Source organism: Apium graveolens, chromosome 11 (genome assembly GCF_009905375.1).
Source record: "Apium graveolens cultivar Ventura chromosome 11, ASM990537v1, whole genome shotgun sequence".
NCBI classification, from domain to species: domain Eukaryota; kingdom Viridiplantae; phylum Streptophyta; class Magnoliopsida; order Apiales; family Apiaceae; genus Apium; species Apium graveolens.
In genome coordinates this window covers 204,552,152-204,696,330 of record NC_133657.1, presented here as the reverse complement: position 1 = coordinate 204,696,330, position 144,179 = coordinate 204,552,152, and the positions used below count along the sequence as shown (strand labels likewise).

General features: G+C 34.4%; 7 protein-coding genes and 1 long non-coding RNA gene across 19 annotated transcripts; 3 read left to right on the top strand and 5 right to left on the bottom strand.

Annotated features, from left to right (window-relative positions):
• Positions 1-18,581: 18,581 nt before the first annotated feature.
• Positions 18,582-21,764, top strand: LOC141697457 (oxoglutarate-dependent flavonoid 7-O-demethylase 1-like). 3 transcript variants are annotated; one of them, XR_012564726.1, is made up of 6 exons: positions 18,582-18,894; positions 18,986-19,233; positions 19,313-19,637; positions 19,739-20,303; positions 20,970-21,398; positions 21,526-21,764. XR_012564726.1 is itself a non-coding variant. In XM_074501844.1 (5 exons), the coding sequence occupies exons 1-4, from the start codon at positions 18,655-18,657 to the stop codon at positions 19,979-19,981; spliced, it is 1,056 nt and encodes a 351-aa protein (XP_074357945.1). In that variant the 5' UTR covers positions 18,582-18,654; the 3' UTR covers positions 19,982-20,007; positions 21,526-21,764. The 3 variants fall into 3 exon arrangements, 1 of the variants encoding a protein (XP_074357945.1); XR_012564725.1 differs by lacking the exon at positions 20,970-21,398; XM_074501844.1 differs by lacking the exon at positions 20,970-21,398 and having other exon boundaries at positions 19,739-20,007.
• Positions 21,765-29,370: 7,606 nt separating this feature from the next.
• Positions 29,371-33,068, top strand: LOC141697451 (G-type lectin S-receptor-like serine/threonine-protein kinase At4g27290). Its single transcript, XM_074501839.1, has 7 exons — positions 29,371-30,732; positions 30,809-30,937; positions 31,080-31,240; positions 31,514-31,724; positions 31,825-32,062; positions 32,147-32,297; positions 32,647-33,068. Exons 1-7 carry the CDS (start codon positions 29,436-29,438, stop codon positions 32,938-32,940), a joined length of 2,481 nt encoding a protein of 826 aa, XP_074357940.1. The 5' UTR covers positions 29,371-29,435; the 3' UTR covers positions 32,941-33,068.
• Positions 33,069-34,202: 1,134 nt separating this feature from the next.
• LOC141696562 (uncharacterized) lies at positions 34,203-47,383 on the top strand. Its single transcript, XM_074500688.1, has 17 exons — positions 34,203-35,481; positions 35,598-35,729; positions 35,918-36,027; positions 36,296-36,506; positions 36,609-36,846; positions 36,929-37,079; positions 37,162-37,451; positions 39,807-42,028; positions 42,314-42,370; positions 42,462-42,541; positions 44,062-45,343; positions 45,455-45,586; positions 45,712-45,866; positions 46,027-46,237; positions 46,381-46,618; positions 46,706-46,856; positions 46,947-47,383. Exons 1-17 carry the CDS (start codon positions 34,203-34,205, stop codon positions 47,238-47,240), a joined length of 7,233 nt encoding a protein of 2,410 aa, XP_074356789.1. The 3' UTR covers positions 47,241-47,383.
• A 1,341-nt stretch (positions 47,384-48,724) lies between these two features.
• LOC141697293 (BTB/POZ domain-containing protein At1g30440-like) lies at positions 48,725-53,685 on the bottom strand. 3 transcript variants are annotated; one of them, XM_074501587.1, is made up of 5 exons: positions 53,539-53,685; positions 52,510-52,696; positions 51,950-52,019; positions 49,722-50,951; positions 48,725-49,488 (listed from the first exon to the last, which is right to left on the bottom strand). In XM_074501587.1, the coding sequence occupies exons 2-5, from the start codon at positions 52,566-52,568 to the stop codon at positions 48,943-48,945; spliced, it is 1,905 nt and encodes a 634-aa protein (XP_074357688.1). In that variant the 5' UTR covers positions 52,569-52,696; positions 53,539-53,685; the 3' UTR covers positions 48,725-48,942. The 3 variants fall into 3 exon arrangements, with proteins under 3 accessions (XP_074357688.1, XP_074357689.1, XP_074357690.1); XM_074501588.1 differs by having other exon boundaries at positions 53,504-53,643; XM_074501589.1 differs by lacking the exon at positions 53,539-53,685 and adding an exon at positions 52,879-53,340.
• A 1,442-nt stretch (positions 53,686-55,127) lies between these two features.
• On the bottom strand, positions 55,128-76,766 carry LOC141697471 (ABC transporter C family member 12-like). Of its 5 annotated transcripts, none has more exons than XM_074501872.1 (28): positions 76,751-76,766; positions 75,784-76,276; positions 75,102-75,280; positions 74,681-74,720; positions 73,650-73,806; positions 73,023-73,137; positions 72,836-72,916; positions 72,717-72,741; positions 71,945-72,001; positions 71,787-71,852; positions 70,883-70,957; positions 69,548-69,655; positions 68,767-68,901; positions 67,479-67,585; positions 67,278-67,371; positions 66,516-66,683; positions 65,612-65,752; positions 65,215-65,415; positions 65,017-65,115; positions 64,524-64,676; positions 62,892-63,277; positions 62,301-62,481; positions 61,572-61,895; positions 59,423-60,179; positions 58,767-58,888; positions 57,609-57,854; positions 56,952-57,375; positions 55,128-55,592 (listed from the first exon to the last, which is right to left on the bottom strand). In XM_074501872.1, exons 2-28 carry the CDS (start codon positions 76,114-76,116, stop codon positions 55,495-55,497), a joined length of 4,872 nt encoding a protein of 1,623 aa, XP_074357973.1. In that variant the 5' UTR covers positions 76,117-76,276; positions 76,751-76,766; the 3' UTR covers positions 55,128-55,494. The 5 variants fall into 5 exon arrangements, with proteins under 5 accessions (XP_074357973.1, XP_074357971.1, XP_074357972.1 ...); XM_074501870.1 differs by lacking the exon at positions 76,751-76,766 and adding an exon at positions 76,411-76,736; XM_074501871.1 differs by lacking the exon at positions 76,751-76,766 and adding an exon at positions 76,512-76,736.
• Positions 76,767-83,034: 6,268 nt separating this feature from the next.
• Positions 83,035-105,929, bottom strand: LOC141698297 (ABC transporter C family member 12-like). Of its 4 annotated transcripts, XM_074502968.1 has the most exons (27): positions 105,752-105,926; positions 104,018-104,497; positions 102,676-102,854; positions 102,285-102,324; positions 100,561-100,717; positions 99,926-100,040; positions 99,740-99,820; positions 99,624-99,648; positions 99,375-99,431; positions 99,157-99,222; positions 98,592-98,666; positions 98,190-98,297; positions 97,022-97,156; positions 95,428-95,534; positions 95,237-95,330; positions 94,448-94,615; positions 93,352-93,492; positions 92,174-92,374; positions 91,992-92,090; positions 91,731-91,883; positions 90,823-91,202; positions 90,232-90,412; positions 89,534-89,857; positions 87,622-88,378; positions 86,310-86,431; positions 83,592-83,837; positions 83,035-83,427 (listed from the first exon to the last, which is right to left on the bottom strand). In XM_074502968.1, exons 2-27 carry the CDS (start codon positions 104,348-104,350, stop codon positions 83,248-83,250), a joined length of 4,524 nt encoding a protein of 1,507 aa, XP_074359069.1. In that variant the 5' UTR covers positions 104,351-104,497; positions 105,752-105,926; the 3' UTR covers positions 83,035-83,247. The 4 variants fall into 4 exon arrangements, with proteins under 4 accessions (XP_074359069.1, XP_074359071.1, XP_074359072.1 ...); XM_074502969.1 differs by lacking the exon at positions 83,035-83,427 and having other exon boundaries at positions 83,641-83,830; positions 105,752-105,929; XM_074502970.1 differs by lacking the exons at positions 102,676-102,854; positions 105,752-105,926 and having other exon boundaries at positions 104,018-104,195.
• A 3,720-nt stretch (positions 105,930-109,649) lies between these two features.
• LOC141698215 (uncharacterized) lies at positions 109,650-112,006 on the bottom strand. Its single transcript, XR_012564996.1, has 2 exons — positions 111,754-112,006; positions 109,650-110,683 (listed from the first exon to the last, which is right to left on the bottom strand). It is a non-coding gene; the product is annotated as an uncharacterized LOC141698215 (long non-coding RNA).
• A 17,598-nt stretch (positions 112,007-129,604) lies between these two features.
• Positions 129,605-131,395, bottom strand: LOC141696561 (uncharacterized). The gene has a single exon (XM_074500687.1). The coding sequence runs from the start codon at positions 131,393-131,395 to the stop codon at positions 129,605-129,607; it is 1,791 nt and encodes a 596-aa protein (XP_074356788.1).
• Positions 131,396-144,179: the final 12,784 nt, after the last annotated feature.

Sequence of the window (144,179 nt, the reverse complement as noted above, 5' to 3'; positions counted from 1 at the left end):
GAGGGCGCGCCCAGCCTTAAGTTATGGTACATGATGAACAGAGCCCAAGCTAGTTTGTATGAATTTGGTGATAGTTGGACTGGAGCTACGTCGTACCATTTTAAGATTTTCTTAATGTATGGATGCAAAGGCGCGCCCACACCCAAGGAAATTAACTTTGGAGTAAGCACCATTCTGGGGATCCTTTGGTTCCCGACATTGAAAATGTGTGGCCTCATGGTTCGAAGAGGGCGCGCCCAGATTCCCTCCATGTCATAGTACTTCATGTGCCATTGAATTTCCCAATCGGTTGTCGTCGAGTCAAGAGCTACGCATGCCAGCTTGCCCTCTCTTTTTCTTCTAGCATTCTTCTCTGCCTCAGTTAGAGTGTCAAGCCTGGTCCAGTCACAGTCCACTTCAACATCTGAAGGATTCCAATGTTCCAAAGGGGAGTCTGATTTCTGAGGGGATACTGGATATGTTTCGGGGTCAGGAATCCTCCTTTCAAATTCATTCACGCTGAGAGGTGACGCGTCCTGAGAGGGAGCCGAGCCTTGAGAATTTGACACGTCCTGGGAATAGGACGCGTCCTCGCCTGAAATGGCTATTTTTTGGGGTTTTTGGCTTGTGGTTAAAACAATTTTGTCGTCTGTCCAATCTTCAATGGCAGCCCTAGTATCGAGAACCGGAGTTCTTTGCCTTTTGACTCCCTTCTTCTCCATTCTTGAAAGTATGGGAACATGATCCATGGAGTCAGAACTGGAATTGGACATTATTGAGGTTTTTGATTTAAGGGAACAGAAGACGCGTCTTTCTGCTCTAAGGAAGGAATTCGTCCTGTGGATGTTGGGAAAGTCGGGTTTAAAAGAGATCAGGTGTGGGGAATAGGTTCCAATACGCTTGTTGAGTGCTTTAAACGGGTGAAATGGTGAAGAAGAAGACGCGTCCTCCAGCTGCAAAAGAATAAATAACAATTTGAGGACGCGTCCATTAAAAAAAGGGGAGAAAGAAGAAAAAGAAAAAGAAAGAAGAAAAAGGAAAAGAAAGAGGGAAGGAGGATATTGGGAGGGCGCGTCCTGAAAATCTACCGCAGGGGGGTGTGCTACAATGATGCGTCCTAATAAACCTTTGGTCCTATATTACCTTTGTTTGGGACAACTTGAATATGTCTTAAATTAGAAGATACAGGACGCGCCCTAACAGGAAGACGCGTCCTACATGATTATAACAGCGGAATGTTAATCGACTGTTAACAATTTGGGGGAAATATGATGAAATCCTAGAAACATGTAGTTGGGAGATCAGGGAAGCAAAATATGTTAAATTTACAGATATATTCACATATACATGCAAGGAGAATTAAGAGTGGTGTACGGCAACTCGAAGCATATGAACGGGTTTTTGCTTATTAAACTCAATTTACTTAATTAAATAGGAAAGTAAAGGAAGATTTGTATACCTTGTGAGTTGGCGGTTGGATTGAGCTACAGAAATAGGGAAATGGCTGGATAGATCACCGGAATTTGGACCTCGAAATTCCTTCTTGAAAAGGCGGCAATGGCAGTTGTGTGAGAGAGAAACAGGGATGGTGATGGTGGTGCGATGCAACTAGGGTATTTATAGAAGAAGGACGACCCTAAGGATGACAGCTGTATACCGCATGTAGAAGGTGAAGGTAGGACGCGTTTTCCCGTTATGACGCGTCCACATAGTTTGAGCCAAATTTCGCTTGGAAAGAAATTCCAATTTTGTTTTTAACTGCAAATGGAATTTGGGGGGTAGTTGTTATATCCAAAATTTGGCATTGGGTTGACTCGGGTCAAACGCGGGCTAATTGCAGTCAAACTCAGTGTTGCGTTGTGGAAGTAAGGACGCGTCCAAGCCTACAGAACGCGCCTACTAGGAAAGGGATATGTTACGAGGCAAGAAGAGTGCATGGTCAAGGAAGGACGCGCCCCAGACTCTATGGACGCGTCAATGTTTATGAAAGTGCTTGGCAGACGAGAGCTTATGGTGATGGACGCAGTAGGACGCGCCTACTTTAGCAATGACGCGTCATAGGAGGTGAAATGCTGTGCGTGATGGTTTAGAGGAGACGGTGCAAGTCTAATAAGGGTGAGGACGCGCCCTAATTTCTAGGACGCGTCCTATGTTTGTTTAATGTAATCTTAATGGTGAATTCAGGACAAAGTTTGCATGGAAAGGAGCAATGGAGGTTATTTTTACTAATGTATTTGTTGCAGGTACTCTTGGAAGAATTCCCTCCTTGAGACGGTCAAGGAGGGGGATGTCCGTGAAAAGCTTGAAGGCCTCCAGGGGTGTGCCTGATGATTGAAGGCCTCCTCCTGTATTCAACGGGTGTCCTCGTTGGGGATGCGGGGTTAACTTTGGTGTGTGCTTTGGGAACTCTGTTCTTGTATTCAATGGGTGTCCTCATTGGAGAACTTTGGAGTCATCCTGCACTTTGCACCCAAGAGCTTGGGATCACCTGTCCTGCTATCTGGTGGGTTATCCTCATTCGGGGGACAGGGACGCGTCTGGCATTTGGGGTGAACCGTGGCTATACCTGCGTTCGTAAATCAAGGGAGATAGCTGTAGCGGAGTGTTATCCTTGCGCAGGGAGATGCACTATCCGTGAAGTCCTACGATTGCGGACGAGCCTTGGGCCTTTGCGGTTGGGCCTCATAGTTGGACATTCCTAAAGCTAGCAGAAGATGGATATCGGATGGGCTTCTATTGGGCTTAAGAGTAAGAAGTCTCAACGCATTAGACTTCTTGTTCTACGAGAACTACGTCAGGCTTGATCCCTATATAAAGGGTACGTAGGCACATTGAGAGGGTAAGAAGTTGAGAGCTGATAAGAGAGCCACCACTTACTCTGATCAATCTCAGCCTAAAACAACTATAAACCACCACACACCGCTTAAGTTTACGGTAAAGAACCACCGTCACAGATCTTAGTTCCGGCGAAAAACCTCAATCTTTGTTGTTACCAGATTCCTCCGTCAACAAATTGGCGCTAGAAGGAGGGGTGCTAATTAAGGTCGCAATCTTAGGAGGAAAAGATGTCTTACAATCGTGATGGAAGTTCTTATGATGGAAGTGACAGCAGGTCAGAAGGGGAAGGCGGGGGGCGCTATACTCGCCACGAACCTTACGTTCCCAGAAACATGGCGGACCCACCAAGGGCTCCGGATGTGGGAGGGACACCTCCAGTTCTCATCAGCAACACTGATATATTGGAGCAATTATATCGCATGGGGGATACTCTTAACAGTTTTAACTCAAGACTGAACACGGTGGAGCGTCGAAGGACGAGGAGAGGTCGTCGTTTCCCCCGTCACGGTCATGCCTTGGGGAAAGCCCCTGTAGTTGAGGGAGATACCCAGGGGAGTGGGGATAACCCGCGAATCACTCCGCGGCGTTTGCAATATTCTGACGATGTAGAACCTATTGTAGAGCTTGCGGACGAGGACACTGAAGGCAGAGAAAGGCCTCACCTGGGCAACCAGGTAGTGCCACACCCGCATAGGTCTGGACGTACGATGGACGAGCGTCGCCGTGTGGAGAACGCTCAAAGCCAAGACGAGGAAGGAAGGGATCTTTCAACCTTGAAGAAGAGGCTTGGCATAAGGTTGGAGGACGACGATTTGAGGATGTTGCTGGTAGAATGGAAAAAGGAAGGAAACGCCGGAGAAGCGAGGCCCCGTGATACGACGCGTGTGCCCCCCGCATTCCAAAGGGATGACGGGATGCGGCACCGCGAGCACGAGCGTGCCCCTCCGCGAGGAAGGCCCGGGAATTTCTACCGGGGATATCAGAGAAATGGACGAGGAAGAATGGGATATCAATACGGAAGAGCCCCTTACAATGGTAGGAGAGGTGGCGCGCACTCCGCTGGAGAAGCCCCTGCCGTTATTCCCGTAGTTTCTCACAGCGTTACTGGTAATGGGTCTGGAGCGCGTCCTCATGACCAGGACGGCGGGCGGACTCAAGTAAGAATGCAGAACAATGATGAAATTCCGCGACACGGTCGGGATGAACCTCGTGTACGGGAAAACATTCAAAACCAAAATGGTAATATGCCACCGCCGCAGCCTCAAGGTGAGGGGCGGGAGATCCTCCGCCGCACCCGGGGGGTAATCAAGGGGAATTTCAGCAAGTCGCAGAGCAACCCCAGCAGCCTAATGTTCAAACCATTCCTGGGGTAGGGACGTTTAATGTGAACGACCTCAAGCGGTTACTCAACCATCTTGAGGGAGGAAGAGTAACGGCGACAGCGCAAGCTCCTTCTCCTTTTGCTGCTGTTGTGAGGGAGGCGCAATTGCCCGCGGGATACCGGAACACAACCAACGACTTGCGTTTCCACGGGAACTCTGATCCTGTGGAGTTCTTGGGGCGTTTTAACATTGAAATGGATGTATATCAAGTACCTGATTTGGCTCGATGCCGTCTCTTGGCAGCCACTTTCAGAGAAGGTGCTCAGCAGTGGTTCCAAAAGCTTGGTCCAGGTGTAATTACATCCTGGGAACAGATGAAAACTTTGTTTTTGACACAATTTCAAGCCGCGGTGAAGTACACACCACCTGTTACCACGCTGGCTAATGTGAAACAAAAGGAAGGGGAAAGTTTGACTTCATATTTCAAGAGGTTTAACGCAGAATCTACTTTGGTGAGGGGTGCAACTGACGAAACGTTGAAAATATTGCTTATAGCTGGGTTGCGTGTGGGGACGGATTTCTGGAAGCACCTACAAGGGAAAGACCCAGTGTCATTGGCCGATGTGCTCGCACAAGCGGAGTCGTTCAAAGCAATCGAGCAGTCGCTTGCAGAAACAAAAAAGAATGATGATACCTATAACTCCAAGGGGCGATCCAAGAGAAGGGACAGATCTGTAAGTCCGGGTTATCGGCGAAACGCCAGAAGCCCTAACAGGGTAAACGCTGTGAGCTCGCGAAGAGAATGGAGCCCACCATCGAACAACGAGAGAAAAGTCAGCAATTATACCCCGCTGGCGGCGTCCATTGATCATATCTTCGAGGTAAATAAGGACAGGGGAATCTTCAAGAAGCCCGACCGTCTAACTTCATGGCAAAGCAGAGATAAAAAGAAGTACTGTGACTACCATGAGTCTACTGGCCATGACACCCACGAGTGTCGTCACTTGCGGGATGAGATTGAGGAATTGATCAAGGCTGGACACCTAGGAGAATGGATTGACAAGGTGAAGCGACGCAGGGGACTTGATGACAAGGGTAAAGATGAAAGACAACCCCCGCGGGCGGAGGATGTTGAGAAAACAGCGGAGGTCAAGTTTCAGAGGGCCGGCAGCATCAGGGCAATTTTTGGAGGACACCCTTTTGTTGGTGACAGTAATCGAGCACTTGAAAGAAACGCGAGAGAAGCGCGATATCCACCGCTCACTAACATCCACAGCTTGGAAGATAGACCCCCGAAGGTCTTTAAGGGGGAGTCTGCTGATATTACATTCAGGGAAAAAGAATCTAGGTGGGTGCATCATCCTCACAACGATGCGCTGGTGATTACCATGCTTATTGGGGCAATGAACGTACATCGAGTGTTCCTGGATAATGGGAGTTCTACAAACATCTTGTACTATAGCACCTACAAAAAGCTGGGTTTCCCAGATAGTGACATGTATTTTGAAGATGCGCACGTCTATGGCTTTACGGGGGAAGCAGTGAGAGTTATGGGCTCAGTCAGACTTCCCGTCACGCTTGGGGAAGGGGCTTTGTCGGTTACTCAAATGATAGATTTTAAGGTGCTAGATCAGGATTCCGCGCACAACGTACTGGTCGGCAGACCTTGGTTGCGTGCGTTCAGGGTGATAACCTCGATACACCACTTGATGATAAAGTTCCCGACGCCAAACGGAGTTGGCAGCCTGAGAGGGTCACAGTATGAGTCACGTGACTGCTATCACAAGGCTGTCAAGGAATTTCGCAGAAGAAGGTATGAAGGGAAAGGTCTCCCATTTGAAGATATAGAAGATATTCATACAAAACCGGGTGGAGAGGTCCATGCCCACTATTTTGTTGAGAACCCCGGAAAGGAAGAAACCATACCTCTGGGAACTCTTTTGTGATGCAGGGACGTGTTTCGAAAATCCGTAGTGTAGAAGAAGTGGTGGTGAGTCACACAGGGGGAATCACGCAGAAAGAGATTAACGGGGAAAAGTTGGAAGGGAGAAGTGAGATTTTGCAAGGTCTCGGCGATAACTGCAAGGTTGATGCTCCTCAAAAGAAGGATGCGCCCTTGAATAAAGTTGAGGTTGATGCTCCTCCAAACGAGGACGCGCCCTCAGATGAAAAAGTGGAAATTGAAGACCCCCGAGACTTTGATTTCGATTTGGATCCCAGGATCCCTATGCTTATCGAAAAAACGGGACCGGCCGAAGACACAATATCTATTCCAGTTGATAAAAATGACCCAAGCAAGGTTTTGAAAGTGGGATCTCAGTTGGATGAGGAGATGAGAGGAGGTCTTACCCGCTTTCTAATTGCAAACCTCGATGTTTTCGCATGGAGTCATTCAGATATGATAGGGATGGATCCGGAAGTAATGTGTCACCGTTTGAATATCCACCCGATGTTTGATTTCATAGGATTAGCCAAGATAGCCAATGGGCTAGGTTGTAGCAATAGTGCTAGATAGCAAGTGTGCTAAGGCAAAGGGTTCTTTCGTGGCAATCTGTTTATAATCAAATAAAAGATTATAAGTTCTTTTCTTAAAGTTGATATATAATACATTCTCTATGCTAGTTGGCATGGGGACTTGGATGTAGGTCATAGACTAGGACTAAGGGCCGAACCAAGTGAAAACTCTTGGTGTTCTGCATTACTTTTATTTCTGTTTATTACAGATTGCATTTCAGTAAGGTTATTTTTGCAGAACTTATTGAGACTGTCTCATAGTCTGTCCCATTCGTGAAAGGGTGTGTCCCATTTACATATATAAGAGACTGTCCCATTTATCTTATCAGTTAGATTATCGAATATATAGATTGTGCCTTTGAACTTCATTGTCGAGATTGAACACGATGGAAGTACCTCGGACCTCAGAAAATAACATATCATCCTTCAACAAATGGAAATTGGCATAGAACTCGTGGACCAATTCAGGGTAAATTATATCCGACAGAGAAAGCAACGATTCACATCCTTGTGTCTTAAACAAATCAAACACAACACCTATAAAAATAAAAAAAAGGTGATTCAAATAGATTTACAACACTTGTCAAGAGAGAATTGCAGAATGCACCCGTTAACTTCGGCCAAAAATCAAAGTTCTATACCTGTTTTGAACAATTGCAGATTACATCCCATTACTTTAAAACCCGTTTCACGTTGATCCCCTTTTGTAATTTTCCGTCAAATATGACCGTTAACGGTAGTCAATGAGGGTAATTTGGTACTTTCATAACTAAAACATACTTACATCTTTGATAGAATGGCATTTTGCATCCCATAGTTTTGGTCCAGAATCAATATTATACACCTATTTTCAGAAATTGCAGTTTGCATCCCTTTTCTTTGAAACTCGGTACAAAAAACACCCATTTTACCTAGTTTCTTTTATTGGGCAGGGGCAAAATAGTAATTTTATCTTAAAAAATTAATTAACAAATATTTATCTGTTTAAAATTGTGTTAAAAATGAGTTTTACATATATTTTATATTTTTCAATTTTTGAGTCATAGTTTCAAATTTAGTTTTAATTACATGGTGTTAATTCCAAAAATTTATAATCCACTAAAATTAATTTAAATTACATGTATATTAAATTTTAATATTAAATCAGTTACGTCAATTTTTTTAAAATTATGTGTCGTTATTATTTTTTTTAGTGTAGAGGAAGAATTCATTAATATAAATATTTTTAGCTTTTTTCGAATTATAACTACAAAATTTATTTAAATTTTATATTAAAATTCCAATTTACCCTCATTATTTTAGTTGTAACTGTCAAAGGGGTGCATTTTTCATACGAACTAAAATGTAGGGGTTGCAAGCTGCAATTACCGTTCAAATACTAATATACCAACTTTACCCTTTCAAACATTTAACGTTAACGGTCATATTTGATGGAAAATTACAAAAGGGTGAAACATGAAACGGGTTTGAAAGTAATGGGATGCAATCTGCAATTGTTCAAAACAGGTATACAACTTTGAAGTTTGGCCAAAATTAAGGGGTATATTCTGCAATTCTAACCTAAAAAATTATAAACAAAATATTAATTTTCAGATTTAATAAAAATGTTTAAAAACTACACCTTGAAATATTTTTTTAACATCAAAATGAAAAGTTTTGAGACAAATGGGAAGGAGCCCCATAACGCGGTTCATCTGGGTGTGACCTGCAGGACCCCATAATGGTTATTGAACGTAAAAGTCTGTCATTTATGGGGCGAGGTCCTGAAATACCCCTCTAGATTAATTCAATGTAGCACTCAACTCACACACATTGACTATCTATATATTTCTTGAGGTTTATTATACATGTATATGCAATTTGAGTTGAGGTTACTCCATGGCTTGCAGGTTCAGTTTTGTATGGAGATTATTGGTATACTTGAAGCAGAAATGTTCCTTATAAGAAGCTCAATGAAACAAAGTTGATTAGGGAAAAATGTGCAGATCATACCATATGGTGTGGAAATATTGAATTGCTTTGGAGTCTACTTGCTTTGGGAAAGTTGATTAGGGGGAGTTTAAAGGATGGACAACAAAATCAAGGTGGCCTGCACAACCACAACTATGAACTCCTATACCTAATACTGCTTTTTCTCAATGTTCTAAAAAGCTGAAATTAGAATTGTTCGGTCGAGAGATCTTTCGGTGATTAATCGGATAATCAGTTATTAATCGGATTTATTAATCGGAGCATTAATCGGAAGCAATTTATTTAATAAATAATAATAAATAATTTTATTTAAATGTCACTAACCTTCCATGTGATTTACAAAAATAAAACCACATATCATTAATTTAATATTGATATTTAAATGGTAAGATTTAAAAAAGACCACGATCACTAGTCCATAATTGATATTTAAGTTGTTTATACTAAATCATTATTACTGACTACTTACTAGTCACCACTTGCTAGTTAGAATACCGGTTCAAACCTTAAGATTTAAAATATTATTATTAATATTAATTATTAAATGTTAAATGTTGATTATAATATTCAAAAAACTTAAACTTTTCTTAAAAAAATATTTTATAAAAAAAATTCAAAGTTTGACCAATTAGACCGATTTTTGACCCGAATCGACCAATTTTCCCCGAAATGCCCGGCTTTGACCGATTTTTTAAAAAACGTACTTTGACCCAATTAACGATTAATCGAGACCGGACCCGTCCGAACTCTGATTAATCGGACGATTAATATGTTAATCGGCTAATTTTTAGAACACTGTTTTTTCTAAATTTGTTTACAATTTTACTGTCTTTTGAAAATAATCAAAAAAATACGGTTTGCGATCAAAAGAAACCACATATGGAGCCTCTTTACGTTTTCTTGAAAAATTGATTGAAATTTGTTTTGGTTACATTCGAGTTTACATATGGTTGCATTCGAGGTTGTATCTTGTTATAAAATCGTATTTTTGCAAAAATAGTTGAAAAATGAAATTTTTTCTGATAAAAACTTAAAAAATTGTATTTCTACATAAAACTTCAAAAAACGTATTTTTTAAAATTCTTCTATATTTTTTATCTTTTGAAATAAGATAAACAATTGTTAGAGATTATATATTTTAAAAATGCTCCCTAAATACGTACAGTTATGGGCACAAAGTAGGCGTAATGTCTAGTTAACTATGATCAATGCTATCTATAATATAATAACGGAATATGGTAAATTTTTTTCAACGATTATCCCCTATTTTAATTAGTAAAAATAAATATATATAGTGTTATATACATGTTACTCTCTAGTCTCCTTATCCCACTAAACTACGACCAAAACATATTCTAGTGAACTACGACCACATATTTCCTAACTTTTTAATATTTTTATCATAAATCTATAATTGTTATATATTTATATAAATATATTAAAGTTATTATATGATTGGATAAATAAAATTTTTTTTTAATATTAACGAACATGTGCATCGCACAGGAATTATGTTATCTATACTATAATAATCGGAATGAGATATAATTTGGTTCAACGGTTATTCACTAATTTTGATTATTAAAGAAAATTAAATAAATATTGTTATACATCCGCTAAACCACTAAATTGTTAAACTACTAGATATAATTTATTTATCCTACTAAACTACGACCACAACGTATCCTATTATTAAAAAGTAAATAAAAAGTGTTATATATCCGCTAAACTACTAAATTGTTAAACCACTAGACAGAGTTTACTTATTCTACTAAAATTATTCTAATATTTTTATTATAATTTTATAATTATTATATATTTACAAAAAAATTAAAAATTAGAATATGACCAGATAAATAAAAATTTTAAATATTAAAGCAAACATGTGCATCGCACGGGATATTAGCTAGTAAAAGATAATAATAAAAATGAGGTATAATTTAGTTCAATAATTATTCCCATATTTGAATTATGAAATATAAATAATAAATAATGTAATATAACTAGTAAATTATTAAATTTTGAAACTACTAAACACATTCTCCTTATAATCCTAAACTACGACCACCACAACCATCCTCCTAAATTACAAACACAACTCTTTCCAAATTTTTTATTTATATTTATTATAAATCAAAATTATAATAAATTTATATAAACATATTAAAGTTAAAATTTAGAGTAAAGTGTATTTTGTGTACGTGTACTATGTGTGTCTGACCACTTCAGATACTAAATTTTAAAAACTTTACTTAAAATATTTTTGTAGTTTGTGTATTTATGTCAAATACTGCTAATGTTGTTAATTTGACAGGAGGTAAACCGGTCATTTACTAATAATATGCAGAACTCAGAAATAGCAGGTGACCTTCAACTAATCCTATTAAGTTCCGGCAAACCTTCAGAGCTTAAAAACGACATGAATTCGTTCATTTTTCAGTCTGCAGTCCATCAAAAACATGTTTCCATTTCACAATCAACAAATATGATTTCAAACATTTATTAAAACAAGCCAAAACAGCCCTCCAAAAAGCTCAAGAACATTTTGATCAAATATTTAGTTTCCAATGGTAAGAATCGATTGTAAATGAGTAGATATAAATACTTATAACATTAAAACCAATGAAAAACATCTAGAAACAAAAAATCCCAATTTTAGACATGAACCCTGAAATCATTTTTTGAGATTCACCAACTTTTGAAATGATTAGATGCAAGATTCAATTTGGGTTATTCAAGAGCTTCAATCAGAATAAAAATTTGAAGTGTTTTTCTTTTCAGATCAGCGCAAAATCATCAATTGATCCTATGAACGAAGTTTGTAACCCTAACCTAAATAGTTATGATAGATATTTTTGGAGGAAATAACGTTGAAGAAGAAGATAAATGTAAAAAGACTGAAATACCATCTAAAAAAATAACGGAGTTAGGCTGAATTGACGAAAATACACAAATTACAAAAATGTTTTAAGTACAAGTAAACAAAATTGAGTTTTTAAGTTTAATATCTTAAGTGGTCTAACACATATGATACACGTACACAAAGTGCACTTTACTCTAAAATTTATTATATGATTGGATAAATAAAAACTTAAAAATATTTAAATATTAACGAGAACTCTTGTATCGCACAGGATTTAATTTAGTAATAATTATAATAATATTTACAACGGATTTTCTAGTATATGTCCGAGGACTGACATTAATAAGTTTGGCGGAAAAATTCAATCCGGTCCTTCTTTTAATAATGATAGAATTCGCTCCTTCTGTTAGTAATGGTGATTCAAATCATCAAAACTTGATGAAATTCAATGGTTAGAGTGTGATTATGGGCACACTAGACAAACCTAATTTACGAATTTGTTTTTGTAAAAAAATCTCAGTGTATTCGTTTAAAAATTTCTTTGTTTCTGGCATAACTTAGTTGAGCGAGTTCGTATTCCAATGCAAGCTTCGTTAATAAGATTTAATTTAAATAAACACAATTTAGGAGTTTGGATAAAAAATCAGTTCTCCCGTAAAACTTTCCATCCTTTCAAAAAAAATTATGGGAGAGAAATCTCACCCTTTGCGGCATCTCTAATGGCAATTCCTAAATTCGATGTCTAAAGTATAATGAAATAATAATGACCTATAATATATGTAAGCAAAAAGTTGTTTTATCCCCGATCCTTGCCTATATTTAAAACTAATATCTATCTATATATCTATATATCTATATTGGGATTTGCTCAAATGAGAACTCCCTCTAATATGAGAACTGAAATCTAATCTCTACCATACATTATTTATCCCAATTAAATCATAGCCACACATTTAATATTTTAAAATATACTTTTTTTACTTCATCTCTCACCTCTACCCTATTTTCTCTCCACCCACCATAACCACCTGCCTACACCCACTACCTCCGTTGGCCAAACTCACGCCGCCGTCCACCGCCGCACTCCGCCAGTTGTAAGCGCAAATATGTTCATCGTCGTCATCATCTCTCTCTCTCTCCCCCTCCCTCTCCCCCCTCTTCCTCTCCTCCACTAACTCCGCCAAACACCACTCCAACTATTCTGTCACCACTTGCTCCGCTATTTCCGCTGCCAAAACACTCTCAGACACGCTCTCGAAACTTCGACCCGATGTTTTTCGATGAAACTCCGATTAATTGAACTCTCATCTAAATCTAGTAACACGATTTGATTTTTCTCATATTTTCATTCAGTGTTTATAATTTTATACAACCTGGTAATTACTTGGTGATTCTATATTGTTGATCGAGTTATTTCCATTAAGTTTTGTTGAGTTTTATGATGGTTGTGTTGATTTTGTTGAATTTGTAGGAGATGGTGTGATGGTTGTGGTGTTTATAGTTTATTTGTGGTAATTTTGTTATGATGTTGGTTGTCGGAGGTGATGAATGAAGCTGGTGGTTGGATGTGGTAGAGAGAAATAGTGGCTAAGTGTAGTGATTTTTGTTGGACGACGGTGATTTTTCATTTTTAGGGGGTGATTTTTGATTTTCCGGTGGTGATTTTTATTTGACGGTGGTGATTTTTTTATTTGACGCTGGTAATTTTCTGGTGGTCGTCGGAGGTGGTGGTGGTCGCCGGTGGTGGTGGTGGCAAAAAATGGTGGTTGCTGGTTGTTGGAGGTGGTGGTGGGTGGTAAGTAGAAAGAAGGAGATGGAATAGATGAAGGTTGGAGAAGATGATTAGATTTAAATGAATGGTCTAGATTAAAAATAGATTTAATTTTTTATGGTTGAGATTAGATCTCATATCTCACCAAAAAAAGGTTCTCAATGGTGTAAGACCCTATCTATATATTAAAATTACAGAAAATAGGACCCGTGAGGTGGTAGGCTTAGGATTAATATATTTCAAATTTTTTGTTTTGTACAAAAATATATAAAAAAATGTGTGCAAAAAAAGTGTCAACCTTTTTGGGAGGATTTAGTGTCAATCTTGGTTCCACTGACCCCCAATTTTATCAATTATAATCCCTGAATAATCCTTTATAAGAAACGTGGCCGGTCCGATTTTGAAATCCAATTATTTTTTATGTATTTTTCTTGATCATATTGTAAACAAATTAGTATATGTAATATAAAATTTCAATTAAATTTAAATAAATATAAATTATAAATTATGATAAATATATATTAACTTACTACTAAAATAAGAAAAATTAAATATAATATAATTTTAAATATAAAATACCTCCAATTTTTTCCTGATTAATCTTAAATCGATACTTTGATCGATCTTTTCCAATTACCGATATTTATCATATGGGTGTTGGGCCAAATTTGCACAATTTTATGTAAAAGTGTCCAAAATAGCACTTATTTTAAACTTAACCCTTCAGTACTAGCACAAGGATAACAGACATACAGCTTGCGTTAAGACTCAACACATACAATTATTGCGTCAGACATATATTTGACAGGCCATGTATGACAATTCTGTTGAAAACGCATATACAGCTGCCATTTGATTGGAAATGACGCAGTGGATATGTGCGTTTTATTGTAAACGCATCAGGTCTGCACATTTTGATGAACACGCATGCATTACTTACGTTTTCCAATATTAAAAATATACTCCCTCCGTCCCTCCCAATTGTTATCGTTTCTGGGAGAGTGTCCGGCACGCATTTTAAGATGAAGAAAAAGTATAGTTCTATAACTTTTTTTAAAAATTTTATTTTTCTGAATAAAAGTTTAAACATTCTATTTTTATTCAGAAAAAGAAAATTTTTAAAAAAAGTTATAGAACTATACTTTTTATTCATCTTAAAATGCGTGCCGGACACTCTCCCAGAAACGATAACAATTGGGAGGGACGGAGGGAGTAGCTTCCATCCTATTCTGGGAACGCTGGTGAATTAGATACGACCCACCTATGTGATTTAAGAAGTTGTTTTCACTTTCATCGTCTCTCTGTTCAGACTACAGTACAAGCTCCCCATTGAAAGAACTAACGCATGCCTTGTAACCGTTGGCAATGTGACAGGTGAGGGCCGGTAATTGACTGTGTGCTCTTTTGGAACAATATTCTAATTTTTTTGCCATTTTGGGCATTTTCTCATATTTATAACATGTCAATAACATGTCAGTAAGGTTTGTAATCTGATGCAGATAGATCAACAACAATGTGACGAGGAGGTGTTGACAAATATTTGTAATGAAACACCAGACAAGAAATTTTGGAAGAAGCTTTGGAGCCTAAAACTACCTGGTAAGGTTGCTCACTTCATTTGGCGAGTGTGCTCAATGTGTCTACCTACTGCAACTCGCCTAGCTAATAAGCGAGTGCAAATTGATACTTGGTGCCAGTTTTGTAAAGTGTGTCATGAAACAGATGTACATATTCTGTCTGAATGTAAAATGGCAGTGAAGGTTTGGTTAGAGGTGGGGTTTCGAAATAATGTAAGTATTATGGCAAATGATGGTGCATTTGATGTTATCCGTAGAATCTTTGATAACTGCAACAAGGAACATTAAAATACATTAAAATGTAGTCAAAATTGATATTAAAATCGACATAAAAATCAACATAAAAATGACAAACACACCCGCCTCGCAAAGAACAGAGTAGTGAAACTAAAAAATAAAGATTAGAAACACAGTAAGCAATCGCAAACCAATACTTAAAATGAAACAAAAAAATGTAGCAGCGAGGCACATAAACAATACTTCAACAAAATTGAAAATCTCGCAACAGAATTCATTTAAACAAGACATATAAAATCTCACAACAAAATTTAAAATAAAAATCAAAAATTAAAAAAATAAATAATAAAAATAAACAAATTACATGCATCCACTAAGAAACGAAACTGTGGAGAGAATCATAAATCGAAAATACTTTAAAACAAAGGCTCGAAAGAAAGAATGCCCAAAACACACCATTTTCCAGCTTCAAGTGCCCAAAATACCCACCGGCGGGAAAAGTGCCCAAAATACTGACGAAATACGTATTTTAGAGATGCGTATTCTAATTTTTAAAATTTTTACATATACAGTGAATACGCATGTTATTCTTTGTAAAAAATTTAAAAATCAGAATACGCAAGATGATAATGTGTATTTCGTCGATATTTTGGGAACTTTTTCCGCCGGTGGATATTTTGGGCAAATCTCCCCAAATAGTGGGTATTTTGGTCACTCACCCTACTGGAAATGATGAAGACCCGAAATGAAATGAAGAATTGATATGAAACTCACTTAACCCTAATTTGAGATGAAACCCTATTGAGCCCGATTGAGTACAAAATCATGGAGACTGCCGAAAAGAAGAGAGTGGGTGGTAGCGAGAAATTAGTAGTGAGAGAGAGAGCTTAGAGAAAGGGTGTTTAGAGAGATAAGAGAGAATAGTAGAGAGAGAGGTATTGAGAAAGAATGAGAGGGAGACTGTGTGCTTGTCAAAAATTTTGAACTCTGTGGAAAGTTTTGGGCGGCTTTTGCCCAAAAATTCCCCTCTCTGAAAATTACAAGCCCAAGCCCATCAGTTGTACTATCCAGGCCCAAAACTAAACTATTTTGTAATAAATAATATTTAAATGATTATACTTTTTTTACATTTTTATTATTTTATATAAATTCATCTGTCACATCTTTAATATTTTTTATTTCGAAAAATTGAGTATAGTCCTCATGTTAATATCTACACTAGTTATTATGATTTTATTTTTACGTTCAATTCCAATTACATATATATTTTTAAAATATATTACTTTTGAAATGATTAGTTTGATTTTTTTAAATTTTTCTGAATAAAATATTTGTGTATCATGTATCTCGTTATTTAAATTTTAATATCACCTTAAATTTTTTATAATTAATTAAAATTAATATATAATCTCTTAAGGGAATATTATATTTATATTTTAATACTCTAAGGTAACATTTTGACAAATATGTTGGAAGCTGTAACATTTTGTAGCTAATGCAACATTTTGCCTTTGGCCAAGTTAACATAAAAAACACAATTTTAAAAGAGTATACACTTTATTTTCATCATATCATACCGGGATAATTATTAAATTAATATTAAGCATATATATTATGAGAAGGGTGTCGGTTTTTTAGAATATTATTTATCTATATATTAAATTAATATTCTAATTAAATAAAATTTTAAAATATTATTGGGCGTATATATTACGAGAGGGTTGTCGGTTTTTAAGAATGTTGTTTAGTAACATATAAAACTTAATATTTTTGATCAATAATAAAAATTAGATAGACTTCAAGAATAAACTGTGTTGGTACCTAAACACTTTCCTATACGAGTGTAGGAAGAAAAACCAGATGGAATCTCAACAATTTTTTACTTATATATCTATTATTTAATTAACAGTTTTTTAATATTAATTACTTCTATTTTTAATTCAAAGTAATACATATGATTGATATTTTAAACCAATTATCTTGGAACATTTTTGTTCATATAACAAAAATTAATGCATGTTACATAAAAGAATATATAACAAAAACATTTTTCTTCATATAACAAAAATTATTGATTGTTACACGATTGACACGTATACAAAAATATATAATTTATATGATAATATTTGAAAACAAACATTCATAAATTCAACTATGGTTATTTTTTTCATAATTTAGTATAGTTTCATTGGGGTTGTTTATGAAATAAATAGTTGAAAGGTTTTTTAACATGATAAGTTTGTTGAGTTTTTTTTATCGTAGGTAAACCGCTGTCGCTACCTTTGGGTACGCACTGGGTAAACCCTACGGGCTCACACAATAGCCCGTAAATCACGTGAATCAAGGTAAATCGCATTTAAGCAACAAACTCTGCCTCAGGAGATATAATCATAAATTTTTTTATCGTGAAATTCGAACATGTGACCAACAGTATAGTTAACCATCTTTAACCAACTGAGGAGGCAACCCTTGCGGGCTTGTTGAGTTTTTGGCGTTGTGCGCGGCACGAAAATTATTTTCAAAAATTTACACTTCCAATCATTGTCAAGCAAAATTAATTATTTGATAAACTGCAATTAATATCATTCATTAAAATTCATTTTTTTAGAAGTATAATTTTTACCACAATATATTAGTGAGCCTTTTTGCAAGGATAGGCACAAAGCACAATTGCTTCAACCATTTAGAGACCAAGCATAAATTTAGTAGTTGAAATGCAGATGAATGGCTCTCCATATAAAACCAACAGATCCAGTGTTGTAAAGCGATAATGTGTTGAATAATTGTAGCCTCTAAACCAGTTATCAATATTTGTGTCTATATCACATGCAGATGTCATTTTGTTCATCAATTCTAACAACCCAAATCATTGAAGTCGTGACAAATCTTAAGTAAATCGGAAAATATAGACTTTTAGTCTATATTTTGTTTACACGTTTCTTTTGTATGCTATCGGAACTAGGGTGTAATCGAGCCGAGCCGAGCCGAATACTGTCAGGCTCGGATCGAACTCGATTAAAATAGTTCGGACTCGAGCTCGTGCTCGGTCGAGCCTTTAATTTTAAATTCGAAGCTCGGCTCGTAAAAGGTTCGGTAGGCTCGAGTTCGGCTCGAAAGCTCGAATTAATTTACTAAATATTAACAAAAAATTAGAAATATGATCGGTTCGACTCGAGTTCGGCTCGATAAAAATAAGTAATATATAATAAATATTAAATAGTTACCTAAAAATATATTTATAATAAAAAAAAATTAAAAATACAAGAGGCTCGATAAGGCTCGCGAAACCTACGAACCGAATAAATTGAAGCTCGAGCTCGACTCGGTTAAAAATTCGAAAAGCTCGAGCTCGGCTCGATTATTTTCGAGCCGAATTCAAATATTTTACGAGCCGAGCTCGAGTAGCTCAAGAACAGTTTGACTCGTTTACGCCCTTCATCAGAACTAAATTAAAGAATATTTATTTACTCATTTTACTATATATAGTAACCCGTTTGATGTACCTCACAAGTCATAAGATCACTTCACAAGCGCGCACACACAGTAAGAAAGAGAGCGCTCTAAGCATTCGACAGAGAAAAAATGGAAGTAAAAAAGATAGGTACCTCCCTCCAAGTACCTTCAGTACAAGAACTGGTCAGGGAAAAATCTGCCACGGTTCCGATACGGTACTTACGTTCAGATCAAGAACCTGTTGTTATCAGTTCCACAAATTTACTTGAAGTCCCCGTTATTAATTTGGAGATCCTACTTGATGGAGATTCAGGGGACGGTGAGCTAAACAAATTAGACCAGGCGTGTAAAGAGTGGGGTTTCTTTCAGGTATTTAGCGCGATTTTTCAGACTAACTTATTTGTTAAAATGCTACTTGATGATATATTCGATTACAACCCTTATACTTTTTGTTTGCAAGTTGATAAACCATGAGGTTAGCGATTCGTTGATGGACAAAGTGAAAACAGAGATCGAGGAGTTCTTTAAGCTGCCATTGGAAGATAAGAGAAAGTTTGGTCAACTTGAGGGAGATATTGAGGGATATGGACAAGCCTTCGTAGTCTCGAATGAGCAGAAGCTTGATTGGGCTGATATGTTTTACATGATCACCCTTCCTGCAGAAATCAGGAAACCGCACTTGTTGCCACAACTACCTCAATCATTCAGGTAACGAGATTTTCTCGACGTTACAGTAGACACTGACCAACTTAAATCAAGCTGAAGTGAGAATCAAATAAATATGCAGAGATGCTATAGAGGCTTATTCAGTGGAGTTGAAAAGCTTGGCAATGAAAATTCTCAACCTAATGGCAAAGGCGCTTCAAATGGATCCTGAGGAATTTAAAGTACTGTTTGAAGAAGGCATGCAATCAATGAGGACTAATTACTATCCTCCATGCCCTCAAGCAGACCAAGTTATTGGACTCGCGCCCCACAGTGATGCTACTGGCCTCACCATCCTTTCTCAACTTAATGAAATCCAAGGCCTCCAGATCAGAAAGGACGGTAATTGGATTCCAGTCAAACCGCTGCCTTCTGCCTTTGTAATAAACATTGGAGATGTTGTGGAGGTATAATTAATTATGAAAACATAATTTCATTGTTTGAACATATATATGTTATCCTAGACTCCTTGACCTAAATGTAATGCATTACATGATTTAATTTGTAGGTTGTAACCAATGGAATTTATCGTAGCGTTGAGCATAGAGGCGTTGTTAACCCAGTGAAGGAAAGAATGTCGATTGCTACATTTTTAAGCCCGAAGCTAGATGGAGAATTCGGTCCTGCACCGAGCCTTCTCTCATCCCAAGCTCCTCCAAAGTTTAAAAGGATTGGTGCTGCAGATTTCTTTAAAGGGTACTTTGCTCAGAAGCTTGCTGGGAGATGTTACCTAGACACTCTGAGAATGTGAACTTATCTAGCATTCTGGCTTTTGTGGTAAAGTTTTCTATGATTCCAAGATCATCGTTATAATCGATATATTGGCATGTCGGTGCATATTTTAGTATACTAGACATCTTTTATATTGTCTCTTGAATTCCTCTGTTCTTGAATAACCACTTGAACTTTTGACACTTATATTGAGGTGTAAAAGAATTCAGAATTATACAAAAGGGTTTCCGGTTATTACGTGCCGATGTCTAAGCACCGATGTCGTAGGCACTATTTCTAGTAGTTGTATCGATTCCAAAGCCAATATGCGTCGAGGAATCCTCTTCTGTCACAAACATAAGGTACCTTCTTAAAATTCCTACAAAGTATACTCTTTGAATCATGAAGTTCCAAGTACAGTAGATACAAGTCCGATTTGCTAATAACTTTCATACATCTGCATCTCCCACATAATCAGAAGTAATTTCATAGGAGCGACAAGTTCTATCTAGTTAGTCAACAAGTCAAATGCACACTCGTCACCCATACATACAAATAACACTTCGTGCAAGGGAATGTTAAGTAACTGGCTCATCTAAAATCTAAAGTGTTAGACGAAGGTCTGGTAATTATAATCATATTCTAACAGGGAAAGATGACAAATGCTGACAGATTATTTTATGTCGCTATTGTCAACATCTTGAATTTTCTTATTCGGTAGCAAGTTATTAGTGGTCTCCCATTTTTAACAAGATAATAGAAGAAAGGATAAATCAATAATATAACAATTGATCTGTTTGCAATGGATTCGTCAGAGTTATTTAAATGATTCCCAGAATTTCAAACAACAGTATAATATGAAGTAGCAGGCAGTATCACTATCAACAGTAACACAGTTTGTCACAGAAAGGCCCCAACCCAATCTCTGTTAAAGCAAGTCACAAACCGGATCTTATACTATATTCTAACATATGTTTATGTCATAATACATTATTTTTCCACATTTCTCAACTTTTTTTTTATCGTAGCTAACCCGCAGCGGCTAACCTTCGGGTGCGCACTGGGTAAATCCCACGGGCTTAGCTAATAGCCTGCAAATCACGTGAACCAAGGTAAACCGCATTTAAGCGGCAGACTCTGACTCAGGAGGTATAATCATAAATTCTACTTCCGTGAGATTCGAACATGTGACCAAGAGGATAGTTATCCTCTTTTTAACCAACTAAGCCAACTCTTGCGGGCACATTTCTCAACTTGATGAGAGTAAATCATGTTATGTACAAAGACGGAGATCGACACACTCCTACGGAAGAACATTTGAAGCAAGAAATCATCTTTATGCTCATGGATCCATGCCAATCTGACCTAGCCACTTACGGTTTAATTGTATTGGCGATCTTCTAATGTTCTGTAATTGTGTTTTATCTCAAATGAAGCATATGTTTCGATGAAGATAGGTTAGATTGATATTACAACTTACAACATTTTTCTTTTTCTAGAATGCCAACTATTAATTTCGATAAACATGTGAGACTGATGTTACAACATTTTTTTAACAAAATGATACCTCTGAAACATATGCAGATATAGGGTAAACTCCAAGCAATGTACAGACGAAGACAGAGATGTAAAGTGGCAGAATCTATCCGGTTGAATAAAAATATCAAGAATAAGACAGGTGTCGAAATTTAATTGGTGGGCTTATATAAATGTAGCGAGTCTAGGAGGATTTGGGAAAAAAATTGTAATAATATTTGAGACATCTATCATTTTCCAAATACTGTCTCCATCTCAAATTATTTGTCACATTTGACTTTACAAGTTACCTTTACCGTATATTTCCGTTAATTATTTTTAAAGTTTTATTTTTGTGAATTAAATTTTAAGAGTTAAATTTTTATTCACAAAAAAAAATTAATATTAATTAGAGGAAATATACGATCAAGAAGTCAAAGGTGACAATTAATTTGAGATGGAGGGAGTATTAGGCCCCAAAAACTGTCAGAAATGTGTTTGGTAAATTTTAAAAGCTGATGTCTGGAAAAACGCTTTTGGTTTAAAATCTGCTGTTAGCAAAAGCATGTCCATGTGTTTTTGGAAAAAGTTGTTTTCAGCTTTTGCAAGAAGTAGCTATCAGTTTCACCATCAAACATTTTCAAAAACATTATTTTTATATATTATATCTCAAAATATGCATAAATTAAAAAAAATTATCAAACAGTCATCTAATTTTCCTGACAGCACTTTTTCCACCAGCACTTTTTCTCACAGCACAGCAGTTTTCAACAGCACTTCCAAACGGAGTCTTAATTAGTAATTGTAACATAGACATACAAGAGCTTTGGCGGCTATTTTTACCCACTTTTTTAGAATATTAATAAAACCCCAAATTTTAATCCAAAAATTTCTCTAAATATGATGTAACACATGAATATTTGGCAACTTTCCTAATAATAATATGGGACCCCGCGTGCATTCATATAAGACCACAAATCAAATCAGTCATGGGTCATTCATAAAATTTTTAGTAAGATACTTGGATACCTTGCACTACTCTTAATAAAAATACTCATTTCTTTCAAAAATTAGCCATCTCTTTCCAAAATTGTTATATTTGTTAATTTTAACAAAAAAACTGTTATTTTTAACATTTTTCGACATAACATCTGTTAGCAAAAATAAAATAAGGTTCAATAGTTATTTCGTGTCTGGCTTAAATTTGGAAAAATTTTGAAAGTAAAAGTTTAAATTAAAATTAAAATCTTTCAATCAGGATTCAGGAAAACAATGCAGAACTAGGAATACAGCTTATGTCGAGCAAGTCAAATAATTTTACAATTTTTTTCAAATTTAATACCAAATTAATACCAAATCTGTAAGTAAAAAATTTAATGGGTGCATCTGCATTTATTTATAAAAAGATTCTAACAGATTTGAATATGTTAAAGTTTGATCTTGATCTAGTTTAATTGAAGCCAAGTTTATAAGAACAAAGATGTAAAAAAGGAAGCATAAATAAATAAAGATTTTTCAAATAAATTTAATAAACTATAACTGATACCGTATATGAAACCCATTTTCTAAAAAGTACAATAAATCTTTGGAAATAGTATCATATACTTTAGAGAATTATGTAGTTTGAAAATATTTTAAATTTCATCGAATATCAAGGATATTTTAAAAAATATTAATCAAATATTATCAAATTTCATGAATTATTTGATGAGCAATGTTCTTCTCTCGAAAAAAATTTCAATATATATCTCAAATGACATGTGACGTATTTGTGAAATCTATATTATTATCTATACTATTATATTAAAAACGAAATATTGAAAATTTGGTCGTTGGTCCTTGGTCACTTAATCCATCCAGAGCCGTCAGATTAAATCGACGAGAACCGTTAAATTAAGTCTTAAAAATTAATATTATTTAAAAGGTATAATTTTTGAATCCTGCCAGTAACATATTAAAATTATAATTTATAATAAAAACAGTCGTACATCGCACGAATTATATACTACTATTATATTTATGCACGAGTGATGAACACATCTCATTTTTAATAGAATAACTAATAAAATAATGATAACTAAGTATTAGGTAACAATTTTGGAAACCGTTTACGAGGATCCACAATTTCTCTTATTTGATATACATTAATTTATCAATACATTATTTTCATCAAAATCAAATATCTTGTTTAAAATACTAATATAATTTTCAATTAAGTACCCGATTTTAAGCATCCTTTAATTGATATCATATCAGTATTCTCAATAATTGCGGTTTACATTGATTGATCATGCTACTATAAATATTCAAACATGACCAAACCCAAATGCAAGCTCGTATCCTTCTATCTCTACAATATTATTTAGTTACACCAAACAACAATGGAGCTTCCAAAGCCTTTTTTGTCAACCAACAAACTTGTGATGTTGATTGTTATTGTTTTCTTAATCTTCTCCCTGGCTACAGGTCATTTCTTTTCATAGTTGTATTTGTATAACTAAATCTATCTTTATCGTCGCGTTTTCTGGATTCGAGTTTTATAACCCTATGTCGTAGAATTCATAAGTGTTTTAATTTTAAATCCATCTTTATCGTCGCATATTTTGGGTTCGAATACTCTAACCCTACGTCATAGAATTCCTAACTGTTTTGATATTTTTTACGTGTTTAAACTGTAAAAATTAACGGCGCGTTGTTTTTTGAATTTTTTATCGAACTAGACGGCTCCTAACTTCTTGATGAACTGCGCTTGTTTGTATGTCTTACGACTGAGTATTTGTTCTAATAAGTTTCGAGTGAACCAGAAACGAACTGAGACTATCATTTGAATCATCTTATCGCGCTCCATTCTGATTTTATTTACTTGCATGTTTTGCAGCTATTGGCACTAAAGGGGGGCTCCCACATTACACTTGTTTCGGAAACTGCTACCAGATAACTAATTGTCTGAAATTCTGCGTTGACGGAGGTTTTGTCACCGGCCATTGTATTCCTCCCGAACAGAAGTGCTGTTGCGTTAGTTGAAGAATTATGTTTTTAAATAAAGCCTTTTGTGTGGCTTCAATATTATATAATTATTGAGAAAATATATTCTCAAATAAAGTTTTTTGTGACTTCAATATTGAATAATTGTTGAAACTACATATTCTGAAATGAAGACTTTTTGGCTTTAATATTGGATAATTATTATTTTATTACCTACTAATACATGATTGTTTCATAAACATAATGATTTATTTAGGGAGTTCATATCTGCGCACCCTCGATTTATAGTGCACACGTTTTATTGTAATTAAACTAAAGTATGTGCAAGTGCAAATTTCATGTATTTTAAAAAAAATTGAAAACATTAAAAATGAATTTGCAAATTCATTAAAATCCACAATTTTTTCAAATAAAACAAAATTCACGGATTTTTGAATACCATCAGATTTTGATGGACTGTTAAAAACCCAAATTGATACCGCCAGATTTCAATAGATTTTTTAAAATTTAAATCAAATACACTCAGATTTTAAAAGACTTTTTCTAATCTATATTGAATACCATTAGATTTCAAAGGATTTTTTAAAATTCAAATTGAATAACACTTGATTTCAAGAATCCAAAAAAATATTTAAAATCTTGATCAAATACACCCCCTCTTAATATATTATCTTATAGATTCCCAAATATTATCAGTATCCTTTATTCTTATTCAAATTCAATATCTTTTTAAAATAATAAAATTTTAATTCCTTATTATCTATGAGATTTTTATTATCCTAACAAAGATATCATATCAGGATTCAAAGCTGTATACATTCTTCCTACTATAAATATTCATACATGCACCACTGTTAGCTTGTATCCTCATTCCTCATATCCTTATAATTTAGTGACAGCAAACTATAATGGAGCTTTCAAAATTTCAGATGTTAATTGTAATTGTTTGCTTGATCTCCTCCCCAGATAATTATGTTATCTGGTTCATAAGTGTTTCTCTTTGTCATTCTAGAATATTTCACCACGAGGAAAAGTAGTGGTCAAATTTTAATCATTTTGCTCGCAATGATTGACTCAGTTGGTTAAAAAGGGGATAATTATTCTCTTAATCACGGTTTCGAATCTCACGGAAGGATAATTCATGATTATGTCTCCTGAATGAAAGTCTATCGCTTAAGCGCGATTTATCTTGATTAATTTGCAGGCTATTGCGTGAGACATGAGATTTAGCAGTGCGAAAGATAGTGACCGTGAGTTTCTTCATAAAAAAAATTATCCCATTTTATAGTTTGGTGGCAAAATTTTAAAATTTCGAAGTAACGGTCTAAGATTGCTTTTACTCTTTGAAAACGTGGGTAGTGACCACTTTTTTTTTCAAAAAAAACATTCTAAAATAATGATTCTTAACCACCTTTTTGAAATATAAAAAAAATATTTGAATATTAAACTTTAAAAAATTCAGCTGCCAAATCATAAACCGGTTTAATTTTGGTCACCAACTTTTTAATTTACTCGTATCTTAACTATTGTATTATCTTTTTTTCCTGAAATACGGACCTCCCTTAAGCCTGAAAAATACATATAAAAATATGGATAAAAATCCGGTTCAACTTGGATAAAAGTCAAGTCTCATTGAAAAGACTAAATTACCCATATTATAAATATTTATATAAAAATTGTGTTTTGTGGGAATTGAACTCTGGTTGCTTCATTCTTCTATACAATCTCATACCGCCACAACATATTGTCACTTGTGCTTTTTATCATACACATATTATGTAAGTGTGCTAAAGTAATATTTTATTTAACTTTAAAGATAGATACTTGAATTCCGTCAAAAAAATGATAGTTACTTGAATATTTGTACGATTAATTTTAAAGAACTGAATTCCAGATATAAAGTTAGGCATAATACATAAATGGATTATTATTTTATTTATTATTATTATTTAGTTTGAAAATATATCTCATATATTTTTAACAATTTTTATTATAAACAGTAATTAAAATATATATATATATATAATTTTTAAAGAAAATAATGAAAATAGAATCGCCTATATATAAATAATCTAGATTGGTATTAAATATTTAGATAAATTCGAATTACAATGAGTCAATGAATTTTAGTTTATTATGAATTTGAAATCAGAATTTGGCCCATTGTTCAAAAAATACTCTAAATTTGACTACATGACTAGCCGAACGACATTGTCATATTCTACGTTTAGTAAATTTAAATTACAAGTTCGACGAGAATATCTTACCAATAATGTGGAATTTTTTGATATCGTATATTAATATAAATTAATGTGTTTGAGGTATTTATAAGATCAAGTCAATTGATTATTTGTATTAAAATTACTAAATTGATTATTTGTATTAAAATTACTAACTTCACTTATAGGGCAATAGTATTTTGGGACTTGTCCCGATTTTAAAAATATTTGAAATTTGATATGAGATCTCACGAGATTTGTTGAAACTACAATGATATATTTAATCGATTTATTTTTCATTTTTCACTTTAAAAAAACTAGCATTTTAAAAAGAATTATTTTAGATAAACAATATTTATTGATCAAAATAATATTGTACAAATATTTTGAATTATTTTAATATTTTGAATTATTTTAATATTTTAAATTATTCAAATAAAAGTTATATCTATACTATATTGTAGCATTTGATTCAATACATTTTATACTATTTAAAAAATATATATATTGTTCAATAATTTGAAAGAATTAACGAGTTCAACTAATATTTATAAAATTTTATCGAATTGAAAAATATTTAATTTTAGAAAAATAGTATACAATATTATCAAATTATTATATGAAAAAATATTAGAGTTGTAATGAAAGAAACTTAAAAATAGTTTAAATAACAATATAATTACAATTTTTCCTTCAAATTCTTGAAAAAAATTATGAACATCAATAATTAGTCTTACAATATATAATATATTTTATGCTACATGATTGATAATCGGTTGCGTAAAAAACAGATATGGATTGTTTGTTAGTGATAATGTGAATACCATATATAAATTATTGCAATTTATTTATTACATTATTTTAATTTTTGAATAATTATAAATACATGTTATTTAAGTAATCAATTGCTTCACTAAATATTAATAATGATTTACATAAATCAGATCTTTAGCATATAAATAATTAAAACCATCGTAATTTTCTAAGAAATGTAACATACGATAATTCACATGCTAACATAGACACATATACTTAATCTTATTTTATTAAGAGTAGTGTAATAAAACTAACATTTTTTCAAACATACATACGTTAAATTTCAAAAACTAACATTTTTCATTAAAATTGACTTTTATATTAACAATAGTGTAAATTTTATATTATTTTATATTATGATTGCAAGTAATTCTGAATTCAGTTATTCATTTTTTATCTTTTTAAATTGAGTAAGTTAACTGTGAGTTAGTTAGTATAGAACTCAGTAATAATATAGACCATTTATATAGTTTATTTAAATGAAATTCAAAATTTTTGGTCAATATTCAATATATATGTTAGTTTTTAACTTTTTCTTTGTAAATATACCAACGACATTCTACATATTAAGTTTATTTGCTTCATTTTAAACGTACACTGACTACCCTATTTATATTCATTCATTAAATACAATTATACAACACAAATAAGAATACATATATTTTTCTTAATAAGCTATATTGAAAACGTTGTGTAATTTAGTAATGACTTGTATGAAAATGATACACAAATAAATACGTTAGACATTATACAACATTTATAAATAAGAATATAACTAAAAATATTATAATTACATATATAAAAAAACTCTAGAAAATGAGGCTATTATGCTAGTTTAGTAAATTAAGTGAGAAAAATGAGTTGAGTGATGAGATCAATCAATATTTAATATATAAAATGGGTGCAGTTATTTAATGTATAAAGCGAGTGCTGGAAAAAATAGTAGTTGAAAGTGAATCTGGTTAATTTTTATATTATTAAATTTTACTCCCTTCATCTCATATTATGTGTCTTCTTTGAATTTGTGCCGGTCAAATTGACTTAAGTTTGACCGAAGTTTATTAATAATTTATAATTGAACAAAATAAAAAAATTACATCACCGGAAAGTAGATTTATTCTACTTTAATATATAATTTTTAGTTTTTTAAAATAATATACGAGTAATGTATAATCCTTGGTCAAAAATTGGTCAATTTGACTTCTATAAAAGGAAATGTGACATATAATATAAGATGGAGGGATTACTATTTTTTGAAATGTAAAAAACTGAGGCGTACCAAAAAACTGTATAAAAATAAATGGGATAAGGTGTACCTTTTTAACTAACAGCCGGAAAAAGTTTGTTAGATTAATGTATCATGAATATGGAAATTTATTCAATGTACATGACCCCCAGGCCAACAAAGATGGTGACATAATTTTTATAAAAATGCTGGGTTGTTCACGAGTAACTGTCTTTGATTCATAGTTTTTAATAAAGTTTTAAAAGAGGAGCAGCCTTCAAATCCTTAGGATCACTCCAAACACTAAATACTTCAAATTTGTCAATAAGTTCGAGTTTGGCTCAAAAAATTTCGTTTAAAGATAATAATCTCAATTATTGTAATTCGGTTAATATCAGCTTTATTGTAGTAACAATAAATTTTGTTATTATCAGCTCCAAGTAACTCAAAAATTCCGTTAATAGATAACAATCTCAAGCATTGTAACATAATAATCTAGTGGATATTTGTTTTCTTGTCGTAACAAAAAATTTTGAGTTTGATTTCTTGTCGTAACAAAAAAATTTGAGTTCGAGTATCAGTGAATACATGTGTGTGTGACTATCACGGTAACAAGAAATTTTTGAGTTCGAGTATCAGTAGAGACAGACATATGTGTGAGACTATGAGAGTTAGGCTCGAAAAAGTGTGTAGACAATATATAATGAAGACAGAGTACTAGGAAGAGCTGATTAATGGCACAAACTCCCATCATTCTGTTCTGCTCCACTGTAATATTCTCTATTTTCATAACCACCTCATTTGCAGTAGGAGATACTTTAACTCCTAATCAAACCATTGCTGATGTTGACAATAACACCATTATTTCAGCTAATGGAGCTTTTGAGATGGGATTTTTCAGCCCCGGAAACTCCAGGAGCCGATACTTAGGCATTTGGTACAAGAAGATCGCGAATGGGACAGTTGCTTGGGTTGCTAACAGGAACACTCCACTTTCTGATACTTCAGGTGTGCTAAGATTTGGCTACAATGGAAATTTAGTACTTACTGGAGGTGAGAGTGACATAATTTGGTCGTCGAACTCGTCAGAACCTGATGCAGATCTTGTTGTGCAACTACTGGATACTGGAAATCTGGTTATTAGGCATACAAATGACAGTTACCCTGATAACTACCTTTGGCAAAGTTTCGATTATCCTGGAGATACTATTCTACCTGGAATGAAGTTCGGGTGGGACTTGGTAAATCGCTTTAATAGGCAGCTCTCATCGTGGAAAAGCCTGTATGATCCGTCTCCAGGTAACTTTATAAGCGGTGTTAATATTAAGGGATATCCACAGATTTTTCTGTGGAATGGTTCGGATACTATGTTCAGGCTTGGGCCATGGAGTGGCATTCCATTTGGTGGGAGGTCTTCCTTAATACAGAACGCAATTTTTACATACAATTTTGTGTTTGACAAAACTGAAGCATATTACATGTTTCAACTTCTTAATACTTCTACTGCAATGAGGCTGATGCTGAACGCGGAGGGAGATCTGCAGTTTCTCACTTGGAATGATCCAAGAAGAGGCTGGGAGATTACGGTTAATTTGCCAACGGATAAATGTGATGATTTTTCCATATGTGGAGGAAATGGTAATTGCAACATGACCAAGTCCAAGTTAGGCCAAGAGATGTGCAGCTGCTTCGACGGATTTATTCCAAGCAGTGTTGAGAAGAAGAACAATAGGGGTCAGTTTAATGGTTGTGTTCGGAAAATAAAGTTGACCTGTGGGAGTAATGATGTATTCAGTAGGTATACAGGTCTGAAAATACCAGACACGCAAAATTCATTGATAGATCCGAGATTGAATCTGGAGGAGTGTAAGACGAAATGCTTGAATAACTGTTCTTGCACTGCTTATGCTAATATGGATATCAAAGAAGATGGTAGTGGTTGTGTGTTATGGTTTGGTGACCTGCTTGATACTAGAGAGTTCCTTGCAAGTAGTCAAGTTCTTTATTTGAGGATGGCAGATGAAGGCTTAGGTAAAAACCATATATCAGTGCTTTAATACTATCTGTTTCTGTTTTAACTGAATTTTAACTTGATTTAATTTCACAGGAACAATTAGTAGATCGAAAGGAAAAGCACACGTGACTATCATAGTCATCGCTGTCTTGCTCGTAGTAGCAGTAACACTCTGCATATTTCTGCTAGTCATATACAAGAAAAAGAAGCTGAGAAGAAAAGGTTTCACCCTTCATGTACTCTACTTATTTCAATGTATTTGCATAAGAATACTACATCAATATGTGTACTGGTTCACTTAAGTTCCCATTCTGTAAGAGTGTATCGTTATGCTTATCGTGATCTTTCTAACTCTGGTCTGCAGGAAACATGACCTTTAGCAGCTCACATGGTGATGCAGGAAGTCGAAGTCAGAGGGAAGATTTAGAGCTTCCATTGTTTGAGTTTGAGACGATTGCTAAAGCTACCAATAACTTCTCTCATAACAATAAGCTTGGTGAGGGTGGCTTTGGACCTGTTTACATGGTAATCACTTCTATATTCATTAGTGCAGAACTATATGGAAACAAAATATTCTACATACTATACATTGCAGTGTTAGAATTTAAAATCCACGACTTATGATGTCCCTATGTCAATCGCATTTGCAATCAGAAGTCAAAACTGGTCTTATAGCAAGATCGCTATGTCTGAATTCGTAGTAACAAATTGAAATAGGACAGTTCACCCTCAAATAGAAGAACCAAAGATGACATAATGTTCTAGCAGAATGTAAATTATACATGTCTTTGTTGTCAGGGAATACTGGAAGAAGGACAAGAAATAGCTGTAAAGAGGCTGTCGAAGACTTCAAAACAAGGGCTTGATGAGTTCAAAAATGAAGTTTTGTGCATAGCCAAACTTCAGCACCGAAACCTTGTGAGGCTTCTGGGATGCAGCATTGAGGAAGGGGAAATGCTATTGATCTATGAATTCATGCCCAACAAGAGTCTAGATTTTTTCATTTTTGGTATGCCATTCCTAAAATTTGATCTAATTACGATATAAAAAGGCATATTTTAAATTGTGAATACATTAGCAGGAAGTAACTTACATTATGAAATGGTCAGATAAAGTGCAGAGCAAGTTACTGGATTGGCCAAAGCGCTACAATATAATAACTGGTGTTGCTAAGGGTCTTCTCTATCTCCACCGCGACTCTAGACTAAGAATCATTCACAGAGATCTCAAAGCTGGAAATATTTTACTTGATCATGATATGAATCCAAAAGTCTCAGACTTTGGCACAGCTAGAAGTTTTTGGGGAAGCGAAAGTGAAGCAAGCACAACAAGAGTAGTTGGAACATTGTAAGACTCTTTACAATAACATCAGACTTTCCACTTTCACTGCTTAACAATCGGATGATTTCTGAATTCTTTATTTCTCTGCAGTGGTTACATGTCCCCTGAATATGCACTAGATGGCATATTTTCCTTCAAATCGGATGTCTACAGCTTCGGGGTACTAGTGCTAGAGATTATCAGTGGAAAGAGAATGAAAGGTTTCTATCAACCAGATCCCGACCTTAATCTTCTTGGCCATGTAAGCACCGGAGTAATCTTTGTAATCGATGAATTTATAGTGTTAAGTGGAATTTATTAATCTGCAACCTAAAAAAGGTCAACAATGTGTACTTTGCAAGTTGAGCTATGTTCATGCCATCATTGTCAGATTCATTTTTTCAGAAAAGACTCTGTTAGAATAATATAATATCCCGAGTCCTCTGTCAGCCTGAGCTCTGATACCATGTCAAGAAACCAGTTACTCTAAAACCTCAAGATGTTAGAGAATGGCCCTTTCCAGGATCTTATATTATTCTAACAGACTCATGTTTCCTATATCTATGTTACGATGCACATGTATCGTTTAAATATTTCCAAATATGATACAGGCTTGGAGGCTTTACAATGAAGAAAAATTTCTGGAGCTAGTTGATAAGACAATCCTGGAGTCATGCAATTACTTTGAAGTATGCCGCGTTATCCAAATTGCTTTACTGTGTGTTCAACCATATCCGGAAGACAGACCAGATATGGATTCTGTGAATCTTATGCTGAGCAGTGCAATTGAAATGCCTCGTCCCAACCAGCCTGGTTTTTTTACTGCAAAGAAACTTCAAGAGTCAAATTCTTCATCGTCTTTAGTTCTTGACAATTCATATGTCTTTTACTCCAGTGATATATGATTTTAGTACAGAATAAGACATGAAATAGAGTAGATAACACCATAGTAGTAGAACAATCTTCATGCAAGGTTAAGTTGCAACATTGGTTTGGGGGATATGTTGAATTGAAACAAACTGAGTTCTATTTTCTTCTAGACAAATCTTCTTTGTACAGATAATCATCGTAGACACAGATAATCATGATCTAGTTTAAATATTACTAATGAAAAATTTAATCCAAAGGTAATGTCATCATATAGTTAGAAGTTCAAGATATGTACATTTTACACAATCCTGCAATGTTGATTAGTTATCCAGTAATGTATTATGGCAAGTAACTGGAAATGAACCAGTATCGATTCTTAAAACAGCAGTTAGGTGATCAACATTCCCTGTAAGTTGTTTTGAATTTTCGCAAGTTTCTATCACTTCATAATTACTGATGTTACTTTCCCTCCAAGCCCAGTTGCGTAAAATTTTGACTGTTAGCAACATGACTCAAAGTTCAGGCTTTCAGCTGATGGCCAGTATGCCTACTCTAGAGTAGCAGTGGAGCACTCTTGTCCTTAATTACCTACTTCCGCTACCAGGAAACTTCGTTTGTGTAAGCATAAAAGGTTTTAGACGGACTAATTACTTAACATGATATTTAAATATATATGTTGTTGTCTGTTTGGTGATTTATCTTGTCAGCTTGTTCAATCGTACGATTAATGGGGAGTGTTGAAGAGTATAAGATCATGTTGGGGTCTTTCTTTTACTGAACATAATATTAAACACCTCCAAAATGGTTAGCTTCTTTCTCAAATTTAGATTTTTCTTTGTCAAACACCTTGTAGGACATCTTTAACACATTCTTGATTCATAACTTTAAAAAAGTTGAAAAAGGGAAGAGATCAATAGATTTATTGACCATCTACACAGAGTTGACCATCTACACAGAGGGGGGGCAGTATGTAAAATTATGTTACATAATGGTCAAAAGTTCTGCATGTTCAGATTAGTTTAATTGAAGAATTATTCTTCAGTCATTGTTAAAACTTAAAAGTACATTTCATTAGGTTAGAAACTTTTAAAAACATCCAGTTCTAGTAGTAGTTGGCATACTAGTCTAGTAGTCTTGATAAAGTAATTAATTTATCAAATTGAAAGTCTTTGTTTTAAAAGTCTTTGTTTATCAAGTCCACAACAAGAAAATTAAACTGCATGCATATTTGTTATTATAATATAAGTACCCAAATCTATGTAATGCTAAGATTAGAATCCTATATATTATATTTTGTATGGAAGCCTCCAAAATTATTTTCTACCTGTGCATCATTGTTATCTTCTGCAATGCAGAAGATTCGATATCCGGAAATCAAACCATTATAGATAACGGAAATAGTACCATTGAGTCTGCTGGTGGGCTTTTCGAGCTGGGATTTTTCAGTCCTGGAAAATCTAAGAATCGATACTTGGGTATATGGTACAAAAGTATATCTACTGGTACAGTAGTGTGGGTTGCCAATGGAGAAACTCCTCTAACTGATAGAACAGGGGTCTTAAGGGTCGACGAAGATGGAAGATTAGTACTTCAAAATGGTGTTGGTGGCATAATTTGGTCTTCCAACTCGTCGAGGGCAGTAAGGAAACCTGTGGTTCAGCTACTAGAAACAGGGAATCTTGTTATCAGGCACGAAGATGATACCGAGCCAATGACATATCTTTGGCAAAGTTTTGATCATCCTGGGGACCATCTTCTCCCAGGAATGAAACTAGGATGGGATTTTAGAAATGGCTTAAACCGGTACCTGACTTCTTGGAGAAGTTCTGATGATCCTTCTCCGGGAATTTACACTATGAGGATAAATCTTGATGGCTTTCCACAGCCAATTCTGTGGAATGGTTCAGTTGTGCAATTAAGATGGGGGCCATGGGATGGCTTTAAGTTTAGTGGAATATCATTCTCCTCTATTCCCAATCCAACTTTCTTGTCCAACTTCATTGTTCTGCAGACAGAAATATATTACCAGTTTGGTGTTAGCACTAAATCTATCACGACGAGAGGGAATTTAAACCCCGATGGAAGTATAAATGTTCTCTTTTGGATTAATGAAACACAGAGTTGGAGAAGTTTACAGCCTACCAGGATGGATGATTGTGACAAATATGCATTTTGTGGGGAAAATGGTATCTGTAACATTGCAAACAAGACCCTGAGAAATGGTGTGTGTGGGTGTCTGGAAGGATTTGAACCGAAATTTCCAGACAGATGGAAAGCAGGCGACTGGTATGGTGGATGTGTAAGAACTGCATTGGGTTGTGGGCATGGAGACAGGTTTATTTCATATGTGGGACAAAAATTGCCTGATACACGTCGTGCCTGGTTTAATCACAGTATGAACCTTGAGGATTGTAAGACTAGGTGCTTAAATAATTGCTCGTGCACAGCCTACTCAAACATCGATGTCAGAGGTGGTGGAGTTGGATGTATGATATGGCTTAATGAATTACTCGACATAAGGGATTACAGGGAAGATGGACCAAATCTATACGTCAGAATTGCTGCCTCGGAATTAGGTAAAACAACTCTTGCCACCAGGGTAGCCTTGCACTAATGCAGATTATGTGTTATTCTGTTATTGCTTTCATTTCCTATCTAAAAATATTTTATAAGACTTTCGTTGCATATATAGGGGTAAACAGAGGCTCGAGAAGAAAGAAGAAACTGGTAATCATACTCACTGTTGCATCATTAGTACTGACAGTACTGGTCGCCAGCATTCTTATCAGATATGTTTTAAAGAAGAGGAAGCTTAGGAGAAAAGGTAAAAGTTCTTTATACTACTCTTATATTTGTCTTCCATGCGAGAATGGAGTAATGCTAGGTACATGGAAGACGAGAGTGTACAGATAAGGAAGAGGCAGCAGATTCAAGAACACTTTCTAGAAATCTCTGAGCAATGTGTCTTATATTTCTTCATGTGTCTTATATTGCTTCATGTGTCTTATCAAGATGAAGATTTCGACTTGCCACTATACGACTTTCCAGTAATAGCTATTGCTACTAGTCACTTCTCTGAAAAGTGCAAGCTTGGGGAGGGCGGCTTTGGATCCGTATACAAGGTAATACTTAAATTCATAGAAATTTACATTGATGCATGAATATGGCTATAAATAACTAGTTTTGCTTCCACAACCTCTCTAGAACTTAATCCCAGAACTCAACATACAAAATCTGTCCACAAATTTCATAAGAATTGCAGTGTCTAATAATGACTTCATTAACCTGTCCAAATCCAAACATATAAATTGAAAATAACAGAATGATGATTTTTAATCTTTCAAAATACTAGTGAAATGTTACTTTGTTAATATCACGACTATTTTTTAGGGCATTATGAAAGACGGGCTAGAAATAGCTGTGAAAAGACTTGCAAAGAATTCGAGACAAGGACTAGATGAGTTCAAGAATGAAATTTCATGCATAGCCAAACTTCAACATCGAAATCTTGTGAGGCTTCTAGGTTACAGCATTGAGAAAGATGAGATGTTGCTAATATATGAGTACATGCCTAACTACAGTTTAGATTATCTGCTTTTTGGTATGCTCATTCTCAAAGTGTTGATTCATTTTATGAAGAATCATCGTCTGATTTATACAATGCCTCAATACAGCATCATTAATATCTATTGCTCTTAAACAGACACAGAAAGAAGAGAGCCCTTGGATTGGCCAAAGCGCTACAACATCATAAATGGTATAGCTAGAGGGCTTCTCTATCTTCACCAAGACTCTAGACTGAGAGTCATCCATAGAGATCTGAAAGCCAGCAACATTCTACTTGATGTTGGAATGAATCCAAGAATCTCAGACTTTGGATTAGCAAGGATTTTTTGGGGAAGCGAAAGTGAGGCAAATACAACCAAAGTGGTTGGCACATAGTAATTACCTCACTGAAAACCCTCAACTTCCTGCTTCCATTGTCAAAAATTAGCTAAAACAATTTTGTTTGGTTTCCTGCAGCGGCTACATGTCTCCTGAATATGCACTTGATGGGATATTCTCAACCAAATCCGATGTTTATAGCTTTGGTGTACTAGTGCTAGAGATAGTAAGTGGAATGAAAATGAGAGGGTTCTATCATTTAGATCTGAGCCTTGGTCTTCTCAGTCATGTAAGTGCCCTGTTTTATTCAGAACATTTAGTTAAATCTTTTTCCAAAAATTATGCATCATACTCATAATATTTGCTTGTAGGCATGGAGACTCTACCAAGACGAAAATTGTCTGGAACTGCTTGATAAGGCAGCCTTGGATTCATATAATCAATCTGAAGTGTTTCGAGTTATTCAACTTGGCTTGTTGTGTGTGCAACCATATCCAGAAGACAGGCCAAGCATGTCCACCGCGGTTTTGATGCTGAGTAGTGAAAATGAACTGCCTCAGCCAAAACAACCTACCTTCTTCACTGAAAGGAACCAATTTGTACCAGAGTTTAGTAACATCTCTGAGATTTCTACTTCAGGAAGTAGCTTATTTACTCCTAGGTAGCAAACATTAATTTTAATTTAAGCATGTTCAATAGTGTTCAATGACCTGATAGAACTGTTAGAACAATTATTCTGCTGAAACACCAAGCAATAAACATAAACAGCAAGCAACAACAGGAGCTTCATACAATTATCTTCTTGATAATTGTATGAAGCTTTTGTAATTTTACATTAAAACTTTATGATTTCTAGTTTATAATCAGAGAAGGCTTGTACATTTGATCAAGTGCAATTTGACATTAGAAGCAGAGAGCTTTAGACCATTTTTGTTGATTGTTGTTAATTAATACTAGTAGATAACCCGTGCAAGCACGGCCGAGATCAAAATATCTATATTCAATAATGATTATAAAAATTTATTTTAATTTTTTTATTAAAATATATAATAAATAAAATTGTACGATTATTGCAATTTTCATTTTTAAATTATATGTAACTTTCATTAATTCAAATCTTATTATAACAACAAACTCAACGTTATTATGTATCTATAGTTCAAAAAGAAATAATTAATATTTTACATCAAATCTTTAGTCGACACGATTGATGAATAATTTAACAAAAAATTAAATCAACACCACTAAGTAATTGCGTATTAAATTTCTTATTGTTAGCTGAATTTGTGTTTTTATATAGTTTGTAATTGCATAATTTTTTCTGATAAAATATTCATTATATATGTATAAATTTGTATTTGGTGCTAAAATAACATTCTGTAGGTATGAATGTAGAAATTACAATGTATATACGATTTTGTTTATATAAAAATAATATAAATATGTGGTATATAAGAATCAAAAAACGGGTAAATTATTACATATAGAATTATAAGTCATATATGAATAAAAAAGAATAAAAATGGTATATTTAAAGCTATAGCAAGATTTAAAAAAGGATGAAACCAAAAGTTCGTAAAACCGAAAAGAGGTGAAACCAAAGTATCCCTTAAAAGATGATTTCCTTATTAATTAATAATAACACTGTTTAAAGGATTCCATTTTATAATTTTAATAAAAACTAAAAAAGAATTCTACGAAAAATAGAAATATCGTAATTATAATATGATTACAATCTATATTTTGTTAAAAAACAACATAGAACTCTACATAAAAAGGAAATATAGGGGTGAAACGAAAATACGGCGTAACTGTACTAAAATGAAACCAAGTATCCTATCAAGAAATAATTTGGAGTTATACGAAAATAGAATCGTAATCATATTACGGTTTGAACAATTTTATTATTTTCTAGTGGTGAAACCAAAATATAATTTTTTTATAATATTCATACCATTTTTTTAAAATGGAATTCTACCAATAAATTAAAAAATTCTAAATTAGAAAATTTCAATTTAAACACATGGCCTAATTACTTGGTCCTGGTTTATATTTCTCGGAACCAATTTAGTTGAGCCAATTTATGAACTTATTTATTTTAAAATATAATTAAAAATAGGATTCAAACCTATAAAAATAATAAAAAATTATGACTTATAAAAAATTTAAAAATGAGTAAAAATAATACATATACAATTATAAGTCATATAGGAATAAAAAGGGATAAAAATAATATACTTGGAGTTATAAAAGGTGAAATCAAAAGGTGGTGAAACTAAAAAAAAATGAATATGCTTCATTTATTAATAAAAAAAAATGGGTAAAAGTAATACATATACAATTATAAGTCATATAGGAATCAAAAATGATAAAAATATTACAATTACAGTTACAGTTACACCATGAATCATAAAAACAAAAAAAAACATAAGGTGATAGAACCAAAAAATAAATGAAAACAAAGTATTACTTAAAAAAATTATTAATAAAGAAAAACGGGTAAAAATAATATATATATATAGAATTATAAGTTATATAGGAATCAAAAAGGATAATATTAATACAAATACAATTAGAGTTAGAGTTATAACATGAATCACCAAAAGGTGGTGGTACCAAAAAATAAATTATAAGTCATATAGGAATAAAAAAGATAATATTAATATAAATACAATTATAGTTAGAGTTATAATATGAATCATGAAAAATGAAACCAAATGGTACCAAAAAAATGAGTGAAACCAAGTAGCATTCGCTTATTAATAAAGGTTATTAATTGGGTTTTTCGAAGTGCTGGGCTTTTTGTGCATCATTATATACCAGAGCTTTAGACTTCTAACCCTAACCCTAATCATTCAAGACCTAATAATCCTCCACGTTTCTGCGCCAACATGGCCGTAACAAGTCATGTCCTTCCCATAGAAACAATTGAACTTGAGATACTTTCTCGACTTCCTGTGAAATCACTTTTGCGATTTAAATCAGTTTGTAAATCCTGGAACTCGCTTATCTCCAGCAACGTTTTCATCGAGTATTTTCACAACAACTCAGACCGCGACTCTCTAACACTTATAAGTAAGCCCCAATGTGCCATGTACTTTGCACCGATAATCGGTTGCATTAATGGCTTGGTGTGCACGGAAGATACACACCTGAAGCTTGCAACATTAAGGCTGACAATACAGAATCCTGCTACGAAACAGTGCATGGAAATCTCACCTCCCCTTGATCAATACTATAAACATCTTTCAGGATTTGGTTTCGATTCGGCTGCTAATGACTACAAAATTGTGCATGCTACCAATTTTGATAAAGGTCCATTAGTAGGGTATATCTATTCATGCAATGCTGGTTGTTGGAGCAAGATTACTCAGTCTAATTGCGTTGTCACGAGTAATTACAAGATTATTAACCATGTAGACAATGTTCTTGTCAATGGATTGCTTTTTTGGTTGATTAGGGAAGTTTATGATGTGAATAAAAGTCGCGTGATTGTCATGTCGTTTGATGTTGGGAAAGAGTTATTTAGGCTATTGCCTGATCTTGGTTCAAGTGGTTCTATCACCGACATAAGGCCTATAGAATTTTATCGATTACTGAATTTCAGAGATTCTCTGGCTGTCATGTTCTACAGTTCGAAACTATGGTGTAAGGAAACAATTGATATTCATATTTTCAACGAGAAATGTGATGACTGGAGCAAGACGTCTTTTGGGCCATTTAAATTTTTGAATAAGGTGCCTACTTCACGTATGAAGCCAAGGTTTCGACATTGTCTTAGCAATGGTGACATCTTGTTTGTCGATTCTAAGGGCAAAGAATTGTACTATGTCAATCTTGAAAACTACACAGTTGAGAGTTTTGGAAAGGGATCAGGAAACTTGTGTACTGGGGACAGTTACTCGGAGAGTTTAGTTTTTATCAATGGAATGAAGCCTTTCCACGAAAAGAAAGACCAATTTCAATTCTTCTTCCTAGAGAAGGACCGCGGAGCTGCAATAGAAGATAAAAAAAGGAAACGAAAAAGAAAAGCCAACAGCAGTCCTACAACAGACAGACAACGAATCTGCAAGAGATTTAAATCACTTTTGCGATTTAAATCAGTTTGTAAATCCTGGAACTCGCTCATCTCCAGCAACGTTTTCATCAACTCTTTTCGCAGCTCGAACCGCAACTCTCTCACACTTATAATAAGTAAGCCCCAAGATGAATTTGTCAACTTCTTTACAATAATAATCGGTTGCATTAATGGCCTGGTGTTTATCAAAAATTCACACGTGAAGCTTGGAACATTAGGGTTTACAATACAGAATCCTGCTACGAAACAGTGCATGGAAATCGCATCTCCCCCTGATCAATCTATATATGGTGAGTATTTTTCAGGGTTCGGTTTTGATTCGGTTAGTAATGATTACAAGATCATGCATGTTATGAATATCGATGAAGGTCCAGGTCCATTAGTAGGGCATATCTATTCATGCAACGGTGGTTGTTGGAGTAAGATTACTGAATCTAACCTTGTTGTCCCTGATGATTGTCTTGATAACATTGTGAATTCTGTTATTGTCAACGGATCTCCTTTTTGGTTGATTATTGAAGATTATAATGTGAACAAAAGTGGCTTGATTGTCATGTTGTTTGATGTTCGGAAAGAGTGTTTTAGGCTGTTGCCTGATCTTGGTTCAAGTGGTTCTAATTCTATCACCAACAGAAGGCCTATACAATTTTATCAATTACTGAACTTTAGGGATTCTGTGGCTGTCATGTTCTACACTAGTCCGCAATTATGGTTTGGCGAAACAATTGATATTCATATTTTCAACGAGAAATGTGATAACTGGAGCAAGACGTATTTTGGGCCATTTAATTATTTGAATAAGGTGCAAACTTCATGTATCAAGCCTAGGTTTCGGCATTGTCTTAGTAATGGTGATTTCTTGTTTGTTGATTCTGAGGGCAAAGGATTGTACTATGTGAATCTTGAAAACTACACAGTTGAGAGTTTTGGAAAGGGATCGGGAAACTTGTGTACTGGCTACAGTTACTCGAAGAGTTTAGTTTTTATTAATGGAATGAAGCCTTTCCACCAAAAGAAAGACCAATTTCAATTTTTCGTCCTAGAGAAAGACCCCGGAGCTGCAACAGAAGATGGAAATAAGGACACGAAAAAGAATAAGCAAGAGAAGTTCTACGACAGAAAGACCGAGAGAAGTCCAACGACGGAAAGACAGCGGATCTGTAAAAAAATAAGGAAAGGAAAACGAAGAAGCAAGAAAAATCGGCATGGTGATGAAGAGAAGAACGAAAAATGAGCAAATGAAGCTGTGGTATCAAACAAATACATTGGCAATTCAAATGAACTTATTAGCCTAATTAGTTGTTAACTATCAAAAAAAAAGCTTCCCTTTTATGAAACTGTATTTACTTCTTCTATGTCTGAATCAAGAACCAAACCAATATTAGTACTCCAGTTCTTAGATCCTGTAGTAGTTATGATGCACTTGAATTATGATTGCTCATCAGGTCCTGTTCTTAGATTTTTTGTAGTAATACCGCAGTGGTGTTTAGAGTTGCAGAGAAGTAAGTAAGATGTTCTCAGGACCATTATAAAGCACCTCAGGAGTCCTGAGACTACAAATCACTTCTGCTTTTGTATTACAATATGTTTTAGGATTTGGTTTCGATTCAGTTGCCAATGATTATAAAATTATGATTGTTTTACTTCTATCTACGATAAAAAAAGAGGCTATCGTTCGTATAATTTGTTAATGTCAGGAATTCTGTTGCGATAATGTATTACCATAAGTTATTTTCGGGAGAATCTAGTTTTTATTGACGAAATGAAGCCCTTCTACGAAAAAGAAGACGAAATTCGATTGTTCTTCATGAAGGAGGACTGCAAGAGCATCTATAAGAGAGAAAATATAAAAAAAAAGTTTCGGAAGAAGAATTAGTCCCCAATTTTTTCCCCAAAATTTTCACCAAATATCGATATGTCAATGCGTGGGAGCTCACTTACATATGCGCTCCCAAAACAAAACCCGCCATGTTATGCCACGTCATTTGATAAAAAAATAGGGAATATTTTTAGGATATCTAACATTACTCAGACAAAAACCGTCTATGTCCTAAACACCGTGAACAGAATTTCAACAGAATTTAAAGACCCTGTTAATGTATTTTTACAGTTTAAAATGTACTTGCAGCCCCTGATACTCAACTCTCTAGTCTGTATGAACTCTTATCAGGTTATACAGGACTGAACTTTTCTATTCAATCAGCTGACTTTGGACTTGTTTCATAAGTAGTAACATATTTAGCAGGTGCTGATATTAAATGGAAAAGTCAAACTCCTGTCCACATTACCCCCATAGAAAAGTCAAACTCATGTCCACATATGGAGTTATTAAATTGATAATTTGATTGTAATATATGTGACTTTGAAATTTCTCTGGTCAAGATGAAAACCAGTATATGGTGTTATGGGATAGATAATAAAATCATGGTGGGCTGCACAACCACAACAATGACCTCCTGTAATAGACACAGCCGTGTACTTTCGTTCGTGTACTTAATTCCGTTCTTTACATATCCTTGGTATCGACTGCATTAGTAATTCTTACGGAGTAAATATATTTTGTGAAATCAGAGAGTAGTAAACTCTTCACAGGTGAAACCCGAAATTTCACAAGGTTGGTTAGCAAAAAAAAATAAAAAATTAGGAGTCCTCAGAAACTGGCACTAAAATATATTTTGATTCCTTGTTGACTAGGTCTCAGTCTCTGAGATAATTATTGGCTACTTGGCAATTCTTTATTGTCAGAGATAGACTAGTTATTGAAATTGATATGTTAACCACTATTGTAGAAAACATTGTAAATGTTGTAATAAATATAGAAATAGTAAATGCATGCTCATCTTCTGTTAAGTACTCTCTCCCTCCCTAAAAATATTTCCTCTTTGTATTGGACACGTTTGCCAATGCACACTTTTAATTGTTAATATCTTTAATTTCGTATTAGTATTAAATATAAAAATTTCATTGTATTAAAGTACTCATAAATACGAATTCAACGAGATCACTCATGACTATATTTGATTGTATAGATTAGACGTAAATTAATAGTAAATCGCTTAACATGAATAGTATCCGAAGTCAATATAGGAAATGTATTACGGGACGGAGGGAGTACTAATTACTAAATGATCAAGAACCTCAATGATTGATGGTGTTTTATGACTATGTAAAAAACACAAGCTCAAAACTCTAGGAGATGGAAGTCACCAAAATTGTTCTCTGTTTATGCATCTTTGTAGTTCTTTGCACTGCAGAAGATAGGATATCTGGGGATCAGACCATTAAAGATGATGGCAATAGTACCATTATATCAGCTGGTGGGATTTTCGAGCTGGGATTTTTTAGTCCTGGTAGATCGAAGAATCGATACTTGGGTATTTGGTACAAGAATGTATCGAATTTTACAGTTGTTTGGGTAGCCAATGGAGAAACACCGCTTACTGATAGATCAGGAGTTCTGAGGATCGATGGAAGTGGAAGATTAGTCCTTAGCAATGGCGTTGGTAGCTTAATTTGGTCTTCTAACTCGTCGATATCTGTAAAGAAGCCTTTGTGTCAGCTACTAGATACTGGGAATCTTGTTCTTGTTCACGAAGATGATACTCAACCGCAGACATATCTTTGGCAATCTTTTGATCATTTTGGAAATAATCTTCTATCAGGGATGAAACTAGGGCGGGATTTAGTAAATGGTGTAGACCGCTACCTCACATCGTGGAGAAGTTCTGATGATCCTACTCCAGGAAACTATACTATGCGGTTAAGTCTTGATGGCTTTCCTCAGATACTTGTGTGGAATGGTTCTGTTGTGCAATTCAGGTTTGGAAAATGGGATGGTGTTAAATTTAGTGGCACATTCTTTGATAATCTAGACTCGAGTTACATATCTAACTTTGTTTTCCAGCAGAGGGAAATCTATTACCAGTTTGATGTTCGCGGTAGCTCTGTTACTACAAGAGGGACTATAAACCCTGATGGGAATGTACAGGTGCTCTCATGGATTAATGAAACTCAGAGTTGGTTAAATTTACTGACTACACAGAAGGATAAGTGTGACCTATATGCAGCTTGCGGACCTTATGGTTTTTGTAACATTTCCCAGGATCGCGGAGGAAATGGTGTCTGTAGCTGTGTGCAAGGATTTGAACCAAAAAACCCGGAAAGATGGAACACAGGTGACTGGTCTGGTGGATGTGTGCGAAGAACTGCATTAAGTTGTGGGCCTGGGGATGGGTTTCTTACATTGCAGAATCGAAAGTTGCCTGATTCGCGTCGTTCCTGGTTTAATCAGAGTATGAACCTTGAGGAGTGTAGGATTAGGTGCATGAATAATTGCTCATGTACAGCTTATTCAACTATAGATATTAGGGAAAATGGATTTGGATGCATATTATGGCTCGATGAATTGCTCGACATTAGGGACTACAGGTTAGATGGGGGGAATTTATTTGTAAAAGTTGCTGCCTCTGAATTAGGTAAAAACAACTCTTTCTACCATGGTAGCCTCATACCAGCTTAGATATGTTTCTCCTGTTTTTACTATTTTCGTCTTTTTAAATACGTTTCATTTCAACACCCCTGCACAGGGACAAATAGAAGATCAAGAAGTAAGAGGAAGCTGGTGATCATAATCTTTGTTTCGTTAGTCTCAACAGTACTACTTGGCATGCTTACAGTTACAAGACATGTTTCAAAGAAGAGAAAGCTGAGGAAAAGAGGTTAGTGTTCTGTTGTTACTCCTTACAGTTTCTATTATTACTTCATAAGCTGTACAAATAAGGTAGTTGCAGTAAAATCAAAACAAAGAAGAACGTTATGTGGTTCTTCTCACTTCACGTTACAGGATTTGGAATGAATTCAAGTTCTGATCCCAACAACAATGATCCGGAAGAAGATTTGGACTTGCCATTGTTTGAGTTCCAGATAATAGCAAATGCTACTAATGACTTCTCCGAGAAGAGTAAGCTTGGGGAGGGCGGCTTTGGATCTGTCTACAAGGTACTTACATTGATAATGAAACAACAATAAAAACAATGTTTCCACAAGCTACCAAGATGGTTATCTAGTGCAAGTTTTCTTGTACAGCCTCTTTTGATTTGGATAACAAAACATACTCTTTTATGTCCAAGAATTTGATAAGAGTTTAATTTGCTTTTAGGGCACTTTGAAAGATGGGAAAGAAATAGCTGTTAAAAGGCTGGCAAAGGATTCCGGACAAGGACTGAATGAGTTCAAGAATGAAATTTCATGCATAGCCAAGCTTCAACATCGAAATCTCGTGAGGCTTCTAGGTTGCTGCATTGAGAAAGATGAAATGTTGCTGATATATGAGTACATGCCCAACAACAGTTTAAATTATCTGCTTTTTGGTATGTTCATTCTCGTGGTATCAATTTCATTTTCCATGCTTTTTCATGGTCTGATGCACATTTTATGATCTTCTTAACTGTCTGGTAAAACTTGCATTGCTAGCTTATTACATTATGAATCATATAAATTGCATTTTCAACAGACAAAGAGAGAAAACGAGTACTGGATTGGCCAATACGCTACAACATCATAAATGGTATAGCTAGAGGGCTTCTCTATCTTCACCAGGACTCCAGACTGAGAGTCATCCATAGAGATCTGAAAGCCAGCAATGTTCTACTTGACTCTGAGATGAATCCAAGAATCTCAGACTTCGGATTAGCTAGGATTATTCGGGGAAGTGAAAGTGAATCAAATACAACCAAAGTCGTTGGCACATAGTACTTACTAATTACTCAACTAAACTTCCAAACTCTTTGCTTCCACTGTAACTAATTAGCTAACGTTATCTGTTGGCTTTCTTGCAGTGGGTACATGTCTCCCGAGTATGCACTTGATGGAATACTCTCAGTAAAATCTGATGTATATAGCTTCGGTGTCTTAGTTCTAGAGATAGTAAGCGGGATGAAAATGAGAGGGTTCTATCATTTAGATCCCAGCCTCAACCTTCGTAGTCATGTAAGTGAGCAGTTAAGTTCAATATTTAAGGATGCATAAATCTTGATTGTACCAAAACTGCAAGTCATACTCATACTAATACATTAATAGGCATGGAGACTCTATGAAGAAGGGAAATGTTTGGAGCTGCTTGATGAGACCATTAGAGATTCTTATAACCAATCTGAACTTTTCCGAACTATTCAGATTGGACTATTGTGTGTGCAACCGTATCCAGAAGACAGGCCAACCATGTCCATGGCGGTTCTGATGCTGAGTAGTGATACTGAATTGCCGCGGCCAAAACAGCCCACCTTTTTCTCCGAAAAGAATCAATTTGTATCAAAATTTAGTAAGGTCTCTGAAATTTCTTCATCAACTAGTAGTGTATTCACTCCAAGGTAGCATACACTGATACCTTGTTTCTTTAGAATATTTTGCACACTTCTGGTGTCTCATACCTGTTAATATTTTTTTGCACTCAGAGCATTTTTTCTGTACCCCTGTTGATAGGAAAAGAAATATTGAGATCTGTCACAATCGAAATGCCAGCACAGTAAATAGTAATCACATTTTCTGTTGATCCATGTTAAAATAAAACCATGGGCTGTAATTCGAGCCGAGCGTAATACGAGCCGAGATTAATCGAGACGAGCCGAGCCGAGCCGGCTCGTTTAGTTAAACAAGCCTAAACCTCTTCCCGAACTCTCGTTTAATTTCACGAGTCGAGTTGAGCCGGCTCGTAACGAGCCGGTTTTAACGAGCCGGCTAAACGAGCTGGTTTTAACGAGTCGGGCGAGTCGGCTCGTTTAATTTTACACTTAATCGAGCCTATACCTCTACCCGAACTCGGCTCGTTTAATTTCACGAGTCGAGCCGAGCCGAGCCGGCTCGAGTAACTAAACGAGCCGGAACCTCTGCCCAAACTCGGCTCGTTTAACTAAACGAGCCGAGTCGAGCCCCACTTAAACGAGTTCGCGAGCTCGCCCGGCTCAAGCTCGCCCGGCTCAAATTACAGCCCTGATAAAACCAGTTTATCCTCTGTTGTCTCGGGTCCGGGATTCAACCCTTGCTCATCCCGAGAATTTATGAGAACAGATACTCATTTATAAGGCTGTAAGTCATATTTGTAAAAAAACAAAGAATATTGAATTATTGATTTGAGGGCCATATCTTATCACAATTGCTTAGCTAGGTCTTCAGATCTTGTAAGATCTGTATACATCAGCTCCTTTCACCTGAAATTGAAGTTTTCATACGCCAAGTAATCTGCGTTACTCATTCTCAATGAATCTACCATTACATTATCTGCGTATCTTTATTAGCAGTCAGAAACATCATTTTCACAGCCACAAGAATCAACTAATACATTATTCACCTCATGTTGTAACTCTTGGCATGCCAAACATTTATACTCAGTCATCCATCACACTAAAAGTTATGTACTGCAGTTTAGGTTTACCAGTACTCTTCATGCATGTCTTGTATAACAGATTCTCTTTGAAGTCCAGTTGTGTTCATCAGCTTAAGACCTGGTCACGCAATAGCGTATACTTACATGGTGCTCAGCTGATGACCAGGTCATGCAATATCGCGCACACGTGCCCATCACAGACACATGAAGACCAGGATGGTGCTCAGCTGATGACCACGTCATGCAATATCGCACACACGTGCCCATCACAGACACATGAAGACCAGCCATGCAATATTGCGCATAAATGCCCATCACACACACATGCATCAAACCCAACCGAAAGCACAACTGGAAAATCACAGTCATATCACAGAGTATCATAAAAGTTTATAATCTTCAACCTAGTTGCTGAAAAGCACCAGCACCTTCTTAGAATCGTTCATCATCCTCTGGTTAAAACATATTACACAAATGACAAAACTCATGGATTACATACAAACCAACAGATGGTATCTAAAATTTACAATACAGAAAGATAAATCATACAAACAATTATTTGGCCTCACTGGACAAGTGTGATCCAGGAAAATAACTTGATACAAAAAAATTACAGAAGACACGCTTATAACAAACCTACAGAACAAATATGACTGAAAAAATATGCATAAAATTGATGAAAAAGGAATTGATTTATTCAAGGGAAAGTTGTTTTTTCTCATGCTTCCCATGTTTCTCTTTTTTCTGTTCACCCTTTCCGGTTTCCGAATTGTGATTGCTAACAGACCCCTCCTCAGCACTGCACATCTGAGACTTCAAATTAAGACCAAATTTCTTAGACATGTTTCCCCATGTGCTGGTCCCGACACGGCCCAATTTTTGAATCTCCTGCTTCATATTTGAACATTCTTTCTCGAGCTCAGATACCCTCTTTCGCATGCTGTCCATTCCAACTTTTAGAACTTGGTTTTCTTTCACGGCTGTGTTCCAACCACCATCGCTAGACGCCACCAAACCACTTCTTAATTGCCTTGACCCGTCAATATTGTCAGACGCAAGGAAGCAGCTGGAGATGGAAGTCCTAAGCTGAAGCTGTTCGAAGAATAGTACTTGGACAATAATTCTTAGCGGAAGCCTCTCATTTTGGGCAGCGTGTGTGCAAGCTTCGAGGGAGAGTTTCTGACAGTCCATCAGTCTGCATAACTGTTCTCGGTCAGCATCTGCCAACCATGGGTGTGCCTGCATATTTAAATTAATATCCACAGGATGGTTAATAATCCTTACAACAGGAGGATATAGCTTTACTTAAAAACTTAGTACCCAATTACACAAAAAAATTGTGTTACTTAATGATAACATAACTTTAGCATTTGCATATAAGTTTTTCCATTAAATATACATCATCTAAGGGTATGATATGCATCATGAAATAATCATATTAAAACACAAGCTACTAGATTTTATAAATATACCTTCAAATATATGTCAATTGCACGATAAAGACCATCATCTAAGGGTCTGGCATAATCAGGAACTGCCGCAGCAAGAGACTGAAAGTCTGGGAGCTTCAAATTATTATCAGGGGCAACCTCTGCCAAGTACCCATCAATTAGCTTGGCCACCATTGTGATTGATGTCAACGATGGGGATCCCATCAACTGGCCATCATCAATTGAAGTAGGGGACACCCCACCAGTCACCTGGTCCATGGCCAAGAAGTGCTCAAGAATTCTCTGCACGCACTCAACATTATACAGAGTCTCCATGGTATATGAAAAGTTGGGCAGCAAGAGATCCTCAAGCGATGCTTGATCAAGCTGCATTCCTATTCTTCTTTCCAAATTTGATATGCAAGAGGGGCTGGCCCGTAGAATCAATGCTGTCCGAAGTAGGCTGAAAAGAATTTTGGTTAGTATTAATCCCTTTTGGTTGGGAAGTAATTTATCAAGTTCTTCTAGTAAAAGCTTCTGATCTTCTTCGGATGGCAGACCTCCTGTATCCACTGGTTCAAGATGGTTTTTTGACTCACCGGCGCTTTGACGTCGATTGAGCCCTGGGAGGTACTTCATTGCGTATGAAGTGAGGGATCCAGCTAAGACCTCCTGTTTGATCCCGCGCGATTCCATAGCTGAAATCAACCTCTTGTAGAGAGGCAAACTCAGACATGATACATCTTCATACCACCAGTCTGAACATGAATTTTTTACCCTTGCGCCTGTGCTAATCCCATTCCATAAGACACTACCACCAGGACTCTGCATCGGCCCCCCATATTCAACAATGGGCCACCCAGACAGATTCGGGTCACTGCCAGCTTTCACAGCTAATGACTCAATGCAGCGTTTGGTAATATTGAGATCTTCAGCCAATGGGAGAACATCATCACAGCTTTGAAGCGCTACTAAAGAGTTCTTCCAATTTCGTAAGACCACTTGATTGAGAAAACTTTCAGTATGTGAGATTAGATTTCCTTCCCCGTACTCCTCAGTCATTTTGAGATGCTCAGCAGCACACCGAAGGTAAACAACATTTGTGGCAAGAAGTTCAAGTTTAACCCCATAACAGAACTTAGCAACAAGTTCAAACGTCTTATCTCCTCCAGGGATATCAGGGAGGCTAATGACACAGCCAGCTTCTCCTCCTCCTCCAGAAGCTTCTGCAATCAACTTTTCCATCATTCCACTTCTCGAAAGCAAGGGAAACTGCATTGCATGAGAAAGAAATCGCTAACAATTGTACCAAAATATAATATCTATCATACCTTTCCACTCCATTACTACTTGTTTTTATTTTAATCATTAACACAAGTTATTGCGTGTCATACCAAATTAAACATAAATGCTAGTAAAAATATTCTACAGAACACAATTTACACAATATTTTCAAGTCAACAACTCATGTTTGTCATCTATCCACACCCTGACAAAATAAGACCGGTAATAATACTTCCCTATGACCTCAAAAAAACTATCAAATTAATGATTGGTATATCCACTTCTGTTAGAAGAAGTATAGTTAAATTTTTTTTTGGTGGGGGGTGGGATTGAAGTATAATCAATATAACTGGTGAGCAATATTGCTGATAAAAAATTAATTACTCCCAAAAAATGCTTAAGCACATAAAAATTCTTGTTCCAATATATTAATTTGTCTAAATTTACAACAATCTAACAACCATTTCTAAAACTAAATTAAAGGTCTTTCACCAGACATATATAGAATGTTACTGTGCTTGTGCAAACATCTCAACAAAACGTATTCTGGTTACAGTGTCAAGAAACTATGTTGACTTTATTTCTTTAGTTTTCTCTGTGCTCCAGAGATTTTTTAGGAGAGAAGAGAATAGAAGAGATGGGAGGAGAAGAGAAGAGAAGAGAAATAGTAGAAGAAAATAAATCAGTCGTGTGCTCCCGAGTTATTGTAAAAAGGAGAGAAAGTGACCATGAAAAAGAAGATAATGTGAGAGGATCTTTCCAAATCTTCCCATTTTTGGGAAGAAAGTTTTGGGGGGAAATTATAGGAAATTTTCTCTCATGATCACTTCTCTTCTCTCGCCAAAAAACTCGGGAGCACGCCTAGGAAGGAAAATTTTAAAATTATATTTTCTCTTCTCTTATCTTCTCTCCATTTTCAAACTCTGGAGCACTGGACAGGCTGCTATGCATAATTGAACTTGTAATTTGAAAAGAATGAAGATTACCTTGTGGAGATTAAATGACATCTCTCCGACCTCGACAATAACGTCACTTGGAAGGCCAGTTGTGCAAAACCTTCAAATGTTATAACAATTGAACATCAAAGTTTGCAGGTTTCCAGAAATTAATCAAAAAATGTAATAGAACTTGGAAGAGGAAATCACAACTTCTTCCAGTTGTTTTTGGTTTCACTAAGGCACCTACACCCTTTAATCTTTCACTAATATTGATGCTATGCTAGCAAAAAGGAGTGCAAAATTCACAAGGGACATCATCACATTATTCATTATTCTCATTAACAAGAAAAATATAACCATGCAACACTTCCGTGAAGCGAAATCTGCGATGCACACAAGGTGTCTAGAATCTAGATAACTAAAATTCAATTTTGTAACATCAAGATTCGAGAATGTAAGTGTCAATTAACAAAGACATACAAGACCAACATGCAAACTGTAGTACACACACACACAAGGAACTGAATAATCGCAGAATTAAGAAAATTGTGAGAGGACAAGAAGAGCGTAAATCAAGCAGACCAAACTAAAGAGATCAAAAATCATACCAGGCCTGTCCTTTCTTTTGAAATGCATCTGCCTTGGATCCCAATTTGACACTAGACATTTTCTAGAACAATGCAGTACTGCAGTCCAACTAAAGAATCAAAAACAGCCTCCAAGGTAAAACCAAGCAACCCGCAACTTGTAAAATCTCAATCCAACTACCTAAGAGCAAGGTCCTGCAACTTTCAACTGCACCACACACCAGATCAAAGTGATTTCAGAATTAGACAATAGTAACAGAAATCTAGGCTTTTAAAATTCAAATTCCCAAACCAATCCAACCAAAACTCAACAAAGACTTTACTAATCCTTATTAACTCCACCAAAATGCAACTACCACTTTAAAAAAATCCACAAATCAACAAAACTACCTCACAATATCCATTTTCTTAATTCCAGTTCCTTAACCCACTCTAGCAACACTTATCCATTTCAAAAGATACCCATATCTCAGTCCAAAAAAACACCTCACAATTATACATAAAAATATAATAAAACTACAAACAGAAACAAAATTTAGGCCAACCTACTTCATAATACCCACTAGCTCCCTTCCAAACCACCAACAAATTCCAAAAAAACAGCATTACTAAGCACATGAATGACCACAACTGATCATACATTCATGCCTACTAAAAAAACTAAAAACCCACAAACAAAATCAAATCTTTTTATTCTTTTCACATAAAAATAAGGCCTAAATTTCAAGAAAACTAAAAACCCACACACAAAATCAAATCTTTTCACATAAATAAGGCCTAAAACTCAAGAAAACTAAAAACTCAAAAACAAAATTAAATCTTTTTCTTCATTTCACATAAAATAAGACCTAGAACTCAAGAAAAATAAAAACCCACAAACAAAATGATATATTTTTATTCTTTTTACATAAAGTAAGACCAAATTTTCAAGAAAACTAAAAACCCACAAACAAAAATCAAATCTTTTTATTCATTTCACATAAAAGAACACCTAAAATTCAAGAAAATAAAATACCCATCTCAAGAAAAAGCTTGGAAAAGCTCAAATACCATGTGTAAATCACTTCCAGCTCTCAGAACAGCCCATTTGATGGGCTGAACCATGTGGCTATGACTTTAAACATACTCATTGTTTTTTCTAGAACTGTGTGTTATGTACAACATGAAAATCAATAAAGATACAATTTTCTGGAATTTAATGCAGAGCTAACCGTTTTTAAATTATAGTGGAGTAAATATGGAAAGTAACAGCTACCTGTTTTGTCCAGCTTGGCCATGTGGATTTTTATATTACTGTTTACAGATAGATACAGATAGATGATGTAGTTACTTTGCAGAATAAAAGATGAGTCATGAGGCAAATGTAAGTACAAATTGTAAAGAGCAGCTTAGATACTTCAGTTTGTCTTTTGTCTGCTCACTTTGTCAAACCATTTTCTTCTTTTTTTTCTTATAGACTTGTCTCTGAAGTCTGAAGTACGATGTTGGGATTAGTGGGGTCCGGTCAAAAATCGAAAATTAAAACCGAACCAAAAAATATTGATTCGGTTATAGAAATGTCAAAAATTAAAAATTAAAACGGAATCAAAAAATGATAATTCAATTATAAAAATATGATTTTAATTTTAGCAATGCGGTTTCGGTTCTAATACGAATAATTCACGAAATTTTTTGTGTTTCAAATGTATTTTAAACCAAATATATATAGTGAGAGAGAGAGTCAAGTTTGGAGATCTTATAGACGTAACTATAATCTTGCATGAAAATATTGCAAAACGTATTATTTTGCGAATTATGTTCTATAAAAAAATCATTGTTTTATTCAAAATCATGAATATCATACATGTACTGCATGTTGAACATTACAAAATATTTTATTCGACGAAATATATTTAGTTTGCAGAATATCTGTTCAAATTGCAGAACATTCTAAATATAATATAATCAAAAGAGAAATGCTGGCACATTATCCTTACTAAACTTAAATGATTTTAAACAATTTTAATGAATTAGTGATATTCGTAGAACATAATTCACAAAATAATACGTATATTTCATAATATTTTGATTACAGAACATAGGTGGTCTCCGAGGCCTCCGATAAGAAATGTGATCTCCCCGTAACTTCTCTCTGATATATTTAGCTTAAAATGGAAACAATGATGTAAATAACCATCTTTTATGTAAAACAAATTAATTAGAACTTCAATATTTGGACAACGATTTACCAAAATAACGTGTACATTATTTCTTCAACACTGTTTATGACCCTAAGTTTAAACAAAAAAACATGTAAAAATTGACTCTACAGGGTGCTAAAAATCTAAAATGGAGTCCTATAGTGTGGGTTTGGGGTTACAATCACTGGTACTTGGCTAAATTTTTATGATTCTATTTGCGTACTGGTGTGCTGTTCGTTTATCTATCAAAAAATTATATGTAGTTACATTTTATTTTTCTTTTACTGTATTAAATATCATCCCAAAATGTACTTAACATGAATATGAAAGAATATGAAGGCGCGAGAGGCAATAAGCACTAAAATTTATAAACTTGGCACATTTTAATTGATACGATTATTGTGATTGCATAAGGTCAGCCATTAATAAGATGTGTAAACCAATCAAAACAAACCAAACTTAAAAATTTTGTATTTATTGTGTGCCCTTGGACACCATAGAAAAACCGATAAAAAAACTAGAAGTAGCATGAATTCCTGGAGAACAAATGCTTCTACAAATTGAAATTATATACTGTGTTTCTTTCAGAGGTAGCATTCAGGGTACATGGTGTCATACACTAGAATATTGAGCTATAAGTTAATATTGTGGTGTGGATGATGTTACAGCATTTTGATGTCGAATAGGGCCAGGGAAACTATGGGTATAGCAAGGTAGAAATAATATTTGTAAATCAACTAACTAAAATATAGTTAAATTAGATCAGGGGAAGCTTTGTCAGGGTTGCTATTAGCCCCTCAATGATGCAGAAGATACCTCCTCTACTTTAAATCTCGTCAAGTTCCGTATACACTGGCTCGTCTTCCAAACCATTTTCAATATGCCCAAGCCTGTTCTGAGCAAGCCTACTCATTACAGCAAGACCTGAACAGAAAACCGCATTCCAATGTTTTGTCAAGAAAGTACATACATATTTATTCCTCGATAGAACGATTGTGACTACTTGACGATTGTCATTACTTCAAATTTCCTATGATTGTCATTATCAAGTTCAGACTAATACAACCCCCCCCCCCAAATCTGAGTTCTGTCCTACCAAAACTTAGAGATTAAAGATTAAAAATAACTAAGCAGCAGGCAAGTTTACTTTTTAACTAAAGAAATTAATTCTTAATCCATTTAATACTATGATGAACCATTGGGTTTGAAACAAAATACTAATCATGCAACTGCAACATATCCAACAAAAAGTCTAAATTTTCTGTGTCCTCGAGTTTCAGAACCATTACTCCCTATTCCCCACTCGCTTCAAGTTTTAGGTTCGGAGAATCAGATTTAAGTATCCGCGAGTCTTACTGCACCAACATTTGTCTAGAACTGGCAATATTTATCCAACAAATAGCAACCTTAACAACTCCTACAACAATCATAATTACACCAATTTAAAATTGTTCTGTCTATTTGATGGGGTTCAATGGAAACAAAATTGATTTTGCAAAGAAAGACAGGAAAATATGCATTACACATTCTCTATGAGATAAATATTCATAAAAAAATATTTGAAAACACATATGCAGATTCACAATAATATTTTGAGCCAAAAATTTAAATTATCATATTTAATCACATTCATTTGTGATAGAAATTGTCTTACGAGAAAAAATAGGATGAAGCACTCATTTTTACTATTCTGAAAATATTTAAGTGTTCTCAAAGCTTAATGGAATAAAAAATAAAAAGAAGAGAGTTGAGAAATAAGATAATGGATGATATAATACTGTTAAGTACTAAATATCGAATTTCTTTATTCAACTACTCAAATTGTTTATTAATTTATATTATAGAAAAATATAATGTTATTCTTGTATTGGTAGTGAGATATTGAGAATTTGAGCCTCAACAGAGCAAAAACTACTCTTTGTAATGATATGATAAAAGATTTTTCTAATAAATAGATAATATTTTTTATAAACTTTCATAAGCAATTATTTTTGGAAAAAAGACGTACCAGACTATGACTTGCATGCAATGAATTGTATACATATTCAATTATTAACCAAGTAAATACATAGATTCAATTATTGGTAGAACCGAGAAAGTCAAAAAATGCATTTTATACTTGTGAAAATAAATATGTAAAATATGACTATCTAAGTCTGGCTTCTACTATAGCATGACGATTATCACCGCAATGATGTGATACTAGTTTTTCCTACTCTATATGGGAGATATGTCAAACATGAGCAATTATAATAGATAAACAAACAACAAATTGGGAAGTACCTTCAACCACTCCGTACAGTGCTGACCACCAGTTATTTGCAGGAACTTGATATTTATCAAGTGCCTCGTCAATGAGCTTGTTATGCGTTCCTTCCAAAATTACCTTTAAAGTTTCAACAGAATCCTTTGCTTTCTTCAGAATATTGCTGTCATATTCCGATTGCAGTGGTTGAAGGTTGTTCTGCAGAGAACATATATTATTAAGGACAGCAAACTGCGCCGCGGAAGCCCAATGAGAAAAGGCCAAAGTACGCTGCCTATCCAGATACCCAGTCTGCTTCCTCTTTGAATTCTTTACTCCGTCACCTCCAAGTACTAAGCTGTACAAGTATTCAGCATTTGCGATTCCTGTACTCTGAATCATCTTAGAAAACGCTCCACTTTCATTTAATAAAAGTTTCTCTGGGGCATCATATTCTTCAACCTGAAAATTACCACTGATTTAGTCATGTCTTTTAACCCCCATCAAAATCCAGTGCAGTGAACTAAAGTAAGATGCTTCATGATATTATGTCTACTATTATTTCTTGAAACATCAACTTAAAACAAATAATCAGTATCTAACATTACATTCATAATTTCTGACTTCCTACAAGTTTTTTAGGTTCACTTACGGGAACCAGGATCAGCAAGGATTTATAGTTATTATAAGTTTACCTGACCAGCATCAAGCACAAGAATTTTGTCACTGTCGATAATAGTATTCAACCGATGGGCAATAGTGAGCATAGTGCATGATTTGAATTCTTCCCGAATGGTATTTTGTATAAGAACATCAGTTGCAACATCCACAGCGGCTGTTGCTTCATCAAGAACCAGAATCTTTGATCTCCTTATCAATGCTCGAGCAAGACTTAAAAGTTGCCTCTGTCCAACACTAAAATTCTCCCCTCCCTCTAAAACCTAAACCATAAACACGAAAAATTTCTACTATTCAATAAAGTTATATTAACACTTCCTCTTCAGAAGTATGACTTGTTAAGAGGCAGTGATATGCCTTAACGAAATGTTCATATATTTTAAATTCCAATAATGTGTATCTACGTTTATTATTAATTCATGACAGCTCAAAGCAGTTCCTATTGTTGATTGGTATTGAAAAAAAAGGAAATTTTATAAGTCAACAGATGAAAAATTATACAGAACAGATGACAGAACAAAAGTATATTTGACAATAACCCGGTTACAAGCTAGAAAGATATAAAAGAGCCAGGGAGGTTGAGTTTGTGAAGAATTTACACACTCTATGAAGCTAAGATTTGTATTTACTTGTCTAACTATGTATCATTATTGCGTCATTCTCTCTCTATTGTTACTTCTTAGTCTCACAGTTCAGCAATGACCATTAATCAGGATTTCTTGTCTCTGCGTAATCAGTTTATTATAATCTCTGATATGATGACTGTTGGGTTGTTGAAATTAGCAGTTATTTAAGAAAGACAAACATTTAACATTTAAACCAATTTTAAAAAAAAATCCATGATTTCAAGTAGTCTGAGGAAGAATTTCTTAGAGCATACTATGCAACTATTTTTCTCACTACTGTACAAGGAAAATACTGATGCAATAAGTAAAATTGTTTGCATCTATCGCATAAGAATACTATAGACGATCTAACAGGTTAAGTATGCACCATACGAGTACCCTGTTTTTTCCCCATTCTGCAAGAATGCACATCAAAAACATTTGTGGCAATAACAACAGATGTGTTACATACCCTATCATGCAAAATGTATATAATTGACGAACTCAAGTTCTTGGTAGTTACCCCTACAAACTATATCCTAGGTACCAGAAAAGACATCCAATTATTACCTTTGCATCTAACCCATGTGTATTTTTCCTGATAACATCTTTCAAATGTGCCCGATCTAAAGCCTCCCAAATGTCAGCATCATTGTGTTCATTGAATGGATCAAGATTAAATCGTACAGTTCCTAGGACATTCAACACAACAGTAAGGCCAACAAAGCACACCATGAATAAAATAGATATTTTAAACTGAAGGTACTAAATGACAATAACTGGTATTTTCCATTTTAACTCTGAACTGGTAAGCCACTTCCAGACAGGGATCAAGTGATTACAAAATGTGTCTAAACAATTAGATGTTTTTTTGAAACATGAAATGGCGCTCAGATCCTTACAGATTCTTTCACCTCGTTAGAAAAAGTTTTATGATAAATTTTGGTAACACGTATTTTTATAAGTTAACCTAATTTAAAGAATGTAATTACAAATGTAGCACAACTTGAAAATTGTTCCATTTACCCAATGATAGCCTAGTAAAGTACAAAAACAGCTGGTAGCACAGGAAGGGCCCTAAAAAGAACCCATGGTCTCATCAGGAATGATTAATAGGCTGCAATAGCCAAACCGGAAAGAGGGAAACAATATACACCAGAACCTGATTATCTATTATAGTAATAGAATCAATACATTGCCGAAATTACTAAAGGATTGCTACATACCTGAGAAAAGAACTGGTATCTGAGGTATGATACTCAGGACCTTGCGTAGATCTGCCAATCCAAACTTTGCAACGTCACAATAATCGATCATGATTCTTCCTTTTTCCAGTTCTACAATTCGAAATAAAGCATTGAGCATACTTGATTTTCCTGCACCCGTTCTTCCAACTATGCCAACCTTTTCTCTGGGGGATATTTTAAAAGACAAACCATGCAAAACAGGAGGAAGTTCAGGCCTGTAACGCAAAACAACATCTTCAAATTCGATTGACCCGTGAGATGGCCATCCAGGTGGAGGGCGGTTGGTCTCAATTACAGTTGAAGCCTCGGAGGGAAGATCTATATATGTGCACACTCTCTCAACAGAATTTAAACTATTTTCAGCATTACTAGCTAGTCTTAAAACATTACTTAACAAAGTTGTTATATTTAGAGAATAGCTAAGAAGCAGTCCCATAGCAGATGCAAATGCGACCTGGTTTTCTGCTCTTCCGTTCTGCATTACAGCAAATGTTGCTGTAAGCCAAATCATGAGGCCTCCTAAAGTTTGCAATTTTATAGTGAGCCAGCGGTTTGAACTTATGTTAACCAGGGTAAATCTAATATTGTTGTCCATAGATTTTCCATTAATGTTAGCCATTCTGTCATAAGCTTTGTATGCACGAATAGTGGACAACCCATTCAGCGCTTCTCCGAACTGTGCATACACAGGTGACCTTGTAATCGAATCCAATCGTTTTACCTCACGGGCCGTACTCTGAGGAATAAAATTTGGATCAAAATCTCAATATTATGGTGTAAAAAATATAATATGCACAAAAAAAAATGATTGAATCCTGATTCAGCTTAAGAAATGTTGTAATATGTTGAGCCGTTACGCTAACAATGGTGAAGAGCATCAGATATCAGTAATTGAAGGTTATCCGTATTTTACAAAAATGATTTACCAATTTTTGAGTTGACTACAAACACTTGATCTGACAATAGCACCAAATAGATAGAGTTATTACTTACTATACTTGTCGTAATTCGTAACAGTGGTACCTTAGCTCTTAATCCCTGGTGCACTATGTTTGGAAAACATAATATTATAGCCATCCCAAAATATCTCCATATATTTTTTTTAAATTACATGTTGTCAAACTACAAATCAGGTGTTGCATCATCAGAATCTTTGGTATGCACCAAAAGCTATTGAATGTTGTGTACTCGGTATAAATTTCCCTCTAGTTGTTTATATCTTATGACTTCTCCAAGAACACTATAAAGTTTAAACTAATGATTACGCATGAGTAAGTTTATAAATAACTCTTGAAATTCAAGGTTATTATATTATAATTTTTGAACTTGAAAGTAAAAGTCCATGATTACGTTTCATAAGTAAGAAGCACTGCAAGTGACAAGAAACATTTGAGGTTAAGAGTCTAGCCTAGTGGTAAGACAACCATCCCCCATGACAAAGGTCATGATTTCAAATCCTCACTTTAACTCCTCCCCCCCCTTCCACCAAAGCAAATATATATAGTATATTTTATAGTATTTTGATTGCAGAATATATGTGGTCTCCAAGGTCTCCGATGAAAAAGTGGTCTCCATAGAACTTTACTCTCTCTCTCTATATATATATAGAGAGAGAGAGATAGAGAGAGAGAGTAAAGTTCTATGGAGACCACTTTTTCATCGGAGACCTTGGAGACCACATATGTTCTGCAATCAAAATACTATAAAATATATTATTTTATGAAGTATGTTTAACAAGTATCACTAATTTATTAAAATTGTTGAATATCATTTAAGTTTAATAATTAAATTTTTATGTTCTGCAAGCTAAACAAATGTTTTGCAAACTTAACATGTTTTGCAGAATAAAATATTTTTGTAATGTTTTACATGCAGTACATATATAATATTCAAGATTTTAAATAAAAGAAGGATCTTTGTAGAGCATGATTCACAAAATAATATATTTTGCAATGTTTTTATGTAATATTTTACTTGCAGAACATAAGTGGTCTCCAAGATTTCCAAAAAAAAGTGGTCTCCATAGAACTTAACTCTCTCTCTATATATATAATATTATCACAGAAAAAGAACTTCTAAAAAAATAACAATTAATCATGATGCCCAACGAAATACAAAATTAACTAACCTGATAGTAAAGGTAAGCTGCATAGAACAATATCAGAAGTGGCATTATCGCCCACAGAGATATCGTACTCACAATGCCTATTAGTACAAATGTTGAAAGGAGCTGGAACACTTGGCTCAAAAACATATTACCATATGTGGCAACTTCGCGGTCTACATCACCTAGATCTTTTGCAAATCTGTTTATCATCCTTCCAATAGGATTAGTGTGGAAGAATACCATAGGAGCTCTGAGTATTGAGTACAGCATTGAATCATGCAGATGTTTAGACGCATAAAGACTTGATGTAATCAACCAAAATGAGTTCGCCAGTGTCACCAACACCTATATATTGGTAAGGAAAATCCTTAAAACTCTTAACTTAAAACACAGTCATTAAGGAGATAAGAAAATCACAATAACACTTGGAAAAAACAATGTTGCAATAATATATTTTGACAAAGAAGCCACTTTAGTCTGAATGTTGGATGACATACTTCACAGTTCACATAAGTTGATATGGGAACTTTAGAGCAAACAATAAAAAATATTACTAATCTCATTTCAGCATGTATTCATATAACTACTGCATAGTTACATGAACAATCAACTTCTAATATAGAGACAGACCGACAAAAAATAGAACTTCTACAGCAAAAAATACAACTATTGCAGCAGAATTAGAAAGACAAAAGGACAGAATATATAAAACTTAGTTCATTCTGGTTGACAACTATCTTTCTAGCATACCTGGCCGGATGATAATACTGCATAAACAAAAATATAGAAACCAGGTCCGTAACTCGTCGAACTGCTTTGTTTTGTCCAAATACTTAACCATGTACTACTCAGAATTCGAAGGACTTCAGTTGAGATATAACATGAGAACAGTATCAAGACAACCCATAGGCCGCCTAAGGCATTTTTGTACCTGAAAAAACAAAAGAGACCAAATCATAATTCATCATATCAGGTCTGACCCGGTATTTCTTGAAAAACACTCCAACATAGTACTGAATTACCCAACAAAGCAACTTACCAAAAAAAAACCCAAACAGAGCAACCTATTAATGACAGGTCCGCATATTGACTATATCTCTAAACAAATTTCAGTGTTCCGGCAATGGGCATAGGAACGACCAAGTTATGTTCCATCTCATATGCAATTATGTTTGGGTCTCTTAAGATGTTACACTTCGGGTCTAGCTACTTATGTTTTAAACTCATTAATTTGCCTTCAATACCTTCATTTGTCTAATATCAACATTCTGAATTCATGGAAAGTACCAATAAAGGCAGAATCGAATAAACTAAGTAGATAATAATATAGTGTAATATTACCTGTCTAAAACATTCCAACTGACAACCCCTGTCTCCCGCTCTTCCTTCCTGATAAGAACAGATTTACCTCCTTTCTTTGCTTTTTCATATCCTGCACCATTTTGAAACCCGGTATCTCCACCATTTGCAGTAGGGATTGAGGAAATACAGTCAACCCCCGGGCTCATATCATTTTCTTTTACGTGATCTACCAGTTTCCCAGCATTTACCATTAGCTTTTGGAAGAGCGGCCCATTTCTGGAAAGCTCTTCGAAGGTACCCTCCTCTTTCACCATACCATCCGAGACTAATAAAATTTTATCAACTTGAGGAAGAAAATGTAGCTGATTTGTAACAAGGACTCTAGTCTTTCCTTGCAACTCTTCCTTGATACATTTGTTGAAAACCTATAAATATTTGATACTATAAATTAGAAGAAAAATGAACGTGTAAGTATACATGGTTGTCCTTGCAATACTGACATGCAGAGCGGAGCCAAGAGAGAAGGCAAGTCCCAAAAAATTACAAAATACAATAAAAAATTCATATAAATTAAAAAAAACATGTTGCAGAAATCTGTCATACACGAAAATAAAAGGCTATATTTTTTTGAAGGATGAAATTTTTTTATGGTACCGCAGATCACCAGACAATAATCAGCCACGGCATAAATGTCCGGTTCATTTATAAATAATTAAGTACAACACCCTACATATACCTTTATCCTGTATACAGTAAACATAAGAGGAACCTTATCCAAATTACTACCCAAGGTTAAAAGTTTGAACCTAATTAATAACATATTAAATTCTGGTTTTTACATAATGAATTTAAAAATTATTATGAAAGATCTAGAGTTTAAACACCGTCAATAACATATCAAAATCGTTTGATAATAAAGCACTAGAAGTTCCTGGAGTTCAAGTTCAAGGGAATCATTACGAGATCAACTTCTGTTCGAAGCTTCATAATTTGATGCAATTTAATATTTTTTCTTAAAAAAAATATATATATCTAATGAATGCTTAGGGAATTAATCATTTCCGCGTTGCCCCAGCGGTTTAGGTGCCCCAATTCACGACCGTGAGCCTCTCTACTCTCTTGAGTAGGGGTAAGATTACATTACGTACATCCAACCATGAGTGAACTTAGGGAATCATTTACATATAAATTCATGTGCCGTTTATATTTTGCCTTACAATTTAATTGAATTCATATTATAATATGTTAAAGAATAGTAGTTTGAATAATAGCATATATATTAAGAAATCGGGTATAGTTTTTGAATAATAGTACTCATGTTAACATTAAGCTAAAAATTATACGTGTAAAATCTATAGTCCCATGCACTGCACGGGTAAAAACCTAACATATAACAAATCAAAGACTCGAAAGGAAGACCCTGCTTTACCTCCACAAATCCCCACCACTGCTAACGCATACATGTAGGATACATGAGTTAAATTATATAATGTCCCATGGAAACAAATTAATAAAATGTGTCTGAAATCAAAGATATGAAACTATTATGTTGATGACATGCATGACATTTAACTGGTTCGATTCCAAGAAACTTGTAATTTGGATGTTGTATTAGTACTTTGAAAGAAAAGCGTGGTATACACTATTTGTTTGGTTTGCTGATGACATTACCTCTTGACCAACATGAGCATCCAGAGCACTTAAAGGGTCATCAAATATGTAAATATCAGAGTTGGAATACACAGCCCTGGCCATAGAGACTCTTTGCTTTTGTCCCCCACTAATATTCACACCTCTTTCACCTATCTCCGTCAAATCATGCCCCTGAAAGTTGATTAATAACTATTATATAAGTTCTAAATTACTCTTGGCATATGAAGTACATTAATTAATGAAACTTAGTACTCCCTCTGTCCCGTTGATTTCACTACGGTTACTATTTGCACGCATTTCGAGGCCTCTATAAAATATAGTTTCGTAATGTTTTTTTAATTTTTTTTTTTTGAATAAAAGTTTAAACATAAAACTTTTATACAGAAAAAAAAATTTAAAAAAATTTAATGGAGTTATACTTTAAATGAGCATTGAAAAGCGTGCCAAAAAGTGATGTAGAGAATTCAATGGGACAGAGGGAGTAGTTAATAATAACACTGGCAGACTTAACATGAAGCAAGTCAAGGTCATGCCCTAGTGCTGTGACGTCTATCGCCCTCCAATATCGCGTTGATTCAAATTTTGATCCAAACAATATGTTCCCACGTACCTAGGAATTAATTATTCTTAATTAGACGACCAGGCATTGTAGCACTTAAAACATTGAACCATTCATTTGATGATTGCTAAATATCATATAAGAGCTTACAGTAGCATTGAAAATCCAAGAAATTTGAGGAACATAGGCAACAGTTCCCCTGATGACAACACTTTCATCTACCACAGGAGGAAGCTCTCCTATCATTGCTGCTAGAAGTGATGTCTTTCCTTCTCCAGTACCCCCAACAATTGCTACTAGGCTGCCAACTTGTATGTCCACATTTATATCTGACAATGTGTGCTTTCCAGCCTGAAAAGCGTCGTCGAATAAATGAGTGTGTAACATATTATAACTTACATATTCAGTAAACTAATTATTGTGAGGATTAAGAGAGGCCCGGGGGGGAGAGAGAGAGAGGGAGGGAGAGACAGAGAGAGAGAGAGAGGAGTGAGAGTGAGAGAGAGAGCGCGAGGGAGGGAGGGGGAGAGAGAGGGGAGGGGGAGACCTTTGGATCCCAAGAAAATGTTCCATTCTTTATTGATATAGCCGAAAGCCCTGGTTCAAGTGGTGGATTAGGTAAGAGAATCCTCTCCTCGCTTAGGAACAGTTCCTCTAGCCTCTGCAGGGAGACATTGGCATTGACAGCCTACAACATAGAGCACCATTAAGACTGGAAACAGCATAAGCAGCTGGTGCATGAAACTATGGAAAAACAGTAAATGCTACTATCAAGTACATCAATTTCTTATTTGCCTATATTAAGGGGCTTAAATTGATTAGACTACAAGTGAAAGAAAGTGTATATCAGATAAAAAGATCTATATCCCTAAGAAAAAATCTTAGCAGAAGGTGGAATATGATCCTTGGAAAATTGCAACCAATTGTGCTTACCAAATAAGGATGTCCAACTTTAAAGTAGCACTTGTTAAAAGTCACATCAACAAAAAATAATTCTTAGATGAACTGCTGTAAGACTTTTCAAGTATATAGATGTTTACTAGATTGGAACGCCCTAAGGTCAAAGATCATATATCAGTGAAAGAAAAATATCAGATGGACAAATAGAATAGAATCATCGTGACGTGTAAAAGGGTCCATCTCTGAGCTATCCTACCACAAGGTAAATACGGGACACTCTAAAGAGAAGCAGCTGTCAATGACTGGCATGAAACTAATAAAACATATAAATTGTCTGAATTTCCAATTTTCTTAATACTCACAAAGACAACAAATTAAGAACGTCCCACAATACATAAAAACTAAAGGGGAAAATTATGGCCTGTTTATGTAATTACTAATAGAAGATGGAGATATCATATATATAATCTAGTTGCCATATATGCAAAAATAAATGTTATCAAGAATTCTACAGAGAACAGTCAATAAAGAAAAGGTGAAGAAGAGGAAACCTGAGTTAGTAAATTCGGGAGCATGTTCATAGGAAAACGCAGCACTGCAAACAGAGAAAGTGAAGTGAACGCCCTTGCAGGAGTCAGTTCTCCTCCAAGAAAAGTGAAACATCCAAAAGAGATCACCGTCACAAGAACTGGGATGCTGTTTAGTATAAAACTGTTATACTGTAATAGACAAGAGAAAAGAAATGAAGCATGATATTATTTCATTCTCATATATATAATTTAACTAGTATACATAAAAGACATGCTTCTTTTTTTTATAGAACAGAGGATTTTCATTATTTTATTTAAATAGAACAAAGGATTTCTATTATCATTATTATTGATGTAGTGTTTATTATAATTGATGGGGGGGGAGGTGGGAGTTTTGGGAGATAATTTGAAAAAAATAATGGATTAGATTATTTCCCAAGCACTAGACAAGATTCCATGTATAATATTACAGATCAAAATGATACATCACAATATCACATAACTGTTTCATATATATCAGAGCTTCCTAATTCTTTGATTTTTAACAGCAGAAGTACCACACAACTTAAAAAATGAATTGGAATATTTTCACCACTGTTCTAATGGGTACACTTCAGTTTCACGAATACTGCACATAATGTGTAATCTTGCACAAAATTATGGAATAAAGCAGGCACGTTGTATGCATGACCCGGATGCTGACACTATACCCGCAAAAACAGATGCATGGGTGATGGGACTGATAGATAAGATGTTCTTTGTATTGGAAAGTTTATGTTATACCGCTCCTAGCAACAGCGCTTTGCGAAACCATGAGAGTTCCTCATTTCGCATGCTTTGAACTTTTGTTTGAAAGCTTTCCTCCCATGCATAACATCTGATATATGTACATAAATAGGCGCAAGATATCAAGTAATTAAAACTTGTGAAGTCAATAACATTTTTTAAACTAATAAAATAAAAAGAAGTAGGATTAACACATACTTCACAGTTTCCATGGCGGCAATAATTTCATTCATTAAGCCTACTCTCTTGTCGGTACATTCTAACCCTTCTCTGGATAACTTTCGCGCTTTGCTCACAATAAATGTCTGCTTCCATTAAACAATTATGCACATAAGGCTTGATATTGATATATATTTAAGTGGTTATAGCACAACATTAGTTAAATAATTAACAAACACCAACAAAAAACAGATTAAACATAACTTCGTTTCAAAAGGGAAGATTTTGGACTATTTAAGCATACAATGTCTTGATTAATATGCATTGATATTCATAGCATAACGCAGGGTTTTTACAGTTATTAGGCAGACTACAGTCAAAGAAATAAACCACATACCTTCCACTGATATTTTCCTTATAAATATGAACGTATTACTTTTATCATCTAATGCCTTATAAATATAACCAATACTGATGTCAGAGGTTGAAAGGGTAAAAGGTTTCTACACTAACCTCAAAATATGAAAGTAAAGCAATATAATTTATTCAACTTATAATTTGACAATCGTAAAATAATACATTATCTTATATAGTCTACGCACTATCGTTATCTTAGTTCTAATATGGATCCGAGTGGAAGAATAGGGATCCTTATAACTGGAAAAAAGGGACCCTGTCCTTATTTGGGAGAGACCCGTAATATACTTTAAACAAGCATATTAGAAAAGATTTCATAGCAAATATTAGATATAGTGCCCAAATTAAATATGAATTGTAAAGAACTTTTCCAATTAGGGAGGTTTTTTCTTAGAACTATTATATTGTATTTCTATTATAAATACACGTCTTTACATAAATACTGAGGTAGCAGCGTCTTCTCCCCCTTTTTCCTGTCCCTTTCTCCTCTTATTTTCCCTCTTTTTTTATATTTACATCCTAGGCATATCTTATATGTAGCCTTTCAGATAGTAAATATTCCAAATTCCAGTAAAAGGATTTCACAGGGAATAAGTGTAGTGCCAGAGATCCAACAGTCCATGGTAACACGGTTATGATGGCCGAAATATAAAAATCCGAATAAAACATTTAGTTTAGAGCAACTGAAAACCATAAAATGATATAAATATAACACCTGAAGACTTGAAGACCAATAAGGACTAACTTTAAAACTATTGTGACCCTTGTCACCCATTCTTGATGGTGGGAGTTACAAAAATACTACGACTCTGACTTGGGGCAACTAATTGGTTTCTGTTCATTGTTCATACACTTTTTATAATTCAATGCAGCACTTAAGGGTAATAGAGAATTACAATTGTCATTTTACCTGTAAGGGAATCATAAGAAGCAAAACAAGAGAACCAATAAGTGAAGCAACACCTAGTTGCTGGTAGAGAAGAACCAAAGCCATGATTATTCGAAATGGTGAAGACCACAAACCATGAAGTTGTTGGCATATTTTCTGCATTTTTATAGATAAAAAATTGGTTAAAAACCAATTTTAAAGGGGAATTTTTACATTGTATGGATAAAAAATTTATTGAAACCCAGGTACTAGAAAATTGTCTCAGCTCTGGTTATCCTACCAGGTTCAGGCTTCAAACGTGGATCAGAATGTTTCTATATGGTAGCTTGTATATATAGAAGCAAAAAACTCAGACAGAGAATGTAGCAGTAAGATGTCAATGTGCCAGTATTTTTGTGAACTAAGAATTAATGGGCATAGATGAGGTACACATGTCAGCCTCATCTCTTGCACTAAAAAAGAATGACCGTCATCCTTAGGAGCTACCTTACCGACTCAAACTCTATTATTCATACTCAACAAACCCTCGATTAATCAATAACAGGCGGCTTGTCAGAAGGCCAGGGAGCAGAGAGATGCCCCATTATCCCCATTCGAAGAGGACAGGTAGTATAACAATATTTCTTGAAAAATCTAGGTCACTTGTATCTTCTATTCTCAATGCCATAAAGACCTTAAACTACATTATCTGATTAACATATACAACAATACGCACATATATACAAAAAAAGGTGGCAGAGAAATCTTGATGATTCCCTGTATTGTCTGTCTTATTATGACAGCCAAGCCACACTGGCAATACCTGAAGTGCATTCGCATCCGTTGTCATCATATTTGTTATCCTTCCCGGTGGAAATTTTTCTCTCCCCTCACCAGTCAACCTTAGAGACTTGCGAAATACAGCAGCCACCTACATATTAAGATGTAACTTAATTGGTTACATCTGCTCTGGCACCTTAAGAAGAATATTTTCAGAAAGGAAATGTAAAAAAACAATGTATATAAACTAGCAGTTGGAACCAACTTGGTTTTAGAACCTTAAAACTAATTTAAAAATTCATGTGTAGAACATGATAAATTTTTCATAAAATACATGTTATTATATTTTTTTACCAAGTTCTTATTATTTTTTTGCAGAATTGTTTTTTAAACATTTTAAAAACATTTTATAAGAGTTAAAAACAAATATTACCATGTAAAAAATTAATTTCAAATTTTTATGTAAATTACTTGTTCAGAATAAAAAACAGTGTGTACTGCAGAAGCATGCCATTTTTGTGACTCACAAAGAAATATGTCCAACAACAGAACCAACCACGCTATGTACTGTAACAGAATAAGTGGTTGATAAAAAAAAACAGTGATTTTATGTTCCAATTCAATTTAAATTCTAGTTCTAACTATCCCTATAATTTATACTTGAGGAGTTATAAAATTATAGCAATCATTGCCGCCTGATATCTTGATTAATATTTTAAAATAGACAATTGAGATCTTATATTTTACTTTTTAAAATAATGTATTTTCAAACTTTGTAATTTTGTCATATTTAAGAAATCAAATTAAGTTGTTTGAATTACATGTTTTAATTCATTAAATTGCAAGTGTTAGAATTGTTTTGTACAAAGTCGTGGATTAATAAGATTCAGCTAAAACCTATTTACAAACATTAAAGATAATAAAAAACGAATATGATAATACTCCAACTGGAAATAAATTAATAAAATAATAAAAGGGTAAAACCACATATGATTGATAACATTTTATCAGGTTGACATTGACTATATAATTTACGAATAATATTCAATGATTTTATAGTTTACATTTGGTATAATTATAAATTATGAGTTATAAAAAATAGGTGATAAACAAAATTTGATATATTTGTACGACTTCGTACTAAAGAAGAGGGGTTTCAATTTCAAATAAAGAGTATATGTATTTAGATTGAGCTTTTTAATATGAAGAAATAGGAAAACGGCAAAATGTCTGGTGCTAAATATTTGATAACCGCATCTCTTCTATTGGTCTTATTCTAATGCAACATCGAACTAGACATACTAAGCAACGTAATACAGTTTTAGTAGAAGTGCTATAAAGAATCAACTGAAGTGCACATATGAAGGCAATAAATTACCAGAGTGGATCTTAATCTGAACCCAACACGCATCACATTCTGAAAATACTGAGCTTCGCACAGCACGCCTAAAGACTGGAGCCGATAAAATCATCTAGTCACGACAAAGTGTATAATATACATGTAATAAATAGACTAATAAAAGCATACGCCTAGAATTATTATACCAACTACCAAGAGATACCAACTTAAGAAGTAGCAGGCTTTGACAAAACTAGAACACATGCCTTATGAACAGCCAAAGCCAATTAGCAAGCAAATACTCAGAAATTCAACAAATGGTTGTCCAATCAAACCATTATATTCAGCACCAAGTTATAAAAAGAACAAACTGAGGATATAATGAGGCACTACGGAAATACTGCACATCAATTGAGAAAGAAAGATCCCGACTTGTGTATTGAGAAACAGATGACAGGTTTTTAAAATTTACATGCAATGGATTGCAAAAAAACAAGAGGAAACATTGAGGTATTAGTAAGAACTAAGAACTGCATGTTATCTCCAAAGTTACCAACTTATGCATGCAAAAGAGCACAATGAAAGTGTCCCACTGCCCACAAAAAAAAATCTTAATTTTGGAAAGATATGATGAGAGATCCTAAAAAAAATATCAAAATTTTGTGAAGAAATCCCTCTCGTTAATGTACATTTAAATATGCACCCGCCATATTTATGCTATTGAAAAATATGCAAATTAAACTACGCAGCATTCAACTATATTTTGAGGGATGATAGAATGTGTATGGAGTTTTATGACAAAAAGATGCACATTAGAGATCGTACCATAAAAGGACAATAGGACATTTCTCTATTAACAAATTAAAAAAAGAGCTAATTCATATGTTTGATGTGGAACAGTAATTAACTAAGATAAAAATTTCCCAGAAATCAATTTTCATACCACCCCAACAAAAATTAGGAAGGCATAAACATAGCCAATCCAAGCTGGATCTCCTCGCTCCAGTGACTGGAATATCAACAACATTCAAAAGTTACTGTGAGCAATGTCAAGAAAATTCTGGTTAAGAGGAAAAATACAACTTCAATTTCAGAACAAACCTGCAAGAGATGGTTTAATATAACAGGTCCAACAAATTGTGAAAGATCATTTCCAATCTACAAGTTGAACATAAGAGTTAAAACCTGAAACAGCCACAGAGCAGTCTTTCTAAGTTTAAAAAAAAATTATTACAGACGCATACCTTTTACTATATTACCTTGTTTACCAAGCATTAGAAATTAAGATCACCTACGTGAACAAATTTTATAATTCTGAAAGCTACATTATCCCAAGCGATCCAGTTTTTTATAGATGATACAACTTAAAAAACAATTTTTGAAGAGGACCCTATGTTGTAACATATTGATATAATTTAAATATGATATAACAGAGTACATGGTAATGTATGGTATGATTTCAGAAGTCCAAGATGGAAACAGTAAACGAAAAAGAATTCAAAATGATGTCTGCTAAGTTTTGTGGTATGATTTCGAAAGTTCAAGTCAGAAACTGTCAAGGAAAAAGAATTTCAAAAGGATGGAATCAAACTGATATTAGTTTGACACCTTAGCATGATATCATGAAAGTGAAAGAAAATATACATCCAAATTCATGTATCACATACAGTGTTGTGTATCCGAGGAACGCCATGTACTATGTCTTGAGATCGTAAATTAATAGACTTTAAATTCTCAAGGTGAGACACAAATACAATCACAAAAAATCATAATGAATTGCACATGCTTGGAAGAAGTGTTGTTAGCTATATAAAATGAGAATGCTAGAAAGGACTTCAAAACTACATAAACCAAAGAGAATTAAACCTATTACCTTGAAAAATCCACCAAACCAAAACCTGCAGAAAAATAATTCAGTACAAAAAAAGAAACCCATATGTTCAAACAGAGGTGGACCAGCACAACACACAATTGATATTAACAGGTCTATACCTTCTTCCAAGACTACGATTTAAAGCACGTAAAAGCCATGGCTTCTCCTTTTGAGATTCTTCCATCCAGCAGTGCAGAAACCTAAAACAATGCAAGAGTTGAAACTTGTACGTTGCAACTAATTCTTATTTATGAGTATGGAAACCCAAAATAGAGGGAAGTATCAGAAGGCCAAGATCATATGTACTTTGTCCTTAATGTTTCAGTCTGATCCCATGTATCTAACTTCCAAACATCCTTTTCAGTAATAGGTCTTCTGTATCCTTGCTGCATAAGTGGGGTTATCCACCCAAAAAATATCCCTACCACAAGAATCAGGCACCATATTATTAGGTTCACATATTGATACTAAGAATTTATTGATATATATATATTGCTTATAACCCGAAACAATTTAACAAGTAGACAATGGTTCAGTACTGAAGCTCGTGCAGCAATTTTAGCAATGGGAAATGAAAAACCATTCAAGTCCAGGAGGTACCCTACTACTCAACTTCAAAAACAGTGAGCTGAACTTACTACACTACCTTGTAGATTCATTTTCCTTAACAAATATACAGTATAAACTTATAGATATGTTGGGCATTTTAATCTGATCGGTACATAATGCAAGAACATTTATTCCCATTAAAAAAAAAAATTATACCGTATTTGTTCATCATAGGTACCAGCTCTATCTCAGGTGGCTTTAAATATGTGGATATAAGTTTATAGTGAACCTTAGCCAGACATGTCTATTAAAACTAAAACATAGGGCAAGCTGACCAACAAAAAATAGCTTAGGCAGTATTGTAATTCAAGGATATATACTTACTGGAGAACATGTTGGCCTCTCTCTCAGGACAAACATGTTCACCTCCAAGAAGTGCTTCATACTTTGTGTCATCAAAAGACCCCGTTGACAGTGGGATGTAATTCGGGTAAGGGTCCAAATATGGAAGGTAAACAAGTAGTAGCATTCCAAACAGAATCTGCATCATAACATCAGTTACATACCAGCAAAACAAGAAGTGTGTACTTTAGACTTGTAAATTGAAATAAAAAGGATTTATGATCCTAGTTTTAATCATGTTATATTAGGTGTTATTATTTTTCAATAAAACTTAGAAAACTGCAGCAAGACCACATTAATTAATTTATAGTTATATAACCACATAAATATATATAGCAGGTACTCGCCGTTTCCGGTTCGTTTCCAATATTTAGTTGGCTACAGGCTGGGAAAAAAAAGGACAGACACGTACTTAATGATACCTTGTGATTGGTTCCCATCATCCAGTCATACTTTATGATTTGTGGATTTGGGCTTTACATATACAACTTTAAGAAAGATCCTAAAAGAAAATAACAGAGCACATTCTTGTACGACTCCTAGAGGCGTAAACAGCCCATAATATCATACTAAAGCTACAGGCATGTGCGGGAAACAGTGCTGTAACTCCTGAATTCTTATAAGAATTTAGACACTTCCTATCAATAAGCCTGACCTAAGTGAAGGTACGTGAGGTGTAGGTATGAAGCCAGCTTAACCTATACATATAGGAATTGTAATATATCATTACAGAAAGTTCAACCAGTTGCCTCTGAAGAAATGTTTTTTTAAGGGAGATCGAAACCCTATAGGCTAACCTATATAGTTCTATGTTTTATTCATTTCCACATTTATCGTCTTTTGTCTTTTAATTGTTCATATTTCATAAATCCTTCTTTCGGATTCTTGACCTGCACCAAGTCCAGTTCCCAAGAATTTGCACTTGGCAAAATACACTGTTTATTTAGTTACCAAACATGAAACCGTAAAGAAAAAAAACGTAAGACAACAATTTTAAAGGACAAATGACAAACCTTGCAGAAGAACGTACATATGTACAAAAACAATACAGACCTGCGCACAAAAAAACAGCTACTAGTGTCAACGGTTTTCAACAACTACTTAACTCAAAAAAAAATGTTACATCTGCACATTAAATTTTTGGTATTTCCAGTACCACCAACACAAAATTATTGAGCACGTGTTTTCAAATACATCTTAAATACTTATAGGCTTTAGCACTGATCTCTCACTCTCTTTAAGAAGTATTTAACTCAAAAAGTTGTTATGTCTATGCATTAGACTTCTGGTATTGTCAGTACCACCAACACAAAATCGTTGAGGACATGTTTTTAAATACATCTATCTTAAATATTTTTAATATAACTCTAACTTCTACGCATTACGGGTAATGAATAAGATTATAGTTTCTTGCATCAATGACCAAAAACTAACCTCGGGTAAAAATTCTTTAAGGATATCATAAAGGTCAGCATCACCATATCTGCTACAAGGAGATATATAACTCCAAAGCGGATGTACCATCTAAACGCTTTAACATATATTTTTGTTTCCAGACCAATCATCAACAACATGAACCCCCAAGAAAGAACATTGATAATCAAGGAAACTACCTGTGAGAGAAATAAATTTAGTCTCGAGTGTAAATGTACTACTATCTCATGGAGAAGGGACAGGGGTGAATGTACTACAACAATTGAAGACATATTTTAAAACCTGCACAAATATCTCCAATCTCACTCAGATTTCAGAAACTACAATAATATTTATAAATTAGTAGAAAAAACAGGAAAGATATATCTAAACTTGTGACCAATGACAGTTGTAGTATGGAAGAACAAAGGTCTTTATCGCACAAACTGTGACATGTATTAAAGGGTACAAAACAATAGCAGGGCTATCAAAATGGGAACGTATAGTACACCTCAAAATAGCATATGTAGTAACCTTGTATAATTTCCCAACAAGCTAGCACCAGTTATATATGGGTTTAAAACACGCAGCATTAGGAAGTGAAGTTACACTAGTTGATGAACTGATAAAACAATCATATACCCGTGCCTGCACAATGCACATCTAACGTACTTGTAACTGATATGAGAAAGAAGAAGTGCACCTCAAAAGGAGCAAAGCCAGTCCGGTCATCCAAGTTAAAAATTGAAACCCCAGTACCCAGTCTGAACAAAGGCTCAATAGTACAGTAAGCAGCTAAAAAACCCAACATGTAGTTATAAACATTTGATCTTAGACGAAACCTCTGGACCTTAGCATCCCTTGTAATCAGCCATATTCGGTATAAGACCAAAACCATAAGCACCAAGTTCGATACACAGATCACAAAAGAATCTATGCCACATGGTGTATAAACACCGAACACACTCCCTGTTTCGTGTGCCCAAATGTCATACTCCATAGGCCGGCAATACCAAGTCAGTAGATTAAAACCCATTTTCTCTTTCACGCAGAACAGATGCACACCGCTGAACTCTGTTCAATTAACCAACTCAAAAGCCTCTTCTTAATTCTAAGACTGTGAAAGCATAAATTAAGACTCTCTGATTTTCAGTCAGCGGACTCGAAACTGATAAATTTCACAGGCATTGCACCACCTGGAACAAAATTAAATAGCAGCTATGTCAGCCAAACACATAGTACTCAGAAATTACTATATCCGACTACCCACACAAAAATCAACACATAAATCTCTACAAACGCTTGCTTTTACTAGAGAAAGAACACAAACCCCGTATTTCCCTCTTCTATTTCCAAAATGATTACCAGATCAAACAGAACACGAATAATAATTAAAAACAAACAATGACCGTATATACATATATAACATACCACACCGGAGTGAAGTAGTGCATATGATATGATTGAAGTACGAAAGCGAGTGAGAGCGAATAAAGTACCCACAAAACTACACTCACTAATCATATCTTAGTTTCAGCTTATCAAACACAATATAAACTACACATACATAGAATATTCAGAAAAATACGAAACATAGGACCACAGAATTCAAACTTCACATCACTGTAACAAAGTAAAAAGGACCGGAGAATTTAACATTGCGGCCTTACTGGAGTGAAGTAACGCATATGATTGAAGTACGAAAGCAAGTGGGAGCAAATAAAGTAATTACGCAATTACACTCACTAATAATGTCTAAGTTTTAGCTTGTCAAACAGAATATGAACTACACATACACAGAATATTCAGAAAAATACGAAAAACAGGACCACAGAATTCAAGCTTCACATCAGTGGACCTGAGTATTTAACACCGCGTCCTTACTTAAAACAATAAGTCAAACAATCAGTATAGCAACGAAAAATAGGACCCGAAATTCAAACTTGACATCACTGTTACAAACTAAAAGGACCGGAGAATTTACCATCACGGCCTTACTTAAAACAATAAGTCAAACAATTACCAGTAACAACGGAAAATAGGTCCGTAAAATTCAAATTTCACATTACCGTAACTAATTGAAAACAAAATAGGACCGGAGAGTTTAACATCGCGGCCTTACTTAAAACAGTAAGTCAAACAATTAGTGTAACAACGAAAAATTAGGACCGGAGAATATAACATCAAAAGCAATTGTCCTTAAGAGTCAAAACAATTAGTGTAACAACGAAAAGGACCGGAGAATTTAACAGCACATCGAATAATCGAAAGCGTCAGGGCTTACGAAAACTACAAGTAAAACAAGTCGAAACAGGACCAATAATTGACTCAATTCCACATAGCCTAGGGTTTCGAAAACGTCACGGCTTACGAATCATCATAAAATACATTCACAAACAAACATAAAACGACAGATACACTCACAAACACACACACATAGAAACATATATTATTCATAATTTTGGCTGATTGTTAATTAGATAATATATTTATGTGTGTGTGGTGAAATTAGGGTTTATTAATTTCAGTTTTGAAATATTTTGGTGCCGAAATTTTCGGGCGGCGGCGGAGATGACGGCGGGATGGTGTGGTACGGCGGCGACGGCGAACATTATTTGGTCAAGGCGATGAAATGGAGTCCGGTTTATGTAAACGACCCGATTTGATAATTCTCGGGTTAAATAGCATTTTCATCACTCAACTGCATCGAACTTGTAAATAGGTCATCAAATTATAGAACTCTTTGGTCGAATTATCGAACTATTAAATAATTTCATCGGAGATCTTGAAAACAATATATGTTCCGCAATAAAATATTATAAAATTTATTATTTTTCCAAGTACAGTTTATAAATATTAATATTTCACTGAAAATATTGAATACATTTATATTCTGCAACATGGACATATTTGATATAATAATAACTTTTCTAATGTTCTACTTGTAAAATATATGAGATTTTCAAAAAATTTAATAAAATAATACTCTTTATTGAATATTATTCGCAAAATAATATATTTTGTAATACTTTTATACAAAAAAATTTACTTGTACAAGTCCTCCCATGTCTCCAATAAACTAGCAGGATCCATGATACTTAACTCAAATCTAAAATTACCCTACAAATTTACCTTATTTTTAGTTTTTATAAAATATACACAAACAAACAATATTGTTAAAATAAATATAGAGAATAAACTTATTGTTTTCATAATCTCAAAGTTAGATTTCGAATAAACTCAAAGTTGATGATTCATTATTTAACAGCAGTAAAGCCATTTTCATTGTTTATTTGTCTATTAGCCACTCAAGTGATTCAATATTCTTATTCTACAATTGTCGATTAATTGTGTCGATTTGTTCTTACTCTTGTTCATGATTATTAGGTGGCGATTTTGTTTTCATTTATGAAATTTAGTAATGATACACATGTATATATAAATATATATTTTTGAATTATATATCTTGATTTCTATTTTTTTTGTTCTATATAAGATTTTTGGTGGTGATTGCCTAATATATATGATGTGAATTTTGAATTATTAAATGAGATTATTGTTGAAGTCATGGCGGAAGTAAAAGTTCAAAATATTCGAAAATTTAGTTTTAATGATTAAATTGAACCAAATCTACTGCTATAAAAATAGATAATTAAGGTTTACTCCTACGGAATTACTAAATTTGCTAAATGAATTGACTGAAATGTATTACAACTATGTACATGAATTCTGTATATTTATTTTTAGGTTTGACGATGACGTCAATCTAAAAAAAGTAGGGCTTGAGTTTCTAACTCATAAATTTATCCATGAGTTCGACAAAAATTTTAACTCGAGAATCGTATTGAACATTTTAATCACAACTATATAAAATAAGCTCTCATAGGTAGGGATGATAATTGTTTCTATCATATCAGATCCTTTTTGAAACAATATACTAATTGAATATGAAATTTTGTATCTAGCCACAGATTTGAATTTTATTTTTTTACTATAATAAATTTCGAATCGCGTATTGATTTTTTCCTGATAGATCAAACCAGACTTAAAACTCGAAAACTGAACCAAAATTATAACCTATAAATAAATATATCAGCGTATAATGTATGTGTTTATAATATATTTAAATTATTATAACTTTGTAGTCATATAACTCGTCATATTTTAATGACTTTTTTGCACTTTGTTGGCATGTACCATAAATAAATTGCACGGAAATGGTTAAATCAATATTTGTGTCATTTGGATGACTAAATTTTGAATTGTTGAACCGTATGAGGGCTCTGCGTCCCTTCCGTTAGCCGGTATTTAACGTCCTTACTCATTTATCGTTTTAATATTAAAATACAAGGATATCTCGGTAATTAACAAGGGGAAAATTAACATATACCCCCATTCCCTCCATTTTCCCACATAAAAGGGTCATTAAACCCTATTCATTGCTGCTATCCTAAATCGATGAAGATGAGTTTGTACAAGCGAAGGCCTGAAGCTCGTGAATGTCTAGAATACACGGGTATTACTTCGTTACCATTGTTATATGTATGATTATTTCTCAATGTATGAGTTTGGAATCATGGTTTAACTGTATTAGAGTTTATACGAGTTTAATAATGTTATTGAATCGTGTTTATACGGGTTCAATAATGTTTAGAGTTTGTTGTTGTTGTTGTTTGAGTGTTTATATACTTGGATTTTAGGATTTTCGATTCAACTTTAGATATAATGTTGTTATGTGTATTAGATATTTAATTAATATCTAGATATAGTGAAAACCCTAATTTTGATGTTCCATTTATGTATTATTCTGCATTTTATAATGTTAGTTATATTTTAACAACCTCTCAGTATTTTATCATTCAACTAAACTATGGTGTTGAAATGAAGACTTGTCCCAACTGTTATGTTAGTTATAGTATTGTTTATTTTGATGATTGTAGTACAGATGAAATTATTATGTTAGATCTTAAACAGATGACTAATATGGAGAGGGGTCTGTTAGTCATTGATAGTTATGAAGAGCTCATGTATGAAGATAAATGGTACACATTCTGAACAATACAGTCAGGTCTGGCAATATGTTCATGAATTGAAGAGAGTGCTTCCTGAGACAAAAGTGAAGATTTTAACTGAGAATCCAAAATCAGGTGCTGAAAGGGGTGAGTTTATGAGGATGTAAGTGTGTTTAGGCCCACTGAAGAAGGCATTTACTCAAAATTATAAAAAAAATAGTGGGGCTTGATGGATGCCACCTCAAGGGACCCTATGATGGTCAACTCCTGACAACTTTTGGCATTGATGCAAATGAGGGAATGTATCCGGTGACATGGGTTGTAATTGATAGGGAATGGACTTTTATTTCTGATAGGCAGAAGGTACTACTAATGCATTGATTAAGTTTGTTTATGACACTTTACTTTAGTTCTTTATTTATGCTTTCTCTATCTAAGCTTTGCAGAGTCCGCTACGAAGTAACGGTTGGAATTCTAAAAAACACATTTCGAATTTTTAATCCTACAGTTACAGATCAAAAATGATACATACATGATATATATCCACATATAAATACAAATCATGAAGAACAAAAACAAGAAGACGAACAGTTAATTGGGCATTTCTATAGATCTACCGGGTAAAACTATGAAAGAAAAAGAGTATGTTGTACCTTTAAAGTTACTGAAAAAATTGAACGGAATAAAAGTGAAAAAACGATGTTGAAAGCGCCAATCGCCGGTGATTGAAAGCTTGTGTCGCCGGGATGGTTGTTTTAGAGAGAGAGAAAGATGAAAAGAGAAAAGTAAAAAAGTGAAAAGACTTTTCGAATTGTACTTAAAGACAAAAAAGGACGTGTGGTACAACTGTTTGCCACGTCAACCACGTCACCCACGTCTCCCGCGTCTCATAAAAGTAGTTCATTTCAGTTTCTGAGGATGCACCCAATCGAGATGGCGCGCCTTATTTTCAGATGCCTTGTGCAAATTTGTATAGGGGGTAGAAAATTCCAATTCCATTTATAATGACATATGAAATTTGGGGGGTAGTTTTTATGTCCGAAATTTGGTACAAGCATTATCCTGGTCAAAAACGGGTCAATTGGATGAAATTAGGGCAACAAATACCTAACTCATGGATAATTAGGGTTTGCCCTCCTTCTCAAAAAAGAAAGGACACGCCCTCATAAAAATGCCAACCAAGGCAGCCCTAAACGTTAGGATGCGCCCTGAACAATCAAGGTGGCAGTGGCCTACAGATTGGACGCGCCTTCATGGTAACAAAACTGGGAGAGACCTAACTTCCCAAGAAGTTGTGGCGCGCCTTATGTGGTTAGGGGCGTCCCAACTATACACGAGATAGGGCGAGCCCTAATAAGGAACATGATTTTAGAATGGAATTTCAACATATTGCTTGGACGAATTCTTTGGATGTTTCAGGAAGGAAAAAGATTATTATTACTAAAATATCTTCTGCAGGTACTCTATTGAAGAACTCCTTCCTGTAATGCAACCATAAGAAGGCAGTATCAGTGGTCAGAGACCTCTAGGGGTATGCCTAGACGGAAGGCCTCCTCCTGTAGTCAATGAGTGTCATCATTGGGGATGTGGGGTAAACTCTGGCGTGTGCTTTAGGAGCTCTGTCTATGTAGTCAACGGATGTCCTCGTTGGGAGACTTTGGAGTATTTTGCACTTCGCACCTGAAAGTTTGAGATCATTTGTCCTGTAATCTGATAGGGGCTCCTTATCTGGGGGATAAGAATGCGTCCAACATTTGGGGTAAACCATGGCTATACCTGCGTCCACGGAAACAGCGGGTAGCGGAGGGTTATCCTCGGCCGGGGAGATGCCTTATTCGCGAAGTCTCCAAGTCGCTGACGAGCCTTGGGCCTTTGTGGTTAGGCCTCATCGGCGGACATTCCTAAAACTAGTAGAAGACGGTTTCCGGTAGGTTTCTTACTGGGCCTCGGGATGAAAAATCTAAGCCCATTAGGTTTCTTATTCCCCAAGAACTACATTGGCTTGATTCTCTATAGATAAGGATACATAGAAAAATTTCAAGGGGTCAGAAGTTTAGAGCACAAATGAGTCACCACTAACCCTAAGTAATCTCAGCCACCATTAAAACACAACTACCACACCGTTTAATTTTCCAGCGAAGAACCACCATCACAAATCTTATTTCCGGCTACAAACCTTGAATTTTGTTACTACCAAATTCCTTCCTCAACAGAACACAAGGGTATAACACTTGTTATGGAAACAGCTAGGGCTTCCACAGTTTGGGAGTTTAATATACCATTAATCACAACTTGGTTTCGATTGCAAAAGGGGGCATCAATCTACTTGAAGTACCCGCATCTATTACACCCAACGCATCCAAAGAACCTTCTTCTCGCATTCAATTGAGTCCAAGGCTCCAAGCACACCTCTTTACCGCCCAATTTCCATAAAAACACATTAGAGCCCTGCTTTGTATTTCGAAATTTCAGTTTTTAGGTTGTGTTTGCCCAAATGTAAAGAGATGGATATTATATATATACACAAATCATAAACAAATTAGCCGTTTATTTTAAATTACCCCTGCAACTATTAACATTTAACTCTGCAACTAATGAAAGGGAAGCTGAGCCATCATACTGCTCAGTAATTCAACATTTAACCATTAAAGTGACACAAGTACTAATTTAACCATCTCCGTGCAATTTAATTATAGTAAAAGTTAACAAAGTGCAAAAAGATCTATTTTAATTATAGTACTCCGGTCCTAGACTTGAAGTGTCTGGCTAGTATTTTCTTTGTCCCAGTTATTTTGATCTCATTCAAATTTTGATTGTTCCAAAATATTTGTACACTTTCAAAATTGAAGTAAATTAAATTTTAAATGTCTTAATTCTCCATATATAAATTTGTTAGGCTTGGGTATATAAACAAAAAAATAAATATAGATGAACAAAATAAGTGGCATGGAGAAAGTATCTTATTATTTAATCGATTGTAATTATTGCATTATATGATCATTCCTGTGATCATGATCATTGTTCATTACGAACAATAGTGAGGAATCTGCTAAATTCAAAAGGAACGCTTCTTAACATCTAATCAACAAAAATCTCTAAATTAAAATCTGAACCGAAACCCGAAGAACCGAGTTTGGATGTAGAAATCTGGGTTTTTATTCAAGCCCCGTTTCAGGTTCAACATATATATACTTGGTCGGGGTCGGATCCCCGTCACCTCCTAGTACTAAACTGTACAGGTATTGAGCGTTTGCGACTCCTGTACTCTGGATCATCTTAGAAAATGCACCAGTCTCATTTGATAAAAGTTTCTCCGGGGCATCATATTCTCTGACCTAAAAACTACTATAAGTTAGTCATGATTTTTACCCCATAAACATAGTGCAGTCAAATTTAACCAAGATGCTTCATGGCATTGCGCCTATTATTCTTGCTGTCAAAACATCAACTTAAAGAGCGAAACCAGGATCAGCAAGAATATCTAGTACTAATAATTTACCTGACCAGCATCAAGCACGAGAATTTTGTCACTGTCAATAATAGTGTTCAACCGATGGGCAATAATTAGCATAGTGCATGTTTTGAATTCTTCCCGAACGGTATTCTGTATGAGAGCATCAGTAGAAACATCAACAGCTGCTGTCGCTTCATCAAGAACCAGAATCTTCGACCTCCTAAGCAATGCTCGAGCAAGACTCAAAAGTTGCATCTGTCCAACGCTAAAGTTCTCCCCTCCCTCTGATATCTTAACCATAAAAACAAAAAAAATCTACTACTGAGTATAGATGTAACACTTCGTAATCAGAAGTATAACTTGTAGAGAGGCAGTTACATGTCTTACGTATACATATATATTTTGAATTTCACTCATGTTTATATACATTATAATTAATTCATATAACAGCTCAAAGCAGTTCCTGCTCGTGATTGATAAGAAAGGAGAACTTAATACCCAAAAGGTGAAAAGGTTAAGTAATTTTGACATATTTACAAGCTAGAAAGATATAGAACAGCCAAGGAGGTTAAAATTTGAGAAGACATGTCTAAACACACTATGAAGGTAAGATTTGGATTTACTTGTCTAACTCCTTATATATATGCACCTTTTCTTTTCTCTATTATTACTTTTTAGTTTCACATTATATCCGATATATGTTTAGCATGGAGAATATTTTATCCAATATTTATCAAACAGAGAAATTATAGGCAGATGCATTAAAAACTCGGCAACTATAAAAAATAAAAACATATATAATTTAGTTCAAAAAAGAATCAAATGATGACCTCTGAGAACCAAAGATTGTGCAGGAAAAAATTTGCAGAATAATTATAGATTCTAAAATTTCAAGTTTAAAAATTGGTAATTGTAATACAATGTTATGTACTTTGAACAGAATTGAGATTTTATAATATTTGCATTACAGTTTTTGTGATGGATTTTTAGAAGAGGGGGAAATCATCAAAAAAGATATAAGGAAAATTCAAAACATATGATTAATTAATATATTTGGAAAACATAATACTAATATTAAAATTTTAAAATTTATTACTCCATGCATTGCAAAGGTTTAAGCTACATTTATTTCAACTAGAGATGCACAAAAAGCCCGGGCCCGAAAATCTGGCCCGGCCCGATCCGGTCAAAACCCGGTCAAGCCCGGCCCGGCCCGGCCGGTCCCGGCCCGGGCTTAGGGCCTTGACGGGCCCTATATTTTTAGGCAAAGACCGGCCCGACCCGGCCCGGTTAAAAGCCCGGGCTTCGGCCCGGCCCGGCCCGATTAAAAGCCCGGTTAATATCTGATTATTCTAATATATTTTATTATATATTTATGAATTCACATTTACTATAAATATAAATAATATTTTAAACACATATATATTTACATATTTGTGATTAATAATATTAAATACTTCATTGCATAAATAATGAAAGAAGATATAGTAAATACACTATATATGTTTGGATAACAATGATAAAACATATTATACTATAAACATGTTTATATTTTTCCGAACTTAAATGTTTTCGACGAAGTAATGTTTTCATAAAATATTTCATGAAACTAATATATTTTTTCGGGCCGGATCGGATCGGGCCGGGATTTTTTCTAATTTAAATTGGATCGAGTTTTATTAGAGATTCTGAAGACAGCATATGTTAGCAACTAGATCACCGGGCTTAGGGCCTTGACGGGCCCTATATTTTTAGGCAAAGACCGGCCCGACCCGGCCCGGTTAAAAGCCCGTGCTTCGGCCCGGCCCGGCCCGATTAAAAGCCCGAAAAAGCCCGGTTAAAATCTGATTATTCTAATATATTTTATTATATATTTATGAATTCACATTTACTATAAATATAAATAATACTTTAAACACATATATATTTACATATTTGTGATTAATAATATTAAATACTTCATTGCATAAATAATGAAAGAAGATATAGTAAATACACTATATATGTTTGGATAACAATGATAAAACATATTATTCTATAAACATGTTTATATTTTTCCGAACTTAAATGTTTTCAACGAAGTAATGTTTTCATAAAATATTTCATGAAACTAATATATTTTTACGATGATCTAGTTGCTAATATATGCCGTCTTCAGAATCTCTAATAAAACTCGAGCCGATTTAAATTAGAAAAAAGTCCGGCCCGATCCGATCCGGCCCGAAAAAAGCCCGGTTAGGCCCGCCTCGAGGGCCCCAACGGGCTCTGACATTTTTGGAAAGCCCGGCCCGGTCAAAGCCCGGGCTTATTAAAAGGATTTGCTATCTTTGCATAATTAGTTTCTGAAAATCTCTAATATGGAAGGGTTGTCCAATTCAGCGGTTATTTAAGAAGACATATCTTTAACATTTGAACCAATTATATAAACCATAACATTCGGTAGTCTGAAGAATTTCAATTTTCTTGAAGTGAAATACAACAAATACTAAAGAACCTATTACCAAATAAAACAAGTCAAAGTGTATGCATCTATTGCATGGAAATACTATACATAGTCTCACAGGTTAACTATGTACGAATATTACCCCCTATTTTTTCCTTTTTGCAAAGATGCACATTAAAAAGATTTGGAAATAATAACATATACAGTACACACTCTATCATGCAAAATCCATATGAAAGATAAATGCAAGTCCTTAAAGTAATCATTCGTACAAACTATATGATAAGGACCAATACCAGAAAAGATAATTTCATATGTACCTTGGCCTCTAACCCATGTGTATAATTCATTATAACATCTTTCAAATGTGCCCGATCTAAAGCCTCCCAAATGTCAGCATCATTATGTTCATTGAATGGATCAAGATTAAATCGAACAGTTCCTAGGACATTCAAGGCAACAATAAGGTCAGCAATTACTGTTTAGAAGATTGATTAAGTGGACAGCGGTTACTAAATGTGTCCAAGTGATTGATCAGAAAGTATTGTTGTGAAAAATTGATTGGCACTATGCAATACCTACTATTTTAACGACTTATGGCAGGCGGGCAATCCAGGGAAGACACAATTGGTTACAAAATTGGGGGGGGGGTAGTGAGTAAGTGAAGGATTATTGAGAAATGTGATTGCAAACCCAATTGGGTGATTAGGAGTATGGCATTTGTATTCAGTAAGAATATAACAGTCCCTTTTTATAGCATACAGCAACTGTGGATTTATTGAATTAAATTATGGTATTCATTGTATTTAGTTATAAGCTAATTCTTCCCGAAATCAACCCAAAAATGACCCGTTTTTTTCTAGGTCAATTTTGGATCAACCTGAAATCGGAAAACCCTGACCCGTTTTTGTACTATTCCAGACGAATTCGTCTCGGATTATTTTGTCGGGTATGATTTTGTCACCCCTATCAAAAAGCCTAGAACCTGTATTGAGCGAGAATATACAGTCATGTTTTGTTATACAACAACTATGTTTTCTTTCTAATTACTATTCATATTTAGTTATAAGCTTAACCTATGTTACTCGGACTCGGGTATGGGTGTCGGACACGGGTTCGTATCCAAGTGTCGGACTCGGAAATATTCTAAAAAATTTACATGTTTTCGGCCTAAAATAAGTGTCCAAGTGTCCATACCCATGTCCGAGTGTCGAGTGTCCGACACGTGTACTCGAAGCAAAATGAAGAGTCTGGGTAACTAAGAGCTTAACTCATACTACACTCGAATTTTGCTTAGTTTCTCTCACCTTCCTAGAAAAATATTTCACGAGAAGGTTTAAGTTTTGGTTAAACATGTAGTTTAATTTATCCTAATTTAACAGTGGTAAGTAAAAATGTAGCAAAACTTGAAAGTTTCCCATTTACCCAAAAACATCCCGGGAAAGTACGTCAACTTGTATAGGACGATGGCGCCATTTTACAGACAATCAACTCCCATGGTCACATCAGGCATAATTAATAGGATGCAATTGCCGAAACGGAAAGAGGAAAACAAAATATATCTAAAGCTGCTAATCTGTTTTAGTAATAGAAAGATCACATTCCCAAACTTACTAAAGGATTGATATGTACCTGAGAAAAGAACTGGCATCTGTGGTATGATACACAGGACTTTGCGTAAATCTGCCAATCCAAACTTCGCAACATCACAATAATCAATCATGATTCTTCCTTTGTCCAGTTCTACAATCCGAAATAAAGCATTGAGCATACTTGATTTCCCTGCACCAGTTCTTCCAACTATACCAACCTTTTCTCCGGGAGATATTGTAAAAGATAAACCATGCAAAACAGGAGGAAGTTCTGGCCTGTAACGAAAAACAACATCTTCAAATATGATTGACCCATGAGATGGCCATCCAGGTGGAGGTCGGTTGGTCTCAATAACAGTTAAAGCCTCAGAAGGAAGATCTATATATGTGCCCACTCTCTCAACAGAGTTTAAACTATTTTCAGCAGTACTAGCTAGGCTTAAAACATTACTTAACAAACTTGTGATATTTAGAGAGTAAGTGAGGAGCAGTCCCATAGCAGATGCAAACGCGACCTGGTTTTCTGCTCTTCCGTTTTGCATTACAGCAAATGTTGCAGTCATCCAAACAATGAGGCCTCCCAAAGTTTGCAATCTTATGCTGAGCCAGCGGTTTGAACTTTTGTTAACCAGGGTAAATCTCACATTGTTGTCCACAGATTTTCCATTAATGTTGGCCATTCTTTCGTAAGCTTTATACGCACGAATTGTGGATAACCCATTCAGCGCTTCTCCAAACTGTGCATACACAGGTGATCTTGTAATTGAATCCAAGCGCTTTACTTCGCGAGCTGTGCTCTGAGGAATAAATTTTAGGAATTAAAATCTCACTATTAAGGTGTGTAATATTTTTGATATCATCAATACCCAAGTTTCTACTTATACAAGTACAATTCCATGCAAGAAATATTAAAAGAATAAAAAATATATTGAATATTAAGTCGGCTTAAAAAAATTGTTATTTTCAGTTAGATTGTCAACTGCGAAGAGCATCAAATTTTCCTACATGAAGGTTATCGTTATCGTTATTTTAAAGAAATATTCATTAACGAGGAAAACAATATTAAGCAGAGGAATTAAAAAAATGAATGACTATGGACTGGACTTAACAAAACCAAATCCAATAGACTAAAACATGACCATTTCCTATAGCAAGTGGTCTGGAGATATCTGAAGTGTGCTGTAATACAAGATGCACTTGTCAGCAGTTGAGATATTTAAATCTGTATCTTCAAATGCATAGCCCAAGACAAATGAATTGCACGCTGGCTTCAGATTTCATTCTACTCAAATTTTTAAGCCATTATTTCAAATAAATTACTTCCTCATTTATAGGTGTTAAATCTTTGTTAGAGCAGGCTATCTTTTAGCAACCAGCCAACAGTACCTGAATTAAAAACAGGAAATTTTACTATTCTTCCATAAGATTAAGTAGGGGTTTTTTCAACACATATTCCGACCTGCCTCTATATGTGGTCTTAGCGAGAAGTATTGAAACAATATGTGTGCAAACCAGGATCATTGAAGGATAGCTACTCGTAGATGTAAACCCTATGGTTCACGTATGCATGAATATGCGCATGCTTCTGTATGGTGCCTTAGCTAGGAAGGGACTTGGCATTGCTGACTTGGACAAACAGATTATATTAGAAATGAGGTCAGAGTAAGAACATAGAACCAATATAAGCTGATATCAATACTAATGTTTGTATAATCAATAACTCACATCTTCTCATTCTACTGCAAGACAGAATGTTTATTTGTGCATATTTTTTATTTGGTGTTCCTATAAAGTACACAAATTTTTTCCCCAAATCAGTGTTATTTAATTACTATTATGAAACTTAAAAGTAAAGTCAGTGAGAATGGTGGATAAGAATGAAGCATTGACAGTGAAAGAAAAAAATGTAGCAAAAACAATAATCATAATAATGAAAAACAAACTTCACTAACCTGATAGTAGATATAAGCTGCATAGAACAGTAACAAAAGTGGCATTATTGCCCAGAGGGATATCGTACTCACAATACCTATGAGTACAAACGTTGAAAGGAGCTGGCACACTTGGCTCAAAAACATGTTGCCATAGGTAGCAACTTCGCGGTCTATATCACCCAGATCTTTAGCAAATCGATTGATCATCCTTCCAATTGGATTAGTGTGGAAGAATACCATAGGGGCTCTGAGTACAGAATATAGCATTGAATCATGAAGACATTTAGCCGCATAAAGACTTGATGTGATTAACCAAAATGAATTCGCTAGTGTCACCAACACCTACATATTAATATACAGATTATACTAAAACCTCATTACTCAGAATCCACTAAAAAGATAATAATATTGCAATAACGTATATCAACAAAGAAGACGATCTAGTTGGAATGTTTAGAGAATACACTTCACATAGTTTGATGTGTGAGCTTCATGACAAACTATAATAAATATATTAAGCTCTTTTCAGCATGCATTCATATAACTAGTACATCATACTTATTTGAACAATTAACTTCTAACTAACATACAGACAAAGAGACAGATTATAACTTCTACAGGAGATTTTACAACTATTACAGACGAATTACATAAATAAACACACAGAATTACGTAAAACTTGGTCCAGTTTGGTTGACAATTAACTTTTTACATACCTGGCCAGATGATAATAGTGCATACACAGATATATAGAAACCAGGTCCGTAACTCGTTGAACTACTTCCTTCTGTCCAAATACTTAACCATGTACTACTCAAAATCCGAAGGACTTCAGTTGAGATATAGCAGGAGAACAGTATTAAGACAACCCAGAGGCCTCCTAAGGCATTTTTATACCTGACAAATAAAACAGAATTAACAGAACAAATCATCATTCATCATGTCAGATCTGACCGAGTGTTTACCCAGGAACCCTCTATTATAGTAATGACCAACACCACCAAGACACTTACTCAAGACCGGAATTGGTTGGAAGCCTATTGACTATATCTCTAACATATTTTAGTATTCTGGCTATAGGCATAAGGACAAGCAAGTTATGTTCCATTTCAAATTTTATTTCTTTACGCATCATGTTGGGGTCTCTTAAATGCTACACTTCCTGTCTAGCTTCTTATTTTTTTCAACCACATCAATTTGCTTTCCATATTATCTCCATTTGTCTGTTACAAACCTTCTGAATCATAAAAAGTAGCAAGACGATCATATCAAACTGGTTAGATGATTAATGATGTGTGTGACGTTACCTGATCAAGACATTCCAACTGACAACACCTATCTCCCGCTCTTCCTTCTTGATAAGGACAGATTCACCTCCTTTCTTTGCTTTTGCATAGCTTGCACCATTTTGAAAGTCAACATCTCCTTTATTTGCGGCAGGGGTTGAGGAATTACAGTCAATAGTTGGACTTGTATCATTTTCATGATCTACCATGTTCCCAGCATTTACCATTAGCTTTTGGAAGAGCGGTCCATTTTTGGAAAGCTCTTCAAAGGTACCCTCCTCTTTGATCATACCATCTGAGAGTAATAGAATTTTATCAACTTGAGGAAGATAATGTAGCTGGTTTGTAACAAGCACTCTAGTCTTTCTTTGCAGCTCTTCCTTGATACATTTTTTGAAAACCTAAACATATTTGACACATAACATTAATTGAACATTAAATGTGCAATTATAATACTTGGGAGTCTTCACTATACAGAAATGCAGAGCAAAGCTAAAAGAGAATTTAATTATGTAGTTCTAGGGAATTGAACTTGAAATTGGAATTTGGTACCACTGTAACGAGGTTTTGAGTTGTTATTAATAAAAATATATAAAAAGAAGGGCATAGATATATTAAAGTATATCGCCCCACATATGTATTGAAGACAGAAATGGAAGGCCCCATTTTACCTCTGCAGCTGCTCACCACTGCTGACACGTCCATGTTGAATACATATATTAAAATTTAAATCACATAACGTAGCACCATATTACAAACACAAAACTTTATTTCTGTCTGACTATACAAATATAAATATTATGTTGATAGCATTTCTGATACTTAACTGATCCCAGGACAAAAAAGTTGTGACATTTTATATTGTTTTAGTGTCTCGAAAGAAGTAATGTGGTATTCCCTGTATTCGTTTACTATGATGATGACATTACCTCTTGACCAACATGAGCGTCTAGAGCACTTAAAGGGTCATCAAATATGTAAATATCAGAGTTGGAGTACACAGCCCGGGCTATAGAGACTCTTTGCTTTTGTCCCCCACTAATATTCACCCCTCTTTCACCTATCTCCGTCAAATCATGCCCCTGAAAAAATTATATATATATTTATTGTATAAGTACTCGCTGACTTTTGGCGTGTGAAGTACTTATAATCATGAAACTGAGTAGTTAATAATAACATTCAGACTTAACATCAAGCAATTCAAGGTCCTGGCATAGTGCCGCTACATCTAATGCCCTCCAATATCGTGCTGATTCAAAGCTTGATCCGAACAATATGTTCCCACGTACCTTGGAATTCAGGACTCTGAGTTAGGTAACCATAATGCTGTGCCATTTATTTAATAGGCTGAATAATATATGAGAAAACTCACAGTAGCGTTGAAAATCCAAGATATTTGAGGAACATAGGCAACAGTTCCTCTAATGACGACACTTTCATCTACCATAGGAGGGAGCTCTCCTAGCATTGCTGCTAAAAGTGACGTCTTTCCTTCTCCGGTACCCCCAACAATTGCTACTAGGCTTCCAACTTGTATGTCTACATTTATATCTGACAATGTGTGCTTTCTAGCCTAAAAGCATGGACGAATGATTGAGTGTTTCACGAATAATAACTTGCCTATTTGAATAAACTGCAAATCGAAATTTATTAATTCGACATCAAGCACATGTTTGATTAGTAAATGAAAAACTTAAAGATAGGAATTAGGCAAGCCTAAACCAAAAGGAAAAGCATCAACAACCATTTAGAGTACATGATTGTTCTAAAAGGGGGCAACCAGATAATTAACTCTGTAAATGGAAATATTATATATACTGAAAGAATTGTGAATAGAAAGTTTTTGAAATTTTCAGAACTTAAAATTCAAAGACACTCAGCAGCTAATAAGAAATATTCAAATGCCATATGAATCTAGCATATTTATTATATTTTCTTAAAGTCGAACCTACAATTTAAACTTCAACTTGCATGCTAGTCTTTAAAGACCGGTAGGGGAAGAGAGCATACGCTTTACATACCAAAGGGATTAGTGGTCGTCAGAAAATTTTAGAAAATGCTTGTGGGCTTCTACATCCAGCAACTACAAGAAATTTGCAAGGACCCTAACTATACAGACCAATGAATGGGGAGAATCTTAACTTACAATGTCAGTATATCATCTGATAATGTTACACCACATTATGTTATATTTCTTTAACACTAGATTCTTCTATGTTTTGATAAAACCGGCCGCTTCCAGGGACACATGCACACACACACACACACACACATGTCTATATAAGGAGATGGTCAGAGGCAAACGATTGTTAGCAGCATAATATACCGCGAAAATGACCACGGCACGTATAAAGATGGCCCCTCATGCATGCACACCAAAAACCTTACTGTATATGTACTGCTGTAATTTACCACATTATGCTGTGCTGCAACAATCACTTGCCTTCTGATCCAGAGAGAGGGAGAGAGAGGGGGGGGGAGGGAGGGAGAGAGAGAGAGTGGAGAGGGAAGGGGAGGGAAGGAGGGAGAGAGAGGAGAGAGGAAATAGACCTTCTGATCCCAAGAAAATATTCCATTTTTAATTGAAATGGCTGGAAGTCCTGGTTCAAGTGGTGGATTTGGTAAGAGAATCCTCTCATCACTTAGGAACAGATCCTCTAGCCTCTGTAAGGAGACATTGGCATTGACAGCCTGCAACATAGACCACCATTAAGACTGGAAATAAATTTGGCAACTGGTACATGAAACTACGGATAAACAGTGATTGTTAATATCACGTACATCAATTGCTTACACAAGCTGGCAAGTAATGATAGTACTACAAGTGGCAGAAAGCATATTTTAAAGAAAAGATTTATATCCTGCAGAAAAATTAAGACAGCTGATGGGAGATGAAGAATGAGAAGCTTAAAATACTTCTGTATCCTCACTGCAAAGTGAAAAAAAATTATTTTTGGTTTATTCCAAAATTAGAGTGGCATTTCAAACTAGAAAGTAAAAAAAAACATGAAGTTCTTAAATGTCAATACTTGGTTCTAACTTCCAAGTAATTTGAGAGGCCATTATATTACATAAAAAAGGTAAAACAATATAAATGTTAAAATACTAATATAAGATCCTGGAAAGGGCCTTCCTTTAACAATAAATAACAGAATATATTGACCATTTCAAATTTAACCGCCAACTTGACTCATTTTTTTTAGTAATTAACTGAGTGTATTATCTGGATAAACTAACAGATAAAAAGAGTGTATTTTAACACTCAGTTAAAATGGATGCTCGCGGTGTTGTGTTCTGGTTTAAACATTAGATCTTTCTTACGTCATCAATTCAGTTTTTAACATTGCTGTATCTAATTTCAATTTGTACTTCGTTTCAGAGAAGGAAAAAACATTTGAGGGAAAGAAAATATATAGTATAGAGGAACAAGGAGTCCAACCATTTTTACAAGAAAGAAACATACAGAACACTCCATAATAAACAGAAACTATAAGGGAAGATTGCAGCCTATTCATGTATTAGTGTATGACTAACAACAGATGAATAAATCATTCATAATCTAATGACTACATAGGCAAAAAGAAAAAAAATGGTATCAAGAGCGTACTAAAGTAAACATACAATACAAAGGTGAAGAAGAGGAAACCTGAGTTATCAAATTTGGGAGCATATTCAAAGGATAACGCAGTACTGCAAACAGAGAAAGTGATGTAAACGCCCTTGCAGGAGTCAATTCTCCCCCAAGAAAAGTGAAGCATCCAAATGATATCACCGTCACGAGAACTGGGATGCTGTTTAGTATAAAAGTGTTGCACTGTAAAGTAGCCAAGAGAAAGATTAATAAAGAATGATCTAATTCATTTTCATATAAATGGTTCAACTTATATACTAAAAGGCATGCTTCTTTTGGATAAAAAAGAGGATTTTTTAACTGATGTAGTGCTTTTTTTTATTTGGGGGGGGGGGGGGGAGGTTGGACTTTTGGGGACAATTAATATACAATTTTATGCATTAGATTATTTCTCAAGCACTAGATACTCCATTTAATAAATCAAAGATCAACATGATAATTAATAGACATAACTGTTTCATATTACATGTTACAAAATCATCGAATTTTAGTATCAGAAGTTTCACACGGTTGAAAAACTGAAACGGTATTTTTTTTTCCCACCTGTATTAGTCTCGCAAGTACAGTACATAATTTTAATCTCAAACAAAATTATGGAATGAAGCAAGCAGGAATGCGGCAGGCATGATCAATGTGCAGACAGTGTCACAAGTACAGTACATCATGTCAGTCTCAAACAACATTATGGAATAAAGGAAGCAGGCAGGTGGTATGGATGACCGATATGCAGACACAAAACATGAAGAAACAGATGCATAGGACTGAGTAATATGAGATTTTTGAAATGGAAAGTTTATGTCATACCGCTCCTAGTAGCTGCGCTTTGCGGAACCACGAGAGTTCCCTATTTCGCATGCTTTGAACTTTTGTTTGAAAGCTCTCCTCCCATGCATAACATCTGATACATGTAAAGTGCAATATATTGATTGCCTAAAACTTGTCAAGTGAATACGTCCTGCCCTTAAAAAATGATAACTGGATAGTCTAATACATACTTTACAGTTTCCATGGAGGCAACAATTTCATTCATTAACCCTACTCTCTTGTCGGTACAATCCAACCCTTCTCTGGATAACTTTCGCGATTTCTTCACAATAAATGTCTGCTTCCATTACATGATTATGCACGTAAGGCTTGATAATGATATATAAGCATATACAGCATAAAAGTAGTCTATTTATTAACAAACACAAACTAGTATACAGATAAAGCTTAAGTTGGCTTTAAAAGGTAATAATAGTCTATTTATTAACAAACACAAACTAGTATACAGATAAAGCTTAAGTTGGCTTTAAAAGGTAAAAATTAGAACTTTTAACAAACACAAACTAGTATACAGATAAAGCTTAAGTTGGCTTTAAAAGGTAAGAATTAGAACTTTTACGAATGCATATTGTCTCAACGAAGATAACATAATAAAACCGATACTGATGAAAAAGGCTGGGAGGGGTCAAATGGTGATCTCCACTAAAGGCTGAAATGGGTAAAAGGTGATCTCCACTTAGCTTAAAAGCCTCAAAATACCACAATAAGAAAACATAACTAATTCAATTTATAATTTGACAATAATACAAGATTAAATCATCTAATGAGTAGTGCTTTCCCCAAAAATCTTCACCAAATATTTTACCAAATGACATGGCTAACACGTGGCGGATTTTGATTTGTGTGTGCATATTTATGCATGGGGGGTCCCATAATATATTTAGAAAGGTTGCTATCTATTATGTGACACATAAGTATTTGGGAGAATTTTTGGGAAAAAAAATTTGGGGAACCTAGCATTTCTTATCATCTAATAGTCTATGTTACTCTGACTCGGGTACATTGTGTCAGACATGACATGGATCCAAGTGTAAGGATAGTTTATTCTTGAAAGTGGAAACACGGGACTATGTCCTTACTTAGGACACGTTACGGACTGTAGAGAAATATTACATATCAGTCCTTACATAGGACACATTACGGACTGTGGAGAAACATAATATATTTTTTGATATACAAGTATATTGGATATGATATTACAGAAAAAATTAAAAACTTACACTCAAATTAAACATGATATTAAAAACTAAAAAGGACTTATGCAAATTCGATATGATTTTTTCTTAAATCTATTATACCCTCTTCTCCCCATCTTTTCTTTCTCCTTCCTCTTCCCCTTTTCCTTTTCAATGTTGCATCCTAAGCTCATCTTACATTTGGTCTTTCAGTTAGACTGAAGTGTTAAAATACCAGTTAAAGGGTCCAACACATAATACGTGTAGTGCCAGAGTATTTAACAGTTCAAGGATCCAAAATGTTAACGGTAGCCGAAACAGAATGTCCGAATAACATAGTTAATATAGTGCAACTAATAATCATAAAAAGACATGAATATAAAAATTGAAGACATTAAAAAGGCCAGAAGAACTTATTTTGAAACTGTCTAACCTTTCACCTATACTCGATTGTGGGAGCTACAAATATTACCGAAAGTCTGACTTGGGGAAACTAATTGGTTTCTGTACAATGTTCAGTCACTTCTATAATTCAATGCAGCAATGAAAATAAATAAAGGGTCAATGCAAACGTCATTTGCCATTTTACCTGTAAAGGAATCATAAGAAGTAAAACAAGAGAACCAAGTATTGAAGAAACACCCAGTTGCTGGTAGAGAAGAACCAAAGCCAGGATTATACGAAACGGTAAAGACCACAAACCATGAAGTTGTTGACATATTCTCTGCACATATATAGAAATTGATGAGAAAAAACACAATTCTTGCATAGAACAAAACAAGATCAAACTATAGTAAAGTTATTGATATTTAAAATTTTGGATTTACCAATCAGTGTTATCAAACTGATCAGATTATCTTAAAAAAAATTGTAAACTAGTATTCACTTTCACAAATGATTCCCTATGGATTTTTGAAAATTGTACACCTAAATTGATGTCCAATTAAAATTTCCTATTCTTAAAATTGATGCAAAGTTTATCTATCTTCTCAAAATAAATCAAAAACAAAAACTGTTATTTCTCAAGAGTTTTCAGTCTACACTTTAGAGCTGCACAAATTGATTAGAAGCGGAGGCAAATAATAATCCTTTTGCAGCATGTAGGTAGTAATAGATCAATCCCAAGAGAGATGGCACATATGGAGCAGCTGTCACTTATCTTATAACCACAGTACCACACACCAATCGAATGCAATAAAATACAAAGAATGGGGAATTTTACATTATATAGATATTAATTTCGTTCAAAATCTGTGTAGCAGCAAATTGTGTATGAGCTCTTGTGTTCCATTTCCTACCTAGTTCAGGCTTCAGACATGGATCTGAATGTTTCCAGATGGTAGTCTGTAAGAATATAGAATCAAGAAACATAGGGAGGATGAGAGTTACCGGGCATAGATAGATCTGAATGTTTCCAGAAGGTAGCCTCGTTTTAAGCATAAATATGATTACACTTGTCCCTTTGAGCTACCGCTTAAACTCTATACTCATGCTTAACTAGCCTCAATTAGTCTACAAGAGTAGGCTTGTTAAAAGGTAAGAAAGCAGAAAGATACCCCATTATCGGCGTTCTAAGAGGACAAGTAGTATCATCAACTTTTCTTCACAATAACTAGGTCACCCGTTTTTTTTAAAGCGAGAAAGGCCATTAAATGATTTAACATATAAAAAGACAACACGTGAACATACATAGAAAAAGGTGGCATAAAAATCTTTATATTCCTTGTATTGACTGATTATGACAGCTGAACCCCTACCTGAAGTGCATTAGCGTCTGTTGTCATCATATTTGTTATCCTTCCAGGAGGAAATTTTTCTCGCCCCTCACTTGTCAGTCTTAAAGACTTTCGAAATACAGCAGCCACCTACATATTAAGCACTAACCTAATTGATTAAATATATTCTGGGACCTTCAGAAGAATTCACTTAGAAAGGAAATTTTAAAAAAAAATGTACATAATTTTAGATTGAGCTTTTATATATAATGAAACAGAAAATTTAAAATCTCTGGAGCTAAATGTTTTATACCCATATCGTTTCTGTTGGTCTGATTTCAGTGGAGCTGTGAACTAGACATACTTGTTTAACCAAGAGAAACAGTTTTAGTGGAAGTGCTATAGAAAATTAACAAGCGTGAACATGTGAAAGAAATATATTACCAGAGTTGATCTTAGTCTGAACCCAACACGCGTCACATTCTGAAAATACTGAGCTTCACAAAGCACGCCTAGTGACTGGACGAAATAAAAATCAACTAGTTAAAACAAATTCTACTATACACATGGTACCATACTAGATCTGTACACAGATAAAGCAAAAGTATCCAGTATCCACCTATACTTGTTATACAATGAGTTAATAATAGGGATAGTAATGGGTCAGACCGGACATAATTTTGGAAAAATCCACATCCAAACCCAGAATAAACCCGAAATAACAAGAAGAAATTCAACAAAAATTAATAATTTAGGGAAACAACTTGCAAGGACATGATGAGAGATACTATAAATTTTAAATTAGAATCCACAAAAGACCATTTTTGTTCATGTGCATTTAAACAAGACACTGCCACACATTTATGAAGTATGACGACTAAAAAAGTGCACATCAGAGATTGATCAAATTATACGAAGGCAATACGACAGAAGAAGGGAGCAATTTCCAATAGGTGATATACTACTATAGTTGAGTAAGATAAAACATAAAAGACTTTAAGAATTATACCATCCCAACAAAAATTAGGAATGCAAATCCATAGCCAATCCAAGCTGGATCACCTCGCTCTAGTGACTGCAATAAAAACAGAACTAGGATTAGTCCAGTTGCATGCTATAGGCTCCAATTACCAGATATGATTAGTAATTACATTCAAAACTTATTGGGAATAATTTCCACGAATATTCTGGTAAAAGTAAATATACAACTTTTATATTGGAACGAACCTGCAAGAGATAGTTTAACATAACAGGTCCCACAAATTGTGAGAGATCATTTCCAATCTACAAGTTGAACACAAATGAGTAAAAAACCAGAAACGACTATAGAGTTGCTAGCTATGTAACGATCAAATCCTTGATTTAATGCCACACATCAACACTCTATGATCCTGTGTTGCTAGCTATGTAATATAAGCATGCTAGAAAAAAAAGGATGTAAACACTACAAAAATAATAGAGAAATGAACCTATTACTTTGAAAAATCCACCAAACCAAAACCTGCAGAGAACGATTAGAAATAATTCAGTACAAAAAGGTTAGAACTGAGATAGACCATCACAACTCGCAAATGATATTAATTAGTTTATACCTTCTTCCAAGACTACAATTCAAAGCACGTAATAGCCGTGGCTTCTCCCTTTCAGATTCTTCCATCCAGCAGTGCAGGAACCTACAACAATTTGAAACTTGAAACTTGTACATTGCAACTAAATTCTTATTTAGATATAGAAACCCAAAAGAAAGAGAAGTGTCAAAAGGCCAAAATCATGTGTACTTTGCGCTTAATGTTTCAGTCTGATCCCATGTATCTAATTTCCAAACATCCTTTTCACCAATAGGTCTTCTGTATCCTTGTTGCATAAGTGGAGTAATCCACCCAAAAAATATCCCTACCACAGGGATTAGGTGCCGAATTATCAGTTAGACAGTTACAATACTAATAATTTATTAATAGATACATTTCATATATACTTAAACGAGTTAACAGGCACAAAATGGTTCAGTATTAAGGCTAGTAGAGCTAATTAGCAACTCGAAATGGGAAACCATCCTAGTCCAGGAAGCACCTTACTAACCAATTTCAAAGAAAGTGAATCGAACTTACGACACCATGAAACTAATTTTTTCTAAGAGATATATGAACTTACAGCTATGTTGAGCAGGATATCTAATTGGTACATAATGCAAGACATCTATTCCCATCAAATTGTAAACAATTTATACCAGCAAGTGTTTGTCACATTTACTGGTTAGATCTCAATGGGGTTTGAATATGTGATAGAATAATAGTCAGCATGTCTTAAAAAAGTAAAGCCAGCATTTTTTAAAAAATTAAAAGATGGGTTATAGTAACCAACAAAAATATTAAGGTAGCTTTGGAAGTTCTGGTATTTAAGTATATATGCTTACTGGAAATCATCTTGGCCTCTCTCTCAGGACAAACATGTTCACCTCCCAGAAGTGCTTCATAATTCGTTTCATCATAAGATCCCGTTGACAGTGGAATGTAATTCGGGTAGGGGTCCAAATACGGAAAGTAAACAAGAAGAAGCATACCAAACAGGATCTGCAGCATAACATCTGTTACTTAACTTTACAACATAGATGCGGATACTTTAGAATTGTAAATAAACAAATGAAAAGGACTAAAGATCCTAGTTTTAATAATGTTACATCATGTATTATTAATTCTCAGTACAGCTTATATAATTTCAGCCAGTTAAAATTCATATAGAAAGGATTATTTGGTTGCAAGCTGAAATAATAAAAATAAAAGGAATCAGATTGCTGTGACCTTGCAACCAAAGAGGTCTGTTTCATGCTGTCCAAGCAAAATGGTATATCATTTATAATGGCAATCTGATTCAGGTCAAGGCTGATTGCATTGAGTTCATCTTTCAAAATATTTACTTATATGGCTTGAAGATGTTAAAACAATAACACAGTTGTTCCAAACTTATTCACAAAGAAAATTCCTCCCAAGTTTTACCAAAATTTTCTGGTTGCCTTTTTATTCAATCATTGTTCTTGCCTTCTAAAAAATCTTTCAAGTTTTTATCTAACAAGGGGAGAACGACGGGGAAGGCAAGCAAAAAAAATGAACTTTTATGTTTATATCAAAAATATAAGTATTTCTACCATAGAGAGGATTGATGTTTATTCATATGTTTATTAGATGTTTATTTAGGTTACTTACAATTAGCCAAATTGTTTATGAGTATTAGTCCATTAGGTTATTTTACTTGTTTGTATACACTATAAAAAGTAATGTAATTTACACATAGTGTTTGTTAGATAGGAAAAAAACAAAAGTCCCATGTCGGGGGTCCAAACTCCAATGTCCCAAAATGCTGAAAAGCAAGAATGTGGCCCAAGATGCTAAAAAGCGAGAATGTTTCCCAAAATGCTGACACAATACACATGTGAACATGCCTATAAGTTTTTTAGTCTTAATATTTTTTCCATGATATGCAACCCAGTGTATTGAATAACCCAAGTACATGCACATCTTACACCAAGGTATCAGGATGATATGCTTATGTGGATGATACGCTTATGGCACATGTGTATCCACTTTTGTTTTTTAGAATTTTATCTGTGTGCGCCCCAGAAATGAGAGACGCTGTCAACATACATATTGTGTCGGCATTTAGGGGCATGTTTGTGAAGATAGGTATTCCGGTCACTTCGAATAAAATTACGCATTTAGGGTCTTCACCCTTAATAGACTTGATTGAGTACTGAATTATTGATTTGAGACTCTCTATTCACGGGTTAGGATCCGTAATTTTTTTTTGCGTCCGTGGTTACAAATCTAAGGGGTAGTGGTTCTTTTGCAGTTAAGTCCTCCTGCTTCTACCTTTTACGGCTTTTAATCCCACAATCATCATTCCTTATTCCTTCTGCGGTTCGAAATCCTAATTTTATCTTTCAATTGTTTTGATTAGCAAAAAGAAGCTTTGATTAGAAACCTAGCATGAAACCATTAAGAAAAATACCAAAGACAAAGATTTAAAGTACAAACCGATTCTCTAAGAATTTACTATTAGCAAAAAGAAGCTTTGATTAGAAACCTAGCATGAAACCATTAAGAAAAATACCATAAGACAAAGATTTAAAGTACAAACACAAACCTTGCAGAAGAATGTACACATGTACAATATCAATACAAACCTGCACACAAAATAATAGCTACTATGAGTCTATGAGTTAATTTTCCGGCAAAGGTTCTCACGATACTTACATGCCTACTTTTATAGGTAATCATTTTTGATGCGCACATAACATTTCTGAAAAATTAGGAAGAAAATTAAGCACACCCTCTCTAAAAAGCATTAAACTTCAAAGATAATTGCTACTCTATACGTAAAACTTTCCGTTTTTCCAATGCTACCTACACAAAAATTATTGAGAAATGTGTTCTTGAATGTATCTATCTCAAATTGTTACTATACGTTTAAGGTCTGCGTATTACTGGTAATGTATAAGATGTTTAGTCTCTTGCATCAATGATCCAAAACTGACCTCAAATAAAAATTCTTCAGTGAAATTATAAAGGTCAGCATCACAGTATCTGCAACAAGGAGATATATAACTCCAAAACGGATGTGCCATCTAAAGGCTTTAACATATATTTTAGTTTCCAAGCCAATCATCAACAACATAAATCCCCAAGAAAGTGCATTACTGATCAAGGAAACCGCCTGTGAAATAAATTAGCCTTGAGTATAAATGGTCTACTCTCTCGTGGAGTAGGAACAGAGGTTTAAGTACTACAAAAGTAATGGAAAGATTGTATAATCTGCACAAAGATCTTCAATAATATATGTAAGGCTTAATTATAACTTAAAACCTTGAAATATGATACTATGTACACATCAACCCTTATAGAAAAAGACATATACATCAACCCCTAATGTACCAAATGTAACATCATGCCCTTGCTCCGGCCAAAAGATCTGAATTATGAATTGTCACATTTTCAGGCAGGGTATTGTGCGCAGAAATTGTTTTTTGCCTCCAAAGTTGTAAGTCCATTTCACGCCAAACACATTAACCCCTCTACTATATTGCATACTATATATATATATCTGTCTGATTTATTTCCCAAGATTACAATCAACCGATACCTAACAAAAAACGATTAAGGAGTGTTTGTTGGAGCAAGGGTTAGGATACACATTTGATACATAAGGGGTTAATGTGTGTGACTTTTTTCTTCAAGGGTCCAAGTGTACACATCATCATACTTCAAGGTTCAAGTTATAATTTAGCCTTTATATATTCATATGAACAAGTAAAAGTACATATAAAGTTGTGACGATAATAATTGTATGGAATGACAAAGGTCTGTGACTGCGTCATACAATAAGGGTACAAAATGATAGCAGGGTATTTTTTACTTCGTAGAACCTTGGATGTTTAAGTCGTGTCATCTTTCAGAGAATTTTAATTAAACTAACTTGTATGTATAACTGTTACTTCTTACTTTCAGGGAACAGATGACTTAGAAACATGTTATAGCATCATACTCTGCTAGATGAATGGCAACTTAGCAGCAATATTATTAATAGAATGAAATATTAAAGAATAAATGAACGTAGTACACCTCAAAATTGCAATTGTATTAACTTGATTAAATTATGAACAAGCTAGTGTTAGTGATAAATGGTATTAGCACATGAAGCATAAGTGAAGTCAAACTAGTTGCTGAATCATAAAGTCGTGCAGTATAAGTGAAGTTAGACTACTTGCTGAAATCATAAAGTCGTGCAGTATAAGTGAAGTTAGAGTAGTTGCTGAAATAATAAAGTCGTGCATAGACATGTAAGGTACTTGTTACTGATATGAGAAAGAAAAAGTGCACCTCAAAAGGAGCGAAGCCAGTCTGGCCATCCAAGCTAAAAACTGAAACTCCGGTAACCAATCTGAACAAAGGCTCAACAGTACAGTAAGTAGCTAAAAGTCCCAACACATAGTTATAAGCATTTGATCTTAAACGAAACCTCTGGACCTTAGCATCCATTGTAATCAGCCAAATTCGATATAAGCACAAAACCAGAAGCACCAAATTTGATACACAGATCACAAAAGAATCTACGCCACACGGTGTATAAGCACCAAAGGCACTCCCTGATTCGTGTTCCCATATGCCATACTCCATAGGCCGGCAATACCAATTCAGTAGATTAAAACCCATATTATTTTTCACTGCAGAACAGATACACACCACTGAACAAAATTTACCAACTCAAAAGCCGCTTCGACTGTAAAAAGCATACATCTACACCTTCCAACTTTCACTAAACAGACTCGAAAGCGATAACTTTCACCAGCACTGCACCACCTGGAACAAAAAACAAAAGTATCCAATACTCACCGAATTATATATTTCACTATGATTACCTCATCAATCTTTAAACAAGTAGTACTAACTAGAACTACTAACTAGAACCGAACAATGCTTAAGATCTAAGTACACTAAACTAGTAATATCTTAGTTCAACATAATAATCATTAAAAATAACTAAACATAAATAAAATGTATCAAGTTGAATCACAGTGTCAGGCCTTTCTAAAAAGACAACTATAACGATTAGTTTAACAACCAGTACATGACAAGAGTAATTAAGACACATCGAATGCGTCAGGGCTGCCTTAACAATTAAAGTCAGACCATTAGTATAACACCAGAGAATCTAAACGCCATACACTCACTCGTAAATATAGTAGTTTTACACAATAATCATGAAAAAACTAAAAAATAATTAAAATTTTGTACTAAGTTGAATCACAGTGTCAGGACATTTTAAAAACGACAATTATAACGATTAGTTTAACAACCAGTACATGAAAGAGTAATTAACATCACATCAGACGATTAGTATAACACCACCATAGTATCTAAATGTCATACACTCACTAGTAAACATATCTTAGTTTAACTCGATAATCATTAAAAAAACTAAACATAATTAAAAAATATCAAGTTGAATCACAGTGTCAGGACATTTTAAAAACGACAATTATAACGATTAGTTTAACAACCAGTACATAACAAGAGTAATTAACAGCACATCGAAAGCGTCAGGGCTGCCTTAATAAAAGTCAGATCATTAGTATAACAACATCAGAGTATCTAAACGTCATACACTCACTAGTAAACTTATCTTAGTTTAACTCGATAATCATTAAAAAAACTAAACATAATTAAAAAATATCAAGTTGAATCACAGTGTCAGGACATTTTCAAAACGATAACGATTAATTTAACAGCCAGTACATGAGCAATTAACACACATCGAAAGCGTCAGGGTTGACCGATAGTATAACAACAACAAACATCACATCGAAAGCGTCACCGCTGCCTAAAGTCAAACCATTAGTATAACAACGCCAGAGTATCTAACATCACATCGAAAGCAACGCGTTAGGGTTTACGAAAACAATAACTGTAACAATTATTAGAATAACAACAACAAATTAGAGCAATAATTGACTAATCGTATCAAATATAAACAAATTTATGTACACGTATATTATTTACTAAACGACAAATTAATTTCCACGAAATCTAGTGGATAAATAAGAATTTACTGACCGAGATGCTTTTTGAGCGGTGAAATTAGGGTTTATTAGCTTCATATTTGAAGTATTTAGGTTCCGAAATTTTCGGACGGCGGCGACGGTGACGGAGAACATTACATCGGTGGTGTTAATTACGCCGGAGATATGTTTGAAAATACTTTTTTTGTGATGGCCTTAATTATAGCTTCATCGCAGATTATGGTCCAAATTATCATTTTTTAAAATAATGACCGACAAGTTATTTCATAATAGATCGTGTAGCGTTTTGTTTTTTTTTTAAACCTAAAACGCTACTTCGTGAACCGTTTTAATTAAAGAAAAAAAGAGTAAAATGAGGGATCGTAGCCTGTTTTTCTATTTTTAAAAAAAATAATAAATACATAAAATAGTACATAATAACCCGTTATATCGATGATTTTATTAAAATAAAATAAAAAACATAAACGGTACATAAAACCACATAAAGCACACCAGATATCGTTTTGTTTAATTTATTTTGTGAAAACAACTTAAACGGAAGACGATCCAGCGTTTTTGTCAAAACGCTTTTTAATATACCATTTTAACCACTTAAACAAAACGGTACATAAAATGCTGAAAAAAGAAACGTTTATAACATTTTTTAATTTAAAAAGGATAAAATGCTAGACGAAAAACTGTTTTACACAAAACGCTATTTTAAGATCTATTTTATTTACTTAAAAAGGGTAAAACGGTAGACGAATGTTCATTTTGCATAAAACGCTGTTTAAATTTCGTTTTACTTATTGAATATCAGAAGTTTCTGTTATTTCCCTGCCCACTGGAATTTTTTAATTTTTTACTAAAATACATAAAAACACTATAAATTTTTTACTAATTCCCGAAATTAAAGCATACAATTAAACTAACAATAACAAAACACACGAGTACATTAAAATGATCAATAAAAATCTCCTAAACAACTAATTTTTTCCCCTTGGGTGCTTGAAAATTCATTGCATTCTGGTACCTTGTGGACTTCCTTCTTTCCTTCTTTTTCTCAACATCTTTGTCATGGATCATGTGTGGAAAGTTAATGCCCATCGGCCAACGCGAATCTCCTTTGGTCGGAATAGGTTCGAAAACACCATTGTAAACCATTGATACATTCTCTAATCTATAAATTTCATGAACCAAGGGTTCATAACTCAATTTCAAATGCGCGCAACAGGCAATAACATGAGAACAAGGAATACGATATGTTTGTCATTTCCCATAAGAACACAAATACTCAAGAATCCTAACGGTATGCATATTAACCCCTTTTGGTCAACTTTCCTAGTGACTACTTCAAACAACAGAGAATTTTAATCAGAAACTTTGACACTATGACCCCTAGCACGCACAATTGACCGACTCAATCTATTGCTTGCATGATTAGTAAACACTCAACCTTTAGATAACTCGGTTGCAATTTTCAACCGCCTTTCATCAAAATACTCAACCGTTTTCAAAAATAGTGCTCTAACCAAGGAACTAATCGGGAGCTTTCTCGCATCAAGGACCGCGTTGTTCCAACTTTCCGCATAGTTGATGGTCATCATGCCAAAACGTTTCCCTCCATAATATGCTAAAGACCATTTACTTAATGGTTTATCCTCAAACCATTTCGCCGTTCTAGGCTCCTCAATTAACAATTGTTCCCATATAAAATCAAACTTCTTCTCTTGCACCTGAGAAGCCAACTCAACTAACCAATTTTTCTATTCTTTTCTCCTAAGTACAATAGCAAAATTTATAGCCAAGTGTCTAATGCAGAATCTGTGATGGTCAAGGGGCTCGCACCATCCTGTCTATTGCATAGCAACAATAATCCCAGCATGTCTATCAGAAATGACACAAATCCCATATCTCTTACCTGCCACAAATCTTCTCAATCTACCCATGAACCAACCCGAACTAGGAACGTTCTCGGATTCGACAATAACAAATGCAAGTGGAAGAATATGACTAAAGCCATCCACTGCCACATCATTCAACAGTACACCCGGATATGTATCATATAGGTGACTAGGTGAGTCCCATCTATATGTATAACAGGCATACAATGCTCGAATCCATCAATGCATGGTTTGAAAGCCCAAAATAGTCTCTTGAATGTCACTTCTTGTTCCAAATATAGACACAATATACTCGTTAACTACGAAACATTACAAAAATATGAAAAAAAACATTTAAAAATGTATATGATACTAGTATAAAAAATAGAATACCTCTAAGCTCCCACGATCTTCCATCTCATTCTCCTTAAAAACCCAATCAACCTTGGTCCCCATATTAAAACATTGCAACAATTCCATCAAAAAGGGAGGTCTTTATATGATCCTTCCCAAGATCCATGTTCTTGATCCATTGCTAGATTTTTGGCATCTCTAATCTTCTTTCTTCCCGGGTGGTAACCAAAAATACTTTTCACCGTCGCCATTAACACTTTTTCCTTAACCGTGGGATTGACTACGATTTGATCCTTAACTAGTTCAAGAATATCATAAGATGTCAAATTAGGACGGTCTTGGGTAAAGGTGGTGCGCAAACATGTGTGTGATCCCGAAGTTTCCATAATTTAGAATTTCCTAAGTGATTTTCACAACCTAGCTTTTAAACTCAATTCACAACCACTATCCTTATTCTTACAGACCACATTCCAATACACCTCACTTGATCTAATCACCTTAATTTCTTGATGATTCCGGATATGAAAATCTCTAACCTTATGCATCAATACTTTTTTTGAGTCGAATATTATTCCCTCCCTCAACTCCATCGGCCCCAATTTCTCCTCCAGTGTAATCAAAGCCGACTCAACAACATTATAAGCATCCAAACCTCTACTACTAACTGTATCACCACCAATATACATACTACTAGTAGTTTGACAATCAAAACCCCTACTACCACTGCTCTCGGAAACTCTCGAACTAGTTTCCACAACTCTCGAATTTGTTTCAATCAATGCACAAGTTGAATTTTTTTGTAAATAACTTTCAACAAAGAAAGGAGGTCCATTCGAAATAATAATTCCAAAAATCATCTCAACATCATCATCATCATCATCATCAACCGGAATAATACCAAATTTCATATCATTGAAATTTTTCCATCGATAACACAACTTAAAATCATACAAACTCCTATCAATTTTCAATTTCAAAAATAATACATCATGCAAGTTATTAAAATTCATAATAGAATCGAATCTTACTTGCTTAGAAACCGGTTTATCATACATGTAACCCTCTAATTGAGTTTGTCATATATTACCATCGGTATAAATCCACGCAATCACCGTAACCGATTGTGCTCCCGATCCCGAACCCGAAGCCATTACTAAATCTTTAAAAAATTTTAATAAATATTAATGTAAAAAAAATTGTCTTGATATTGGGATTTTTAGGTTTGTAACAGATGACTGAGTTTGGGATTTTTAGGTTTGTACACTGAGAAGCAGATGACTGAGTTTGTGCTCGTTTGCTGATACTTACAAAAAACAAAAACGTCACTTCATCCACCGTTTTGTTGATTATATAATTTTTATATTAAAAAGAAAAACGGAACATGAACTAACGTTTATGCTGCATAATATGAACTAAACACTACTTAATATGTTGTTATGTTTTATCTTTTCTTTTTTAAAATAAAATTCTAAAAAACAAGTAAAACGGTACACGATAGACCGTTAAGTAATAATTTTTTTTAAAACCACATAAAACGGCAGACGAGATACCGTTTTATTTTATTTATTTTTTAAAAAAACACTTAAACGGAAGATGATCCAACGTTTTTGTCAAAATGCTTTTTAATATACCGTTTTGCTTCATTTATTTTTACCTGTTCCATTTCACTAACTTTGTTATCCCCTATTTTGCAAAAAAAAAATCTTAAACTGTAAATCATCCCCAAATAGCATAAACTTGATATAACCAACAAATACGAATAACAACCAACAAAATACAATACAACGAAATACAATACAACCACGAAATTGAATAAAAAGTCTGAATCCAAATAAACAACACAATATCTCCAAGTCTTTTATTCTACAAACTTAAGATTTCAAAAGTAAAATCCTAAAAATTGAGAAACTAAGCAGAAGCGACTCCATCATCTGCATTTTCCAATATCTGCATAGTTCTTATAATCCACAATCCACTCTATCATCAAATAAAGGAACAGAGGTGTGAATGGGAGCAAGAGTGGGAAATCTCTCCCATGCCTATAACTGTAACAATATCAGACAAACAGCTACCTCATCAGTGTCCTTTTTGCTTGTCTTGCATAACTCCCTACACAAATATGCAAGCACTGCAGCACCCTAAACATAATCTCCGCATCTGTCTAAGTCACGAAGAAAATGTAGAAACATAGGATGAAAGCGACCTCTTGAATGATCAGTAAAAAGTACACCACCAAACAGATGAACAAGATAACACAACACCTGAAATCGAATATCATCTGTTGATGCATCCTGTGGTAAATATGGTGGAGTACATGAAAAAATAAAAGTCAATCGAACTCTTGATCCATTCATGTCTTTCTTCGGATCGGGAGTGCTACCTAAAATCTCACCAACATAAGAAGTCCAGCTCATACCAGGGCCAGGGGTGACATCAGAAATAACAACATCGCCATCAGCAAGAAGCCCTAAAAAAACACCTACATCCTGTAGAGTAATAGTGACCTCTTCCATAGGCAAGTGAAAGGGATGAGTCTCTGGCCGCCATCTCTCAACAAGAGCTGATATGAGACTTCAATCAAGCTGTGAAGATGCCATCCGAGCTACACCATAGTTTCCAGTAGACTAAAGTAAAGGGACCATACGTAGATCCAGCGGTGGAAGATCATCCTGATTAATAGGATTTTTTCGTCGACACTTCAATATATCACCACTACCTAACCTCCAAATATCTAAAGATCTATGTGAAGCCTGAAGATGAAGAAGGCAATGGTTAACAGGGCTTGGATGCACGTCCTGCAAACATATAGATGTACAAGTTAAAAGATAAACAATCAGATTATATCAGCTAATATGATGTCAAAAGTATAGTAGACACATAAAATAGATTAGACAGGAATGACAGTCATTGTTTACACAATAGTTAATTCTTTCAATGATGGACAATTATGATCGTCAATGTATAGAATTTTAGTACACTATCATAATTGATATTGTGATATTGATATCATAATTTTATACAAAGTCAAATTTTAGGCATCTTTCAAATATGATGTTGAATGTCATTTTGACAGTTACTACTGGAATTAAAAAAATGAAGTTAGTAAGAAAAATGCCAATCACTACAGCCCAACACAGACTTTAGAATTCTCACCTTTGAACTAATCAAAATAATAAATGAACAAACATTGCAAGAATGTAATGTTTGAATAGTCATCTGTCTGTCTTTATTGCAAGCCACTACCAGTACTAGTCATATAACAATCAATTCAAAAAAACGTCATTTTTGTGTTCTTCATCTGATACTAGATCATGTCCTTGCAAGAAAGAAAAACCAAAAAACAGAATTATTCAAAATCCTGAATCTCAAGATGTTTCGAAAGAAGCTAAAGTTGAAAGGATGGTATATAAATCATCGGTTCCTCGTCGTCTGAGCCGCAGTAATAGAACATCAACAGAGCAGCTTAAGATAATGTTGAAAAAGGTAAGATCGGTCAAGCTTTATAAGCTTCACATCTTAAAAAGACGAGGAACATCACAGTTAGATAGGATGTCTACTGATTCATCCAGCAACGATTCGAGCTCGAGCAAATAAACTCCAGATAACAGAATGTGATCATTGCTACACTGTTAATTTTTTTTATTATTTTGTGTTTGTTACAATTTGTAGCCATAATATTTAAATAAATATACATTTTTTCTTCAAATTCAAAGTAAAAATAGAACAGTTAATCCAATAGGTAATTTAATCAAACAATTCGTATGTAATCAAATCATAAAAAACATAAAAACTCAAAAATTATAAAAGCACAGTTAATTACCTCAAGGTTCATGATTGTTGTAGGGAGGAATGATTTTGCAACTCTATATCTCCCTGCATGCTCGTGTTCTGTGATCGTGTTCTGTGTTCTCTCTTCTAATGATTTTGTTGTCTTCTCTCTAGTCCGTGTTCTCTGGTCTGTGTTCTCTGGTCTTTGTTCTCTGTATATTTTCTTTTAAAATAAAAAAGGCAAAATGGTAGACAATTCTCTATTTTGGGTGTAAAAAAATGATACATTATATAGCGTGGTCAAGTGAAATTTTGGGCCTTAAAACCCAGAAGTGACAATTTGGGCATTGTATACTTATATAATGACAATTTGGGCCTTTGTTCGTAAAGTTTGTGATTACGACCTTTTAAATAAATAGGTAAATTATGTAATTATTTGAAGATATTTACCCCATGACCCAAGATCCAAAATTTTGTATCAAAATAGTCACAAAAATAATATGACAACAGAGGTTTTTGTGAACGATTGAACGTTATATTATTAGGAGGAAATTACCATAATAACTCGTCATATTTTTTTACACCATATAATTATATTAGTAAAATTGAGATAAGGCCTTAAATATCACTATTTTGAGACAAATGATACTTAATATCACTTTTTAAAAATATTGCCCTTAATGTCAGTATATAACATAACTTCACATTACGTTTTTGCTTATAAAGGAAAACGACTGATCGTGGCACATTTCCAACCTTTTCATTTTTTTTTGTGTTTATTTAATTACATAACTTCTAGTCACGTTTTTAGATCCTAAACAATACTTACTGTTATATTTTTAACGATAAAATACAACTTAAAAATACGTTTTATTCATTTTTAATTAATATTTATATTTCCATCCATTTTACTGAGTTTCAAAAATATTAAAATTTTAAATAATTTTTTTAAAATTAAAGCGTGGGCCCTAGTTCAATCATTTTTTATTTTTTAGGGCTCAATAATCCCCATTGGAGTTTTAGAAATATTAAAAAATTGGGTAAAAATATGTCGAATTTAACAATTTTTAAAATTTTAGGTTTCACCATTTCCCTTTTGGGTTTTAAAAATATTAAAAAATATATTAAATAACAACACACCTAATTTAACAATTTTTAATATGAAAATTAAAAAAATAATATTCATTTTTCAAGAAAAAATTTGAAGTTACGCTTTCATTAATTTAAAAATTAAAAAATTGAAAAGCGAGACTCGAAGTTATGCTTTTACCCATAAAATCAAGTTTGAAATTTCGTTTTGAACTTTTCAAAAAATGAAAGACAAAAAGGAGCCACGTCCTTTGTTTTGAACCCCAAACTCATTTTCTCAAGTTACGTTTTGAATTTTATTAAAAAAATTAAAAAAGAACAACGCAAGACGAGGTTGCGTTTTTCTTTTATTGAAAATTTAAAAAAGCTGAAAAGAGAAGGCGCAACTCAGTTTTTAACTTAAACACAAAACATTACACGAAATGTCGTTTTGCAGTGACATTTTAGGCCATTTTTCAAAAAGTGACATTGAAGGCCATTTATATTAAAATAGTGACATTTAGGGCCAATACCTGTAAAATTCTTCATCGTTTTCTTATTAATAAATATATTGTATAACGTCTAAAGTATATTATTGACAGAAGAATTTGGTATCAACAAATTTTGAGGTTCGTAGCCGGAAATAAGATCTATGACGGTGGTTCTTCGTCGGAAAACATGAACAGTAATCGTCGAATTTTATGAACAGTACTGTTTGGTGGTGGTGTTTAATGGTGGTTGAGATTGCTTGGGGTTGGTGGTGGCTCCTTTGCGCTCTCAACTTCCAACCCCTTGCAATTTGCCTACGTATCCCTATTTATAGATAATCAAGCCAACGTAGTTCTTGGGGAACAAGAAACCTAATGGGTTTAGATTTCTTGTCCCGAGGCCCCAGTAGGAAACCTACTGGAAACCGTCTAATAACTTTAAGAATGTCCACCGATGAGGTCCAACCATAAAGGCCCAAGGCTCGTCCACGGCTTCGAGACTTCATGGATAAGGCATCTCCCTCCATTATCGGGGCTTTGCGAGATATGTGAACAAGATGATTCTGACGGAGTCTTCCCCTGGTTTTGTGCCGCTCCACAGTGCTTAATCTTGAATCGAACCCGTTCAGTGCATCACCCATACGGTATAGCTGTTCCATCAGATCGGTGTTGCTAATCAGAACCGGTGGCTGGCCCCCATTATTTGGAGTTGGGCGGTTCATGGCAGTAGGGACATAAGGTTCATGTTGATCATAGTCACGATCAGAACCTTCTTCAGATCTTTCTCCATCATAAGAACTTTCATCATGATATTGAGACATCTTTCCTCCTCGATGCAGATCTTGAATAACCCCTCCTTCTAGCGCCAATTTGTTGACGGAGGAATTTGGTAGCAACAAAGTTTAAGGTTCGTAGCCGGAAACAAGATCTATGACGGTGGTTCTTCGTAAAAAAACGTGAACAGTAATCGTCGGATTTTATGAAAAGTGTTCGGTGGTGGTGTTTAATGGTGGCTGAGATTGCTTAGGGTTGGTGGTGGCTCCTTTGCGCTCTCAACTTCCAACCCCTTGCAATTTTTCTACGTATCCCTATTTATAGGGAATCAAGCCAACGTAGTTCTTGGGGAACAAGAAACCTAATGGGCTTAGATTTCTTGTCCCGAGGCCCCAGTAGGAAATCTACTGGAAACCGTCTTCTACTATCTTTAGGAATGCCCGCTGATGAGGCCCCACCACAAAGGTCCAAGGCTCGTCCGCGACTTCGAGACTTCACGGATAAGGCATCTCCCTATCCAAGGATAACCCTCTGCTACCAGCTGTTTCTCTAATCCGTGGATGCAAGTATAGCCGTGGTTCACCCCAGATGTTGGACGCATCCTTGTCCCCCGGATAAGGAACCCCTACCAGATTGCAGGAAAAGTGATCCCAAGCTTTTGGGTGCAAAGTGCAGGATACTCCGAAGTCTCCCAACGAGGACACCCATTGACTACAGAGACAGAGCTCCCAAAGTACACACCAGAGTTTACCACACATCCCCAATGAGGACACTCATTGACTACATGAGGAGGCCTTCCATCCAGGCATACCCCTAGAGGTGTCTGACCACGGACACCGCCTTCCTGTGGTTGTATTACAGGAAGGAGTTCTTCAATAGAGTACCTGCAAAAAATTTGTTAGTAATAATAATCTTCTTCCTCTTTAAAGCATCCAAAGCCCTCGTCCAAGCAACTATCAAAGTTGTATTCCGTGCCAAGTAGAATCTAAGGGCGCGCCCAAACATTTCTGTATGTTGGCACCACCTTGTGTTATCAGCCTTTGACCTGTTTATAGGGTGCGCCCTAACTCTATCCAAGAAAAGCCAATGTATGAATTTGTCAAAGTAATCATGTCCGAGGATTCCGTCCAAGGAATATATCAGTCAAATATTTAGGGCTCGCCCTAACTCTTCCAATGGAAAGGGCTTGCCCTGATCTATCCAAGGGTTTTGCCTCGCCAAGATGTCCAAGGTTTGGGCTCGCCATAACTCGTCCAAGGTTTAGGCGCGCCCTAACATTTCCAAGGTTTGGGCTCGCCCTAACTCGTCCAAGGTTGGGGCTCGCCCTAAATCATCCAAGGTTTGGGCGCGCCCTAACGTTTCCAAGGTTTGAGCTCGCCCTAACTCGTCCAAGGTTGGGGCCCGCCCTAACTTTTCCAGCAAAAACCCATTTCCTTGGACATCCTTCCATGGTTGTCCATGAAAACCTATTTTCTTGGCGTCCGTCCAAATTGAGTTCTGTTGACCCGACTTTGACCCGAATAACTTTCGTACCAAATTTTTGCTAATAACATATATCAAATATAAGTAGAGCATTTATGAATGTGTATGATTCATGTAAGACATTAACAACGTACATAACGTTTCTAATATATCTCATTAACCAAATTACAAAATTTCTTGTTTGTGCCGTGTAATTTGTATTTATTGAATGGATACAAGCAGGGTACTCACTGTACGTTTAAAAGGAAAAGATTGAAGTTAATGCATCAGATGTTGTCAATTTGTTTAAAAAAAGAAACTAAAAATTAGCACACATATTTAATGCAAAGTCGAGTAATTTTTTTGAGTTTTAGTTAAATAAACCCTAAGTAATGAGCTATTTTATTATTAAAGTCATTATTAATTTACAACTACCTTGCTTAATTTAAAAAGATTAGTAATGCATAATTAGAGTCGTCAAGAACTGCAATCGTAATATTCAACAAATTAGAATTTACACCATTAATATAAGTTTATTTTTTATGAAAAATGTTATTTTTTTAATTCAACATTTACATTGTTCTAATATCATTGTTAATATCTTAATTCATTAACTAAAGTTGACCCTGACAGTTTTCTTAGTTTTAATCTACTCTATTATATAAAGTTAATTTTATAAGATATCAGATAATTGTCAATGTCATATTTCATAAAATTAAAATTGACATAATCTATATAGTTTCTAACACATTGAAAAAAATTTAAATTTAATTAATCAATCTTATTTTCACAACATAAAAAACTTTTGTTATTCTCTTCTAGTTTATATATCAATAACTCTGAATACACCATTAACATTGAATCTTTTAAAATTAGTAAAATAATGTCACATGTGCGTGTGTATGCATCTAAATTATTATTTATTATATTTTTGAGTAAATTATGTTGGCCTCGTTTATTTACATGTTAGATGTCTTAGTTGTGTATATATCTAATCGTTATCCAGTAAATTACTCAAATAACATGAATTTATAATTATTCAAAAATTGTAATTATCTAATAAAAATATTACAATTATTTATATATCATAGTCATAGTAGCACTGACAACCAATCAATATCTATTTTTACTCAACAGAGTATCAATCGATCATGGATGCGACATAAAATTAATTCACATATCATAAAGACTAACTACTGATATTCAGAAGTTTTTTACAAGAATCTGAAGATAAATTTGTAATAATATCATCACTCAAATCATTTTCAGGTTTTATGATTCTAATATTTCATTTTATAATAACTTGATAACTGAATATTATTTTTCAATTTGATGGTTTTTTTTAAAATATTAGTTGAACTTATTAATTCTTTCAAATTATCAACTAATATTAATTTTTTTATTTAGATAACATAACATGAATTAAATCAAATGGTATAAGACCTTATAGTTTTAACCTTTTATCAAATAATTCAAAATAGTTGTACAATGTTTTCTAGCACTAAATATTTTCTTCGTAAATTTATTATTGCTCATTTTAAATATTTTTTTAAAAAATATTGAATTCTATAATTTTTCAGGTTTCTTATATGTATGTGTGTGTGTATATATATACACTATTATATTAAAGACGAAACAATGAAAGTTTGGTTACTAGTCGGTCTGGTCACCGTAATCACAGTAATGTTATTTAAAATAAAACACTCTCATAAATAGATAAATATTCACAATAGAATTATGATATGCCTAAAGATTTTGGTTTAAACATATTAATATATATAATTCAGCTCGGTCGGCTAAACAAAATAATGTTATTGATCCAATCTTAAATAAAAAGTAAAAATAAACTACAACTAGCACATTTTGTAAGGATAGGTATGAATTAAGTTGAACATGACCAATTTGACTGACCACAGAAACATCTCCATATTTGGTAAATGAATTTCAGAGTTCACATATGTATAATTGTCAAGGACTTGTAGGTAAGGAGTAATGTGGTGTGTAGCACCTGAATCAATTATCCATGTAGAATTCAGGGATGATATTTGTGTATGATTTGCAAAAATGATGGGTTTAACTTGATCATTGTTTGGTATATAAGTGCTTTCATTCTGGTAAATGTTCCTGGATTTGTGACAGCTGCAATATGTATATTAAGTTTGAGGACAAGGATGCTTTTAAGAGGGAGTTATTGTCACGAATTGGGTCAATTAGGTTAGACGACATTATTAAATTAGCGTGAGTCAAGTTTATGTGTGGGCTGAGATGGAATTGTGCTGGTAAGATTTAATTTAGCCCGGTAACTTCTATTATTATGTAAGAATTAATGAGAATATTGTTTTGTGTAAAATTTAACTTTTCTTCTAGTTTATGTTCTTCTTCAATTTGATTTTTATTATATAGAAAATCTAAATCTACAAATAGTGTCAAATCGTTACATGTGATCATTTGTCGCCACTAACTATTAAAAAAGAAACATAGACTTCCTGTTCTTTTCTCATGTTTGATTTTTTATTTATGCAGACCTCGTCATATTAGATAATGAAAGTAAGTAACATGTAATAGTCGATCGTAAGACTATTAGTTATATTAATAAAAAAATTACATCCAATCTACATTTGCCAGTTTTGTGTTTTTGTCAAAGAAGATTACAAGAAGCTAACAACCATACCAAGTAGCACTACGCCATAGATGGCCAATTATAACGTTCTCCTGATGTTACAATAGGCCTTAAATATGTTACAATAGAGCTATTGTAACAGTAAGGGGCGTTGCGTTTGTGAGCATTACAATTGCTACCAATTGTAACACTTTGGGGAATCAATTGTAACACCTTAAAAGCATTACAATACCCACCTAATGTAACGGTAAAAGGAGGCAATGTAATGAAAAAACAGTGATACAATAGCTTATATGTTTATTTTTTAATTTCAGTGGGACCCACACGTACACGTAGACTTCCACGTTATCATGTGGGACCCACGCTTCCACGTCATCATGTGGGCCCAGAATGCCACATCATCATGTAGGACCCATACTGCCACATCATCATGCGGTCCTACATGGTGACGCGTCATTATGGGGGCCACACTACCACATCATCATGTGGGGGCCATTACTGCCACGTCATCATGTGGGACCACTACTGCCACGTCATCATGTGGGACCTGCTCTGTCACGTCATCATGTGGGACCATATTGCCACGTGTCAGTGCCACGTGATCATGTGGGCCCCGGTTTTAGAGAGCTTTTGCAGACCTATTGTAACATTAAGAAATTACTATTGCAACACCATATGTGTTTAGCGTAACACTATATAAATCTAATTTAACAGCCAACAAAAAATTAAATGTAACACTACAATAGTAATTGTAACACTTTTTTTATAAATTTTGCAATGCAGGCATTGTTTTTGTAGCATTCCCATTAAATTTGAATCCAACAAACATCAACCAAACTATAAATATCCAACTACAACCACCAAGAAGGCCAACCTAAAACCATTCATCCTTCAACTTCAACTACAACCATCCTCCAACTCTAACAATCTAACATAAAACTAATTCAGAAATCTAACATAAAAAGCAATCTGACAACAAAAACAACTAAGTACCACAAGTTCATAGTAGGATTAAACGAATTTTTATCGATCGACGATCGAAACTAAGTACCACAAAATCAAAGTATGTAAAGACAATTATAGTTTAAGTAGTGGTGCCAGGAGTGATTGGAGTGCCAAGAGTGGTGTCAGGAGTGGTGCCGGGAGTGATTGGAGTGCCAAATTCATCTCCACTAGAAACAGTTACACACAAGTCTGTAACAACAACTTTGAGACCCGAATTTGCATCTCATAGTTTTTTCAGCAACCAGGCCATGTTATCTTGAACTTTTCTTTGAACCTTCGCTTCCATCTCACTCTCTAGCTGACTAATCTTTGTGTTGAGCTCCTCGAATTTGGATTGTGGAACTGGAGTTTCCGTAGAGGCAACTGCTTTACCTTGCCTTCCCACCAACCAATCTGGTCGGTTCTTTTTTCTGGGAATGACCTCATCTACATCATTTCCACTTTTCATTTTCTCTTCAAAGAAATCCTATAAGAGAAAGTTTCGTCAAGTTTAGAGAGGTAAAATAAGTTCAAATATATTCTTTATAAGATAATATACTTACAATTTTTTTCTGAACTACATCTATACTTGCCTTGTACTTGCACCCAAGCTTGCGCTTATGACTTTTTATATAGATTTTAGCATAAGATAGGGAGTTATGATTTGGATCTTTTTCTTTCAGTCAAGTATCGGAAACAACATAAAAGTTAAAATTAGACAATTAATCAGACACAATTGGTACTTGAACATTAAAAGTAGACAAAAATTCAAAATAATCAGAACATACACTTGACTGGTCAACTTAATATGTTACACATTTCCTGTGCAAACATTTTCCAAACTAAATAAACTAATCAGTGAAGCAAAAATTCAATGACCTCTAAATAAACTAATCAGTGAACATAAAACTAATTAACATCTCATGATACAAATTAAAGATTAAACTATTACTAAAATATATAAAATCACTATTAATTAATTGACTATACTGGCCTCCAAGTAAACTATAAGAATATATATTTGAAGCACATATCATGTATAACCGGGTAAATTCACTTAATCTAAGCTTATTACATTTTAGAATAGTGCAACCAGTACTACGTCAACACAAAATACATAAGCATCATCATGTGGTAATTTTATAAGTGTAAATTTGACGAGACACATTTAATGAGAGGATCATATTTAACATGATCAGTGATAAACATTTAATATAATTAATGAAAGTGTTCAATTTAAATCTAAGACTTCTTATTTGAGTTCTTATAATTTAATATAAGAAAAGGTACAAGGTACTTAATTTTAATTCTTATAAATTATCGACATGATAAATTATCAAATATTTAATTGTCTAAATTATCATAATTATTAAAAGGTACAGGGTACTCAATTTGTTATGTGCATATAGAGTCAAGAGTCATAGAATTTAAATGATATGACTAATCCACACAATTTGTCATGTTACAATATGAAGCAGTTAATCAATCATACCAATTTTGTTCTAAGCTCAACAAGACTCTTGCTACCGAGAGTGTGTGTCTCAATATACTCATTGCGATGAGCCTTATTATCCTCAACTAAGGTCTGTTACCAAAATAATATCATCATATATTACTTTCAGTATGAAATGGAATGTGCCAAATTAATTTCTGCACTATATACATGCCAGCTTATAAAAATACCTTAACTGTATCGTCCGACCAGTACTTCAACATCATCTTAAAATCCTCAAGTGGAATAAAATCCGGCCTATTTCGAATCCTCTCCTCATCATTGTCATATTGTAAGTTATGAATCTGCTTCATACACCACTTGTGTGTTCTCCAAAACGAATTAAGTGTCTTGTACACCCACTTTTCCCCTTCTGGTGTAATATCAAACCTCTCATATAATGTATCAACATAAAACTTGAATTAGTTGGTGCAAAAATATGAGAAAATTAAATTAAAGGTCAGGTTGGTTATAGAGTTCATCAAAGTATATTCCAACATTTGCTTCTTCAAATCATTCGAAACAACATGCCAATTAACATATGTCAGCGACACATGATCCTTAACTAGAGTCCCCAAGAAATTGCTTAACTCGGATTCAAGTCTTCCGGTCTCCAATTGGTTGACCTCGTTTACTCAGTTTAACAAATTTCTTTTCACCAGTACTCCTACCATGAACTTTTAACATTTTTGAACGACCTCTATATTTTTTATGACCTGTTTAGATAACCATCAAAGAAAATAAAATGCAATTACCATATTATTGCTGATAATCCTACTGATTGTTAGTAAATCAGGTGTACACTATTAAGCAAAAACAAAAAAAGGGGCCTACACGCCTTACTTGCTTCTACTTCTTCAGTTTCACTTGCACTTTGTAAAATGGTATCACCAACATCCTCTCTCCCCAATTCATCTTCAAGATTCTGCTTCTGACGTTCTCACAGGGCGACATAAGCAGCAACTGAACCACTTGGTACAAAATTATCACCTTGTTTTAACAGTTTGTTACCTGTTGGTTTTATAAGTTTTCCACCTGTGATAGCAGCACCATGAGCTTCCTTCTCTGTAGAAGTGGCAACTTTTTTCCTTTGCTGATAGCATCCACAGAATCCTTATCACCCAAATTTCTAGCATTTGCTCGCGAACGAGTTCTAGGTACAGGTGAAGCTTTCCTTTTCTGGACAGATGTGATTCTCTATAAAATAAAACATTAAACAACAATAAAGAAAAATTACTAACAAGTAAAATAATGTACTATTATAAAGGAGAGTTTTTCAAAAATAGCTTTTTTATAAGTAAATATTACCTCCGACGTGTCATCACTTTCATCTCCACTCTCATTTTCCTCAACATATTCAGAAGATTGCTCCCCATCGTTCTTTTCCTTTGTACTTTGCTGGAGTATCGGTTTAATTGGATTAACAACATAATTTCTTAATCCAAGTTCAAAAAACCTTTTTCTGTTTTCTTCAACAGTCTTCAATTTACGCAGCTCATACTCACTCACATTCACTTGGCGTGACTGCAAGCGTGAAATTATAAAAATATCAGTTGGTATCTCAGAAAATAATGACACCAATTGGAAGGAAAAGTGGTGTGAGTTAGGGGACATTATTACTACCTCAATGTTAGTTTACTTTGTAACTCTAACCACCTTTTCGCCACTATTACACTCACAACATTTTGACCTACACCTCTTAATTTTTGCAACTGTGAGAGGAGCTTGAAAGATTCATTTTTTGTTGATCTTGAAAATGAGGTGACTTTGGCAGATTGTTATTTTCAACCTCTTGCAACTGAGTTGAGTTTCGAAGATTCTTCTTCTGTAGCTCCTGCAAACGAGGTGACTTTGGAAGCTTCTTTTTTAACCTCTTGTAACTGAGGTGACCTTGGAAGCCTCTTGCTTCTCTGTTGTTGAGGTTGGTGTGAAGAAACAAAAGTACGCTTAAATGATTCTTTGACAACACCTGTAAGAAAATAAAAATTATACACAAGTAATTTCATCTCAAATATCATTAACATGTAAAATCACCATACCACAAACAACTAATCTACTCAAATAAATGGGCAGTCAGAAGTATATTAGAAAATAATAAACTAATTATTGTTGAACTATTTTATTTTGACATCACATTATTAATATATTTTATGATTATATATGTTAACGGTGGAGTTTAAAAACATCAAATTAGCACAAATATTGAATTTATTGTCTTTTCACAAATTTTAAAAAAACACTTATTAAACTCTTTTAATACTATGATAACATTACCTACAAATAACTTGCTAATTTTGTATGTTCTTTAGAGTGAATGCACATTATATATCGTGTAGATTTGTTACCAGATGGCCACAACAATTCTTTTTTTTTTAATTTATAAAATGCAAGATTTTACAAATCAACAAGTCCATATATCATCTAATAAATGAATATACTGAAGGGTTTCGAGCACATAAACGTTACAGAAACGGTAATTAAAAACGTGAAAAACCAGAATTTTCGAAACCCACCGCAGGATCCATGCGAAAAACAAATATTTTATTCGTAGATCAGATTATTTACCTTAAGAAGCTTTACAAATTGGTTGAATAATGGAGATCCAAAGATTAAATAATTCGAATTACTTTAATATAATTTAAGTCATACTTAATTAATATCATAAATAATTCGAATTACTTTAATATAATTTAAAACCAATTTAAATTAAATAATCTTTCAAGCATTCTTTGTGTGGACCCTATAGGTTATTATTACGTTGACAGCGAATTTTAAATCTAATTCAAAATCGTAAACAATGAGTGGCATCTAGTAATACATCATTGCTACCCAAGTAATAATAACTCACAGTGACCGATTTAACCTTTCGTGAATAATGTACAATGTAATATAATCCATTTAACCATATATTATAGATTAAACTAGAGGCATGTAATGTGTCATCCTAATCAATATTTAATCCAGGTTTCCTTGATCAATGAGTAGACTATCATATCAAATCAACATTTGAGCGTGGCCACGCATTTTATAGTCTAGCTCACATAAGAGGCTAATAATATCACTCATAAAATTAGGAGGGTTAAATCATTTCTAGATCATTCATATTTCTGATACGATTCATAATATACACGAAATATACTTTTATCATTACTCGGTCAAAGATAACTTTTAATGTAATCAAAGTACATTAATTCTCGTATAAAAATATAATGATTTCGAGTCTAAGGACCATTATATCATTATCACAGTGAGAATTACTTATGACACAACATACATCACTATACCATAAATGGCCTACAGCAACACCAAGAAAATGTTACAACAGGCCCAAAAAAGTGTTACCACAGCCAGAAAAAGGCCTAAGGTAACATAAAAATTAAGTTGCTTTTTTTCGAGTTACCTTTGGCCCCTAAGGTAACATTACTTTTGCCCTGCTGTAACATTCACTTTTATGTTACAATAGCTGTCAAAGGTAACATTAATCTATGTCTATAGTATCACAATATGTATGTTACCTTTGGACTCAGAATTTTCAAAAAAAAATGGGGCCCACATGTAGGGCCCACTGGTGGGCCCCATTTTGGGGCCCTATTTGTTTGCAAAGGTAACATACATAATGTGATACTATAGACATACTTTAATGTTACCTTTGATGCATATTGTAACAGTAATGTTTTGTATTATACCAATTTCTTTGTAACATTTTTAGTACCTAATGTAACATATTTTTCAAAAAAAAAATTGACAGGAATGGTTTGTAAATTCAACATGCCATAAAATCTGTTTTTCATCCAAGTCAACCAAATAAACAATTTCAACCAAACTCCATATCAGTTTTCACAAACCCCCACCAAATACTGCGGTTTCACACAATTCACCAACTCCACATACTCCACATACTCCAAAGAACAGTTACTTAGTCTAGGACGATAAATAAACATCCAAAAGCTAATACGATAACACTTGTTACTAGTACGCAAAATAAGATATGTAAAAAGGTGCACATATGAAATCTAAAGTCCAGAGCCTCCGGTAACTGGTATGAGGTAATTGTCATTATCGCTGGTTGTGCTGAAATCTTGATGGTTGATTGTGATGCCTGGATTTGCGTCGGCTATTTTCTTAAGTAACCAGGCCATATTCTCCTGCACCTTCTTGTTGACTTGCATATCCACTTCTTCTTGTACCTTCTTTGTCATCGATGCCTCGACTTCACTCACCAGAGTCTGCTTTATCTTTCCTGCCAACTCCTGTACATAAGTATTTGTCGAACCAGCAGTACTGGAGTAACCTTTTGCAGCATCAGGACATCTTCCATGGAGCCAAGATGGCCCATGTTTTTTTCCATCAGAAAGTAGTTCCTCGTTGGGATCTTCGCTCGTACTGATTTTTTCCTTAATCTTTTTCTACATACCAGAAAAACAAACGAACACTTGGTCACACAATAATTTAAATGCTTCACTAACTAATTTCAAAATAACCGAATAATTTAATCCAATTAAATTCACAATTAGTAATCATTAAATAAAAATGCATGCAGGTACATAAATAAAACTTCTAAACACCAAATAAATCATAAAACACAACTAATTAACCATCTTGCGACATTAACGGATATTCAGAAGCACTAAGATTAATAAAAAACACTTACAATCTTGTTTTTTATTTCTTCAGTGTTGGTCTTATACTCACGACCATCAGTACGCTCACGAGTCTCAACAAAAACCTCTGCTTCAGGTGGTGGACGCTGATTCTTTGCCTTTTTTTCTGACAAAAATGAACAAGTTAGCCAAAAGAAATATAGAAATTAATTTCTAGATATATAGTAATATATGTAACCAGAAGGCTGCCCACATTCATATATTTGCGTAACAACTAGCTTATTGAGGTTAATTTGCGTAATTGAGATTCTGGCCATACCATATTGTTTCGAATTTGTGCGAAAGTCTTTGGACCAGTAGTGTGTGTGTCTGTATACTGACATCGACTTCTTGCATTTGTCGCTGCTCTTTTCTACAAAAATGTGAAATACCTTTATGTCACTTAGATCAAATATAAATACATAATTAAATATAAAATTTGCAAGGGGAATTAGAAAACCTTAATGCTTTCATCATTCCAGTACTCCAGCAACATCTTGAAACTCTCAAGGGGAATATCATTTGGCCTATTTTCCATCCGTTCTTCATCAGTTTCAAATGCTTTATAATGCGCCTTCTTAATTCGGCTCTTACGTGTCTTCCAAGATGACTGAATGGTTTTCAACACCCATGTTTCACATTCATCAGGTATAATGTATCTTTGCTGGAAAAAGTCAACAAAATAAAGAACACAAGTACAGTTAATCAAAGGTAATGTTGCAGAAAAATAAATCACGATAATTAAACAATGTATGTGATACCTTGACATAATTCCACAGTGTATTTTTCAAAGTTTTCGGAACATCACGCCAAGAAACATAGGTAAATGACACGCATCGCTTTGCGAGTGTCCCCAAGAAGTTACTAAGTTCAGAAATTACTTTGTCCTCATCTGAAACGGGCTGGAACCTTTCATTCATCTGAAGGACAACTCGATGGTCCATATTTCTGGTATGAACCCTATCCATCCTCGTTGGTCCTCTCAGCCTTATAGGAACTTCAACTACATATGAGCAAAAATTACTTGCAGGAAAATCAAACAAAGTAGGAATATTATAATAAATTTGATTATATTTATGGGTGTTTTTCTAATATGTCGTATTTCAAAGATTGATCTATAAATATGTCTTATTTTTAGTTTTTATTTTTTTAATGGGTGTCTTTATAATAAGCAGCCCTTATTTTTAAAATGATAAATATAGATAACGCATACCTTGGATTCTGGACACTCTAAAGGACCTACTGTCATAAAGAATACATTAATTCTCATGGGGGTTGTGTTTTAATAATTATATAAAAACACAAATAACAATTAACAGCATTATAGATTACATATGCTAATTAAATTTATGCAAGAAGTTTTACATCTATCACATAATTAACCATGGTTAACTTCACAATTTCATTAACTTAAATGACATAAATAACCTTATGCCAATTAACCTCAATTATAAGTAATTTACTAAACTGATGCAAATTAATCAATTATGGAAAATATATGAATGTGGGTAGCCTCAAAGTGAGTATTCTTTAAGGGGCCTTAAAGGAATAACTCCTTTATAAATAATCAGTTTATGTAATCATAAATAAAGGAAAGAAGATACCTGCTTCCTCCTCTTCTTCAATGTCCGGAAAAATATTTTCTTCAACAACATTTTCTATAGCAGTCTTTGTAGTTGCAGTTGTACTTGGAGAAATCTTCGATGTCGCTGCAGCTGCTTCCTTTTGGCGCTTTCGCATAGCCCAAAAAGCCTCCATTGAACCATTTGCTTCAATAGACGGTAGCTGAATCAGAGGTTCTGCAGGTTCCATATGTGATAATGACTGATTTTCCTTCTCAGTAGCATCCTCGGTTCCTTGCTTCTGTGATATAACAGTATTGGCTCGTGACCGTGTTGTTGGTCCACGTCCAATAAGCACCTTGCTTTTCTCAGTTTTCCCTCTCTGAAACATAAATCATGTAAAACTCAATGTTTGTGTATATATGAATTACAAACTATCAACCCTGATGAAACATTTGGGGAAGAATTTAGAAAATGTGAAAATGATAGCTTTATGACATTTATGACATACCTTTTCAGTTCCTGATCCACCATCCTTACTAGCAGCCTTCCTTTGAGTTCCCGATCCACCATCCTCAAGATCCACAGCTGGATCATATTCCTCATCGCTCCCCTCTTGCACATGCTTCTTTTTTTGGATTTATCTTTTAAGATTGAGTTTCTCACTTCAGAAGAGAGTGTAGGAAGATTGAGGGCAAAAAATACTTCATTGTTTCTCTTTACTGTGACAGCTCTCAGTTTTTCATACTCCGTTAGAGGAGGTGGAGGGGGTAGTTTCTGCAATTTCACATAAATTCATGTTAATATAGGTATGACGGAATTACTGGATTAATAAAGGGGTTACATACATGTACTTACATGTACTTAAACAACAATAATCTAACAAGAAAATTATAGGTATTACTGAATTATATGCTAACCTCCAGTTCATTTTCTCCCATACGCTCATCTTCATGAGTATCATGTAAACTCAACTTCCTCCTAACACTTGGAGGAGTTTCACAATCATCACCATCAGTGATTTCCTGCACTCTAGAAAGCCGTGGTGACTTCCGAGTACCCTCTAGGAGAAAGTTCTTTGAGTTCCTCTTCCCAGCCTTATCAACTTGGTTTGCCTTCTTGTTCATCTTCTGTTGCTGTAGTTGATGAGTGGTTACAAACTGCCGCTTGACTTGCTTTTTAGCTATAAAGACATAAAAACAATAATTACGAGTTTGAATAAAATCTAAATGTAGTAACACCTATATATTTCTGATGCCCCTACAATTAAGGTATATTTCTGAAATGAAATTAATATATTACCTGCTAAGATATCCTTTCTTGGCCGTATTATTACAAATGGCTGCATCTGATCCATTGGTTCGATAGTGCTATCAACGACATTGTCAAGATAAAAATCAACATTTTCACCGTCTGCAGCTCCTGCAGTTAATGAACACAAGTCCACATCATTGGCCACCAACTGCCACCCCCCTGCTTATCACCTTTTCTCATATAAATCCCTCCAATTTCTGAATATTCAAGGTCATCCTTGACATAATCCATCAATACAGGGTACGAAAACCTATCTACTTAGACATTCCTTATAATCAGTTCTTTACCACCGACATACCGTGTAGGCTGAAACTCACCCTGGTGGTACAACCTGAGATTTATGTATGCCATCCTACAAAAAATTGAGAAAGTATAATTAGATGAAATCATTAAAATAATCTGAGACATGGCACTTAAATAAAAAACACTTAAAAATAAACACTTAAAAGAAACATTAAAAGAGCAGTATGCAAGTCAATAAATTTAATAATGCTCTAAATTAAGAAGCGATCGCATAAAGAGCAGGGCAGATTTAAAACTAACAGAACATTATATTAAGAACAAGTTAATTAATTAAAAGAAAATACATTAAAACATGATAAATTAGGCAATTAAGAAGTCACTTCATTAACAGTTGATACATTAGAAACTAGGCCCTTGATAGTTACATATTTCGAATTACAAATTTAAGTAGTTTCTTCGTTTGTTCTAGCCTTGATGGGGACTTGTCGTGTTGGGACATCATCTCTGCACCAGTTAATATCCGTGTCTGTTTCTAGAGGAACACTAGTGTGTAAATCATGTAAAACTGGATCCTCGGCTTCTTCATTTGCATTTTCAGCTTCGACATCGCACCAATCCCTTGGCAATTTCTTTATAACATTATACATCGTCTTTTCAGTAGGATCTTCTACGTAGAAGACTTGCTGCACCTGTGAAGCTAGCACATATGGATCAGACTTCTGACATAATCTGTTAAAATTAACTCGAGTTAACCCATATAGATCTTTCTCTTCCTTATACCAACAACACTTGAACACCACTACAGAAAATTCTCCCCAATAATCAACTTCAAAAATCTCTTCAATTGCTCCGTAGTAATTGACATCGCCGACCAGTGGATTTTGATCTTTTGAACTAGCAAAGCTAGTAGTCAAAGCAGTTAGAAATACCCCACTATTTTGGGTTGTACATTTAGCATCTCGGTACTTTGTATGGAATCGATATCCGTTAAGTACATAACCACTATACTTCTTCGCTGATTGATTAGGGCCCATTGCAAGCACTTCCAATTCCTTTGAAATGTTATCTTTTTTTCCGACCTCCCCCTTCATCTATTTCCAAAAATCTTCAGAATGTTCTCTCTCACGATTGTATCTTTTTGACTTGGCTTGTCCTTCTATTAAGATTCGATGCTCCCTACAACAATTACCTAGTTAAAAATCAAGACAAAACAGGTTCTAATTCTATAACAGTTAAACACAATTAGTAGCTAGAATCTTACTCGATTAAACTATCAATTTCTTTATTCCCGCAGTTGAATAGAATATAACGATGAATAGCCATCCATTCAACTTCAACTAAATTCACAGCCTTTCCATCTTTATTTCTGCGTGAACCAATAGGAAATTCTACTTTTTCTGGAAAACTTTCAAATTTTGCAGCCTTGGTAATTTTTGATCCTCCATGGCCACCCAAGAATCTTGAACAAAATATCAAGCATTCTTCGGCCAGGTAACCCTCGGCGATACATCCCTCTGGTTTAGATCTATTCCGCACATAAGATTTCAATTTATTTAAATAGCGCTCAATTGGCCACATGCTTCGAACATGGGCCGGTCCACCAAATTCAATTTCTTGGCACAAGTGAATCAAAAGGTGGACCATCACATCAAAAAAAGCCTGAATGAATATAGTCTCAAATTGACAAATAATTTCAATTATTTCTGTTTGCAGCCTCTTAAGATCACTTAAGTCGATGACTTTACTCCAAATACCTCTTAAGAAGGCCCCTAATCTGATAAAAGGGACTGCAACCTCCGGTTTCAAAGATTTCTTCACTGCAAATTGTAATAAGTAGTGCATGAAAAAGTGAGCATCATGACTCTTATAGCCAGATACCTTTCTCTCCTTCATGTGCACACACCGGCTGATATTAGAGGCACTTCCATATGGCAATTTAGCATTTTTAAGGACAGAGCAAAATAAATCTTTCTCTTCATTTGTCATGTCGAATATCGCAGCCCTTATTTCAAGGTGTTTCCCGTCACTTGATAGAACAGGATGGAGGACCTTTCTGATGCCAAGTTCTTGCAAATCTAGGCGAGCTGCTATATGGTCTTTTGTTTTTCCAGCAATATTGAGCAATGTGCCAAGTACTTTATCACACACATTCTTCTCGATGTGCATAACATCAAGGTTATGTCGAGAAACATTGTGCTTCCAGTAAGGCAGATCAAAGAATATTGATTTTTTCTTGAAAGGCGAATTCGACTTAATCTTATTTTTTTTGCGCTTTCTTTTCTTCTCTGGTTTCTTCCCCCCAAAATGATTTACAAATCCTGCCAATAATTCTTCAATGTCTGTTCCAGTTAGAACCTCTGGAAAACCTATCAATTCAATTTGACCATTAAATTTTCTTTTATCAAGCCTCCATGGGTGTTCGGGATGGAGAAATCTCCTATGGTCCATGTAACACATTTTCCGACTATGTTTTAGGTACATAGAGGATGTTTCATAATTGCAAACTGGACAAGCTAGTCTTCCTTTTGTGCTCCATCCAGATAACATTGCTAGCCCTGGAAAATCACTGATTGTCCAAAGTAAAGAAGCGCGCAAGTTGAAAGTATGGTCAATAAGGGCATCATAAGTCTCAATGCCTACTTCCCATAGCTCATTCAGTTCAGCAATTAAAGGTTGCGTGAAGACATCTATATTATTCTTCGGAGACTCGGGACCAGATATGAGTGTCGAGAGAATTAGATTCTCTTGCTTCATACACAGCCAGGGGGGAAGGTTGTAGTTAACCAAAATAATTGGCCAAGTACTATGACTTATGTTCATAGTACGAAAAGGATTGAAACCATCAGCGGCTAGGCCCAATCTGATGTTTCTGTTCTCGGATGAAAATTGAGGATAACGAGCATCCAATGCCTTCCAAGCCTCTGCATCAGCGGGATGTCGAAGTTTGCCGTCCTTTTTTCGACCTTTTGCATGCCATAACATCAGTTCTGATAACTCTTTGCTCATAAACATGCGTTGCAACCTTTTTTTGAGTGGAAAGTAGCGCATCACGTTTGCCGGGACCTTGTGAATTAACTTCTTCTCATTATTGTCCACGGTGCCTTTTTTTCCACTACAACCCACCTTGAAGCACCGCAAGTTTTATAATTTTCTTCTTTTTCATTTTCAGCCCAAAACAGCATACAATTATTGGGGCAGGCGTGTATCCTTTGATAATCGAGCCCTAAATCTTTAATAACATTCTTTGCCGCATTAAAAGACAAAGGAATGTGTGCTTCTGGAAAAGCATCTTTTATCAGCTCTAATAAATCCCCGAAACCCGACTCCGAAATCCCATGAATGCACTTTAAAGAGTACAGCCTAATGATAAAACTTAAGCGGGAAAATTTTTTGCAGCCCGGATATAAGGGCTGCTTTCCTTCTTCAAGATGGCCATAAATTTTTTTGGCATCATCATTCGGTCCAGTAGTATCATTAGTACGATGGAACATCTCGTCCAAATTATCTCCGAAGGTAAAGGAATCTTTAAACCCATATTTTCTGCCCGTTCAATATCTATCCTATGATCTTTGCTCGAAACCTCACAAATCCAATTCGCATACAATGAACAAGGGCCATGACAAATAAGATGATCATAAATAAGATCTTGAGTATGCCACTTGCCATTTCTACAATTATTGCAAGGGCACAACATTTCATCGCCTACAGAAAATTTGGGAAATGCATTTTCTAAAAATCCTTTATCCCCTTAATGTAAGGTGTACTGTATTTTGGAAGGGTTATCCATTGACTTAGATCATCGTCCATCACTACAGAAAACAGGACAATAATGTTATATTCCTAAAAGAAAACAACGTAGTCGTGAAACCATACACCCATATTGGTTATACGTTCTAACAACACAACGCAACCATGAAGCCCTAAGCAGACCGAGGTAATATTTTATGTTCTCCTTTTCATTGGTTGTACATACTAATAACGACACAACCGTGAAACCCTAAACCCATATTAGATATGCGTACTAATAACAACGCAGAAGTGAAATCCTAAACCAATATTATAGATTATATGTATTAATAACAACACAGCATAACAACGCAGCCCTGAAATCGTAAATCCATATTAGATTATACGTATCGAATCCATGTTATATGACCATGAATATACATGTGCATACACCCATTTCCGTATTATCCCACTCCTCCTACCTACCGAACTGTGACAGTTGATGTTAACAAAAATTTAAATACTCGTAAAGGGTTGAAACTCTCAGGAATAAAGGTCAAATTAACATAAATGTAAATACTCATAAACAATTGCATTATAGAGACAACAGATATCTACTTACACAATCAATTATATCCACTTGACTATGATGATTTACATGTAAGTTATAACTAAAGCCTAACATGAAAATCAACCGGATAAAAAGCAAATATCGAGAAACAAATTTAATACAAAAATCACACTTACAGATCTACAAAAATAAAAAACCCCAATTCCAATTAAAATTACACAAAAACATGCATGTAACATACATATACATGTATAAAATACACAAAAACACGCATGTAACAAATTAGAGAAGTAACTAACAGAAATAGAGGGGGCGAGAGAGAGAGAGAGATAGAGAGAGAGAGAGATAGAGAGAGAGAGAGAGATACACAAAATCAGAGAGAGCAAGAGCGAGAGAGAGAGAGAGAGAGAGAGAGAGAGAGAGAGAGAGATGTAGTACCTTAATGTTGAGAGAGAGAGAGAGAGAGAGAGAGATGTAGTACCTTAATGTTGAACCGCAAGCTGATTTGAAACCCCAATTAGAAACCCTAGCTCCAATATGTGACCCGCTTCTCCAAAATGTGACCAGCTTCGCCAAAATGTTACCCCCAATTAGAAACCCTAGCTCGAGAGAGGAATGAAAGAGAATAGCTACTGGGAGAGAGAGAATGAGAGAGAGAGTGAGAGAATGAGGGAGAATGAAATTAGAGGGAGAAGTTAATTTGTCTGAAATTTTAGCGCTTCTCCAAAAAATTTGAGCCCGCCTGAAAAAGCCCAGCTAATTTCATCTCTTTTTTTAAAAAAATTAAGTTTTAATTGTCTTTAAATTTTTTATTGATAAAAATTTATCAATTATTAATTAATACAGTTTATAAATTTTTTAAAAAAAAATATTTTATCAATCTTAACTAATATTAATATTTTTGCTTAATTATATTATAAAAATTGATTAATTTTCATGTCAAATAATTATATATATTTAATTGTTTATAAAATATACTACTTTTTTATCCAATAATACCCTATTGTAACATAAATTGCCACATGTTACTCGTATGTAACACTTTGAAGCTATAGTAACATGTTTTAAAAGCTATGGTAACATCAAAAATACTACGTTGCGGTAGGCTAAGATGAGCATACCTAAGGTAACATAATTTTGTAACATGCATGATTAAACCATTGCGATAGGCCATCTATGGTGTAGTGCATGTAGAATCTCACAGCGGGTCTGTCCAGCACCATGTACATTAACATATGCCTGTGTTTTTTACTTTAATATCACTATACCTATGATCAATGAGATGTGATCATCAGTCAACAAACACACCAGTCTTAATGCATTATCATTGTCCCTTAATAATAATACTCGACTAGGGACCTTTAGGAATATTGATACTATTCTCATAATCTCCTTTCTAAGTCACGTACTTAGAGATATAGAATTGCATATCATATTCCAAGGACATTTATTAATCTAACATTTATATCGCAGTAAATTAAGAATTAATAAATTATAAAGGGAATAATCGATGTAACATAAACATTAATAATTCAAATATATTAAACTAAAACATCATAGTGTTGTCTCTAGGGCACAAACACTAACATATACAGTGCAAAACTTCCCCTAAAATATAACAATTACCTAACTAACCATAACAGAATAATACATATATACATAAATTGTGTCCAAAATTCAGTTCAAGCCTAATTACTTCACATATTAAAATCAGAATTTACCTTCAATTATGTTTTTTCTCGGTCGTACGACTATAAATGGCACCCCTGGCTCCAGTGGCTTGTATTCTTTGTCAACAACAGTGTCCACATATAAATTTATTTCTCCACCACATCGCAAGCATCTACGAGTTCCATCAAATCTAGATCACATTTCAGAAGCTTCCATTGTTGGGGTTTTCCATTCAAGACATATAAACCTCCAATTTCTGTATATTGGAGGTAGTCCTTGACATTTTCTAGCGCCACTGTATATGAGAATTTATTGACGTCTTGGCGGTTCACAGTCAAACTCTTTCCACCTGAATAACATGTTTTCTTAAATACTCCATTATAGTGATATATTAAATCCACCAACTTTCCTGCCATCCTACAAAATGAGCAGATATGGATATAAACAAGGAGAATACTTATATATGCCGATAATTTAAAAATGAACAAGGAGTAAAATGAAATAAGCGGATAATATAACAGAGGTACGATGGAAATAAACAAGAAAGTTGAAACAGTTTAATATAATAACAACATGTATAAGCATACAAAATGAAAAAAAAAACAAATAATAACCTAAATGCAATAAAAGTTACCAAAAGACCTTAGCAACACAAGTTTGATTAACTAGGAAAAATATATAATTAATTTACAGTTCATCATAGTAGTTTTTAATACATAATCACCAACTAAAACAATCTCCTAATTTACATACTACATAGGATTTTTTTTAACTAAAGTTGGTGAAATAGGAACTTGTCTTTTAGGAATATCATCTCTGAACCAACTAAATTCACCAAACTGATTAGAATCAAGATCAAAATCATGTTTATCAGGAGGGTTGTTTTCTTCTTCCGAAAAATCTTGGTCTTCAGCGTCACACCAGGCCCTTGGTAGTCTTTTGATAACATACTGCACAAATTTTGCAATTGGATCTTCCACATAAAATACTTGTTATACTTGTGAAGCAAGAACATAAGGATCGGATTTGTGGCAGTACTTGTCAAAATTCACCCTAGTCAGACCATAGGGATCTTTTTCTTCTTAGTACCAGCAACACTTAAAAAGAACCACCCTAAATACTCCCCAATAATCAACTTCAATAATATCTTCAACATGTACCACTTGTATTACCATTTACTACAGTCACGCTGTCATAAAATAATAATTCATGCACTAGGCTAACATAATTTACAAGACATATGCTGAACTCTCTATCAGGCCCTGACTTCACAGGAAGCGCAGTCAATCGGCATATATATTTTAGAAGTAGAAGTTGTCACAAATGGTTGCACTAGGCTAACATAATTTACAAGATATAAGACTAATCGTCATTCTACATTTTGGTTATAACACCAATTCAACTTTAACCAGATTAAAAATTATATTTTAATGTTAACATGAAACAGAAAGGTTACTTGGTAAACAACGCAACAGTAAATATGAACATAGGTCATGAGTGTAAATATGAACATAGGTCACAAAAATCATGTAAATATTGGCATCATTGCACATCGAACAATACATGGACATCATAACTTTTAATATCCGACCATACCTATCAGAATATCATCATCAACACCAAACAAAATAATCCAAGATTTACACATGATCACTAACTAAATCATGTATACATTGATCCACTTCAAAGAAAATGCACAAACACAAGTAAAAAACCCCCACATGATTTTATGATGACTCAAGCTGTCAAGCATATATATGTTGGAGAGAGAGAGAGAGAGTAGTAGTACATGTGGGTGTCGAGAAGGATTGATCCAAACATACGGATGATATTAAATACGAAGGGTAAAAAAGCGTTGCTAAAGGCCAAAAAAGCGTTGCTAAAGGCCAAAAAAAGGCTATGGCGACTCTTTTCCGGGGTTGCAATTTTAGGCGTTGCCATAGAGTTTTTTGCAACCCCGGTGACACCCTATTGCAACCCTTGTTTATTCGTTACAGAAACGTGTTATTGCAACACCAATGGGGTTGCAATAGGTCTTGAAAAGTGTTATAGTAGGGTTTGGGCTTTCAGTATAATATTTGTGGGCCCCACAATGGGGCCCACATGTGGGGTATCGATGCAACCTTTTTGCAACACTTTTTAGTGTTTTTTGCAACGCTTTTTAGTATTTTTTGCGACGCTTTTTAGTATTTTTTGCAACGCTTTTTAGTGTTTTTAGCAACATTTTTTAGTGATTATTAGCAACACTATAAAGACCTATTGCAACGCTTTTATAAAAAAATGCCAGAAACTATTTGTAAATTAACATGCCCATAAATAAGACCACCGTCTTAAACCAACACAATCCACAATCCACAAACCATAAACATCAGTCCACCAACCATCACCATACTACCACTACCTTCACCATACTACCATCAGGTTCCCCGTACTACCACAACCTTCACCATCACCATACTACCATCCTTATACCACTAATTGTCTACCAACCATAAAACAAAAGCAGAAGTTTAAACAATTTAAAGTTAAAATTCAAAATCTAAACATAGAATGCTGCTAGAACGCTTCTGACTAGGAAGAACCACCTCCAGTAATAGGAGTGACCATGGTAACAGGAGTGCCATCATCATGGTCACTTGAAATTGTATCACCTCCAGTAAAAGGCACATAGTATCAACTTCAATCTTTGATAACTTCCTCAACTGATGGCGACGGTTCAGAAGTTCATTTAGCAATAACTCAACTTCCTCAACAAGCATAACTTCACTCCCAACTCCTTTGAGCAAAGATAAAAGCATTAGCTGCATAAAATAAAAGCAATAACCAAGTCAGAATTATATCCTTTCTAGTTGTGCCATCACTGCTAGATGACAATAATTGGAAAATATTCGACTTCAGCAAATCAATTATAAACTCCACTGTGACAGAAAACTGGAAGTAAAATTCAGTAAATAAGATACTAACCTTTCCATATACAGAAAGTTTAAGAGCAGATGCAACAAGGAAGTGCATTATATCCTCTTTCACAGACTTCTCAAATCTGAAAAAAATGGATCAAACAAAATTGTAAAACAAACAAACAAATATGCATTTGATAAAGTAACTCACAGTTTCAAAAATTACCAGTGACTCGTGAATAAAATGCATTAATATTGATAAAAACTTGAATTCAAAGAGAATAAATTATGGTACAAGTGGATATGAGCATTCACTTTAAAGTTGAAGTATTAAAACTAAGCGAACGAATTAGAAACTGTATGGGACCACTAACAGTAATACGTATCATAAGTTGATTCTGGTGAAAACTGAGAATTATGAGGTATGTCGAGCTAACCAAGACCATAGACAAATTTCAGTTCTTGGATGAAAGAAAACACATCAATTTAGCAGCAGCTAACAACTCTACATATAAAAGTCCCCAACTTGTATAAGATAGAGCACTACAAGTCACTAGAAAGAGTGGGGCAGAAAGTTTCCGAGGCATTCATCTGTCACAGTTGGCATGCATTTCATGTAAGAACGTATAACTTAACATACAAAAGAATGGCATTGAACCTTAAACTTCGGAAGGGCTTGAATAAAAATAGTTAAAGGTTATTTAAATACCTCTGTCCAACGCTCTCAGAAACTAAAATGCTATGATGGGAAGTGCCTAGCAAATTTGTAAACAACGAGAGGAGAATATATTCGTCAGATACAATTAGCCTCTGTTGCTCAATCAGTAATCCTAAAAGCTCCCCCAGAAACTGACTCCCCAATGTACTTCCTGTAACTTCCTAAATTATAAGGTCCGTATAGAAGAATTTTGAAGATGAACAAACAACATACATTAAAATCAGTACCATTCTTTCTTCCAGAAAGAGTAACACGTGGCCATACTTTGAATAGCCCTTCAATGCAGCTCATAGCAGCAAGATGTACATCCTGTAAATATACCCGTGAAAATGCAGTGAAGCACATAATAAAAACTATAAGGGAAAAATAAACCTAAAATCACTGGAAAACATAGAGATACTTCCACAAAATAGATGACCTTGACTAAGGCTATGTTACAGTACCTGTTCAAGCTATTCAAATCAATTTTCAAGAATAACAATGACATTATTTGGGTCTTAGATTCTGAAATATTAGCCATCCTTTTTAAGTCCAGCATTCAGGTGTAAAGAAAAATAAATGTTAATTCAAGATTCCATAACCTTTGTCAGGCAAAACAAAATTCCAACTTCTCAAATTAAAATTGTTTTATCAAAGTCTACCATTTCACAAGCAAAAATTATAAGAAAATAACGTAAGGAAATCAGAAAATCTACAGTACAAAATCCAAGTGGATCCACTATAAACAAATTTTGTGAATTCCGTAGTTCTGAATCAATTCCTTGATGTTCACGATAATAAAAACCCCTTGAAGGGTTCCTAAGAACTAATTCAGATCTCAAATTAAACAAAATATATCCATTAGTATATTTCAAGTTTCAAAATACAGCTAAAAACCATCAAAGGAATACATTTAGTTCTTCTTGCTATGGATGATATCAGATGACGAATATATTTGAATATTACTTCATATTTAACATACACATAAACATATCAAATTTTATGCATTGCAGAAATGTATAAAAAACATGTTTCATAGAGGCAAAGATGAAATATCAAATGAATAGACTCCTCTACTGCCTTAACAGAACCAACGCTTTTGTATAATATATTCAGAGGAAACCAGAACTTCCTATTCAAATCTCGCCATAGGTAAAACCAACTTACCTATTTACCAGATTCTGTTAATGTGTTTTATTTAAATTACATTGATTTATATCTAGCTCTTAACTTCTAAAAGAAAATTAATAATGTCACTTTGATCTTACAATTCTACTACAATGCCTCACTGAGAATCACTTTAACTTTTAATAATAACAAATACGACAACCAACTATTGTTCCATTATGTAATAAATTATGGACGAAAAAGGGATATTAAACTGAATCAGATATGCACAAACTAAAGTACAATTACAGAGTTATATATATACTAAATTCAGTATTATATTTAGACTAAATGTATCCTAATAATTAGAATAAATGTACTTTAACTTGATCATAGTTCAAGTTTAAAAATTTAGATTTAATCAATCAGTTAAAATCAAGTAAAGAGAATAAAGAATTCACCACTAAAATCAAAGTAAATGTAATGTGGATATAGAGATAGAAATAAAATTTAATGTACAAGAAAGAACTAAATCGGAAGTAAATTTATATATTTTAGCAATTCAATGATTAGCTTGTGTAACTACAGTACGACCAGGACAGAGAACAGTAGGTAAGTAGAATTGATTTGTGATTATAACCATTCAATTCCATCAACAAAATGTGGAGTCATTAGAAAACAAGTTGTGTGGGAAAGAAAGATTGAGACATCCGTCGATTACCTGCTCATTCATTCATATATATATACTTCATAATAAATTATTTAGCTGCAATTTCTAATGTAATTAGAAATTTAGCTATGTGCAACTATTCCTTGTAAAAGGTATGTGTAACTACTTCCAGAAAATAATAATTTAGCCGCAATTTCTAATGTAAGATGCTATTACTGCTTATACCGAATGTACCCAACATATCATGTTTACACAACATTGTGAGCAACAAGCCTGAGAAACTAGCATACATGAGTCACCTCATAAATTGTAAAAGATCTAACATTTATAATTACTAAATAATTTAAGGATGTACAACTATAAAAATAGAACAAAAATACAGAGATTCAAATACTTCACAGCTATACAACTATCCAACACAAGTACTGTCATTAACTTATCAAAAATATTATTCAAAAAAAGAAAATATACAACTAAATCGATAATATAACAAAATATAAAATTTCTTCTCACCTTGAACAACTTTTGTAAAAGAAATTTCAATTCCTTCTCACCTTTAAACCCCTAGACGGATACAAGAATTGGCATTCAGGTACACATAAATCCAACAAATAATTGACTCAAAAACAAACATAAAAACCTAAATCAAACACGAATATAAATACATATAAGAACACAAACACCTACCAACACACACACACACATAAACATTGTCTCATCAAAATAAACCAAAGAATATATACAAAGACCGGGAAGAAAGCTTCAGATCTGTAAAAAAACAAAAAAAATTAGGCAAAAAAACAAATCAAAAGATACAAACACTAACCGTATCATGAAACTAGGGTTTCTCAAAGCTGCAGTTTGATTAATTGAGATGTTCTTCAATTTGGGGTTCAATTTAAACCCTAAAATCCTAATTACAAATAATATAAGATGATGAGAGATAATGTGAGATGACGAAAGGAATGTGAGAGAGAGAAAGAGAGACGGGAGAGAACATAGAAAGACATGAGTGAAAGAGTGGGACTGTGAGTGTGAGAGGAAAGGGGGGAAGAGGGAGATTAGATTTTTTGGTTTAAGAGGGAAATAATTTTGGTATAAAGAGGGGAAATATTAGGTGAAATAAGCAGGGGAAAGGCCGAGACTTTTTTGAAAATATGTAAAAAATAACCGTTTTTAATTGAAAAGCACGAGATTGCCATTTGTCGGGTCGGTTGGTTGAAAATACCGTTTTCAATACCCCTCGCACAAATGCGTACTGCCCAATTACCCACCCTGGAAATCTGTCACCGGAAAATACTTTAATAATACTAGGATTTTAGGAGTGAAGATATATATTTCTTTTTGTTTGATGTATATGAATAGATGCGGATATCGTACGGTTTTCGTTAATATTTAAATTTTGTATTTTTCACGTTATATTATAATTTTAAAATTATTTATATAAATATATAATAATAAATTTATAAAAAAAATAGGACAACATGTGGTCGTAGTTTAGTAGGATAAATATATTATATCTAATAATTTAACAATTTAGTAGTTTAGCGAATATATAACACTATTTTTTTTATTTTTTTTAATAAAAGAATAAGTTGTGGTTGTAATAATTATTAATTAGTTAAATTAAAAAATCATCTTTAATCATTTATGTCATTTTGGTAACACATTTTGACTATACCGCAACATCAAAAAATAGGGGTTGCGATAAACATAGGTTTAGAAGGCTATTATTACACTTTTGTTTGCAACCCCAGTGTGAACGGTTGCGGAATCCAATCTATGGCGTAGTGTAACTGTGGGTGTAGAGAAGGGGGGGGGGGTGAGAGCGAGGCGAGGCGAGGCGAGGTAAGGTTTGGTGAGAGCGAGGCGAGGCGAGGTGCGGTGAGGTGAGAAACAGTGATGTGAGGGAGAGTGAGAGATGAGAAATGAGAGAGTGAAAATTGAGGACTTAGCAATTTCTGGTGGAAAATATGCCGCCCATGTTTTAAATTGGGGGAAAATATCCCGCCTATAATTTTGGACACATCTTATTTATTTATTTTTAATATATATAATATATCTTTTTCTCTTAAGATACGACACAACCCGGAAATTAAATTTTTTGATTATTTTTTTCCAGCACTACGAAGGGTATTTAATAACATCCGTACGGTTGGATCGTCGAAAACATCATTTGAAAAAATTGAACAGTGAAACTATGACGGAACACAATACATGTAAAAGTCTCCCACACATCGTTTTCTGTTAAGATACGACACAACCCGAACATTAAATTTTTTGATTATTTTTTCCCAGCACTACGAAGGGTATTTAATATCATCCATATAGTTGGATCGTCGAAACGTCATATGAAAAAATCGAACAGTGAAACTATGACGGAACACAATATATGTAATAGTCTCCCACACATCGTTTTCTGTTAAGATACGACACAACCTGGATATTAAATTTTTTTATTATCTTTTCCCAGCACTAAGAAGGGTATTTAATATCATCTGTACAGTTGGATCGTCGAAAATATCATTTGAAGAAATCGAACAGTGAAACTATGACGGAACACAATACAGGTAATAGTCTCCCACACATCGTTTTCTGTTAAGATACGACACAACCCAGACATTAAATTTTTTGATTATTTATTTCCAGCACTATGAAAGGTATATAATATCATCCGTACGGTTAGATCGTCGAAAACATCATTTGAAAAAATCAATCAGTGAAACAATGACGGAACACAATAGAGGAAATAGTCTCCCAAACATCGTTTTATGTTAAGATACGACACAACCCGGATATTAAATTTTTTGATTATTTTTTCCCATCACTATGAAGGGTATTTAATATCATCCGTATGGTTGGATCATCGAAAATGTCATTTGAAAAAATCGAACAGTGAAACTATGACGGAACACAATACATGTAATAGTCTTCCACACCCTCATTTTCGGTTAAGATACGACATAACCCGAACATTAAATTGTTTGATTATATTTTCCCAGCACTATGAAGGGTATTTAATATCATCCGTACAATTGGATCATCGAAAACGTCATTTAAAAAAATTGTACAATAAACTATGACGGAACACAATACATGTAATAGTCTCCCACACATCGTTTTCTATTAAGATACGACACAACCCTGACATTAAATTTTTTCATTATTTTTTCGCAGCACTACGAAGGGTCTTTAATATCATCCATATAGTTGGATCATCAAAAATGTTATTTGAAAAAATCGAACAGTAAAACTATGACGGAACACAATACATGTAATAGTCTCCCACACATCGTACTCTGTTAAGATAAAACATAACCCGAACATTAAATTTTTTGATTATTTTTTCCCAGCCCTACGAAAGGTATTGAATATCATCCGTACGGTTGGATCGTCGAAAACGTCATTTGAAAAAATCGAACAGTGAAACTATGACGGAACACAATACAAGTAATAGTCTCCCACCCATCGTTTTCTGTTAAGATACGATACTACCCGGACATTAAATTTTTTGATTATTTTTTCCGAGTACTACGAAGGGTATTTAATATCATCCGTACGGTTGGATCGTCGAAAACGTCGTTTGAAAAAATTGAGCAGTGAAACGTTTTCTGGTGGTATTTAATATCACCAGGGTCTATAAGTTTTATCCGAATGAAGTAGCATTTTACGTCTGATGCATTGTTAGATTTCCCCCCTCATGCTCTTGGAAGATCAACCTCGACGAGTTTGACAATTCGAAAAAAGCAGCAGTAGAGTCCGACAAGTCGACATGAAGCTATCAAGTGGTCTACTGATGTCAAACGTGACAGGTTAGTGCTCTTTCACAGTACTTAAATTTAATCCTGCACATTTTGCTCAGTATTGCATCATGTTCATCCTGCACATTTTTTTGTAAAATATCACATTTACATGCTTGTTCCGGTCATTGGCAATGTAAGTTTTAGTTTGAGCAGTTGTATCAAAGTATATGCGTCCGAATATGCCAGATATTTATTCTCAAATGTTTGATTGAATAAAAAGAAAAATAGGAGATGGTTTAGTGCGGTGGTTGTCAGATTTAATAAATGCTTCATAAATTCATGATTTGTAGAGATATCGAGAAAAGATTGTTATGATCGGGTTGTTGACACGTGGTTGTCGATGCCTACTTACGGTCTACCTATAAAAGTAACAAATCTTTACTGCCGGAAATAATACTGAAACCTATCTTAGAGACGTCATTTACATTATCCTTATAAGGAGCTCAAACGTCAAAGTTATTAATTTGCATTGAAAAACCTGTACATATTTTGGTCTAAGCTTCTTCACTTGTAATCTGTAAGAGTGTTCCTTTTCCAATTTTCAAATTTTTGTGTTGAACATGGGCGTAATAATAATGTGGAATAATTAATAGTGAGGTGCACGATATTTCTGGTCATTTCATTTTTTTATTTAGTTAAAAACATCACAAATTTTAGTAAAATTTTGATTTTTAAGTGTCTAGAATGAGG

What these genes read in the sequence shown, in the direction of transcription:
- LOC141698297 (XM_074502968.1), bottom strand. Translation starts at nt 104,350, where the DNA reads ATGGGTTTTAATCTACTGAATTGGTATTGCCGGCCTATGGAGTATGGC. An exon ending in TGTTAAACTATCTCTTGCAG is followed by an intron (nt 99,223 to 99,374) that starts GTTCGTTCCAAT and finishes TTTTTATTGCAG; the next exon opens with TCACTAGAGCGAGGTGATCC. An exon ending in TTCTTATGATTCCTTTACAG is followed by an intron (nt 95,535 to 97,021) that starts GTAAAATGGCAA and finishes TAATGGAAGCAG; the next exon opens with ACATTTATTGTGAAGAAATC.
- LOC141697457 (XM_074501844.1), top strand. Translation starts at nt 18,655, where the DNA reads ATGGAAGTAAAAAAGATAGGTACCTCCCTCCAAGTACCTTCAGTACAA. An exon ending in AAGAGTGGGGTTTCTTTCAG is followed by an intron (nt 18,895 to 18,985) that starts GTATTTAGCGCG and finishes TTTGTTTGCAAG; the next exon opens with TTGATAAACCATGAGGTTAG. An exon ending in CAACTACCTCAATCATTCAG is followed by an intron (nt 19,234 to 19,312) that starts GTAACGAGATTT and finishes ATAAATATGCAG; the next exon opens with AGATGCTATAGAGGCTTATT.
- LOC141697471 (XM_074501872.1), bottom strand. Translation starts at nt 76,116, where the DNA reads ATGGGTTTTAATCTACTGACTTGGTATTGCCGGCCTATGGAGTATGAC. An exon ending in ACTGAAACATTAAGGACAAA is followed by an intron (nt 72,917 to 73,022) that starts GTACATATGATC and finishes GCATTGTTTTAG; the next exon opens with GTTTCTGCACTGCTGGATGG. An exon ending in CAGTATTATCATCCGGCCAG is followed by an intron (nt 61,896 to 62,300) that starts GTATGCTAGAAA and finishes ACCAATATATAG; the next exon opens with GTGTTGGTGACACTGGCGAA.
- LOC141697451 (XM_074501839.1), top strand. Translation starts at nt 29,436, where the DNA reads ATGGCACAAACTCCCATCATTCTGTTCTGCTCCACTGTAATATTCTCT. An exon ending in GATGGCAGATGAAGGCTTAG is followed by an intron (nt 30,733 to 30,808) that starts GTAAAAACCATA and finishes TTAATTTCACAG; the next exon opens with GAACAATTAGTAGATCGAAA. An exon ending in TCTAGATTTTTTCATTTTTG is followed by an intron (nt 31,725 to 31,824) that starts GTATGCCATTCC and finishes TGAAATGGTCAG; the next exon opens with ATAAAGTGCAGAGCAAGTTA.
- LOC141696561 (XM_074500687.1), bottom strand. Translation starts at nt 131,395, where the DNA reads ATGCGCTACTTTCCACTCAAAAAAAGGTTGCAACGCATGTTTATGAGC.
- LOC141696562 (XM_074500688.1), top strand. Translation starts at nt 34,203, where the DNA reads ATGGAAGCCTCCAAAATTATTTTCTACCTGTGCATCATTGTTATCTTC. An exon ending in TTTAGATTATCTGCTTTTTG is followed by an intron (nt 36,507 to 36,608) that starts GTATGCTCATTC and finishes GCTCTTAAACAG; the next exon opens with ACACAGAAAGAAGAGAGCCC. An exon ending in AGTTGCTGCCTCTGAATTAG is followed by an intron (nt 45,344 to 45,454) that starts GTAAAAACAACT and finishes ACCCCTGCACAG; the next exon opens with GGACAAATAGAAGATCAAGA.
- LOC141697293 (XM_074501587.1), bottom strand. Translation starts at nt 52,568, where the DNA reads ATGTCTAGTGTCAAATTGGGATCCAAGGCAGATGCATTTCAAAAGAAA. An exon ending in CAAAAGAAAGGACAGGCCTG is followed by an intron (nt 52,020 to 52,509) that starts GTATGATTTTTG and finishes TAACATTTGAAG; the next exon opens with GTTTTGCACAACTGGCCTTC. An exon ending in TGTCATTTAATCTCCACAAG is followed by an intron (nt 50,952 to 51,949) that starts GTAATCTTCATT and finishes CATGCAATGCAG; the next exon opens with TTTCCCTTGCTTTCGAGAAG.